The sequence below is a fragment of the Eschrichtius robustus genome, chromosome 19, assembly GCF_028021215.1.
Source record: "Eschrichtius robustus isolate mEscRob2 chromosome 19, mEscRob2.pri, whole genome shotgun sequence".
Taxonomy (NCBI): Eukaryota; Metazoa; Chordata; class Mammalia; order Artiodactyla; family Eschrichtiidae; genus Eschrichtius; species Eschrichtius robustus.
This window is the reverse complement of record NC_090842.1, coordinates 59336440-59480618: the sequence shown is the minus strand read 5'-3', so window position 1 is coordinate 59480618 and position 144179 is coordinate 59336440. Positions and strand designations below refer to the sequence as shown.

Here is a 144179-nt window from a genome sequence, read left to right as displayed (position 1 = left end):
ATTCACATAAACATTCACCCACCGACCTATCCATCCACCCAGATAGTCAACTCAGTATGGGCAGGGAGGGTCAGAGACTTCCAGACGGAGGAAACAGTGAGTGCAAAGGCCCTGTGATGGGATGGAGCAAGGAGAGTTTGAAGGCCTGGGTTTGGTTCACCTGGGTTCTCTGAGAAATAGAAGAGCCCTTATCATAAGACTTCGAGGTCTCACGATGAAACTGCTTCCATAGAACAGGTGCCTTCCCTCCCCGTGTCCACTTCCTTGGGGCTTAAAGATCAATTTAGGGGCACAGACAGCATCAGGCATCTTCTGGTCTCGGCTTGGCCTGGGGGTGAAGGAAGGTGGGGTGGGCATGGTTCTTGCCCTCAGGGAATATACAGTCTACAGTCTAGCTGGAAGCCAGGATGGAAACCTAGAAAGGAAACTCAGCAAATTACACCTGCGTGCATTCACTTATTCAACAGATTGCATGTGTCTTGAGTATAAGACTCAAATTCCACGCGCCCCCCTTTTCACTTTGTTATTAGCATACCCACAGCCACCATTAAATCAGTAGTGCAATGGGTGGTGGGCAACATCTTCAACTGAGAAAATACAGCATTTATGAAGCACCTACCGTGTGCCTAGAATGGGGTTAGGCCACAGGGAGACAGGAACGTAGTGTGAGCATGGTTCCCCCAGAACCCAGGATGAGTTTAAGTGATAGATGAAATGTCCTCAGGTGGTACCTGGAAATGGCGTGAGGTATCATGACATAGAAAGACAGTCCCGCTTAATTTAGTTCAGTTTTTCTGATTACGTTGAGAGAAAGTCTTGATTTGAGCTAGTTATCTTTAACTCTCTCCTTAGCACTTGCTAATTTCTTGGCCTAACAAGGAGAGAGCAAGACTCCGTTGCTGCATCTTGCTAGAACTGAGTGGCATCGCTTTGTTTATATGGAACTTCTTTTAGAAGTTAATTTTTTTCTACTTAAATTTATTTAAATAGAATTGTGAGTCGATATAAAGAAACATATTAAGACAATAATGTAAGCGGGGAGAATATTGTGAAGGGAGAAAGTGAATGACGTTAGTAAAGTACTGTGTCGGGGACGGAAGAGTGGGTGGGGGCAAGACTCTTGGGTCTTGGGCCTTGGGGGAATCCAGTATTCTCCTCTCTGAGCCCCAACCCCTCCATTTGCGAAAATAGACACTGGAATCAGGGAGCTCCCTCTTCGGGTCTTATGACTGGGAGGGCTGTAGATTAAAGATGCTCAGCTGAGAGGGCAGTTGAAATCCAGGGTGGGTGGGTGGTTCACGGTGGCGTCGGGCCTCTGTATTGGTTCCACATGGCCGCTGTAACGATTCCACTCTTGGTGGCTTACAACGACACACAAATGTATTCTCCTCTGCTTCTGGAGGTCAGAAGTCCAAAATCAGTCTCATGGGGCCAAAGTCAAGGTGTAGGCAGGGCTGTGCTCCTTGGGAGGCTCTAGGGGAGAATCCAGTTCCTTGTCTTTTCCAGCTTCTAGAACTGCATCCCTTGCATTCCGTGGCTCATGGCCCCTTCCTTCATCTTTAAAGCCAGCATCACAGCATCTTCTCTCTTTGACTCTGCTTCTGTCTGCTTCTGTCTACTTCTTTCTGCTTCTGTCACGTGGCCTTCTTTATTCTGTGTCAAATCTCCCTCTGCCTCCCTCTTATAAGGAAACTTGTAACTGTATTTAAGGACCCACCTGGATAATCCAGGCTAATATCCCTATTTCAAGATCTTTAACTTCATCACATCTGCAAGGTCTCTTTTTTACCATGTAAGGGAACAGTCGCAGATTCCAGGGATTAGGAACTGGAGATCTTTGGGCACCTACCACAGCTTCCCCTACTCTGCTTCTCTTCTGCTCCATAGATGCCACATCTGAGAATGACCAGGGCCCAGCATTCTGTGGGCCACACATCCCTGGAGGGGGCATCACTGACATCGTGCTTGGAATGGTGGTTGGTATTGCTCTGACGGCCACTGTGGCCTACTTCCTGGGCTTCATGAGGGACCAGGTAGCCGTGATTCTCTTTTCCCTAAAGGAGGGTTGGGTACCTGTCTATGAAGGGAGCTTGAGGTAAACGGGAGTCCTGGATAGGATGAGGATAGAGATGAACCAGATTCCTGAGTTTTCTTTCTGCTTTGATGGAAATTAATGGTGGACAAGTTGGCAGAGCCCAGATTGTAGAGGCCTTGAATGCCAAGCCGAAGGCCTCAGACTTTACCCTGTTGGACCTGGGGAATCAAAGAGCGCTCCTTGCACGCGAGACACCCCTCCACTCCTCTGGGCCTGGTGGGACGGCTGGCTAGGAGAGGGTGCAAGGGTAGTGAGTAGGGAGCAAGAGATGAGCACTCCTTTCTAGGTATGGAAGCTAATGGTGAAAAGGGAGGCACGGGACTCTTTGCAGAGACCTTGAACTCCAAGCTGAGAACTTGACTTCTCCCGTGGGGAGTTAGTGAGTGCCATCTTCAGGCAAATGTTCAGCATCCTTCCCTTGATGTAGGCCTGGGGCGTGGAGATGGTAAGGTGTTGAGCGAGGGACGAGAGAATGGAGTTCCCTGTGCATGTGTGTGCATGTGCCCGTGTGTGTGTGTGTGTGTGTGTGTGTGTGTGTGTGTGTGGTGGGGAGTGTGGAGGGAGAGGGGTGGTGATGTGCACTCATGGTGGGAAGGCTGGCAGGGGTTGTATCGTGGGGGCCTCCAACACTAGACCAAAGGATTTCATTCCTTGTCCCGGGGAGGCAGTGAACAACTACGCCCCTTATACTGCGCCCCCCTTCCCCACCCCCAGCCCTGGGGCAGAACCTAAATCCTCTCTCCTTTGTCTTCCCCTCCAGATCAGGGCAGCTGTGTTTTCTCACCTGTAAGTCAGGTCATTATTGCTGACAGGGGGTCACCAGATACGTTGGAACCAGGGCTGGGGGCGGTGGGAGTGAGTATGGGGGGTGAGGGGGAGGGAGGAGCTTGGAAGCTGTTAAAATACCTCTGTAGATAAACCATGTGCACCTTCTTGGCCTCTGGGGGGGATGAGGAGGGGCCCACTGACTGGTCTAAGGACTCCTGTTTACCCCAACCCCCCTTCCCTTTATTACCCTCAAAAGATGTATGAAGAGTGAGAGCTTGAAAGGGTGGGGAGTGATTGCAGGAAGTCAAGAGAAGTTGAGGCAGCTCCTTCTCAGCCGGTCCCAGTCCTGGCATTCCCAGCTCAGAATGCACATCATGGACAATGTGAACATGATTCCATTGGAATGTCAGCTCCACGGGACAGGGCCTTGTCTGTTTTGTTCGCTATTGTGCCCACAGTACCTGGAGTAGTGCCTGGCACACAGTAGGTGCCCAGTATATATTTGTTGACTGATTGAGTGAGTGAATAGATAATCTCTGGGACTGCAAATTCTGCGAGGACCAGTGCACAGACTTTCAAAGCAAAAGCACTGGATTGAGTAGATGCGTCACCATCTAAAATCAAGGGCCTCTATCAGGCGGAGTTCTCCCAGACCTCTCTGTGGCTGTCCCCTCCTCTTGTCCTTGGGCTTCCTGGGTTCAGTCAGTGAAGGTTACGATGCGGGGAGGGGTTACCTTCATCTCCACACGTGGCTGAGCTTTAGCCCTCATTGATCCTGCTTTTGTACTTTGCAGATCCAGACAATTCAACGTGGAGTCATGGTCCAGAAGGCCAGATACCACCCCGATGTTCACCACTTGGACTTTTCTCCTGTCAAAGAAAAGAAGAAGGCACCCCAAACGCAAGCAACATGTGAAGAGATGCTCCAACTCGGAAGTGCTAATTGAAACAACAGGATATAATTATACACATGGTAGCCTGGAAATCTGAAAAAGCTGGGTGATGACAGGTGTTCATGGGGACATAGGGTCACAGGAACCTCAGACACTGCTGGTGGGAATATGGGTGGGGACGGTGATTCTGTAGGACAACCTGGCAAGACTTGGGCAAATCAAGCATGTGCAGCTGCCTAGGACCCAGCAATTGTCCTCCTGGACACAATACCCCAAAGGATTGTTCTCACAGTCCAAAGGAACGTAGAAAAAGGTGTGCATTGTGGATGTCCACGGCTGGGGGGAGTTGGCAGGCAAAATGGTAGATTCACACTGGAGAGTGTTTGCAGCAATTAGAAGCACTGTTTGTTCACGTAGCCACACAGATGGATCCTAGAAACACGATGGTGACTGGAAAAAGTAGTGTATATTCATTAGAGTAAGTAAAGCTAGCTGCTGTTGAGGTATCTTCTTTTTTTTTTTTTTAATTTATTTATTTTATTTATTTTTGGCTGCATTGGGTCTTCGTTGCTGTGCGCGGGCTTTCTCTAGTTGCGGAGAGCGGGGGCTACTCTTCGTTGCGGTGCGCGGGCTTCTCATTGCGGTGGCTTCTCATTGCGGTGGCCTCTCTTGTTGCGGAGCACGGGCTCTAGAGCGCAGGCTCAGTAGTTGTGGCGCATGGGCTTAGTTGCTCTGTGGCTTGTGGGATCTTCCCGGACCAGGGTTCGAACCCCTGTCGCCTGCATTGGCAGGCAGATTCTTAACCACTGTGCCACCAGGGAAGCCCCGAGGTATCTTCTTTGTGTTGATTGAACAGTTCTGTATCCTGGCTGTGGTGGTGAATACATGAATCTCTACATGTGATAAAATTTCATAGTACATACATGCACACACACATACACAAGTGCATGTCAAAGCTGGCAAAATATGAATTAGGCCTGTAGTTTAGTTAATAGATTGTACCAATGTCAATTTCTTGGTTTTGATAACACCTAAGGTTAGGAAGAGCTGCGTGAAGGGTACATGGGAACACTATTTTTACTATTTCTTGTGAGTTTTTAATTATTTTAAATTAAAATTTTTCTAGTTTGAAATTTTAAATTAAAAACTATTTTTAAATTTTGAGCATGTAAAATAATGGAATCATCTATTGTAACAGGCCCCCAAATCTCAGTGGCTTAACAAAATAATAGTTCAATTTGGGTGGGTGGGGCACTCTGCTCCACAAGTCATTTTGGTGCCCCAGGCTTTGTCCATCTTGGGGCCTCATTCCCCTCTAGAGCCTTCTCCAGTCAACCAGTGGATGGAGGTGGAGGATGGGAGGATTTTTATGGGTCAGGCCTGAAAGCAACTCCCATCACTTCCATCACATCAGATTCCATTGGGCAAAACTTGGTCACATGGCCACACCTAACTGCAAGGGAGGCTGGGAAATGTAGTCCAGCTGTGAGTCCAGGAGGAAAATGGGAACACAGTACTGGTGGTCCTTGACTATCTCTGCCACAGTAAGAAACAGGATGAGAATTTTGACACAATACCATAGTCACAAATTTTAAATATATGAACGCCAAAGAGCAATACCCATTTTTAAAGAACACAAACAAACAAGAATATACACTTTAAATCCAGTAGAATGGTTGGCTATAGGGGAAGAGAAAATGGATTTGGGAAAAGAGATAAACCGAAATAAATATATAACTATGATGATGACAATGTGCCATAAACAGAAGACTGAGTAAGTTGGGCCTCTTTTCCTGAGATCCAACTTTTTATTTTTTTATTTTTGTATATTCTATAATGTACTTAGTATATTAACATTGTCATACTTTTTTTTTTTTTTTTTTTTTTGGCTGCATTGGGTCTTTGTTGCTGCACGCGGGCTTTCTCTAGTTGCAGCAAGTGGGGGCTACTCTTCGTTGTGGTGTGCGGGCTTCTCATTGCAGTGGCTTCTCTTGTTGTGGAGCACGGGCTCTAGGTGCGTGGGCTTCAGTAGTTGCAGCACGTGGGCTCAGTATTTGCGGCTTGCGGGCTCTAGAGCGCAGGCTCAGTAGTTGCGGTGCGCGGGCTTTGTTGCTCTGCGGCATGTGGGATCTTCCCAGACCAGGGCTCGAACCCATGTCCCTGCATTGGCAGGCAGATTCTTAACCACTGTGCCACTAGGGAAGTCCAAGACCCAACTTTTAAAAAAGCCGCAGGTTCTTAAATCCTCCATGCTCCCAATTCCTACTCTCAGCCCTTGTGGCTTTCAAAGGGTGAGAGTAGATGGAAACTCTCAAAGATCAAGACCCTGCCTTCATCCCTAAGTCCTACAGAATCAGATCCAGCACCCAGCACAGGCTTAATAAATGCAGGCTGACCCAGAACCTTCCCCCAGGAGTGTGTGACTATCATCAAATGTGTGGTCTCTCACAGGAGGACTGTGAATCCTGTGCTGGTGGGCAGTGGCTCCCTGACCTGATCCTCTCATCCCTGGCACCCCCAGCCTCACTTATTTTAGTTATTGGAACTTTTTGTACACCTTCCAACACAGGGCCTTTGCTTATACTCTTCTCTCTGTCTGTAACACTCATTATGTAAAGGAAGGATTTGGTTCAGCTGCATAAAACTCAAAATAGCATTGGTTTTATTAATATAGCAGTGTAGTTCTCTCTTATGTGAAATAAATTATGGTAGTTTGATTGCAACAATGACCCCGATTCTCCATTCCCTATATCCATGCCCCTTGTAATGTGACTTTACAACTTCTCCCCTCAACAGGTGGGGTCTATTTTCCTGCCCCCTTGAATCTTGGCTGGTCTCATGACTTGCTTTGACCAAAAGAAGGAAGTAGAAATAACAAAGTGGCAGCTCTGAGCCCAGGCCTCAAGAGGACTTGTGCACTTCCTCTGTCTCTCTCTTGAAGCCACTAAGCTTTCGGGATGTTTGTTACACAGCAATAGCTAACTGATAAACATATCCCAGTCTGATCTTGTGGCTTCATGGTCACCAGAGATCCAAGCTCCTTCTATGTTCCTGCTCTGTTGTACCACGCATAACTTCCTTCTGTAAGTTTCCTCATTGTTCAAAATGACTGCTGGAGCTCCAGCTGTTACACTCCTGTTACTCTCTTTGCCTGAATAATTCTGACCCACCTTTTTGATCCCAGATCAAACATCAGTTCCTCAGGAGAACATCTCTGATGCCTAGACCATGCACTCTCGTTGGATCATATACCTTTCCTTCATACCGCTTACCCCTGGCCCCAGAGTGGCTTGCATTCCACACCTAGCTATGCCACTTACTACTTGCATACCTTGGGCAAATGACTTTCCTTTTCCAAGCCTCAGTTTTGCCATCTATACAATGGGGACGTTGAGAAGTAAATGAAATAATACATGGTGTACATATCCGGCAATAGTAAGTGCTGACCAACTGGCAGGGAGAATGTTCTTTGCCAGCTTGAGAGGTAGAATAGTGCAGTGGGGAGGAGAGCCAGCCTGGGAGGGTTCAAATCCTGGCTCTGCCTCTTAACTTTGGGCCAGTGGTTCTCTGTGCCTCAATTTCCCCATCTGTCAAATGGAGATGGTGATAATAGTATCTCCTTCCTAGGACTGTGATAAAGATGAAATGTGTTCACCATGTCGCAGGACAGCATCTGGCCTTTGGTAAGCATTTCCTAAATATTATCGTTATGAACTTCAACAGACCCATGAGGCTAATTAGCTGCTGAGGAAACAGGTGATGCTACTCAAGGTTACAGTCAGTTTGTTAAGGATCTCGCCATCGGGGACCGACTGGATTGTGGAGAAGAGAAGGCCCCTGCAGACGATGAACACAACATCACTGATCACTATGGCAACAGTTATCTCAGAGCCCTGGCCTGTCCCCACCGGCCTGTACTTGGCTTCCAGGCAGCAGGCCAACACGTGTGCGTAACCTGGCATTCCCGAGAGGCTATCAGACAGACTCTGATCAAAGGGCCACCCAGGGCACTCACCTGCCTAACAGGTGTCAACCATGCTTGGACGGAGTGACTGGGGTGAAACAGGGCCTCACCTCACTGAGTCTTGGTTTCCTTTCCTGTAAAATGGGTATAAATCCCCCAACTCTACAGGGCTTCCTTGAGGATGAAATGTGATTGATCTCATAGGACCCTTGGCAAACAACAAGAACAGTGGTGCTGATATCAGGAGATACCCCCTTCTGATTTGTGTCTATTCTGTTTGGGATCAGACACATTACTTCCTCTGGGAGTCTCCCGGATCCCTCAGGGCTGAGTTAGGGGCCCTACCATTAGTATCCCACAGACTCATATCTGTGGTAGTGAGCCATTGTCACCTTGTCATTACATCCTTGATTTTGTCCTGCCAGATTACAAGCTCCCCAGGTGTGTGCTGGGTTCGCTCACTATGGACCCCCTAACATAGTAAGAACCCAATATTTGTTGAATGAAAATTATGTTTTAGGCTCTCTGGGGATTAAACTCATATGGACCAATGAATATTTTTTAAAAAAACCACAAAAAACCATGGGGTTCCCAATTAACAAATGGGCAAAAGATCTGAACAGCTACTTCACTAAAGATGATATACAGATGACAAATAAGCACATGAAAAGATCGTCAATCATTAGTCATTAGGGAAATGCAAATTAAAGCCACAATGGATACCCACTAGCACCTATTAGAATGTCACTGGCTAAAATTAAAAGGACCAACCATACCAAGTGCTGGTGAGGTTGTAGAACAACTAGAAATCTTATTCACTGCTGGTAGGAATGTAAACTGTTACAACCACTTTGAAAAAGAGTTTTGCAGCCTCTTTACCCTCCTAGGTATTTACCCAGGAGAGATGAAATCACGTTTCCATACAAAAGACATATAAAGCATGTTCATAGCAGCTTTATGGGTTAACAGCCAAAACCTGGAAATAAATCAAATATCCATCAGCAGGTGCATGGTTAAAAAAACTGTGCTTATAGCCATACAGTTGAAAACTTCTAAACAATGAAAAGGGATGATTTACTGATACGTGCGATAACATGTGTGAATCTCAAAATAACTATGCTGAGTAAAAGAAGCCAGATAAAAGAGTACGTGCTGTGTGATTCCATTCAGCTAAAACCCTAAAAGAGCAAACGGATCTATAGGGACAGAAAGCAGATCAGTTGTTGGCTGGGGTGGGGCTGTGGGGAAGGGCAGGAAGGAGGGATTACTGCAGAGCATGAGGACATGCTTTGGGGCGATGGGTATGTTTACCATCTTGATTGTCATGATGGTTTCACTGGTATTTAGATACATCACAACCTATCAACATAGACACTTGACATGCAATTTGTTATATGTCAATTGTACTTCAGTAAAGCAATTTTAAAAACAAACGAACAAAAACGGGTCCCCATTTTTCACCTATTAAACTGTTAACATAGCTTGTTGTTGTTTTTAAAGATCACACCCAGGGTGGTTGAGTATGACGTCATTTCAAACACTGAGTTGTAAACTTGATAGAAGGCAACTTGGCCGGGTGTATCAAAATGTCTTGAAATTTACATTCATTGTGACCCGTTCATTCTACTTCTGGGAATATTTTCCAATCATAGACGTGTACAGAGATAGAGCTACAAGAGTGGACATCATAGCCTTATTTCTTTTTTATAAATTGAGATATAATTGGCGTATAACATTGTATTCGTTTTCGGTGTACAACATAAAGATTTGATATACGTATATATTGCAGGGTGAATTTGCAGTAAGTTTAGCTAACATCCATCACCTCAAGAGTTACAATATTTTTCTTTTTTTTAATTAAAAATTTTTTTTTTATTTTTATTTTTTAACATCTTTATTGGAGTATAATTGCTTTACAATGGTGTTAGCTTCTGCTTTATAACAAAGTGAACCAGCTATATGTATACATATGTCCCCATATCTCTTCCCTCTTGCGTCTCCCCCCCACCACCCTCCCTATCCCACCCCTGTAGGTGGTCACAAAGCACCGAGCTGATCTCCCTGTATTATGCGGCTGCTTCCCATTAACATATATACAATGGAATATTACTCAGCCATAAAAAGAAATGAAATTGAGTTATTTGTAGTGAGGTGGATGGACCTAGAGTCTGTCATACAGAGTAAGACACAAGAGAAAAATTCCGTATGCTAACACATATATATGGAATCTAAAAAAAACAAAAAAAAGGTCATGAAGAACCTAGGGGCAAGACGGGAATAAAGACGCAGACCTACTAGAGAATGGACTTGAGGATACGGGGAGGGGGAAGGGTAAGCTACGACAGAGTGAGAGAGTGGCATGGACATATATACACTATAATATTTTTCTTGTGATATGAACTTTGAAGATCTAGTCTCTTAGCAACTTCCAAATATAAAATACAGTATTGTCAACTATAGTATATCTTTACTTCTTAATATAAAAATAATCAAAAAAAAATAATCAGAGCTAACAAAAACATCCAATAGTCTAACATTAAAGTGTTGGTTATATAAATTATTTTGCATCTATATAATAACATATTCTGAAGCCATAAAATGAAGTTATTGAACAATGCTTAATGACATAGATAAAGGTACCATGTCAGGTTTTTTTTCTTTTATTTATTATCATGTCTGTTTTATTACTCATCTTTAATCACACTTGTGAACATCTTTTATTTATTTATTTATTTATTTATTTTAACATCTTTATTGGAGTATAATTGCTTTACAACGGTGTGTTAGTTTCTGCTTTATAACAAAAGTGAATCAGCTATACATATACGTATATCCCCATATCTCCTCCCTCTTGCTTCTCCCTCCCACCCTCCCTATCCCACCCCTCTAGGTGGTCACAAAGCACCGAGCTGATCTCCCTGTGCTATGCTTCTGGCTAGCAATCTACTTTACATTTGGTGGTATATATAAATCCATGCCACTCTCTCACTTCATCCCAGCTTACCCTTCCCCCTCCCCGTGTCCTCAAATCCATTCTCTATGTCTGCATCTTTATTCCTGTCTTGCCCCTAGGTTCTTCATGACCATTTTATTTTTTAGATTCCATATATATGTATTAGCATACGGTATTTGTTTTTCTATTTCTGACTTCACTCTGTATGACAGTCTCTAGGTCCATCCACCTCACTACAAATAACTCAATTTCATTTCTTTTTATGGCTGAGTAATATGCCATTGTATATATGTGCCACATCTTCTTTATCCATTCATCTGTTGATGGACACTTAGGTTGCTTCCATGTCCTGGCTATTGTAAATAGAGCTGCAGTGAACATTGTGGTACGTGACTCTTTTTGAATTATGGTTTTCTCAGGGTATATGCCCAGTAGTGGGATTGCTGGGTCATATGGTAGTTCTATTTTTAGTTTTTTAAGGAACCTCCATACTGTTCTCCATAGTGGCTGTATCAGTTTACATTCCCACCAACAGTGCAAGAGAGTTCCCTTTTCTCCACACCCTCTCCAGCATTTATGGTTTGTAGATTTTTTGATGATGGCCATTCTGACTGGTGTGAGGTGATACCTCACTGTAGTTTTGATTTGCATTTCTCTAATGATTAGTGATGTTGAGCATTCTTTCATGTGTTTGTTGGCAATCTGTATATCTTCCTTGGAGAAATGTCTATTTAGGTCTTCAGCCCATTTTTGGATTGGGTTGTTTGTTTTTTTGATATGTGAACATATTTTAACGTAAATAAATGTTCCGCTCTAATTTTACTCCTCAGATTTGCAAAATATTCCATTGAATGGGTTTACCACAGTATATTTTCACAAATACCCTATTTAGGTAGTTTCCATACTTTTTTCTTGCTGTAAACAATGCTTTTATGATTAGCCCAGAAGTAACTATTTTCATATATCTTGAATGATTGTCTTAAGATAACTATAAGAGGCATTGTGAGTTCAAAGAGGGTGCACATTTTCCTGTCTTTGGACACACCTTGCCTAATTGCTCTCCAGAAAGCTTGCCCCAACGTACACTCTCCTTATTCTTGCCAGTACTGGATGCTATCATTTAAAATTTCTAGATCAGTGGTTTTCACACTTATTTTTTCCTTTGTTTTCTCCCCTACTGATCAGGTAATAATATTTGCCAACCCTCTCTGCAGCTTCACCTTGCTTCCCAAGCAGCCTGCATACTTGGAAAACCCAGGGTCAAGGTGATTTGAAAGTAAGTTTTTTTGTTTCTTTGTGTGTTTGTTTTTAATTTATTTTTGCTGTGCCGGGTCTTAGCTGCGGCACATGGGATCTTTAGTTGCAGCATGTGGGCTTCTTAGTTGCGGCATGCATGCGGGATCTAGTTCCCTGACCCGGGATCAAACCCGGGACCCCTGCATTGGGAGCGGGGAGCCTTATCCACTGGACCACCAGGGAAGTCCCAGTTTGAAAGCAAGTTGCTTCCCTTGTCATCTCTAGGCCTTTGAACCTGGAAACTGCTGCCAGGCAGAATCTGAGGCGGAGAGGCCACCTTTACCTTTATCTTGTTATCACTTATTCTGGTAAGCTCCTGTGCACGGCCTTCAAGGCTGCCCAATGTCAGCACCTCCATACCAGGCTTCAGGCACCTAAGAAAAATTAACCCTGAGACCAGGCTTGTGCCAACAGCGCTACAACGCCATGAGGGGCCAACACGACATGCCAGCCACTCCAGTGGTACTTCTGGGACACAGAGGACCTCTGGGACAACGGAGGCTACCCCGCCTGCCCTGGGGGCACAAGGCCACATGCCTTGTCAGCAAATGCAGTGTCAAGCTGCTCTTTCTGACCTCGGCAGTGCTGGACCTAGGTAGCTGGGATGTCGCAGAGCCTAGAGGAATCTGCAGAATGAGACCCCAGCCTGTTGCGAGTGGACCCTGCCTTGCCCTTTCCAGGTTCCCAAACCCCCAAGGCCCTGGGGGTACTTCTAACTCTTACTGGGAGATCTGGGGTGAACAGGGCTGGAACTCGGGGAGCAGGACTGATGAGCTCTCTTTGGGGATGAGGGAAAACCAAGGACCCTGCAGGGGAGAGGGGCTTCTCAGACACTCTGGCTTTTCTTCTAGGCCTGGACTCTTTGACCGAAGAGACAGAAGGACATCATGAGGCCATTAGACCATCGAGGCATCAGGAAAACATGGCTGGCCCCTGGGAGGGTCCCTGCAGAGGTGGTGGGCTTTGGAAATGTCTCTATCTCACAGGTAACAGCTACAAGACCATAACTCCTGATTCTCTTCCCCAAGCTCCTAAGTCCCCCTGCATCTTCATGCCTCGGGTGCGGCACCTCCATCCTTTCAGGTGCTCGTGCCCCAAACCTCAGAGCCATCTCTGACTTCAGTCTCACGCTCACACCCCACATCCTATCTGCCAGCAAATCCTATCGGCTTCAGATTCCCAATCTCACCATTTCTCAGTTTTATTGTTTCAACCACTGTGGTCCAAATCACTGATGTCTCTTGCCTGGATTGTTGCAGATACTTCCTAACTGGTCTCCCCTGCTTCTGCCTTGCCTGGAGTTGCCACGTATAGCTGCACGAGTTGTGCACTGCACAAGTGCTGGCAGCACTGTTTGCGTTAACTGTAATGTGAATGGCAGTTCACTCTGTGCAGCTGAGTAATGTAGCAACTCTACCCTCAGACTCCAAAATCAATTCACTCTGCAGCCAGAAGGATCATTTCAGAACAGAAGGCACATCATGTTACCCCTTAGCTCAAAAGTCTCCAGTGGTTTCCTAACTCTCTTGGAACACAATTCTTAAAATGGTCTACAAGTGCCTAAATGAATTGTTCCCAAACAGAGCTAATACCGCCCCACTGGTGGGTATTTGGCAATGTGTGGGGATGTTCTTTGGTTGTCTCAATGCCTTGGAGGGAGGGTCAGAGGTGCTGAACTACTCGCAATGCACAGGACAGTCCTACATGATGAATGACTGTCTTGCCAAACATGCCAATAGCGTCCTCTGACCTTATCTACTTCCCTCTCTCTCTTTCACTCAGTTCCAGGCCCACTAATCTTTCTGCTGTGCCCTCAAAACAGCAATCTTACTCTGCCTTGGGGCCCTGGCGCATGCTTTCCCCTCTCTAAATGTCGAACTCCTATGAGTGAGAATCTAAGAGGGGCTGATTCTAGTGTTGAATGTGGCTAAGAGTCTCCCTCCTCTCTCAGCCTTCGTTCTGAGCTCCTGCTGCAAGCAGATGTCTGCCCAGATGACCATCACCTCCATCCCTCCCCAAGCCATGGAAGGGAACAATATCACCCTATCTGTCCAGGGGCACCCTTTGAATCACATCTCCTACAACTGGTTCTGAGGAGCAACCACTTCCCAGGATACCCGGATCCTTAATTTTAAATTCACCAACCATGGCCACACTCCAGGACCAGCCCACACCAGCCGGGAGACGGGCAGTGCTGGTGGTTCCCTGACCATCACTGATGTGCGAGTGTCAGATGACGGAATCTACACCCTGCAGCTCATCTCTGTGGATGGGACCAGTGGCCATTATGCTATGCTACTTGTCTCTAGTAAGGGCATTCCTGGCGGTGGCAGTGGGTGTGGGAGTGCTCTCTGGTGGCACAACTGGCAATTGTAAGCATTTATTAAGCGCTTTCTGTGTACCTGATGCTATTCTATACCCTCTGGAAGTAGGAGGTCATGGCCCCTCACTACAACTTTTAGACTAGATTATGAACAGGGAAATTGAGGTTCAAGGATGCTTAACAACATGGCCAGTGGCACCTGTGGAGCTGGGATTTGAACCCAGTCTCTGCTTAACCCTAAAGCCCGTGTTTTTGAGTACTGCCTCAAAGTGTTATTACACATAAGTAATATAATATTACACCCTCTCCTTTATTAAGGTAACACACTCTTAACATGTTCTTTTTCTGAGGAATTATTTTGTATCATTCCCTGTACTAATACTTAATTTTACATAATTATCACATAAAATCCTTTATATACAACATATAAAGAGTTCCCACAAGTTAACAAAAGGGAAAACGCTTCAATAGAAAAAGGAAGTGTAAGATTTGGATAAATGGTCTGTAGAGGAAGAAATATAAATGGTCAATGATGCTATGAAATGATGCTCAATTTCACTAATAATAAAGGAAATACAAAATAAAGCAAGATACAATTCCTCACCCACAAGGCTGTTAAAATTTTTTTCCAGCTTTATTGAGGTATAATTGACATATATGACAATATGACAGAGGCGTTGTGAGATGATTACCACAATCAAGTTAATTAACATATCCATAACACGACACATTAACACATAGATGCCTTGTGTGTGTGTGTGTGTGTATGTGGTGAAACATTTAAGATCTATTCTCTCAGCAAATTTCAAGTATACAATACAATATTATTAACTATATTCCCTATGCTGCAATTCAATCCCAGGAAATTATTCGTCCTAAAACTGAAAGTTTGTACCCTTTGACCAGCATCTCCCTATTTCCCCCACTTCCTCAGCCCTTGACAACCACCATGCTATTCCCTGGTTCTATGAGTTTGTCTATTTTAAATTCCACATATAAGTGAGATCATACAGTATTTGTCTTTCTGTGTCTGGCTTATTCCACTTGACATAATGTCCCCCAGGTTCATACATGTTGTCACAAATGTGAGGATTTCCTTCTTTTTTATGGTTGAATATCCCAGTGTGTGTGTGTGTGTATATATATATATGTATATATATATACACACACACACCACATTTTATTTATCCATCCATCCCTTTCCATACCTAAGCTGTTGTGAATAATGCTGCAATGAACATGGGCACAGATAACTCTTCAAGATTGTGATTTCATTTTCTTTGGATAGATACCCAGAAGTGGGATTGCTGGATCATATGGTGGTTCTATTTTAAATGTTTTGGGGAGACTCCATACTATTTTCTATAATGGTTGAACCAATTTACATTCTCACCAACAGTGTGCAAGGGTCCCCTTTTATCCACACTCTCCCTGACACTTTTTATCTCTTTTCTTTTTGATAATAAGGGCTGTTAAAAAATTTTAAGGTGTGGAAATAGACTCATAGACATAGAGGCCAAGGGGTGGGGGGAGGGAGAGGGATGGACTGGGAGTTTGGGGTTTGTAGATGCAAAATATTACATTTAGAATGGATAAACAACAAGGTCCTAATGTGTAGCACAGGGAACTATACTCAAGATCCTGTGATAAACCATAATGGAAAAAAATATTTAAAAATAATGTATATATATGTATAACTGAGTCACTTTGCTGTACAGCAGAGATTGGCACACCATTGTAAATCAACTATACTTCAAATAAAATTAAAAAAAAATTTTAAGTGTGATACCAGTCAATGTTGTCAGGGGCGTGGGAAGTGAGCACTCCCAGGCATGATTGATGAGGGTGTAGGGGAGCTTATAAAAATTGCAAAAATTAAAAAGAATACAAAGAGTGTCCATATATCCTTCACCTAGACTCACCTATTGTTAATACTTACCCCCATTTACTCTATCATTTGTGCTCTCTGTCTCTCTGTCTCTGTCTCTCCCCTTCCCCAGACTCCATCTAAAAGTAAGTTACAAACATCATGACCCTTCACCCCTAAATACTTCAGTGTGTATTCCCTAAGAACAGGGATATTCTCTTACATAAGCACACTTATGGACTTCATAACTTTACCGGGATGCAATACTTTTATCTAATAGCCCATCCATATTCCAACTTTGTCCATCAACACAATAAAGTCCTTTTTAGCATATTTCACCCCATCCAGTACAGGAGTACAGGACCCAGTCTACAGTCAGGTACTGCATTTTGTGTCTCCTCTCTTTAGCCTCCGTTAATCTGGAACTTTTCCACAGCCTCTCTTGTTTTTAAAATTGAAGTATAGGTGATTTACAATGTTGTGTTAATTTCTGCTGTACAGCAAGGTGATTCAAAGTGTGTATATATATATTCTTTTTAATATTCTTTTCCGTTATGGTTTATCACAGGATATTGCAAATAGTTTCCTGTGCTATACAATAGGACCTTGTTGTTTATCCATTCTACATATAATAGTTTGCATCTGCTAACCCTAAACTCCCATCCCTCCCCCACTCCCCTCTCCCTTGACAACCACAGTCTATTCTCTATGTCTGTGAGTCTGTTTCTTTTTCGTACATAAGTTCATTTGTGTCATATTTTAGCTGTTATGTATAAGTGATATCATATGGTATTTATCTTTCTCTTTCTGACTTACTGCATTTAGTATGATAATCTCTAGTTCCATCCATATTGCTGCAAATGACATTATTTGTTCTTTTTTATGGCTGAGTAATATTCCATCGTATATATGTACTACATCTTCTTTATCCATTCATAGGTCGATGGACTTTTAGGTTGTTTCCATGTCTTGGTTATTGTGAATAGTGCTGTTTTGAACATAGGGGTGCGTGTATCTTTTTGAATTATAGTTTTGTCTGGATATATGCCCAGGAGTGGGATTGCTGGATCATACGGTAATTCTATTTTTAGTGTTTTGAGGAACCTCCATACTGTTTTCCATAGTGGCTGCACCAACTTACATTTCTACACATCATTATCAGAAGAGTGACAGTGCCCTGGTTCCTCGGGGAGAGAACAACAAGAAGCTAGAGGGTTCCCTTTTCTCCATACCTCTCCAGCATTTATTATTTGTACACTTTTTAATGATGGTCATTCTGACTGGTGTGAGGTGGTACCTCATTGTAGTTTTGATTAGCATTTCTCTAATAATTAGCGATGTTGAGCATCTTTTCATGTGCCTGTTGGCCATCTGTATGTCTTCTTTGGAGAAATTTCTATTTAGGTCTTCTGCCCCACAGCCTCTCTTCATCTTTAATTGACATTTTTGAAGAACATACATACCCCTTTACAAAATAGAAAATTTCTCATTTTGTGTGTGTCCAATGTTTCCTCGTGATTAGATTGCAGCGGAGCATTCTTGATCTTGAATACTACATGAGTGATGCTGTACTCTTCTCAGGGCATGTCCATCTGTCCATCATTGTTGATGTAATTTTGATCACCCAGTCAAGGTTTTGCCCACTTACACCACTGTATGAGTACTGTATTCTTTTTCCTCCCTTGCCACAAAAAAGCATTCTGTGGAAAGACACTTTAAGACCATATCCTATCCCTAATCAAAATTCCCTCCGGGATTTATCATCTACTGATGATTCTTTTTTTTTTTTTAAATTAATTAATTAATTAATTTATTTTTGGCTCTGTTGGGTCTTCGTTTCCGTGCAAGGGCTTTCTCTAGTTGTGGCGAGTGGGGACCACTCTTCATCGCCGTGTGCAGGCCTCTCGCTATCGCGGCCTCTCTTGTTGCGGAGCACAGGCTCCAGACGCGCAGGCTCAGTAGTTGTGGCTCACGGGCCTAGTTGCTCCGCGGCATGTGGGATCCTCCCAGGCCAGGGCTCGAACCCGTGTCCCCTGCATTGGCAGGCAGATTCTCAACCACTGCGCCACCAGGGAAGCCCCCACTGATGATTCTTGCTTTGGAGGTGTTTACTAGGAGGGTTGCAAAGATGGTTTTCTAAGTCCAGCACTCTCTCCACATTGACCAGTCAGCACTTGGAATTCTGTAAGCAAGAGCCCTCTCCCCCTCTTTCCTATCTATCATCTATCATCTCTCTCTCTCTCTCTCTTTCTCTCTCTCTCCTTATCTTACATCTACCTACCTTCCTACCTACTCATCTGTCTGTGTGTCTACCTACCTTTGTATCATCAATCTAAATCTATCTGTCCATCTAATCTATCTATCTGTGTCTATCTGTCTCCATCCTACCTATCTATGCATCCTATCTATCTATCATCTATCTATGTATCTATCCATCCTATCTATCTATCTATCCATCTATCATCTATGTATCTATGTATCTATGTATGTATCTATGTATCTATCTACCTATCTATCCATCCTATCTATCTATCTATCTATCTATCTATCTATCTATCTATCTATCTATCTATCTATCTATCTACCTGTCTTTCCATCCTATCTATCTACCTAACTATCCATCTATCTATGTATGTATCTATGTATCTGTCTATCTACCTATCTATCCATCCTATCTATCTATCTATCTGTCTGTCTGTCTGTCTGTCTGTCTGTCTATCTATCTATCTATCTATCTATCTATCTATCTATCTATCTATCTATCTATCTATCTATCTATCTATCTATCCATCCATCCTATCCATCTATCTATCTATCTATCTATCTATCTATCTATCTATCTATCTATCTATCTATCTATCTATCTATCTATCTACCTATCTATCCATCCTGTCTGTCTGTCTGTCTGTCTGTCTGTCTGTCTGTCTGTCTATCTATCTATCTATCTATCTATCTATCTATCTATCTATCTATGTATCTATCTACCTATCTATCCATCCTATCTATCTATCCATTCTATCTATCTATCCATCTATCTTTATCTATCTATCCATCCATCCGTCTAATCTCTCTCTCTCTCTATTACTATCATCTCTATCTATCATCAGTATGGACTCATGAATTTCTATTTTTAATAGTTTATAACTCATCACTGTATTTAATATTTTGGTGCTTAAAATATTCTAGATTTGGCCAGTAGGAGCCTCTTTAATATTTCTTGTGTCATGCTCCCCCCCCACCCGTTTTAGCACCTCTTTCGTTTCTGGCATAAGATATTTCAGGCTCATGTCCATATCCTGCTTCAGTCCTCGATCAGCCATTTTGCGGGGAGGAGCCCTGGTTCCTTTTAGTGGAGAATGGCATCAGGGTGTACTCATTACTACTGGGATGTCTTTCTTTCTAGGACATTTTGGAGAACAGAGCTAGGAAATATATGCATGTACACACACATACATACACATATACACACCTATACGCATACATTATATACAAGTGCACTTATGCATACATATACACAAAATTATGCATATTTTCAAAATCATGAGTTTACAACAATACCTCAAGTTCCAGGTTCCTTCTTACCTTCCCCCATTCCATATTTGTATGTTTCTTCTTCCACAGTGAGAATGCTGGCTCCCAACAATATTAACACATTTTCTTATTTGCTCAATATAATAATTTTCTCATTATAATACATCTAAAATATTTTTGAATTGCTTCACCTATACCACTACAAAAAAGTCCTACTAAAAAGAGTTCTGAATTTATTTGCAGTTCCCCTGCCAAAAAGTGTGTGTATATAGTCAAATAATATATTCGCAAATTACTTGGGTGGTCTCTCCCCCCACTTCCTCCCTTTCTTTCTCCTCAGTATGATTTTGATATTCATTTGAAATACAACTAAGTTTATTTGTTTTAGTTTGCTTTTCAGTTTTATTTCTCCCTCTTCCAATTCTTATGGATTTAGTATCTTGAATATATAGAATAGTAACATGATTCCAGAGGTCAACACTACACATAAAGATGTACCCAGAGAACTGTCCCTCCCTCCCAAACCTTTTCCACCTTTATGGGTAACCAACTTCATTGTCTTCTGGTTTGTCTTTCCTATTTTTTTTTTTGTAAAAATAAGCAGATATGTGTATGTTTCTTATTGTCTCATTTTTCTTAAACAGCAGATAGTATACTATAAATGTTCTTTGTATTATAAATGTTCTTTGTATTTTGCTTTTTTTCACTTTACAGAATTTCTGGGAAATTACTCCATGTCAGTTCATAGAGCTCTTCCTCATTTTTTTTCCTCATTTTTTAAATAGCTGCATAGTACTCCCTTGTGTAGAGGTACCATAATTTATTCAACTGCTGTCCTATGCTTGGGCATTTAGGTAGTTTCCAACATTTGGCAATGATAATGTTGTAACAAATAACCTTCTGCACATGTGTTTTCACATTGTTGCAAGTGTTTCTTCAGGCTAACCTCCTAGGAGTAGGATTGCTGGTTTGAAAAGTTAATGCAAAATAACAAGCATTGGTGAGGATGTGGAGAAAAGGAGCCCTTGTGCACTGTTGGTGGGAATGTGAATTGGTGTAGCCGCTATGGAAAATAATATGGAGTTGCCTAAAAAAATTAAAAATAGAACTACCATATGATCCAGTAATTCCACTTCTGGGTATTTATCCAAAGAAAACAAAAACACTAACTCAAAAAGATATATGCACCCCCATGTTCATTGCAGCATTATTTACAATAGCCGAGATATGGAAACAACCTGTGTCCATCGATGGATGAATGAGTAAAGAAAATGTGATATATATGGAATATTATTCAGCCATAAAAAAGAAGGAAATCTTGCCGTTTGTGACAATGTGGATAGACCTTGAGGGCATTATGCTAAGTGAAATAAATCAGACAGAGACAGACAAATACCATATGATCTCATCTATATGTAGAATCTGTTGTGGTCCGAGCGCGGGTTGGAAAAGAATTTCCAAACACGAAGTATTTTAGAAAAGAGTGAGTTTATTGAGAACAAAGAACAGAGTTAGTGAGGGGCGCTGCAAATACAGCGGGCTGACTTCCTGATAGACCAGGGCCTAGTAACCAACTTATATAGCCTCAAGACAAAGACAATTCCTGCTGGCAGGATGGCATTAGGTGGTTGGTCAGGATGCTACAAGGTTGCTACATGGTGAATATTTTACCTACTATGGAGTCGGGGGCTGTCCCGTTTAGATTAGGAGAGCCCACGGCAACAGTTGCTATGGGGGCTTCGTTAATTCCGGAGTTTTTGTCCTGTGTCCTTGATGTAGGGTGTCCTTGATATAGGGCTCCACAGAATCTAAAAAAATTTTTTTCAAGCTGAGCTACAGATATAGAGAACAGACTGGTGGTTGCCAGAGGTGAGGCGTGGGGTGGGCGAAATGGGTGAAGGTGGTCAAAAGGTACAAACTTCCAACCGAAAATAAATAAGGCATGGGGATGTAATGTACAGCATGATGACTGTAGTTAATAATACTGCATTGCATATTTGAAAGTTGCTAAGAAAGTAGATCTTAAAAGTTCTCATTGGGGCTTCCCTCGTGGCGCAGTGGTTGAGAATCTGCCTGCTAATGCAGGGGACATGGGTTCGAGCCCTGGTCTGGGAAGATCCCACATGCCGTAGAACAGCTGGGCCCGTGAGCCACAATTACTGAGCCTGCGCATCTGGAGCCTGTGCTCCGCAACAAGAGAGGCCGCGATAATGAGAGGCCCGTGCACCGCGATGAAGAGTGGCCCCCGCTTGCCACAACTAGAGAAAGCCCTCGCACAGAAACGAAGACCCAACACAGCCATAAATAAATAAATAAATAAATAAAATATAAAAAAAAAAAAAGAAAGAAAAAAAGTCTTTAAAAAAAAAAAAAAGTTCTCATCACCAGGAAAAAAAAGCTTTGGAACTATTGTGGTGATCATTTCACAATATATGCAAATATCGACCCTTATGGTATTGAGTTCTTCCATATTCTTGCTAATTTTTCTGTCTAGGTGTCCTGTCAGTTGTTGGGAGTGGTGCTGAAATATCAAATTATAATTGTGGATTTATCTACTTCTCATTTCAATTCTATCAACTTTTTCTTCACATATTTTGCAGCTCTGCTGTTTAGTGTGTACACAGTTACAGTTGCTATGTCTTCTTGGTGGGTCAACTCTTTTATTATTTTGTGATGTCCCTCTCTGTCCCTGGTAATTTTCTTAACTCTGAAGTCAACTTTATTTGATATTAATATAGCCAATCTTCCTTTCTTTTTTTCCCCCTTGTGATGAGAGCTCTTAGGATTTACTCTCTTTACTACTTTCATGTGTAACATACAACAATGTTAATTATATTTATCATGTTGTACATTACATCCCTAGCACTTACTTATTTTACCATTGGAAGTTTGTACCTTACTCCTGCTTTCTTTTGAATAACGTTTGCATGTTATTTCTTTTCCCATCTTTTTATTTTCAAAAGGATTATATTTGATTATATTTGAAATGAGTTTCTTATAGATATTATAGAAATGGCCCGTTTTAAAAATCCAGTCCTCATTGGAAATGGACTCTTTTTAGTTTTCCCTTTTACAAACAATGCTGCCCAGGATATCTTTATAGCTAATTCTTTGCACACGTTTTCATTTCAAAAGTGGAACCACCAGGTCAAAAGGTATATATGTTTTAAAGTTTTTGATCTGTATTGCCAGAGAGAGGTTTTTACTCATTTATAATCTAGGTATTAAGAGTCTTCACCTCCGAAGCAGGTCCTCAGGGTGACCCACAACACCTGAAATTAGATGCAAATACATGTGCGTGTGTTTTCTGGGGGGAGGATTGGGATCCCCAGACATTTAAGAACCACTGCAGTGGAGTGAGTGAGTCCTTGTCATGTGTCTATGAGTGTGTGTGTGCTTCCATTAGAGGCTGGCACCAGGCATGTTTATCTTGGGACCAGCAAAGCCAGCAGTGGGGTGTTTCCAAGGCCCCAGGGTATTTTCTGCTCCTGATAATTCCTGGAGCTTCAGGACCCCTCCTGACTTGTCACCCTCTGTTTCTCTTTTCTCCTCCCCAGAGAAGCTGCAGCAGCCCTGGATGGCAGCCAGAACCTGGCCCCCGTGGAGCATGTGGACTCCTTGAATTTGACGTGCATTTCCCCAAACAACGATGTGACAGTCTGGTGGTTTCAAAACCTCGAGGTGATTCAGGAAGGAGATGGACCAGCAATCTCCAGGGATGGCAGGGCCTTCACCATCCCCACAGTCACACGAAATAACTCTGGCACCCAGCACTGTGAGGCCAGGAACCACCTGGGATCCAGGCTCAGTGAAACCCTCATGGTTGACATGGCCTGTGAGTCTGGGTTTCCCTGCCCCATAACAGACCCACCTCTGACCCACACAGTACCTCCCGCTCAACCGTCCACTGGTTCATCCACTGTTAATAGCTTAGAGCAGGGGCTCTACAGACTGCCTGGGTTCAAATCCTGGCTCTGCTATTTCTCAGCTGGGTGACTTTGGGCAAGTTACTTCATCTCTCTGTGTGCCTCAGTTTCCTCATCTGCAAAGTGGGAATCACAATAGTATCTATCTCTTTGGGTCATTGTGAGGATTAAATGAGTTAGTTCATATTAAGAACTTAGAACAGTGCCTGGCACCTAAGTGCTCATGAGGTGCTTATATTAACATTCTACAAGTTCATTCATCATTTATGTATTTAACAGGTGTTTATCGAGCCTTTACCATGTACCCATTTAGGGACTTTCAGACTAGCCCTATCTCAGGTCCAAAGTCAGGTGGAGGTCACAGGACTCCAATCTCCCAGAAATTCCAGACCCCAAACCATAAACATTTGCAGAACTGAAAGAATTTTCAGAGAGCCTTCATTTTACAAACAAGGAAACCAAGGATAAGAAAGGGTAGTGAATAACAAAACAAAAAAAAAAAAAAGAAAGGGGAGGATCTTGCCCGAGATCTCATAGTGTCAGGAGTAAAGATGGGAACTTGAATCCAGTTCCCTCTCTCTCTCTCTTTCCCCTCCCCTTCTCTTGAAAACTATATTACGAGCTCCCACTGTGTGCCATGTATGCTGAATGTTATTTGAGTCCAAGCGGTGAACAGACAAGCATCCCTGTCCTCATGGAGCTGACATTCTACAAGGGGCAATGAGGGACACAAGACACAACCGTGATGAGACTAGTGCAATAGTTTGTTCGTTCATTCATTCATTCATTCGTTCACTGGGCAAACCTTTATGTTGTATTACTGCGTGCCCTCCTCAACGTGCGGGGTTTCCAGCTCTGAGCTAAGTGTCCCAATTAGGACACTTTTCTCTTGGTACAGACGGCCCTGCCACCCCCACCATGACCTCTCCAGACTCAGATTTTGTGACCGGTTCTAACCCCACCCTGATCTGCCTGGCCATCTCCCAAGCCCCTGCACAATACACTTGGAGCATCAGTGGGGTCCCCAGGGCTGAGGGCCAGACCCTTTTCATTTCCAGTCTCTCCAGGGCACGCTCGGGCATCTGTACCTGCAAGGCTTCAGACTCTAAGTCCAGCTTGCACAGCAGTGTGGACACCAACATCACTGTCACAGGTATTGCTATGGTCTGAATGTCCATCCCACACCTCAAAAAAAAATTCCTATGTTGAAATCCTAACCCACAAGGTGATGGTATTAGGAGGTGGGACCTTTGGGAGGTGATTAGGTCATGAGGATGGACCCACATGAGTGGGATTAGTGCATTTATAAAAGAGGCTCCAGAGAGCTCCCTAGTCCCTTCCACCATGTGAGGACCCAGTGAGAACCAGGGAGAACGTCTTCACTGGAACCTGACCATGTTGGCATCTGATCTTGGACTTCCAGCCTCCGGAACCGTGAGATATAAATTTCTGTTGTTTATAAGCCACCCAGTGTGTGTTTTGTTATAACAGCACAAATGGACTAAGGTATGAAGCCAGGGTTGAGGGTTATTAGTTAAAGGTGAAATCTCCAAAATTAAAAAAAGAAAAAGAAATCAAGAGAAAAACCATTCCTTGCCCCAGGACTTTGTTAATAGAGTTTTGTTTGTTTGTTTTGTTAATGTTTTTAGGATTCTTTTCTTGGCTGTTCCACTTACCGATATATTCAGCAAGATTTCTCTAACCCATATTATACAAAATACTTTTTTTTTTGGTTTTTATAAATTTATTTATTTATTATTTATTTTTGGCTGCATTGGGTCTTTGTTGCTGCGTGCGGCTTTCTCTAGTTGCGGCTAGCGGGGGCTACTCTTCATTGCGGTGTGCAGGCTTCTCATTGCAGTGGCTTCTCTTGTTGTGGAGCTCGGGCTGTAGGCCTGTGGGCTTCAGTAGTTGTGGCATGTGGGCTCAGTAGTTGTGGCTTACAGGCTCTAGAGCGCAGGCTCGGTAGTTGTGGCGCGCAGGCTTAGTTGCTCCGTGGCATGTGGGATCTTCCCGGACCAGGGCTCGAACATATGTCCCCTGCATTGTCAGGCGGATTCTTAACCGCTGCGCCACCAGGGAAGCCCCAAAATACGTTTTTACATTCTTAATCCAACAAAGCGACTTGTAATTGGTAGGGGCTGCTTTTTAAAAATATCATATGCCACCTTTTCATATTTTGAGTAAATTGCACAGTAATTGTAGAAAAGGTAAAGTAGGCAGTGGAGCTTCCCAGAGACAACTACATAGCTCCTATAATCCCCCTATTTTCATATCTACATTCAAATATATGTAGCTTTAAACAAAAATAGTATCATACTCTACTTACCATTTTAATTTGTTTTTAAACTTTAATCTTCTAATCTTCAATATCCATCTATGTTAATTAATATAGAGCCACATGACATCCTACATTTGGATTCTTTCTTTTCATTTTATTTTATTTTATTTTTGCCCACACCGTGCAGCTTGTGGGATCTTAGTTCCCCAACCAAGGACTGAACCCGGGTCCTCAGCAGTGAAAGCTTGGAGTCCTAACCACTGGACCACCAGGAAATTCTCTGGACTGTTTCTTTATTGAACACATACTGTATATTCAGTGCGAAAATAATTAGACAATGGAGATACTTTTTTAAAGGAAATGAAAATGGAGGAAAACCCTACTATTCCAGAGGTGACCACTGCTGGTACTTTGGTATATCATCTGACAGATTCTTTCCCTGTTCCTATTCCTATAAATTAATAAAGACACGTGCATTTTCTGCTACAAAAGGAGAGTGTACTATGCATACTGTTTTGCAACCAGCTTTTTTAGTTTAACAAAATTTCATGAATGCTGCTTTAGAACAATACAGATTGATGTGCAGTGCAGCTTTTATATACTATGTGTATTTCCTTAATGGGTAGGGGGTAACCAGCTCGGCCAGCATCCAGCGATGGACCAGACAGGCCACCCTTGTGGGATTTGTCTGGTCTTTCTTTTCCCATTTGTGTGACAAAATCATCTAACTCCAGAGTCTGAAAGGGCCATTCCAGCCCTAAGATTCAAGGCTGCTCTGCTTGACCTCCAATTTCATGTTTATTCAGTGTTTTAAAATTTCCAGAAATGTTTCATCTCTGAGAGAGCACACTCTAATCTCTTAAAAATATATTTATGGGCTTCCCTGGTGGCGCAGTGGTTGAGAATCCGCCTGCCAATGCAGGGGACACGGGTTCGAGCCCTGGTCTGGGAAGATCCCACATGCCGCGGAGCAACTGGGCCCGTGAGCCACAATTACTGAGCCTGCGCGTCTGGAGCCTGTGCTCTGCAACAAGAGAGGCCGTGATAGTGAGAGGCCTGCGCACCGCGATGAAGAGTGGCCCCTGCTCGCCGCAACTAGAGAAAGCCCTCGCACAGAAACGAAGACCCAACACAGCCAAAAATAAGTAAATAAATAAAATAAATTTAAAAAATATATATATTTATATAAAATCAAGAAGGCATCACATCAGGTTATCTGGCCTCCACCTTCTTTGTGGGGTGAGGTTGACCATTGTACCACACGAGAAGACCAGAATTTACCAGGAGCAGATTTATCTTATTTCCAGATTTTAAAAAAACGTTGGTATCAGAGTCATTTGGGGATGAATAATTTTTCTTCTCACTTGCACTTTCACCTTCTGAGATCCTTCATTTATTTGTATGTCGTGGTTGTGACTTAGGAGTGTCAAAGGATGTCATTTCACAACGCATCTCAGCATCCGTGTGGTTCAGAGAAGACACAGAGGATGCATCTCAGCTGTGTGGAAAGTCACCCTGGGTGTGATGTCAATCACGGAGGAAGGAAAGGGGCATCTCTGAGCCTCAGTTTCCTCATTAACAAAAAGGCGATTTTAATAGCCCTGATCTCATAGGGTTGTTACGAGGGTCAAACAAGGTCACACGTATAAAGTATTTAGTACAAAGTATGTACTCGATATATGAAAGGTCTTCTTATTGCTTGCTCAGTTTTATCACCTGTAAAATGGGGTTAAAACCCATCCCTCCTGAAGTATAGGTGTGAGGATTAAATCAGATTATATCTGTAAAGCACTTAGCACTGAGCCTGGGGTATATCTGGTATTCCAGAAGTGTTTATTTATTAAGTAAGTATATAGAAGGGATGATCAATGGATGGATTGGTGGGTGAATGAATGAATGAATGAATAGATGTGTTACTGTACGAGGTCATATGGACCCCCACTTGGGCTCTAACCAGGCTGAGACCCCCGCCTCAGCGGGGAGGATTCTTTTTCCATTTGGGTTTGCACAGCCAAAAAAGGAAACCAAAGCTGAGATTAAAGCAGCACAAGCTTTATCCAACAGCCAGAGACTGGAGAAGCCAGAACTTAGTTCACAAATCAACTTCTTAACCTTAACGGTGAGAGGGATTTGCCTTTTTTTTTTTTTTAATGAATTTTATTTTATTTTAGTTTTTTAACATCTTTACTGGAGTATAATTGCTTTACAATGTTGTGTTAGTTTCTGTTGTATAACAAAGTGAATCAGCTATATGTATACATATGTCCCCATATCCCCTCCCTCTTGGGAGGGTGGGAGGGATTTGCTTTTAAGGAGTAAGGACAAGGCAGGGAGGAGTGAGACGAATGATGGGGAGGCATAGGCAGTAGTTTTCTGGGAAAGAGGCAGGGCTTTCCTGGAACGGGGGTGTTACCCCTTTACTGTCCCTTTTTGATCTCTGCCTTCTGGTCATGGCCGTTGGGGTAGGTGTGTCATTTAGTTTGCTAATGTAGTAAAATCAGCATAGAATGAGGCTCGGGTCTGTTGGATGTCAGACTCCTCACCATCTTACTTTCATCTGGTTCTGTGTTTTTGATTTTGTTTTTTTTAATTTTTATTAGAATATAGTTGCTTTACAATGCTGTGTTAGTTTCTGCCATACAGCAAAGTGAATCAGTTATACATATACATATATCCACTCATTTTTAGATTTCCTTCCCATTTAGGTCACCCCAGAGCATTGAGTAGAGTTCCCTGTGCTATAAGTAGGTTCTCATGAGTTATCTATTTTATACATAGTAGTGTATATACGTCAATCCCAATCTCCCACTTCATCCCAACCCCTCCCCACTTGGTCACCATAAGTTTGTTGTCTACATCTGTGACTTTATTTCTGCTTTGCAAATAATAACATCGCTTAGATGAATTTATTTGGTTCTATCTGGTTTTTGGTTTTCTCTTCCTATAGCTTCCTTTCTTTGTGTCCAGACCCAGTGACTTAAAGACATTATGTTAGTTCCTGTTCAAGGGAGGGGTAGGTGGGTTTTGAGCAAGGGTCTGGTGGCAACTCTGGCAACAGATGGATAGGAGCATGTATGGACCGCTGAGCAGATAGATAGATGGTGATGCTGGGCAGGCTGAATTAAATGTCCAGGTTTTTGTTCTACTCTTCCAGAAGAATTTGGCTGAGGAGCACAAAGGAAAAACACCTAGAGGCTGAGGTATAGAGAGAAACAAAGAAGCAGTTACTTAGGAAAGGAAAGCACGCACTCAGAGAAGAATGCCGGCGTCCTCGCCTGTGGGGAGCACCCGAGGGTCTTTCTGACCCCCCTTTTAATTTCATTTTAGTTCCTTGAATGGGTGGAGGTGTTTTCAGTTAGGAGTGGGGTATTCATTGTTGGGAGGATGGGGTGGGATCTTGATTGCACCTGGTTACATCAGCTTCCACTATTGCGGGTCTGGCTCCTGAAGCCACTGCACGTGAGCTCTAAGAGCCATTTACCCTTAAATTTTTCCTTCCTAGTCAAGCGCCGCACGTGGAAGGCTGTAGAGTGGTCATTTGCAGCCTGTGCATTTTTATTGCGCATGCTCGGCCATGCTCTGCAGGTTTTTATGGTCAGGGTTCCCTATTCAGGTGTCACAAAGTTTAATCAAAGTCTAATTTATGTTCTTGTTGCTGATGCCATCCCCTCCATGCTTCATGATCTTGTTCAGTGCAAAACAAGTAGGTGCTTTTGGTTTTTTGTCTAATGTCTATACATGAGGAGACTCTCCTTGGGCCCAGCCTGTTGCCAAAACCTGGCCCTGTTCACTGGTGCCGAACAGAAATGAGGAGACAAGAGTTTTGGGTGAAGTAGAAAAGAGTAGCTGTATTGCTTTGCCAGGCAAAGGGGGCCACAGTGGGCTAATGCCCTCAAAACTGTGTGTCCCACCCTGGAGGAGGTAGTGTTGCAGCAAAAATAGAAATGAAGTTTCCCCTCCCCTGAGAACAAGGAAAATAAAGGGAACAGTGAACAGGCTAGAGAAGAAACATAACCGGGCCTGAAAGAGTTAATCACTCCTAGTTTGTTGTTGTTTTTTTAAACTGTTACTAATCTGTAGTGTCTGCAACTAGATTTGTACTTCACAAAGCTAACCTATTACTCTTTAACACTATGTGAATTACATCCTGCACTCCCTTGTAGCAAATCACCCCTTGTAGCATTTGCATTTCAGAAAAAAGGTCGCAGACCTATAACACAGAGACAAACGGACCCAGTTACCGGGCTGCCTGACGCCAGCTGTGACTGTTTTGAAATAATGCAAGAAGAAGAAGAATGCAAGACCTTCACTACTTTGATCCTTATCATACACCCCTGATTTCAAGCCCCCCGTATAAAATCTTCTCCGATTCCCAGAGGTGGGGGGGGGCACAGTTCTTGAGGCGCTAGCCTGCTGTGTCTTCCCTTCTGCCTGGCAGAAAGATAAAGCCATCTCTTTCTTCCTCCAAAATCTCTGTCTCCGTACTTCCGGCATCAATGCACAGAGAAGCCGGGATTTCGGCAACAGTAGTGAGGAGTTTTCTAGTGTTCAAGAAGCAGGGCATGATCAGCTCGTGGACAATTCTCCGATTGGTTGGCATCAAAGTGAAGTTTCAAGCATCATCAACCTGGTTTCAGCCAGTCTGGGGTCTACGTGCTTGCGGCCGGCAGTTTTCAGCTGGTGGGGTCTGCTTCCTGTAACAACAACGTAGGAATGTGTCAGGCCTTTATCTCTATCTTTCAGGGAACTGGGAGTTTGGTGATTCTGCAGTGTGGCTGGTTTAGTCTAATTTGTTACCAGTTCCCCAGCCAACAGCTATTTTTTGTTTCTGCATCTTTACATTTCTCAATCGTTAACTTTTTTTTTTTTTTTAGCTGCGTTGGGTCTTCGTTGATGGGGCTTTCTCTAGTTGCGGCGAGCGGGGGCTACTCTTCGTTGTGGTGCGCGGGCTTCTCATTGCGGTGACTTCTCTTGTTGCCGATCACGGACTCTAGGCGCGTGGGCTTCAGTAGTTGAGGTGCATGGGCTCAGTAGTTGTGGCACGCGGGCTCTATAGCGCAGGCTTCGTAGTTGTTGCACATGGGCTTAGTTGCTCCACGGCATGTGGGATCTTCCCGGACCAGGGATCGAACCTGTGTCCCCTGCATTGGCAGGCGGATTCTTAACTCCTGAGCCACCAGGGAAGTCCCCGCAATCATTAACTCTTGAGTCAGCCTTTTACTTCAAAGGACAAGGACACAGGGGCGTGTACATGGTTTCAAGTCGTATCTTTCTTGCCTCAGTGGGACGGTGGATTTGTGGGTAGGATGGAAAGGAGGGAGGGAGGAAGGGAGGGAGGAAGGAAAGGAAGGAAGGAAGGAAGGAAGGAAGGAAGGAAGGAAGGAAGGAAGGAAGGAAGGGAAGGAAGGAAGGAAGGAAGGAAGGGTGAACCATTGGGTGGATAGATGTATGAATGGCTGAGCTGGTGGGTAAATAGATGAACTTATGGACAGGTGATTGGGTGGACAGATTAGCCTATGATCTGTCAGGACTCAACATTTCTACCTCTTCCTAATTTTCCTGCAGAGACACTTCCCCAGCCCAGTGTCACAGCCAGTAACTTAGCCCCAGCGGAGCATGTGGAATCCAGCAGCCTGCACTGCTTCCCCCCAGGGAGCACTGTGGCCCTCCAGTGCTAAGTCAGCGGCCAGAATCTCTTCCCTGGAGGCTGCAGGGAGCTGTCCTCAGACCATAGGACACCGACTCTGCAGAACATCACGGGGAACAGCATGGGGCTCTGCCAGTGTGAGAGCTGGAACTGAGCCACCAGCAATATCAGCAACCCCATTCTCGTCAGAGTCATTTGTGAGTTGAGGGCCTTGCTAAAGGATGGGTGGGGGTACCCCAGAGCTGTGGCTGAGCAGTGAAGCAGGGGCTGAAGTCCAGCTGGTTCTGGTGGCCAAGTTGGTGGTGTCTGCCCTAAGGCAGGGGACTTTTATTATTTGCATAAAGGCCTCATATTGGTTGGGGGTCCTGTTTAAGTCTCCCCAGGCCAGAGGTACCCCGTCCCATTATGAGACATGTTACCGACTTCCCAGCAGCGGATCCAGCTGGGCATTTAGGAAAGCTTGCAAACCCCATGTGCAAGGACGTGAAACCCTAGCTCCACCAGCAATAAACAAACTCCACTGGGTGGGAGATTAACTCACGGATCTCTTTTCAGCACCCAAGTAGGTCCTCAGTAAATATGTGTTAAATGTATGAATTAATGAGCGTGTGGCCTTGGGGAAGTGGTTTTTGTACTCCGAGCCTCAGTTTCCCCATTGTTAAAATGGGAATGATAAAACCTACGCTGTAGGATTTGGTGGAGAGTCAAATGAATGAAAGCATTTACAGTACCTGAAAATGTATCTGGCACATTGTAGGAGCATGGTAAATGATAGCTGTTGTCATTGCTAATTAATGCATGATGTTTGATTGACTCTTAATTATTCAATAAATTGAAAATATTTAGAGGCTGACTGTGCACCAAAGCACTGTGTTAGGTCTGGGGTGTGCAACAGGAAACAAAGCAGATCCCTGGTCCTGTCCTCCTGGGGTTTCTAGTCCAGTGGAGGAGACAGACCTGTCCCAAGACAGTGGCAGCCCAGAGTGGGCAGGGCTGATATGGGGGAATCTAGGAGGCTGGAGGAAACCCAGCAGGGGTGCTTGACCAAGCCTGGGGGTCAAGGAAGGCTTCCTGGAAAAGAAGACCTGAAAGATGAATCTGGAAGAACCAGGTGACAAGGTTAGGCATAATAATGTTCTAGGTGGAGAGAGCAGCTTGTGCAAAGGTCCAGAGGCACAAAGTAGCAAGAGAGATCATGGAAATGCAGAAAAATAGGAGTAGAGGTGAATAGAGTGAAAGATGAGTCTGGAGACTCAGGGTTGTATCATGCAAGGTCTTGAAGTCCTTGCCAATGATTTGTTCTTTACCCCTAAAGGCACCGGAGAGCTTTGGAAGGGTTTTAAATAGAGGAGTGACATGGTCAGATTTGCATTTTAATATTTGCATTTAAATATTCTCTAGCCTGTCATGCTGAAGACGGATTGGGGGAAATGAAAAGGCCATTCCGGAGGCTCAGTAACAATTAGGAGGATAGATGATAAAGAATGAACCAGGGGGAGGACCACAGGGAGGGGATGGAGGTGATGCATCCTGAGGCACAAGGGAGGGAGGACTGATGAGACTTCTCCATCTCTGGCCTTAGTGATGGGATAGAGGGCGGTGCCACCTTCTGAGATGGGAAGCCAGAAGGAGAAGCAGCTTTTGAGGGAAGACACTGTTTTAAAATATAGTATGTTCATTTGGAAATTTGAGGTTCAGTAAGGCCAACAGATCTGGAGACAATTGCCATTGAAAAGATAGTTTGTTACAGTTCACAAAAGGAGGGGGCGCACTACACCACGAGGGCTACATGGGGAAGCACCAGGGTCAGCCAGGAGGCAGAGGAAACTGTGAGCAAGATTCTTTACTGCGGTTTCTGTAGGAAGAAATGGGGGAGACAGAGTAAGCAGGTTTAGGATTGGCTAGTTTGAGTAATCTCAGTGGGTTCTGGGGGCATAGAGGCTGTCCCTCGTTGTCTGGGACCTGCCCCAGGGTGGTTAGGGCACATAGATAGTAGCCTGGAGTGTGACAGATGATAAAGGAGGTGATTCAGGTGTGGGCTCTGGTTTGGTTGGTTTGCATTTGCAAAACTTGCTCGTGAGTAAGTTATTTAATATCTCTAGGAATTGGCTAGCCCTGGGAGGGGCAGTCCTCCCAGGATTCAAGTCCTCCCCCACCCCCCAAAAGCTCCAAGATGTCAAAGCATCAGAATATAACAAATAAAAGACATGGTTAATACGGACACCAAGTTCAGCGTTGGACCCGGTGAGCTTGGGGTGTTACGGAGACATCCAGCATCCAGCAGGTAGATGAGTGTGGAGCTTAGAAAGAGGAGTTGACTGGAGAAGTCAGTTTGGGACTCAACACACTGGGGGTGGTGATTTAAGCCTTAGGAGTGCATGAGATTGTCTTGAGCGGGGGTGTATAAAATGAGAAGGGTAGAAAGCCAAGGAGTGAGTCCCGGGGTCCACCAGACTCAGGGCTTCAGCGGAGGAAGAGGAGCCCACAGAGGGATTGACAGGGGGTGGTCAGGGGCAGGGAGTGGAGAGTAGTATCTGAGCAGCCAAGGGGGTGGGCTTGAGAGTTATTTAACCAACATGTGTTGAGCACCTACAGTGTGGCAGGCACTGTGCTAGGTGCTGGGGACACAGGAGTGACCACAACAGACAGAAGTCCATGCTCCATGGCACTGACATGCTAGTGGGAGGAGGAAGACAGTAAACAAATAAGCAAATAAAAATACAATGTCGGGTGGTGATTGGTGCAAGGACGAACCAAAGTGAGAGCAGAGAGAGTGGCAGAGAGTGGTCAGAAAAGTCTTTTGAAGAGAAGACCCGGAGGAAATGAGGGAGCATGCCACGTGGATATTTTGGGGGAGAGGAGATTGCAAATTCCAAGGCCTGGAGGTAGGCGTGTGCTTGGTGCCGTTTGAGAAGCAGCAAGGGGGTCAAGGGTGAATGAAGTAGAGTGAAGGGGGAGAGTGAAAGAGACGAGGTCTGCCTTCCCACAAAAGAGGTAATAGGGGCAGATAGCACAGGGCCTGTGGGCCGTTGGTGAAGGCTTTGGCTTTTACTCTGTGTGAGATGGGAGACAAGGAAGGGCTTTGTGCAGAGGAGGGATGACATGTGACTTAGGTCCGGGTAGGGACTGAACAGTGTCCCTCTGGCTGCTTGGGGGAGAATAGAGTGCAGAAAAGCAAGAGGAAAGCAGGGAGAAGAGGGACAATCAAGTCTCAAATGCTGTTGTCCACTGGATGGGGATGAAAAAGTGTCCTGGGGGGACAATGGCCCCACAGGCTCTGATGAGACAGACTTTCCTCTTCCCGGTGGCCTGACCCTCTCAATTCTCTGCAGATGGCCCAGACCCTCCCATGGTCAACCCTCCAGACCCAGAGGACAGGGTTGGCCAGCCCTCACCCTGTCCTGCTTTGCTGACTCAAAGCCCCCTGCCCAGTACCGTTGGGAGGCCGATGGGAAGTCAGGCCCTGCCACTCAGCACCTGGTCATCCCTGAGGTCTCCCTGGGCCAGGAGGGCAGGTATACCTGTGAAGCCTCCAACAGCATCACTCACCTTTGCAGCTCAGCCAGTGGAAAGATCCGGATCTCAGGTGGGTGTGGAGATGTCATGGTGACAATGGCTCAGGCTCTGTTGCCCTTATATAGGTGGTGTTGGGGTTTGTGTCAGCCATACACTATCTCAATAAAGCTGTATAACCCCTCCCCCAAAACTCAGTGGCTCAAGACAGTAAACATTGATTATGACTCACAAATCTGTGGGTGATTCTCCTGGACTTGACTGGATCACTCATGCATCTGTGGTCAGCCGTGGGTTGGGTAGGTGGCTCTGCTGATCTTGGCTGGGCTCTTTCACATGTTTGGGGGCTGGCTGGTGTAGGATGGCCTAGGCTCTTGGTATCTCATCCTCCAGCAGGCTAGCCTGGGCTTATTCTCATGCATAGGCAGGGGTTGGAGAGAGAAAGAGAGAGAGAGAGAGAGACAGACAGAGAGATGGGGCGGGGGGAGTATGGAGGGAGGGAGGGAGGAGGAGGTGGAGGAGAAGGAGAAGAAAAAGGAGGGGCAGGGAGAAGAAGGAGGGGAGGGAGGGAAGAGGGAAAAGAAGGAGGAGGAGGAGGAGAATAATACTAATCTAAGGTGAAAGCAGAAGCTGCCAGTTTTGAGGTCTATGCTCAGAATTTGCATCACTTCCCTTCTTCCCATTCTATTGGTCAAAGTAAATCACATGACCAGCTCATTCAAGAGGTAGGAGGAGCTGAAAAGTCACATTGCAAAGGGCATGTATTCAGGGAAGAGCCTAATGGGGACACCTTTGCAAGCAACCCACCAGAGGGCCATCATGGGAACAATGACTGCACGGTGTGTTGGTCTTACAGGATGCACCTGGGAAGCAGAGGAGCTGGGATTGCACCCCAGCCTGCCTCAAGGAAGTTGCTGCTTCCTGCACCAACCATCATTAGCTCCAGGTCATTCAAAGACAATGGCTGTTTGCTCATTGCTAAGACATCTCACAGGCATCCATGAGACCAACATGGTACAAACCAGTCTCTCCCCAACCTATTCCTTCTCTGTTCTTGATGTGTCTACTGTTCTAACATCCCCCGGATTCATCCTGGCCCTGGTCATCCATACAAGAATCACAAAAGCACAAAGGTCCCAGGCTCCTCCTAAATGCCTTGTACATACGAACTCATTCACTCCTCCTCACCACTCCGTCAGGGGGGGTACCATCGTTACCTCCACTTTACAGATGGAGAAAGCTGACTTCACAGAGGTGAAGTGACCTGCCAAGGCCACCGAACCTGTGAATGGTGAGGCTGGGATTGGAATTCTGGCTCTAGTCTCTATCTTTCATGCTCTTGGGAAGCCATGCTCATTTGTCCTTCCCACAGCGGCCACCTTGGTCCAAGCTACACAGGTCACATGTGTCACCTGGACACCTACAATAGCCTCTTCCTCACTGGTCTCCCTTTTCCATGGTGCCATCGTCCTGCCCTGCCCAACATCAACTCTGCAGCCAGAGTGAGCTCTTATTATTTTATTTTGTTTTATTTTCTAGGTAATATTTGATTTCTATTTAACTTTCTCTCTCAAGTTCTTTTTTTAAATTAATTTTTATTGGAGTGTAGTTGCTTTACAATGTTGTGTTACTTTCTGCTATACAGCAAAGTGAATCACCTATACAGAGTGAGCTTTTGAAAGTGCAAGTCGGTGGCCTTGCTCTCCTGCTTAGAGCCCTTACATGTGTTCCCATTGCTCTTAGGACACATTCAGAACACTCAGGTGACCACCAGAGCCTGATGTGGTCTGGTTCTGCAGGCCTTGGCAGCCTGTGACTCCACTCGGGTCTCTGCTCTCGAACTCCTCTGGTTGGAGCCCGCTGTGTTCTCCTCTTGCCTCATCACGTCACTTCTCATCTCTATTGCTCCCCTGCTGATAGATCCGGTCCAGGCTCACGGCTTTAAACACCACCCATATGCCGGTGAGTCCTGCATGTATATATCCAGCCTGGTCCTCTCGGTGAACTCCTGGCTCATATCTCCAGTTGTCTGCTTGACGCCTCCACTTGGAGGTCTGATAGGAATCTCCAATGCGGCGCAGCCCAATCTGCACCCCCTCACACTCCTCAAAACCCACTCTACCCACTTCTTCTCCATCTCATTGGATGGAAACTCCATCCTTGCAGATGTTCAGGTCATATATGGACTCCAACTTCTCTCCCTCCCCATGTCCAATCCCACTGGCTCTGCCCTGAAAATATATCCAGAACCATTTCTCACCTCCTCCGTGGCCTCCACCCTGCTCAAGCCACCACCATCTGCTGCGTGGCCCATGGCAGTCACCTCCTCATTGTTCCCCCAGTTTCCACTCTCGCCTCCTATAGTTTGCCCTTCACACCTCTAAACTCAACTCTTATCATCGCGGTGCGTGGGCCTCTCACCATCGCGGCCTCTCTTGTTGCGGAGCACAGGCTCCAGACGCGCAGGCTCAGCAATTGTGGCTCACGGGCCCAGTTGCTCCGTGGCATGTGGGATCCTCCCAGACCAGGGCTCGAACCCGTGTCCCCTGCATTGGCAGGCAGACCCTCAACCACTGCGCCACCAGGGAAGCCCAGATATTCTTTTTAGTGACATCTACCTTCACTAACCTATTTCAGATTCTAAACTAGCCCACTCTCCTGCTCCTCCTTGTCTCTTCTGCTCTGTGGTTCCTTTCCCTGACCCCTGCTCTTATCTCCTTCTAACACAGTAGATGGTTTACTTAATTATCATACTGATTTTTTTCTTAATACTTTACTTTTTAAAAAAAATTTTTATTGGCGTATAGTTGATTTACAATGTTGTGTTAGTTTCTGCTGTACAGCAAAGTGAATCAGCCATACATATACATATATCCACTCTTTTTTAGATTCTTTTCCCATATAGGTCATTACAGAGTATTGAGTAGAGTTCCCTGTGCTATACAGGGAACTCTATACAGTAGATCCTTATTATTTATCTATTTTATATATAGTAGTATGTATATGTCGATCCCAATCTCCCATTTATCCCTCTTCCCCTCCCCCCGGTAACCATAAGATTGGTTTTTACATCTTTAACTCTACTTCTGTTTTGTAACTCAGTTCATTTATACCATTTTTAAAAATAAATTTATTTATTTATTTTTATTTTTGGCTGCATTGGGTCTTCGTTGCTGCGCGTGGGGCTTCTCTTGCTGTGGAGCACAGGCTCTAGGTGCGTGGCTTCAGTAGTTGTGACTCATGGGCTCTAGAGCGCCGGCTCAGTAGCTGTGGCGCACGGGCTTAGTTGCTCCACGGCATGTGGGATCTTCCCAGACCAGGGCTCGAACCCGTGTCCCCTGCATTGGCAGGCGGATTCTTAACCGCTGTGCCACCAGGGAAGCCCCTTTTGTACCATTTTTTAAGATTCCACATATAAGCGGTATCATACGATATTTGTCCTCTTTCTGACTTCACTCAGTCAGACTGATATTTTTTATCATCAGTCTCCCTGTTAGATGGTCAGATCCATGAGGGCAAAGACCATGTTTGTCTTGTTGCCTGCTGTGTCCTCAGCGACTAGAACAGTTTGCTGAATGAATGAATGAATGCCAGTCACTCTGCCCAGGAGACTCACCCTTTGACCAACCGATCTTGGATTCGACATTTGGATCTCAGCTTAAATGTCATTACCTCCAGGAAGCATTCCCTGATTACCCCAGGTTAGATCTCTCCTCCTGTAAGAGCCTCACAGAGCATCCCATTCTGCTCATTTATCACAGTGGCATGAGTTTAATGATACTTATTTGCCGCATTGTGTGTTTTCTGTCTCATTTCCCTCCTAAAGTGTAAGCTCCAGGACGGCAGGGATTTCTGTCTGCTCTGTTCCCTGCTATATCTCCAGTACCTAAAAAAGTACCTTGCACACAGTAGGTGCTTAATAAATGTCTGTTGATTGGGGAATAAATATGATCCCCAGAAGCTGAATAATGGAGGGGTTCAGAGTATGGGTTCTGGCATCAGTATGTTTCAAGTTATAACTCTACCACATGTGCAATCTTGCTTGGGTAGTTTAACCTCTATGTGCCTCAGTTTCTCCCTCTGAAAAATGGGGATATTAACAAAGCCTATCTTACAGAGTTATGTTGAGCAATAAATGAGATCATATAGTTTACTGGTCATTATCACTGTTAGCCATGACTATTATAACTGTTATCTGGTCCTTCTCTGGGCCTCAGTTTTCCAGTCTGTAAAATGGGGGCGGGGGGGGGGGGAGAAAGGGCACACAAAGGGCATGACCAGCTCAGAGGACCTGAAACTCACCCTTGTACCTGCTCTCTCTCAATCTCTCTCTGTCTGTCTTTCTCTCTCTCTCTCTGTTTCTCTCTCCTGCAGAGGCTCCAGAGAATGACCTGCAGCCGGCCTTGCTCAGGACCGCCATTCCTGGTGGGGGCATCGCGGGGATCACATTGGGTGTCCTGATCGGAGTGGCACTCACAGGGACGGCCGGCTACTTCTTCGGGGTCTTGAGGTCCCAGGTATCAGCTCTGGGCTCTTCAGTGGTCACAGAGCTGGGACTGAGTGTCTGGGGAGTTCAGAGGGGCCTGCAGTTCTGGGAGCTGTGTGGGCAGCAAGCTGGGGTATCGACTGGGGTTGGTCTGCAGGGGAGGAATGTGCCCCAGGACCTGGAGACCAGGACTGGGGCTGGGGGTGGGACACTTCTCACTTGTCCCAAGTTTAGTGTAGTGATTAGATCTTGGGCTCCCCAGTTAGCAGAAGTGAGCTCAAATCCTCTGACATCACCTTCTAGCAGTGGTGATCTTGGAAAAGTGACCCAACTCCTCCTGCCTCAGTTTCCTCATCTGTGAAATGGGGATAAATGTATCCATAGGATTGTCTTGACAGTTCACTAGCAACACTGGGGCTTAGCCAGTGTCTGCATTTGGTAAATGGTCACGAAATCTATTATTTTTAATAACATTGTTAAAGTAAATGTCAAATTATAACTAACACTTATATAGTGCCCACTAACTTCTAGCTATTACAATGTTATATTACATCATTGTTAATCATTAATATTGCTAAATTACAAAGAGCTAACTGCACCAGTCATAGTTCTGGGTTTACTCATGAAAGCCTTCCAACAGCTTTAGGAAGAAGCTGTGCATATTATTCTTTCCAGTTGAAATGGAGGCTCACAGAATCAGAGACTTGCCCAGGGTCACCCAGGATCTGCACTTGACCTCATATGCCAAGCTGCCGCACATGCAGAGAGACCTGGGTTCAAGTCCCTGCTCCACCATTTCTGGGCTTTTGTCACCTTGGATGAATTCTTGTATATCCCCTGGGTCCTTTTATACTGCATCCTTCCTTTTCTCATTTATACTGCTCCTGCTTTTCCTACACAGTGGGCACAAAAAGTCAGTGGTACAAAACTGAATTTCCCGGGTGCTCCAAGAAGACTCAGCTATATGACCCTGGAGAAAAACTTCACTCTCCCCTCTGGGCCTCAGTTTCTTCATATAGAATAGATGAGAGCTAGACAGGAATCTCTTTTTAAACGGAGTAATCATTTTGAGTAGGCTTCTTCTCACAGTAAGTTTTACAAGTTTTGTTATCCTCTAGGACAAAGGGCACAAGCCCCATAAACTCTAGGCTTCTAAATGATCAGGGTTTTCATCACAAGGTAAGCAATTCCAATAAACATTTCCAATGGTGACTGGACAGGGTACCAGTTAGGATGCATTCCACTGCAAACAAAAGATAACCTGGCTCACAGTGGCAAAACCCATAACTGTTACTTTACAAGGTGTCCCAGGCCTCAGTGAAATCCTTCCATTCATCCCTCCATCCTCAGTTTGTTGAATATCCTCCCCAGCTTGCTACCTCATGGTCTCAATATGGCTGCCTCAACTGTAGGTATCCTGCCCTCACACCACATCATTGTGGTAGGCAGAAGAGATGCCCATGCCCCAGTCTGTGAATATGTTATGAACCTGTTACATAGCAAAAGGGACTTTGCTGATGTAATTGAGGTTACAGACTTCAAGATAGGGAGAAGAGTAGCCTGGATTACCCAGGTGGGCCCAGTTGAATGACACGAGCCCTTCAAAGCAGAGAATTTTCTCTAGCTGGAAACAGTGAAGAGGTGCGGCAGAAAGGGAAGTGGAGAGATTCCAAGCGTGGGAGAGATTTGTTGCGTGTTGCTGGCTCTGAGACGCAGGCTTCATGTGCAAGGACAGGGGAAAAGCCTCAGGGGCTAAGCGTGGCCCACAGCTGGCGAAATGGGGACCTTGGTCTCGCAACTCCAAGGAATTGGATTCTGCCAACAACCTGAGTGAGTTTGGGAGCAGATTCTTCCCGCAGCCTCTGCAAAAGAGACCAGCCGGCGACGGCTTGATTTCAGCTGAGAAACCAGCTGTGCCAACCTGGACTTCTGACCTTCAAAACTGTGAGATCATGAATTTGTGTTGTTTCCAGCCACGAAGTTTGTAATCATTTGTTACCTCAGCAGTAAGAAACTCATATGGTTATTTAAATGCAGGAAGCAGGGGATGGCTCCTTGGGACCCTGCCTCCATTTTTTCAGAAGTTAATTAATTCCCAGGAACCTCTAGATGTCTGTGTGTTTCACCCTTTCACCTCCTTCAGGTTGTTCTGGATACTGTATCGAGACTCAGACCACCCGATTTAGTCCTGCATCCATGCGCACCCCAGCACTCTGACTCCCTTGCCCTGATCCCCATCACTTTCTAACATCATAGATAATTCAGTTATTTATTATGTATCTTGCTTATTGTTTGTCTCCCTCCATCCCTCCCCCATCCTTGCATAAAATGTAATTTCTTTAAAAGCTGAGGTCTATATTTCATTGCTAAAAGCAGTACATGTTATCATCTAATTAGGACAAACTTAAAATTGGGCAAATGATGCATATTATATGAAATCAGTATTGTAAGGCCTGCTTTTGTAATCAAAACTGAGAGATTGCAGAACGCTGTACCGGTAAATATCCCTCCCCTTTCTAATACCGTGTGTTAACCTGTTTTCACGGAGTGGCTATTCAGAATTGGCAGGTTCCCACATTCTATTCAATTTAACCAATATTGGCTTGTTTTTTTTCCTAGAGAAGGCTCGGTTTTAAAACATTGTGATACTGATACAGGGAAGTTGATACAGTATTTGTATCTATTTTTATGATTTTTTTTATTGGGGTATAGTTGCTTTACAATGTTGTTAGTTTCTGCTATACAAGGAAGTGATCAGCTATATGTATACATATATCACCTCCCTCTTGGACCTCTCTCCTAACCTCCCCTGCCATCCCACCAATCTAGGTCATCACAGAGCACCGAGCTGAGCTCCCAATAAGCACCTAAAATAGTACCTGGCACTAGTAGAGACAAATAAATCTTTGCTGGGTGAATGGGGGGGGGGGCAGCCCTAGGGCGGCAATATGGGTTGGAAGGTCAGCAGAAGTCACGCATGGGAAGACACAGTCGTGAGCCAGCCTGCCCGGCTGAGACTGTTAGGTGAGGGTGTGGAGGTGGGAAACACCTGGGTTTATTTTCACCTGTTAGAAAGAAAGTGGAAGTTGGGCTACAGGAAGGAAACAGAAAGTCCTTCTTTCTTGTAGGGGCAGGAAAAGACAGAACCTGCCGTGGGGAGGGGTGTGGGTAGGTGGGGATTTAGGGAGAGAAAACCTTGTTCCTTATGAAGGGGCAGATTTGAGAAGCCCACTCCAATGGCAGCTGTGTCCTCTTGGGGGGGGCGGAGGGGAGGAGGAGAGGGGGCCCCAGGGCGGGTGGGACAGAGCAGAGGTAGTCAGGAGAGAAGCCTGGCTGAGGAGTGGGTGGGTGATCAGAAGACTCAGATTTTTCGGGAAGAACAGGATGGATGGTGGAGACCTTGAATGCTGACTTGTCTACACCAGGTGCCCTCAGCCCAGGAGCCATGGAGTTTGGGAGTGTGCGGGGGTAATGTGGTCACAGGCGTTGATGGATCTGGGTGTACAGAGGAGATGAGACTGGAGGTCTCCAGAAGCCACATTGGGACCTTGGAAGGCGGTGCTCGCGGAGGTTAAGAGGCAGGTAGACCAGAATCCCTGGCCTGAATCAGGCAAGTCATCACAACTCTGTAAGCTTCAGTGTTCTTAAATGAGATGGAATAATATTATTGCTTACCCTACTCTACTTTTCATTTTTCCACAGCATGTATCAAATTCTAATATCCCACATAATTTACGTACTTGTTATGTTTATTGTTTATTGTCTCTTTACCCACTAGAGCAGTATTTTCTGTCTGTTTTGTCCCCTGCGTTCTCCCCAGAGCCTAGAGCAGGTGCCGTTGGTGCTCATGAAGTGTGTGCTGAATGACTGAGTGTATACTCTTCCTCACAGGGGCCGCTGTGAGTATTACACCACGCAACAGTCAGAACACCTAGATGGGATTCGCACGTACTGAGCGCTTATTCTGTGCCAGGCGCTGTTCCCGGTACTTTCCCAGCGTTAACTCCTTTGATCCTCACAAGTTTCTTGTGAGGGGAGATTGTTGTTTATGTCCAGTCTGCAGATGAGAACATTGACATACACGGGGTGACATAACTTTCTAAACAAACCACAGCTGGGGCATGGAGAACTCAGGCCACAGCTTTCGAAGAGGCAAAACCATTACCATCTCCATCTTATAGCTGAGGAAAGTGGCCACCAGAGAGGGGAACTGAGGTACCCAAGGCTACACGGTTTGCAAGTGGAGGAGCCAGGATTCCAAACCCTGAAGTTTGGCTCCAGAGCTGGTTTGCTCAGCCTCATGCTTCGTTGGAGCAGATACTTGGTGACTGCCTGTGACATGAACGAGATCCAAACAGGGGCAGCAATTCAAGGCAGGTGGGCAAGCCGAGATCTCTTTTCCTCCATGCCAAGCTGCCCCTCATGCCCTGTGTAATCACTGTAGAGTTTTCTCAGCCTTATCTTGAACCACCTACCCTCTGACTTCCTTTCTTCTGGAGCCACTTGAATTTCCTTCTGTGCCTTCAACTCAGCACCTTCTCATATGCCGCTCCCTCTGCCTACCAGAGTTACCCCCTGGCTCATCCCTGCATCCTCCAGGTCTCAGCTCTGATGCCCCCTCCTCCGGAAAGCCATCTCTGATCCTCAGGCTGGGGCAGGCACCCACTCTGGTTTCCCCCACCCCAGCCCTGCCCACTCTGAGTCATCGCTGACTAGGGACAGGTCTGTCTCCCCTGCTGGACCTTGAGTTTGTGAGGGCAGGGCTGGGGATTTCTTGGTCACTGCTGTGTCCCAACACTACTAGACACAGGAATCAGCCCAGAGGAAGAGTTCGGGGAATATCTGTTATATGAATGAATGAATGAATGAATGAAGGTAAAGAAAACATGGATTAAAGGTAGTTCCCTGACCTGGTTGATTACGTTCAATCTTGGTTTTTTTAATGCTCCCAACAGCTTGTCTTGCCCAAAGGGATTTTTTTTTTCTAAAAAAGAAGAATTAACTGTCATATACTGAGCCTTTTTTATGTCCTCCAGGTCTCAGCTCAGATGCCTCCTCCTCCAGGAAGCCTTCCCTGCCCCCTCCCCACAGGCTGAGTCAGGCACCCCTTGGGGCTCTCCCCGCCCAGCTTGCTCTGTGCCATCCTGCCCTTCTGACTCCAGAGCCTTTGCTTATGACCAGGATTCCATTTCACAAGCATCACTTCAGCTCATTTAATATTTCCAGGCTGCTCATAGTGAGCTTGGCACTGTTTTGTTAAGCTCTTGACAGCCAGGAACCACCATTATTGATTTTATTGTTAGAGCTGTTGACAATGATAATCTTAGTTCCTGGTCCCTTTAACATTCTTGAATTGTCCCACCCTGGCACCACCTCCCCCTGGCTGCTCCCTCATCCTGGCAAAAACAGCGAGGAGGGGGGCTGGGGGTGGCAAGGGGCATCATTCTCAAGGGGATCCAGGGCCAGAGGGCGGGGCTTTCTTTCTCCTCCCCCACCTTGGGGGAAACCCCAGGCTTCCCGGGGCTTCTGTTCTCTCCGTGCTGGGAGGAGGAAAGTGAGCCCTTGGGTGGAGGGCGGAGGCGGAGCCCAAGTCTGTGCGGGGAGCCACTGTCATCCAAGTGCCTTTGAGTTTGAGTTTGCAGCAGGGCAGAGGGGAAGAGAGGGGAGCTGGAGGGGCCGCAGCTGGAGTGAGGACGGCGTCTGCGTGCACAAGCCGGGGAGACAGTCAGCTTGGTGCCGTGAAGTGAGCCCATGGGGTCCGCTGACCTACGGGGCCACCGCTGGGCAGAACTCCTGCTCTCGGGTGAGTGCGCTGCTCCCTTCAGGTGGGGCGCGGCGGGTGTGTGTGTACATGTGCACGAAAGAGACACAGAGAGAGACACAGAAATAGACAGAGACAGAAATAAACACAAATACAAAAGACATTGACAAAGGGAGACAGAGGCAGAGACAGTGACGTATGTACAGAGAGATGGAATCAGAACCACAGAACCAGAGAGAATCAGAGAGAAAGACAGAAATAGAGTGAAAATAACACTAGAAACTGCACCAGAGGGAAAAACAGAGAGAGGCAGAGAGGAGAGAGGGAGACAAAGGAAAAAGAGCAAGAAAACTCTTCAAAGACACACAGAGAGAAATAGATTCAGGAAGAGTCAAGGTGGGGAGAGACAGAGACACAGACCCAGAAACGGAGCATAACAGAGAGACAGGAGTGAGACAGGCAGAGAGAAGATGTGCCAGCCCTGAGAGGCCAGGGCACGCATCAGGACGGGGGATGGATGTGAAGTTTATGCTTAAAGGGCATCTAAGGCAAAAGGGAGAAACTAGAATATTTTGATTAAAAAACAGAAACAGATTCACAGATGTAGAAAACAAATTTATGGTTACCAAAGGGGAAAGCAGGGGGAGAGGGATAAATTAGGAGCTTGGGATTAACAGATGCGCACTGCTATGTATAAAAGAGAAAAACAACAAGGTCCTACTGTACAGCACAGGGAACTATATTCAATATCTTGTAATAACCTATAATGGAAAAGAATCTGAAAAAGAATGTATAATACATATGTATGTATATGTGTGTGTATATATATATTATACATATATATGTATATGCGTGTGTATATATATATTATACATATATATGTATATGCGTGTGTATATATATATTATACATATATATATGCACGTGTATATATATAATATATATGTGTATGCATGTGTATATATATTATACATATATATGTGTATGCGTGTGTATATATGTTATACATATATATGTGTATGCGTGTGTATGTATATTATACATATATATGTGTATGCGTGTGTATATATATTATACATATATATGTGTATGCGTGTGTATATATAATACATATATATGTATATGCGTGTGTATATATTATACATATATGTATATGCGTGTGTATATATATTATACATAAATATGTATATGCATGTGTGTGTGTGTATGAATCACTTTGCTGTACACCAGACAGTAGCACAACATTGTAAATCAACTATCCTTCAACTTTTATAAAAGCGTCTTGGAGGCAAAGACGTGATTTTGCAGCGTGTGGCGTGCAGAGGTGAGGGCTCAGCCCGGCTTTGCTGTGTGGCCCTGAGACCGGCTCTCCTCTCCGGTCGGAGCTTCCTGGCTGAGCCCAGCAGGCTGCAGGGGCTTTGCAGTCCTCCTGGGGACGGGGGTCTGACATTTATCAGCCCCATCATCTGTGGGTTTTTCTTTGAAATTTGCCTCCTCCTGGAGAGACAGAAGGCAGGGCCCTCTGGGGAGGGGGCAGGGGGAAAGGGTCCAGGTGGAGGATTTGCAGAGAGAGAAGTTTCCTCTTTCAGATGGATATGATGAGGCCCACTGTTGATGCTTTCACTCACATTCTTTCATTTATCCTATGACAGTTATGAGGCGGGAACTATTATTACCCTTGTTTTACAAATGGGGAAACTGAGACTCAGACAGAGGACATCACTTGCCCAAATAAACAGCAAAGGTGGGATTCAAAACCCAGGGAGTCAGGTTCTGAGCCTATGGGCTTTACCTCTAATAGCATTGAAGATAGAGAAATACAAGCACAGGAAATAATAATGATGATAATAGTGATAATTACAATAGTATAATACTATGGGACTTCCCTGGTGGTCCAGTGGTTAAGGCTCTGCACCTCCACTGCAGGGGGCTTGGGTTTGATCCCTGGTTGGGAAACTAAGATCCTGCATGCCATACAGTGCAGCCAAAAAACAAACAAACAAACAAACAGTAGTACTAATAATAGTGACTGACACTTACTATGAACTGTCATATCTGATATCAGACCTCACAATAACCTGATAAACTAAGTTCTACTATTCTCCCCATTTTGCAGTTGAAGAAACTGAGGCTCACAAAGAGAAAGCCCCTTGCCCATGATAATAGAGAAAGTAAGCAGCAGAGTCCATATTTGCTCCCAAATATACTAAGAGCCCATGCCCTTAACCTGACTGAGCAGGGGATGGGGCAGTGCTTGGGCTAAACTGGGGTCATTTGAGGGGTAGAGAAGGGCATAGCTGCCAGCCTCTGTTAATTGGGCTGATGGTTAGGGCAAGGGGGGAATGTCAAGGTCAGCTGCACATGGGCATGGCTGCTGGGGTTGAGGCTCCCCATCTATGCCCACAGTCTATAAGTTGCCACAAAACCGTGTGCAAAATGGCCAAATGGAAAACTGGAAACTCCTACTACCTTGTTCCCTTTTCTTCCCCTGTGCAAGGGAAATCTCTGCCTGAGGGCAAGTATGAGGAAGTACGAAAGGTTAATTTCTCCCATCAAAGATAATAAAAGAAGTTCCCCTTTATCAGGGGTTGGCTCTGTGCCCATCCCTGGACCAGAGGAATTGCACGGTGTTGAGAGCGCAGTCTTTAAGGGCTGGCAGGCCAGGTTCCAGTTAGCTTTTGACACTTACTATCTGGTCTTGGAAAGTGACTTCACCAATCTGAGCATTCGTTTACCTCCCTGTGGAAGGGAGAGGCTGACCATGCATCTCCCACGGAGTGGGCATCGTTGGAGAGAGCACAGTAACCCTCAGGAGACCCAGTTAAAAGCTTGACAGTGTTCATTACCACCCACAACAATCCTAGGAGGCAGATGATATTATTCCTATTTTACAGCTGGGGAAATTGAGGCTCAGAGAAGATAAAAACATGCCTCAAGTCACACGGCCAATAAGTAATGGGTAGAAGTCAAGCCTCTAGGGGTGGAGGGCCCCATCCGTGACCTCAGGCCTCCCTCCACTTAGGAAGACCATAACTGGGCACCCCCAACACACCTCTTCCTCCCTGAATGCCTCCTCTTTCCCCTCCAGCCTCACTTTTGACTGTGTGGAGCCTGCCAGCTGCAGCCCAGCTCACCCCTGATGCCAGCCTGCTTAAAGTCACCCGAAGTGAGAAGGATGTTGTTCCGTCTATATTTGGGGCCCCTTGGTCACCCTAGACTCATGGTAGATTCAGGGCACAGAAAACAAGGCTGTCATTCTGATCTCCGTCTCCACACCTCAAGCGCCCATCAGGGTTCCATGCCCAAAGTCCCAACATGATAAACCTGATTGGCTCACTCAGGGTTGGGCAACAACTGGTCCAATCATTTGTGTCGAAGCTGGCGGTGGCGGGGGGCGTGGTAAAGATGTGGGCTGTGGCTATCATGGCTGTGGGTGGGGAAGGTTGGCTAAGAAGTGGGTAGGGGGACCTGTCTGTCATCCATGTTACAAGCTTGACTTCTTTGCATGACCCATTGTCATATCCCATACCCTCCATTTTATTTGTACCATCCCATTTAATGGGCCTTGGAGAGGGGAAGTGAGTGGCCCAAGATCACACCTAGAATGGGAAGTAGATCCAGCATTTGAGCCCATTCATGGAGCTCCAGGGTGTCTGCATGCAATTCCAATCCACCCCTGTTTCTCTGGGTCCCTCTGTGACTATATCTTGCTTGGTCTTCCTTTATCTGTGTCTCTGCCTCTTGTTTCCCTCTCTCTGTTTCTCCCTCTGTAGAATTGCTGGCCAAGCCCACCATTTCAGTCAGCCAGGGCACAGCCATAGAGCACAAGGAAAATGTGACCTTCTACTGTGGCACCAAAGATGTCAACATTACCATCTACTGGGTCTCCAACAATCAACCCCTGGTGTTGCATGAGCGCATGCGGCTGTCCACGGATGGCAAGACCCTCACCATCTTCCCTGTCCAGCGGGAAGACACCGGGACTTACCAATGTGAAGTTTGGGGTGTCCTCCAGGTCATGAGCAGTGACCCCACCTTCCTGGTTGTGAACTGTGAGTCCCTTTCCATTCTCCCAGCCCCTCCCCAGCACCCACTTCCTTGGTGATCTCGTTCAGTCTCGCAGCTTTATTGTTTATTTATTTATTTAAATAATTTATGGCTGCATTGGGTCTTCGTTGCTGCGCGCGGGCTTTCTCTAGTTGCACTGAGCGGGGGCTACTCTTCGTTGTGGTGTGCGGGCTTCTCATTGTGGTGGCTTCTCCTGTTGCAGAGCATGGGCTCTAGGCGTGCGGGCTTTAGCAGTTGCAGTGCGCGGGCTCAGTAGTTGTGGCACACGGGCTTAGCTGCTCCGCAGCATATGGGATCTTCCCGGACCAGGGCTGGAACCTGTGTCTCCCGCATTGGCAGGCGGATTCCCAACCACTGTGCCACCAGGGGAGTCCCCAGTCTCGCAGCTTTAAATACCATCCGAATGCGGACTTGTCCACGCTTTAACTCCAGACGTATAACTGTTTGATGTCTCTACTTGGATTCTCCTGGGAATGTCCAGCTTGACATACCTAAAACCGAGCTCCTTAACTTTCGGATGTTTGATCCAAAATATTGCCTAGGTAGTGGTGAGGAAAGAGCATTTGCTGGCATGCTTTAGATATTTCTTCCAATCCCGCTTTATCCAGGGATGAAGCTGACATGTCATCACTGTCAGACTCTTGCATCTCCTTTGTAATGTTTCCAGAGCTTGAGTGGGGAGAAGAGAAAAATTAATGTTTATTGACTGTCTGGGTTCCCCTAAGAGAACTGTCACTGATGCTATTATTACTACTACAATTGTTCTCTTCCTCCCAGATGGTCCTGACCCTGTCAGAATCAAGGTGGAGCCCGGGGTACCCAACGGGGAGGCAGTTGAGGTGATAGAGGGCAGCAACGTGACCTTCTCGGTGGAAACTCAGTCTCACCCACCCGCTGCCTATTTATGGGTTTTCCCCAATGACTCCAAGCCCATCACGAGCTCGTTTCTCACCGCAAGCACATTTACCATCTATGCCGTGTCCAGGGAACACGAGGGCACGTACAGCTGCTTGGTGTCCAACAGTGCCACCCAGCTGTCCCACCTGGCTACTCTTAAATTCCACGTCCTTGGTGAGTCTCTTTCCCCTATATTCCTCCCCTTTGTTTCTCTGAGAATCAGAGCTACACCAATATCCTAGAGTTTGAGGAGGACCCAGTGGAGTGGGACTTCCCATGTGGCTGGTGGCAGATCGTGGCTCTGGCCACAGGCAAGGACCTGGGTCCTGGCTTGACACATCCTCTCCAAGGCCTTGTAGGCTCTCTGTGGGGCGTCTGTCACTTGATTCTCTGCAAGTGGGGGAGGCGATTCTCTATACGTACAAACACTGACACAACACTCACACACCCCATACACACATAGGGACACACACACACAAATAACAATCACACATGCAGGGGACTTCTCTGGCAGTCCCATGGTCAATACTCCACGCTTCCACTGTAGGGGTCACAGGTTCGATCCCTGGTCAGGGAACAAAGGTCCCGCATGCTGCACAGTGCAGCCAAAAAAAAAAACCAATCACACATGCATAGCACACTCACACATGTGCACCACAGACACATACAACTCACACACAACACATACACAACATACAAAAGCACAGAATACACACACTCACACAAGATACATATAACACGTACCCAACAGATATACACAATACATGAAACACACAGTACATAACACATCACAGACACACAACACATACACATACCATACACACAAACCCACAACATGTACATACCATGCACTCACACATATGCACAGCACATACTCACACACAAAACACAGGCACATATCTCACATATGGAGCAAACAATACCACAGGCACACAAAATATTCTCCCGTAAAACACATACACACAAAATGTAATATGCACACAATAGACACACACACACATCATAGACACTCAACATCCCCATGTACAACACAGAAAACACCCCACATACCATACATTCAACACCGTCAACACATGCACAATGACACAGAACACACACACAATGCATGACTGTACTACACACACAATTTAGTGATACACAAAGCATATACGCACACAGTACAATATATACACATACCACATACACTACCACAGACACATAACATATACTCATGCACAGAAAATATATACACACACAATACACACTCACTTGCACACAAAGTACCTATATATACACCACCATACCTCACAGTCACAAAACATATACACACAACACACACATATAAATAGACACAAAGCACACACTCACACACGGAACACATCCACATACCACACACTCTCCATACACACAAAACCCGTAACACATTCACATAATTGTCACACAACACACACCCATACACAAAAGACTTAGATGTACCACCCACACAATACAGTCATATGCAAAACAGGTATACACACACACACCACCCACAACATACACACACAGCCCTGGAAACTTCTGCGGGCCCCATATGGGTGGGAGACTGACAGAGGGACCCTGGACCCCATCCTGTCTCTCTATGTGTTTCCAGAAAGGCTGACCAAGCCTTGCGTCATGCCCCCGAACCAGACTCTCGTAGAGAATGCCAGCCTGGTGGCCCTGACCTGCCAGACCGCCCATGAGAGAGCTGCAGCCCAGTGGTTCCTGCGGGGCCAGCTCCTTCTGCCCAGCAAGCACCTGGTGCTGTCAGCTGACAACAGGACCCTGGCCATCCATGGCCTTCAGCGCAATGACACAGGGCCCTATGAGTGTGAGGTCTGGAACTGGAGCAGCCGGGTGCGGAGTGACCCCCTCAAGCTGAACATCAGCTGTGAGTCGCCCCGAGCCTGGACCTTCTCCTCCTCCCTTCTCCCTCCCCTGCTTCAGTTCTTCCTTCCAGCCACTCATTCCATAATTATTGAATACCTGCTCTGTGCCAGGCATGTCTGGGCACCGGACAAGACAACCCTCATGGAGCTTACGTTCTAGTGGGGGAGACAGACCATAAACAGCTAAGCAAGGGAGATTCCTGGTGTGTCAGATGGCACTAGAGGCGGCACGAAAGACAGGCGAGGCTGGGACACTGGGGAGGTGTTGCAGTCCCAGTTGGGGTGGTCAGGGGAGGCTTCCCAGCGGAGGGGGTGTTTCTGCAGGAGGAGGCCGGGAGTGAGCCGTGCAGCTAGCCAAGGGAAGTGAGTTCCAGGGGAGGGAACAGCACGTGAGATGGGGCTGTGCTTGGCATGTCAGAGGAATTCAAGGAGGCTCAGGTGACCAGAGAGGTCAATTATGGGAACAGAAGAAGCTGGGAGAGTGAGGTAGACCACACAGGGTCCTGCGGGCCATGGTGAGGACACTAGGAGCCACAGAAGGCTCTGAGCAGAGGAGAGAGAGGATTAGACTTGGGTTTGCACAGGGTCTCTCTGGCCCTTGTCTAGGGGCTGGAAGCAGGGGAGAGGGACGAGGTGATAGAAAGAGTAGAAAGAGTTGTGTTTGTCTGGGTCCATGGAGACAGATCTCAAAATGAGATTATACATGCAAGGATTTTATTAAGGGAATGCTCCTGTGCAGAAAAAGTAGGGAGGGCACCTCAAAAGGCTGGGAGGGCCATCAGACTGAGATCTAAGACTGACTCCAAGTGAGGAAGAAAGGGGGAGAGGGTTGGATGGGAGTGTGTGGACTGCCATGTAGTCTAAGGAACATCGTCAAGACTCTCGGGGAGCCCATGTCTCCCAGGAAGGGGTCTGCCTTAGTTTCCCCAACACACTCAGGTACTGGCAGGGTGCAGCCCAGGAAAGGCCTGGGGGTACAGCAGCTGGGCTCTTGGTCAATCACACTCTTACCATTGGAGGTCTGTGAGGCACCCTCTCGTGGTGGCCACAGTCATCCATCAAGAGATGATGGGGCTGAGCCAGTGGCAACTGTGGGTAATGAGAAGTGGTCAGCCATGAATATATTTTAAATATCAAACTCACAGGATTTGCTGCTCATTGACCTGAAGCAAGAGAGGAAGGGAAGAGTCAAGAATGACTCCAAGGGTTTTTTTGCCTGAGCTACTCAAAGGATGAAGAAGCCATGAACTGAGCTCGGGAAGACTGGGGGAGAAGAGGTCTCTGCAGAGAGAGAAAGTAGGGGTCCACTTTACATGTGCACATTAAACAGCAGGGGGATAGAGAGACATGGCTTAAATACATTGCTTTCCCTTCCTTCCTTTCTTTTTTTTTTTGTGGGGGGGACGTGTCGGGTCTTAGTTGCAGCATGTGGGATCTTTCCTTGGCGGCTCGCGGGCCTCTCTCTAGTTGTGTTGTGCGGGTTTTCTCTCTCTAGTTGTGGTGCGTGGCGCGCAGGCTCCAGGGCGCGTGGGCTCTGTAGTTGCAGCATGCGGGCTCTCTAGTTGAAGCACGTGAGCTCGGTAGTTGTGGCGCGTGGGCCCAGCTGCCCCGCGGCATGTGGGATCCTAGTTCCCCGATCAGGGATGGAACCGGCATTGCAAGGCGGATTCTTTACCACGGGACCACCAGGGAAGTCCCCTCCCTTCCTTTCTTGCTCTCTCCTCTTTCCTTCCAACTCTGGTCATGAAACCAAAAATGTCTATTTTGTTCTCTCTGTATGCTGAGCAACAAGTAAGGCACTTGATGATAGCCGTGACTTTCAGAGCTCACAGCCTACTCAGGATTGGGAGATCAATAATCGGGCAAAGAAAATACAGTGTGATAGGTCCTGCCATGGGACCAGAGATTTGGGGAACCCAAAGGGAGCCCCCACCCAGTCTGGGGGATGTGGGAAGGCTCACCGTGAGAGGCGGTGTCTACCGCGAGACCCGAAGGACACGTAAGTTAGCTAGGTAGAGCAGACTCAGGAGAATAGCGTTCCAGAGAAGGAAGAGAGTATGCAATGACTCTGAGGCAATGGAATATCCAAGTAGGATCTTTTTTTTTTTTTTTGAAAACATCTTTCTTGGAGTATAATTGCTTTACAATGGTGAGTTAGTTTCTGCTTTATAACAAAGTGGATCAGCTATACATATACATATATCCCCATATCTCTTCCCTCTTGCGTCTCCCTCCCTCCCACCCTCCCTATCCAAATAGGATCTTATTCCAGGATTGAAAGTGGGAGGTGTGGAGAGGTGAGTGGTGGGACTGGAGGGGTCTACAGGGACCTTGTGAATGAGTTCATCAGCCTTGGGCTTTGTCCCAAGGACCCTAGGGAGCCATGGAAGGTTCTGAGCAGGGGAGGGATAGTGTCAAGTTTGTACTTAGGAAGACACTTCTAGCTGCTGTGTGCAGGATTTGAGAGCAGGACGGGGGGACCAGGATGGGGGCAAATGAGGGATCCTGATGGCCATGGGGTTAGGATGGAGAGAAATGAACAGATTCAAAGGATATTTAGGGACAAGGGCAAGATTTCCCTCATCTCCTGGAATGTCCCAACTAGAACCTCTTTGCATCCTTCTTTCCAGTAGTTCACATTAATTTCAATCAGACAAGACTCAAACTCTTGGTTTGCATGAGAAATCCAACAGCCATTTCCTTTGTTTCCTTCATGTCTATGGGAGGAGAGCCAAGTACCATTGGTCCCCTTCTGGCTTAACAAAGAAAATCCACAAGCATCTCTACCTTTGTGAATACATGGAGATGTGAATTTAGATATTGTCACCGGGCTGTTTGTTATTAAGAGATTCCATCAGAATTGTAAACATTTTGGAAGTTAGGGGCTACATTCACAGGACACAGCAACAATTTCTGAAGCCTGGATGTCTTATAAGGCTCCTTTGTTAGAATTCACTTTTGCAATGGCAGAGGTTTTTGTTTTTGATTTGAATTTTGAATTTAATTTTGAATGTTTTGAATTTTTCCCCCCTCCGTGTTGTGGACTACAATCTGTTTGCTCGGCAGCTAAGGAGGAAAGGGGAGCATTTTCTCTTTCTTCTCTTGCTGGGATTCCTTTCAACAGCAGTTGAAGAGCCCTTGTTTTCCAGGCTACAGCCTGGAATTCCCTTAGTTAGAATTGAGAAGGAAAAAAAAAAAAAAAAAAAGGCGGAACTTCCAATGTGGAATTGAATGGGATGAAATAGGACATCTCGCCAGTGGAGGATGGGTGCATAACATTTGGATCCGCACACAGATGGCCCTGATCGAGTGGACATCACCAGGGGGTCGACGTCCGAGGTGGTCAGCACCATCAGGGCGGAGCTCAACTCCAGCCTGACCCTGCAGTGTTGGGCTGAATCCCAGCCGGATGCTGAGTTTCACTGGACCCTTGAACCCTCCACGAGTGTCTGTACAGGGGAACAGCTGGTCATCGAGGCCCTGACTTGGGAACACCAAGGGATTTACAGCTGCACAGCTTTTAACTCTCTCACCCAACTGGCCCGCTCTGCCTCAGTCCTGGTCAGAGTGATAGGTGAGTCTTTCAGGTACACCTTCTCCTTGGGTCCAGGTGACTTTTCCTGATGCTGGCCTCAGCAATCTGATCTTCCCTTACCATGGGCTGGGGTGTGCCAATGACTGTCCTGCAAGAGCAGGTTCCTAATCCGGAGCTGTTGGATCCCAACTGCTAACACTCAGGCTCTAGAACCTCTACTTCCTACCTGTGTGCCCTGGCAAACTCTCCAGGCTGCTCTGAGCCTCAGTTTTCCTATCTGTAAATGGGGCTTATGATGCCTACCTTTCAGAATTGTTTAGAAGCACGGTGAGTCAGGGAGATCACCAATGAGAGAAGGAGTGAGCTGATAGGTGGGGTCAGGAATTATATTAATAACAACCTGGGTGTGACTGGCAGAGAGCCCCTGTATTTCTGCCTTGAGTTCTTGAGAGGACAACATAGTGTCGCTGTTTGCCAGTCGCTGTTCACATCCTGGCTCCAATGCTGTGTGACCTTGGGCATGCTACTTAACCTCTCTGGGCCTCTGATTCCTTGTCTGTAAAACAAGCATAATAGTTGTGTTTACATCAAAGCGTTGTTGAAGATTAATTAACATTTGTAAAGTTCTTATGGCAGTGCCTGGCATATTGTGTTTGCTAAATAAAACTATTCTTTGTCGCGCCTGTGTCACACCCTGAAGCAAGCCTTTCCATATATATTATCAGCAAACATTTCTTGGGTACTCTTTGCCAGTCAGCTATGAGGCAGGCCTGTTGGTATTTCCACCGTTCAGGAGAGATTGAGACTTAGAGACTAAAGCCCCATCACTAGGGTTTAAAAAACCGGCTGGCCATCTCAAGAGCAGTGTTATTGTTGTTGTTGTTGTTTGGCCGCAGGATCTTAGTTCCCCGACCAGGGATCGACCCCGGGGCCCTCTGCAGTGGAAGCGAGGAGTCCTAACCACTGGACCGCCCGGGAATTCCCACAAGAGCAGTGTTCTTAGTTGTCTGCAAAGTAGAGGACCCCATAACAGCTTTCCAAATTACCTCATTCAGTCTTCAGAACAGCGCTCTGGTCTTGTTAAGACCATTTGATGGATGAGAAACAAAGGCTCAAAGGAGGAAGCAGTGAGTTTGTTTGATGCTCACAGGGATGTTGTAGGGTTTGAACTGGATCATGTATGAAGGGCTCTTGGAGCTTAGAGCTTGGTAGATGGCAGCTTCTATCATCATCATCATCATCGTCATCATCTTTGCCTCTTATAAAGCACCTCCTAAGTGTCGGGCACTGTGCTGGTCCTTTTACATGTGATCTCATTTAATCTTCTCAAAAGCCTGTAGGGTTACAGATTACTCTGCTTGTTTAACATTTAAAGAAATGGATACTCAGAGGATAAAACCAAGAACTCCTCAGGCATCTAGGAAGCCCCCTCCTGCCCCTCCAAAGCAGAATCTTTTCCTCATACCCTTGACCCTCGTGTGGCTGCCTTCTTCATTCCTGTGGCTGGACTTCACCCCTTTGAGAAAGGTTCTGGGCGAAAGTGGGATGGGTAAACAGTAGGCCAATGCTCATGATAACAACTGCCATTTATTAATCAATCACTGGGTGCCAGGCATGAACACTCGTGATCTCATTTCATCTTTGCAACATCCTTATGCAGTGGGTACCATTTCCCCCACTTTGCAGATGAGGAAATGAGACTCAGGAAGAGTAGTTACTTTTGTCTGTGTCCACAGGGCCCCAGAGAGTCAAAGGTGGCTCACTCGGGGGAAAGCCAGGTTTCTGGTTGCCAAAGCCCTTTTCTCTCTCTGAAGGCCATGTTTGATCCATCATCCTAATTAGTAACATCGTCACAGCAACATTGACTGATCACTGTAGGTCTAAATACTTCACCTACATTGAACATACTGAACATTGCATATACTGAACATGAATACGTATATGTTTAATCTTTTCAGCAACCGTATAGAGTAGACTTCATATTATCTCTCTTTACAGAAGAGCCAATGGACCCACAGAGTGGTTAAGTAGCATGGCATGGCCAAGGTCACACAGCTGAGATGTGAACTTAGGCTGTTTGACTCCAGAAATGATTCTATTACTACCACAAACTTCAGCTTCCCAGTGGCTGGAAGACAAGTGCTCATCAAATTATCAAGTGGAGACAAAGCCACAAACATGGGAATGGGGCTGGGGACAGGGATTCCCAACCCAGGTGTCAGGCCCAGGTCCTGATTCTCTCTCCTTGCCCAGGTCCCAGGTCATCTCTCTCTGAAGGGGCCATCGCTGGCATTATCATCGGGATCCTGGCCGTCACTGCTCTGGCCACAGGGCTGGGCTGTTTCCTCTACATCAGAAATGCCAAAGGGTAAACCTGGGAACGGGAAAGGGGGTGTGGCCCACAGGGGACCTGACTGGCAGGAGTGTTGCTGACCTTGGTGCTGAGCGGTATCCATGGCACGTGGGGAATTGAGAGGGTTTGGCACATTGCCCAAAATGTACATGGGATATAGGCGGAGCCTGTGCAGATGGGCAAGGTCTAGAGGCACAGAAGAACGAGGGTCTTGGGTTTTCAGGCCCTCAAGGAGAAAGACAGAGGAACCCATCTATGAGGCCACGACACCCACCTCTGAAGAGGGTCACCTTGCAGAGCTCGGTCACAGTAAGTGACTCCATAGCTGATGCCCAGGGCAGCAGTGAGGTCTGGAGAAGAGGCTGGTGCAGAGAGCCCAGGCCTCTGCCCCCAGCTTACCCCCAAGTCACTCTGATATCATGGGCAAGCCCTGTACTCTCAGAGTCTCCGGGTCCCCATCTGGAAAATGGATGAGATTGGAGGCAAGAGCTCTGAGGAGTTCTGCCCGTTCCAACAGCCATAACACAAATAGGGCAACGTGCTGCCATTCTTTTCTTCCCCACTCTCAGAACACTTTGTTAATTGAGTGCTATAAACAGAGAGAATCGATCACAACACTCCTCCCTGCTAAACTCGAAACCAGTCTCAAAGTCCATGTCAACACAATGCCTCTGTCACCCTCTACTAATGGATGGGAATTGACCAAAGGCAAAATGAAACATCTTTGTCATGTCTGGCCTACGATTCTGGTATGATGGGCTCATGAAGTGGACGTCCCCTGGAGACTCTCCAATTCAGCTCAGTTTTACAGAGAAGAAAACCAAGGCCAGGGAGGACATACGATAAGCCCAGGCTATAGAGGACCCTGGTACAACTGGGGCTAAGTCTTAGACTTCTGTCCTCATCTGTGTCATCAAACAGCCTTATCTAACCCAGAACTTGATTTCCAGGACATTCCCGGGTTAAGATCACTGGAGATGTGATGGGGGGTCCTGGGGAGAAAGGAAGGAAGGTTTCTGCCACATCCTTCCTGGGGATAGAAGTGACCTGGGCAAATTGCCCCTTCCCTCCTATCTCTTCCTAACTCCAGCCCTGGGCTGGCATTCACTTTCTCTAGACTGGTGCATGCCTATGTATGCCAATGTACCCGACACTCAAGGACAGATCCAAGTCATAAAGGTGGGTAATGCTCCAGAGGGGCCCTCTCTGTTCCCCCAACTGTCGGGCCCTTTCCCAGCCCAGGAGGGCTGTTACAGTCCTACCTCTTGGGGTTGGGTGGGGTTCAGGCATATGCCCTTGAGGATGCCCAGTGGCAGCTTGGATCTCTCTGCATCTCCTCCTCTGCTTTCTCTGGGGATCTCAAGACCTTCCATGGCTTTTTCATCTCCTCTCCTTGTCTTCTTTCTCTTCAACATGACAATGCCTAACCTGGACCCACTCTGGGAATCAGAAGGGATGTAACTGCCTCTGAGGCCTAAGCTATTTACAAGAACTTCCAGGGGTGGCCTTTATCCCAAGCCCCACGACCTCTTCACTACTTTCTTTTCCCCCAGATGCGGACACTAGACCCTCCAGAGCAGTTCTATGAGGTAGGTTGGCCCAGCTTGATTTTATTAAAGAAGCTGCAAGCGAGTACAATCTGAGAATGTTATATTTGACAAGCCTGAGAAGTCATCTTGTCTAGATCCTTCATTGAGCGTTGCAGGGCCAGGAATGAGGCGAAAGTGGCTCAGAGCCTCACAGGGAGCTGGGTCAGATTCTAGGACTCTGCCTCCTATACTGTGCTGCTTCCGTTTCCAGTGCTTGGAATTGGATTGCAAATGAAGTGGCACTGGCCTAACAAGTGATGGGTGCAAAGGAAGTTTTGGAGTAGAGATTGCAGAGGTAGCCAGGTGAGAAGGAAGAGTTCTGGGCCAGGGGTAGGGCCCTGGGTCCTAAACCTATTTCTCCTTCTGATCCTTTGTAAGAACCGGGTCAAATCTCTTTGTCTCTGGATCTCTGAAGGGTGAAAGTTGGCACTTTCCAGTTGCTGTGATTCTAAGGCAAACTGTGCCTGTGGTCCCTAACTGATCTCTTTGTTCACTTCAAGAAGGAATCACCTTCCACAATCCATGGGGACTATTCTCGTGGCCCCAGGAAGCCATCGCCCAAACTTGCGTTGCATCCCTTGGTCCCAACTCTACCAAAAGAAAACACAGAGTCAAAATATGAGGTACTTTTATGCCACACTGAGTCTTTGGACAGATGGAGAGCTGCCACTAATCTGCTTTTTCCTCCTTGCTAAAGAATCTGTAGGGTAAACTATCAAGAGATTTCCTTTCAAAAATCTTTTCAATCCCATTCCACCCATTTCCATCCTATCACTTTCTGGTTCATTTCATTCCATTCCCTTCCAATCCACTCCATTTTACTCCATCCCACATTTCCATCATATTTATTTTCACTCCATCCATTTCCTTTCTATCCATTTAACTTCATTTCCTTCTCACTTAATTCCAGCTATTTCCTCTCCATTCCAGTTAGTTTTATTTTTCCATTCCATTCCACTCCACTCCTCCCCACTCCATGTCTTTCCATAAAATTCCTCTTATTTCCTTTTCATTTCTTTTATTCCTCTTATTTCTTCCCATTCCATTCCTTGTCATCACTTCCCACCCACCCCACTCAATGCCATTCCTTTGCATTCCATCCCACTCCGCTCTGCTTTATCTCACTGTGTTCTGTTCATCTCTTTCTTCTTTCATTCCTTTCCATTCTTTCCCACTCCTCCCTATTACATTTTATTCATTTCTATTTTTTCCTTTTATTCCCACCCCATTCATTTCTTCCATATTCCATTACTGTCTATTTTATTCCTATCACTTTCCATTTCCATACCATCACTTTATTTCATTTCCATTCTTTTCCTTCCCATCCCATTTCATTCCTGTTCTTTCCAGCCACATATTTAATCCACTCCATTCATTCTATTTCCTACTATTCCACTCCTTTCTAGTCAGTACCCTACTTATATGCATTTCCATTTGATTGGCTTTTGTTTCATCCCACCACCTTCCATTTCTTCTCATTCTGTATATTTCTTTTCCATTCACTTCATTTTCTTTCCATTTCCTTCTTTCTTTTCTCTTCATTTCCCCTGCCTCATCCCTTCCCTTTCCATTCAATTCTGTTTCATTGTTTTCTATTTCCTTTCATTGCACTCTCTTCCCTTCTATTTCTACTTTTTAGAAAAAATTATCTTACTGAAGTATAGTTGATTTACAATGTTGTGTTAGTTTCTGGTGTACAGCAAAGTGATTCAGTTATACATATATATAATAGTTTGCATCTGCTAATCCCAAACTCCCAATCCACCCCCCCCCCCACCCTTCTATTTCTTGTTCATTCCTCTTTAATCCATCTCACTCTGTTGTATCACATTCCATTCTGCTCTATTACCTGTCAGATGAACCATTCTCAAAAGATGTGAATGTCTATATATCTTAGGGGTTTTTTTAAATAAGAAAGACAAACCCCTTGAAAGTAGTTCGGATTAATTAAAGTGTGGATTAATTGAGAGAACAGTGGGGAATCTCAGATAACTCAATGTCAGAAATTACTTGGGGGCCTCATGGGGACTGGAATCAGGAAGTTTCTCTCTCTTATGTTTGCTCATTTTTGCTGATCAATGAATTTGTTCCATTCTCTTTGGTCCAGATTTAATTCCTATGCAAGCTTCCTGGTCACTACTCCTCTATAATTTCAGATTATATATGACAACATCCTCTACTACTATTTAAAGGTTTCTAGGTTCAAATTCTTCAGAGGAGAAGCACACTTACTCCAGCCATTGTATGGATTGCGCTGACATTTGTCAGCTCTCCAATTAGCTGTGAACTGGTACAAACATAGCCTTCTAGGTCCCTCTCTTCATCAGGGTCTGGGGAAAGGAGTCGCATTTGTTTCCTTTTATCAGTAGAACAAAAGCTCTTCCTGGAAATCTCACCCAGTGTACTTCCTCTTGTATTTCCTTGGGTCAGAATGCTGTCACATGGTATTTCTTCTTGCAAGGAAGGCTGAGAAAATGAGATGTTATCCTTCCCAGTCTCTTCAATAGAAGAGTGTCAGGTCAGCCCCCTCAGTGTCTGCTACATTCTGAAGGGATGAGAAGGAGCAAACAATGCAAAGCGTCTGGAGTAGAACATTCTGAGTTGACGGGCATCAAGTGAAAAGGCCCTGAAGAGAATGTCTTTGTTATCTGTTGCTGTATAACAGATTACCACAGACTTAGTGGCTTAAAATAACACGCATTTATTATCTCACAGTTTCCTGGGTCAGGAGTCTAGGCACTGCTTAGATGGGTCTTCTGCAAGGCTGCAATAAAGGTGTTGGCCAAGTCTCAGGTCTCATCTGAGGCTTGACTGGGGAAGGATCCACGTCCAAGCTCATATGGTTATTGGAAGCATTCAGTTCCTTGCAGGCTGTCATAAAGAGGGCCTCAGTTTCTTACTGGCTGTCAGCTGGAGGCTGCACTTTGCCATGTAGCCCTCTCCATAGGCAGCTCACAACATTGCATCTTGCTTCTTCAAAGCCACGACAGATGTCATGCTCTTATAGAACAGAATCACATACATGTAAGCATGTACATCCTGTCACCTCTGCCGTATTCCAATGGTTAGATGCAAGTCACAGGTCTTGCCTTCAAGGGGAAGATTACATAAGGGCATGAATACCAGAAGGTGAGTATAATGTGGGTCACCTTAGAGTCTGTCCTCCACAGTGGGGAAGCATGGGCCATTCCAGGAATGGAGAGGTGCCAGCATGACTGAAATACAATGAGAAAGGAGGAAGACCTTCAGAATTTTCAAGGATGGGGAAGGAGAATGCCAGAAAGTTTGGGTTCCTACAGCAAGTAGCCCAGGAAAGCCCACCTAGAAATGGAACTTACCTTTTCTCTTTGTGTAATAGGTGCTTGTGAATCCAGAACACAACATGTACTGCCAAGTCAACCCCTTCATCTAACAGAAGCAGAGATCTTTTCTCCAGAAATCCTAGAGAAGCCATGCTTAATCATACATTCAACGACATTTATTGCGTACATATTATATTCCAGCCATTCTCTTTGTAAACCTTGTGACATTCTATTTCAATGTGTTTTTCAGGCTCTGGACCCTAGCTCCCACCAAATCTTAAGCTTTTGGCTCATGTTTCTTTAAAAGCAATAGAAACAAGGCAAAAGCGGCCTAGAATTAGAGGGCCAAGTTCTGATACCCAGAAGCAGGGGATGCCATAGTATTCGCTGCATCCCAAACATGGGCAAAGACTATTGATGGACACAGCAACCAAGGGAGAAGTGTGAGTCTGAGTCAGCCAGAGTAGAGCATGGGATGTATGCACGGGTCAGACGAGCAGTGTCTTTTCAAATCGTGGTAGAGGATAAGGAACAAGGAGCTATTAAGAGATGACAAGAGAAAACATAGAATGAAGCATGGGAATGAGGCACCTGGGGAGGCGTAGACATGAGATACTTAGAATCCTGAGGGGCTCAAGGATGGAGATGTGAGAATGAGATTTGCTAAAGGTAAAGAGGAGTCAAGGATGACCCCCAGGTTTCTGGCCAGAGCAACTGGATGGCTGGCAGACCACTTTCTGAAGCAACAATGGGGGAGGAGCACATTTGGGATAGAGAGGGGAAATCAAGAATTTGATTTGACATGTCAAGGATCAGTTGGAGAATCAAGCAGGTAAATGTTCATAAAAGTCTAGACAGAGCAGGGCTTGTCACTGGGATTTGAAGTTATGGGGCTAGATGAGATCTTGTGTCGGGGGTCCCCAGGACCACCGTCAGGCTCGATGATTTGCTAAAAGGATTCAGAGGACCTAGAAGTTGTCATACTCGTTGTTATGGCTTATTACAGCAAAAGGACAGAGGGTAAAATCAGCAAAGGGAAAAGGTACAAATGAAGTGGAGTCTGGAGGAAACCATGCATAAGCTTCCAAGGGTCCTTTCTCTGTGGAGTCACATGGGGATTCCCACGATATGTGACAACACATGTGAAGTGTTGCCAACCAGGAAGGCTCACCCTGAATTTAAATGTCCACGGTTTTTACAGGGGGTCAGTCACTGAAGCTTCCGACCCCCAGAAGGAAAGCAGGTGTGTTCACTATAGATCACATTGTATAACTATCTGGACAAACTGGTACGGGCATGCAAATACACTTCTACCAGATAGAACATTATAAAAGCTCAGTTCCCAGAAGCTGACCAAGAACTAGTGCTTTGAAATAGGCCTTTTGGGGGGAATGTGCAGGGTTTGAGCAACTCAGGCCTGCTGAGTTAACCCTTCCCCCTACAGATCCCAAAGAGACTAGATAACACAGAGAAGAGTAGGGGCTGACAAACTAAGCACTGGTCCCTCCAACATTTACAGTTTGAGGTAGAGGATCAAGCAAAGGAAAAGGACTGTCCTTTTTTTTTTTTTTTTCCCTGCCGAGAACTTCTTCCCAGCTTTCCTCCCGAATATCCTAAGGACAGGTCACACTCTCCCTCTCCCTTATCTTTATCTTTAAAGCAAATGAATTTACAACCCCCTTGCTGTTCAGTAGATGTTGAGTCCTCACCCAACTCCTTGCCAGTAGAACCTCAGTATGAAACTTGGGTCTCAGCCAATCCCCAAACAACGGAGAGAGAAATCTCTGTGTTAGTTGGGCATCTTTGTAGAAGGAGTTCCTGTTCCACAGTAGTGGCTGTTCCAAAGTCCCTATAAAATTCAGGTTAGGTCAGGGATTTGGGTGCTCCTGGAAGTAAACATTACCATTTGTTCATTTTGAAAGAATAAAAAAATGACCACACAAAAGACAAAGTCAGTTTTAAGTTATATATTACTAATGCTTTAATGTCTGAATATCTTCAAGTAAACACACACACACACAAACAAGTGAACAGGAAAGAAGGCAGATGAGCTAACACTCAAAGCACCCCATCGTGATTTTGTGCTATTTGTACTGAATCTGTAGATCATTCTGCAAAATTTGACACCTTTACAACACAACTATTGTAATGTGGCATTTGCACATCTTTTCTCTCTCTCAGTAGGGTTCTGAAGGTTTCTTCTAATGTCGCTATACACCTTACTAAATTTATTTGTAAGACTTTTTTTTGCTTCTGTTATGAATAAATGTGAACCTTTCTCTGTCTTGTTTGCAAACTTAGCATTGCTTGTGTAGAGGAAAGATATTGATGTGTAGGCAAGGGGCAAAATAATGTAAAAGTTAAGAGCATGGACTCCAGAGTCAGACTTCCTGAACTCAAATACCAGCTCTGCCCTTACAATACAATCTAAGGTAAGGTACTTAATATTATTGGGCTTCAGTTTCATCTTCTGTAAAAGGGAATATCTGGTTTAAAATACTGTTAAGGAAGAGATGAAAGTATTATCTGTAGATGACTGTCTCACTAAAGAAGCCAGGAGAATCAAATGGAATACTATAAGAATTCACAACATTTCAGTAGGTTAACCAGATACAAAATAAATATTTTTTTAAAAAAATCAACCACAATAACCAATTATAAGGAACTTTGGGGGTAGAGTTTACATTTCAAACAGCAATAATTTTTTGTTGTTAAAAGTCAGATTCACGTGAGGAAAACTACAGGAGTTCTTTGACAGCATTAAAAGAAAAAGCTTAAAAATACCTTATTTTCATATAGCAGGGCTCCAGTTTTTAGCCTCCTCCCTGATGGGGTGGAAATAACCATCACAATTTCCTCACAGGGTGATTGTGCTGGTTAACGCGACGATAAGATGTTAAAGTGTTTAACGGGGGGCCAGGAACCTTTTTTCAAAACAAAATATTTGTTGAGCAGCTATTACGTGCCAGATACCTTAGGTGCTGGGGATACAGCAGCGATCAAAATAGATATAAATCCTTTCCCTTACGGAGCGCACGGTCTCGTGGTGAAGGCAGATAGACAATAGACCAAAAACAAAACCAAACCAAAAACAACAACAAAAATACACCTAAAATATATTCTACGTTAGTGAAAAGTTCTTTAGGGAAAAAAATAACGGTGGGGGGAGGAGGGAGTACGTGGGGAGTGAAGAGTGGGTTTGCAAGCTTACAATGGTTGGTGGGGAAATGCCTCAAGAGAAGGTGACATTCGCCTAACGACCAGACGGTGAGGGAATCCTCAGAGGAAGAGCCTGCCAGGAAGCATGACCAGCACAGGCTAAGGTCCTGAAGTGGGAGCCTGCTGGAGTTGTTGGAGAAAGTGTAAAGGCCAGCGTGTCTGGAACTGAGCCAGGAAAACGCTCAGGAGATGAAGGCAAAGAGAAAAGAGGAGGGGTGGGGAACAGATCCTTAAGTCCTTATAGGTAGGGGGAAAAAAACCCTCAAAAAAAAAAAGGATTCTTACTATTTTGACTACAAAAACACTTCAGACTCCTGAAGGGCTTGACAGGAGCTCCCTGGACTGTATAACGGGTTTGTAGCAACTATCTTTGCCCACGAGGACCAAAGGAGATGCTGAGCGCAAAGCGCCTGACAAAGGCAGCAGGCGCCCAGGCGGGGTCCCCGCCGTTCCCCTCCGGATCCCGTTTTCACTGTCACTCCTGGACGTCAAGCCGAGCCCAGGGCCGGCCTTTCCCAAGCCAGCCACTCCCCACGCATCGGTGTCTTGGCCTCGGCCTCCGATCTGGCTCCTCGTCTCGGCGCCCCGCAAAAACTCGGACACGCACACTCTCAGCCCCCAGCGGGGACCCCAACCCTAGCGCTCTCTTCCTGTGTTGCCGCGTCCGGGTGTCCACCTTCCCTGAGGAGCTGGAACCCCTCCCAATCACCGCCCGCGCCGCCGAGCCTTCTGGGAATTGTAGTCCAGGCTCGCCGAGCCCAAACGTACTTCCGGGTTCGGCCAGAAGCGCAGCCATTGTCCCGCGCGCGGACGTTTTTTGTCTCCGCGCACCTCGGTCCTTCGGAGGTTAAGTCGAGTGGCCCTGCGGATGCCGACTAGGGGAGGGGACAGAAGTAGCTTAACCCGAGTCTGTCGTGTGCAGAATCGGGGCAGAGAGTTGCTTAACCGAGCTCGTCTTGCCGCAGAGCCGTGCTGGGCACTGAGGCTGGGACAGGCCCTGCCTGCCCCTCGACCCGGTGGACGCCCAGGTTGGTGAGGGGCGGGGCAGCGCCGGGTGTCCCGTGCGCGCATGCGCAGGGTCTAGGCGGTCCGCTGGGATGGCGTGTGTGGGTGGGCGATCTGGGACCTGCGTGGGCGGTGCTTCAGCCTCGGGTCTCAGTAGTTGGTGGTGATACTAGGGCAGCTGCAGATCACGGGACTGTGCTCTGCGCACGTGCGCGGGTACCTGGTCGGGTGTTGCTCTTAGGATGCTCTGGGGATGCCCAGGTTGGTGGAAGACAGGCTATATGCACGGGTGTGGGGGAAGATCCTGAGAACCCCGCCTCCCCCTCATTCAAGGCTGGAGGAGCTGAGAACGACTGGGTTGATGAAGTGCCCAGTTGCAGATTCTGGTTCTCGGAGGAGAGGGGCTCTGTCATTCCTGTATTCTTGAGCAGGTGTTTGAGCAGGAAACACGAGATGGGAGGTGAGATTCTGGGTAGTTGACTCTAGGACCCTGGAGCAGACACCACTCTTTTTGCAGACCTGGGGGCGCCCTGGGTAGTGGACAGACTAAGTGGGAGTTGCAGTTTCTTGTTTTAGGAGAGGCAGCGCTATTTCAGCGACCGCCCCACCCAACCCTCCCCCCCTCCCCCCCTCCTCCCCTCCTCCCCTCCTCCCGCCGTGAGACTGGCTGATGGACTGTAGACTCCTAGGTTGACGGAGAGACCAGAGCCTAGAGGCAGGTTCTAAGAAGAGGGCTTCCTACACATGTTGGAGATGTGTGAATGGGAAGCAGGGACTTGGACCAGTGATCCTGGGACCCACGTAGGATAGTGCAGAGTCCTAGGACATTCAAGTTTGGTGAAGACACTGGGTGACAGGTACAGAATCGGAGTCCCAGAATGACAAGCTGCAACAGCTGCCATCAGATTGACAGCTGTTTGGGCAGGAAGCAGGATGCTGCCAGCATGATTATGAAGTAGGTGTTCCCAGGACCTTTGCTCGGGCTGCCTAGCTTGCAGGCGTGAGAATGCTCCAGGTGGTAGAGGAACAGAGTCTGGGCTGCAGATTAGGACCTGGAAGGGGCTGTATGCTAGGTGGCACCCAGGGGTTGACGTTTGGGTTGGAGGAAGCAAAAGGCCCCGGTTCCCATGGGAGCTGCTCTGTCGTGAGCTTGAGAACCCCCAGGCTGGTGAGTGCCCAGGTCCTAGGCCTGATTCTGGAATTCTCTGCTCCAGTTACTGTTTGGGTGTTCTGAAGTTATGGCGGTAAGCAGGCAGTGAGGCTGGGGACCTGAGAACCCTCACAGGGGCTGGTGGGTGCTTGAGGTATCCCAGGGAGGTTGAGGAACAGCTTGGGAAATGCAGCTTCTCGTCTCAGGAGCGGGAACTTGCACAGTGCCCCAGGCTGGCCGAGGGCTCAGGTCCTGGATGCAGATTCTGGGTGTGAGCCCGCTCTGCGTGCGTGGGTGTGCCAGCAGGAGGAGGGAACCTCGATGGGTGGCCCCTGTGCGGTGGCTGCTGGAGTAGAGGCCTGAGGGCCCCAGTTTGGAGCTTTGGGTTCTGAACTTGGGAGGGCCAAGGCCGCGCTCTGCACATGCACTGGCATTTGGGCAGAATGGGTGCATAGGCAGTCCTAGGACCCTGGTACTGCCTGAGGATGTCCAGATGGAGGGAGCAGCTGCAGATTCTGGGCTGCAGAGGGGTAGGGCTGTGCCAGGTGCCCTCTGTGCACATGCGTAGGTACTTGGGTGAGTAAAGAGGAGCTGGAGGTGGGTATTAGAGGGCGCTGGGGTCTTTGTGCCCCTGGCGCCCCGCTCACAGCCTGATGATGCCCAGGTTGGTGGAGAGACAGGATCTCCCTGAGCTGCAGGTGCCCAGGAAGATGTTTGGGAGGAATCTGGGCAGGTGCGACTCAAGTAGGGGCCTGGGGAGGTTGGTGGGGGAAGCAGTTTGGGTGCGGGTTCAGGGTACAGCTGCATTGTGAACTCACCCTATACTGTTTGAGTGAGAATCCAGTGGGGCTGAGGGGTGGGTAAGAGGGAGAGATGGGGCAGGGATGGCGTGCGGAGCGGGGGATTTGCCAGGGGCTGTTCTAGTCTCCGACCCAGGAACATCGAGTTGGTACAAAGACAACTGAGGTCCACATTCTGGGCCTAGGAGGGGCTGGCAGGTGCTGGTGTTTGTCGGGCAGCCGCCGGTCCCATGCCGGCTTTGTTTCCGACTCGGGCGTGAGGACACCCAAGTTGGTGGAGGGGCCAGGTCAGAATTACAGATTCGGGGCCCAGGAAGATTTGGGGTGGGGGAGAATCTGGACTGGCGCTCTTCTGGTAGGAGCCCGCCCACCCTAGAATGGTTGAGGGACCAGGTCCTGGGTGCAGCTGAGCTCTGTGCTTACACTTGGCTGTTTGAGCAGGAGGTGAGAGGCAATCCACCCGACAGGTGCTGGAGGGTCAGGCTTGTCAGTGGATCCTGAGAGGGGCGGGGCTACGTCATGAACTTCCTGCAGTTAGTCACGCACGGAGTTTGAGCCATCAAGCCCAGAGCCCTGCTGTTTGCCTTAGGAAGAGGTGCTGATTTGGGGCTGCAGATTCAGGTTGGGGGTAGCGGGTGCACACCAGGGGGTCCTTGATGTGCTGGGTGTTTGTAGGGGTCCCAGGATCCAGTGGGATAGAGAGGGACTGATTCGTGCTGCAGGTTTTGGTGATGGACGGAAGGCTGCACTTGGCCATGTGGTGGGCTTCCAGGTAGGTGGTCCAGAGGCCCCAGACAGTGGAGGAGCTACAGGCTAGAGCTGCAGAGCCTTGGCCTGGGAGAGGGACTGAGGGACTCTAGGTGCAAGCACAGCTATTCAGGCAGGAATCTATCTGGGCAGGAGCCTCTAGAAGCACAGTTGCCATGGGTACTGCATCCTCGAAGCAGAGACTAATCCAGGGAGGGGGGAGCCACAGGGGACCTGCACGAAGATGCTTTACTCAGGGCTTTTCCCCTTGCAGCTCAGGACCTCAGGCCCCTGCCCGTGCCTGGAGGAGAGCATGGAAGAGCGGGATGAGAAGCCCCCAGGACCCCTGAAGGCCAGCGCACAGGTGAGTGGAGCTTCCCTTCCCTTGGGAGACCCAGAGCTTGTCCCCACCCATGCCCCACAGCCTGATCCCCTGGGTTTGGGACACTGTCCAGCTCCCTTTGCAGTGTTTTGGGGGCTTCTGGCCCCTCCTGATCAGCAGGCTTCTAACACTTACACACTATACATTTTATGGGGCTCCCTGCATTTCCTTACCCTCTTAACCCAAATAACTCTTTCTGGAAGGAATTTGGCATCCTGTATCCAAAGCCCTTAGGGTACTGTTTACTACCCCTTGGCCAGCGACTCACAGCTTTGCTTGAGAATAAGCAGTTGGAAAGAATGTTTGAGAACGTGCAATGCAAGAGGAGAGTTAATTGAGTTCTAGTAAGACCATGAAATGGAATTCACTGTAGCCATTGATAGGATAAAAAGATATTTGTGATCTACATTAAGTAAATAGCATTTTGAAATGATTAAAAAAAGGACGTAGTTTGCGTGTGCATAGAAAATACGTTATAATATATCAGTTAACAAAGATTATCTGTAAGTTATGTTCCCAGTGACTTTATGTTTTTATTATTTATACTTTTGTACTCCTGTACAACGCATTTTAAGGTTAGGAAATTAATGATTTAAAGCATTTTCTTTGAGAACATTTCATTTCTTAAAGATGTTAAATTAGAATTTCACCTTTCCCTTCCTGGACAGTTCAATCCTGAAGCTATTAGGTGGGGCAGAGCTAGGTAGGCATCTGCAGTTGAGGGAGGGCTGCCTGCTGTGGGGTGGCACAGCCTGGTCAGGGTGACAAGGGCATCCATGTGTGAGGGCGTCAGTGACCCAGCGGGGTGAGGTAAGTGTCCACATGGAGGAGGAGTTCTGGTTTGGGGTGACAGGGTCAGAGCAGGTGAGAAGAGCACCCAGAGAGGGGATGCCCCAGGGTGGGCAGCCCAAGTGCAGTGAGGGTGTCCACGCAAGGGGTGGTCCAGCTTAGGGTGTCCGAGCCAGAGCCGGGTGAGACGGGCACCCGTGTTGGAGGTGGGGTGCATCCTGGTGTGCCGTATCACAGCCTGAGCAGGTTGAGGGCATCTACACGTGAGGGTGACTCAACGTGGAGTTTCAGCTCAGGCAGGATGTTGAGGGCATCCACACGGAGTCCAAGGCCAAGTGACTCGAGAGTGAGTCCCTGAGAAGAGGCCACCTGGCCTGCAGAGTCAGAGCCCAGGCAGGGTGGCGAGGGCCCCTTGGCAAAGTCCAGCCCCGTGTGGGGCGGCAGAGCCCAGGTGGGCCGAGGAGAACCGTGTAGGAGAGGCAGTGGCGGTGGAAATGGGAGATTAGTTACTTACAGGGGGGTCAGTCAGATAAACAAATCAAATAAGGGTCATGGTGAAACCGCTAGGTGGCGTTTCGCGGGGGCTTCTTGGAGGTCCAGTTCTTTATGTCTCAGCGCAGAAAGAATTCGGCGAGAGGCCAAGTAAGAGATGAGTGATTTATTAGAACAGGACGCTTGTGAGGCTTACAGGTGGGCAGGCAAGAGGGTGCCGTGCCCCCCTAATTTAGTGGGCTACAGTTTTATAGTCAAAAGTGGGGAGGGGGAAAAGGCCACCTTCTTCCTCATTCTTGAGTAGACCTCATGCTTCCATCATCAGTTCTTCCTCCACGTCGGGCAGGGGAGTTTTCTTGTCTCTACATGGTCAAGCCGGGACTGTCATGACGCAATGGAAATGAGCAAAAAGGCAGTAACATATGCTAAAAACGGTAAATCATCTCAGGCTTTAGTATAATGCCACTTTTTCCTTATATTTTTGTTTTCAGTGCACACAGAGGAGCATGTCCTAGGAATCATTAACTTACTGAGCTCACTGGGCAGGATGTGGATCTCATGCCACCATCGTGTCATTGTTTGGGGGCACGTCTCATGCTTCTGTCGCATAGTTTTGTTGCTGAGCAAGCCCGCTTGGTTTTGTGGTTAAGCGAACCTGTTTTCTTGAGTGATCATTAACTTACAGGAGTCTCCCGTACTTCTTTCTTTACTTACAATCCCCTAGTGGCATTAGCTATTTAATTACCTACTTTGTCCCTTAACTCTGTCCCTATCAATGGGAGGCAGGGTTCTCGCCGTCAGCTGTGGAAAGAGAGGACTTTGGAATGAACTTGGTGGTGATCAGTGGAATTGGAGGTATTGGTGTGGCTTATGGTTTTCAGTATATGTAGATGTAGAAATACATACAGATGTTGTTTGCCTCTGTGTGTGTGTGTTTGTGTGTGTGTGTCCACACAGATATACACATATATTTTCCCTGTCTCTGTCCGCTGTGAGGGGCTGAGAGCAGTGACACTCTGATACCAGTGTGCACCCCTGGTGTCCAGATCTCAACTTCTAAATATGCCACAGGTTTTATGAGTTTACTGTTGATGGATATTTAGTGTTCGGTTTTTTGCTGTTATAGACAGCACTGCTATAAATGTTTTTGATTATGTAAATGATTCCTTGTACACGTACACAAGAGTTTCAGAGAGAGAAGTTATGCAAATACAAATTTACATACATTTGCATTCACATCTTTATCAAAAGTACAGGTAAAATGAGGTTTGTTTTTTTTTTTTTTTATTTATGGCTGTGTTGGGTCTTCATTTCTGTGTGAGGGCTTTCTCCAGTTGCGGCGAGTGGGGGCCACTCTTCATCGTGGTGCGCGGGCCTCTCACTATCGCGGCCTCTCTTGTTGCGGAGCACAGGCTCCAGATGCACAGGCTCAGTAGTTGTGGCTCACGGGCTTAGTTGCTCCGCGGCATGTGGGATCTTCCCAGACCAGGGCTCGAACCCGTGTCCCCTGCATTGGCAGGCGGATTCTTAACCACTGCACCACCAGTGAAGCCCTAAAATGAGTTTTGATGTGACCATTGGTATTGTACTTTAAGCTAGTAACTTCAGGTGTTTTCTGGGAATCCTAATGGTCCTTTCACCATCTTTTTCTATGCTATACAACTGAATTAGCAATCTACTCATTATGATTTTTACTTTCATCAAATATTTATTGATGGACTAACCAATGTAAGGCCCTGTGTGAGGTGCTGGGGAGAAAGATGACTTAGTTCTCACAGACAGAAAGGCTACATAGATAGAAAAAGCAAAAACATTTTCCTTCTTGTATTAGTTATCTCTGGCTGCATCTCTCAAACTCAGCATTTTAAAGCAACCAACATTTTTTATCTCACACAGTATCTGAGGGTCAGGAATCTGGGAGCAGCTTATCGGGATGTTTCTGGCACTTGGGGTCCCTGATGAGGCTGCAGTAAGTTGTTGGCTGGGGCTGCTGCCTTTGGAAGGCTTGCCTGGGTAGGGGATCCACTTGCAAGCTCACTCATGTGGCTGTTGGCGAGAGGCCTCAGTCCCACACCACGTAGACCTCTCCCCAGGGCTGCTCACAACACAGCAGCTGGTTTCTCCCAGAGCAAATGATCTGAGAGAGATTAGAGAGAGAGAGAGGAAGGGACGGAGGGGGAGCGGGAGCTTGCACGCTTAATTGCACACAACCAAGATGGAAGCCACCGTGTCTTTTATCATTTGATCTCAGAATGACACACCATCACTTCCTCTGTAGTCTGTTGGTCGCACAGACCCACCCTGGTACCAGGTGGGCAAGGACTACATGAGGGTGTGAATACCAGGAGGCGGGGGGGTCCCTGGGGGCCACCTTGGAGGCTGGTTTCCACACTTCTCAACTCTGAATGGTCTGTAGTTCATTTTAATCATTATCAGAAGACGCACGGGTGCTTTGGGCCTGGAGATGGTAAGCAGAGCCCTGGCAGGGAGAGACAACCAGGGAGCCCAAGTCTTGGCTTTGAATGAGGGACACTCAAGAAGAGACTGTATTGGGACATCACCTGAGAGGTTTCAGTGACTTACATACCTGGAAGTAACTCGGCCTTGAGGCGACTCTAAACCCTGCCTGCCTTCAGGGAGTGAGACCAAAATGTCCTGCCAAGGTGGTGGTGGAGCCTCGCCTGTTCCCTGTCAGTTTCAACATCAGAGCTGGGCAGGTTGTTGATGAGTTGGTGACCCCGTGCTGGAGGGTCTGTTCTGTCCATTTGAGGAAAGTTGAGAATTTTTCATAGATAATGGTGTGGGATGGGAGAGAGAATTTTCTTGTGCATGAGAACTAGCGAGACCCTCTGGTCAGGAGGATCTCTGAGAAAATCAGGCAGGGGAACCTTCAGCTTTTGGTTTGAGTAGGGGTTGCTTTTCCTCCCTCTCAAATTAGTAATTAAGAAACTCTGTGCCCTCCAAATGGACCCTGTACATCACTTCCCTTGAGCTGAAATGTGAACTCTGCCCTACATCTCCTGTGGGCGATAAGAGAAATTAACACACCAAGGAGGGAAATTCTCCTCCTGCATGCCTATTAGAGTTAATATCCTGGACCTCCTCACAGATGGAGGAGTTTCCCAAATACAAAGCTTGGAGAATTGAGTTCAGTAATCATTCTGTGATTTGATTTGATTCTAAGCTTTATTTTTTTCCCCCAAGAACCACCCCCCGCCCCCTGAGTTAGGTATGTTTGGTCAACTCTGTTTACAGGAGAGCAAGTAGCAAATAGTCCTAGGACTGATTTGAGCAAGGGTTCACTGTGAAGGGGACAGGCCACTCCACGAGGGCTCTGCTTGTCTCTCTTCCTCGGCCCTGGGTCACACATGGTTCCACTCATATCGCAGAGAGAACGGTTATTACCTTTTGCCTGTAACTCTTCTCCACGTGGAAGTCAACAGGCTAATTCCTATTCCAATTCTGTAAAGTACACAAAGAAAAAGGAAACTGTTCCTTCATTACATGGAGAGGTGATTGTTGAACAAAAGGGATACTTTAAAAAATGCTCCAGAAGGACATTACGCTAAGTGAAATAAGCCAGACACAGAAAGGCAAATACTGCATGATCTCACTTATGTGTGGAACCTAGAAGAGTCCAACTCGCAAAAGCAGAGAGTACAATGGTGGTTGCCAGGCAGTGGGGGAAATGGGAAGATGTTGGTTAGATGTTGCAAAGGGTCAGTTACGTGGGATGAGTAAGTCCTGGGGGATCTAATATACAGCATGGTGGCTAAAGTTAACAATATTGTATTGTGTCCTCGAAATTTGCTGAGAGTTGATCTTAAGTGTTCTGACCATATGAAAAAAATCGTAACTATGTACAATTTTTATTTGTCAGGTATACCTCAGTAAAGTTGTAAAATAAAATAAATTGTAAATAGTGAAAAAGAATAAAAATAAAAATGCTCCAGAGCACACAGAAGTGGGGGTAAAGGCTTTTCATTCCAGTTATATATCCAAAACCGTGCACTTATCTCTAGCCTTGTCACATTCAGACAACTCACACTGTGCTCCTGGTCAGTACTGAGGAGAATACAAAGGTGAAAAATATACCGTTCTTTACAGTTTAGGGTTCATGACCCAGGTATATAGACATGGAAGTAATTCGAGGAGAATGATTTTACTGGTACAGTTAGGGTCCAATAAAAAGAGCTAAGAACTAAGGGAAGAAGAGACAAGACTTTGTGCTATCTGGGAACGCTTCATGGAAGAGGTGGCATTTGCTCCAGAGCTTGAATGATCAGACTTTGAGCGATGGGGCCATGGAAAGGGGAGGAGTTCACATCAGGCAATCAGTGTTTGGACCATCTCTGGTGAACTCCGTGGACTTCAATGAGTTTACGAAACTTTATTACCATTTATTTCTGTGTGGGTAAAATTGACATGTCACTCCCTTCTTCAAAAGAGTTTAGATAATTGTGTGAGATAGTCTGTGTTGAAGTACTCTGTGTGTTGTTAAACACACTAGCAAATGATAGATATTATCTTAAGGAAACCGCAGGAGCTAAGATGTAAATACAGGAGACATTCCTAAAATGGTTGGTAATCCGAAGTGGATAGAAGGAGTGGGTGGGTGTAGGGGTGTGTGTGTGTGTGTGTGTGTGTGTATGTGTTCACATACTTTTGTGACAACATGGTTGTTTTGTTTTGTTTCTTTGGCCGCGCTGTGCAGCACGCAGGATCCTAGTTCCCCGACCAGGGATCGAACCCAGGCCTCCTGCATTGGGAGCGTTGGAGTCTTAGCCACTGGACTGCCGGCGAAGTCCCGACAGTGTGGTTTTTGAGCATTTAGTTTGAGAGAGTAAGTTGGGGGTAGGTTCTGGAGGCTGATGCTTTGAGTTTTCTGAGAAGAAAGGGCGCCCAACAGAGGTTTCTTCTAACCAGAGGAGGGACTTGAACTCAGCAAAGACTTGGTGCCTTTGGGGACCAAAGGACAATGTGAAGGCTCAGGTAGCACATTCCGTGTGGTTGTTTTACTGTCAACACACGTTTATGAAGTGCCTACTATGTGTCAGTACAGTCGGTCCTCCTTATCCTAGGGCTCTGCAGATTCAACCAACCCAGGATCAAAAAAAATTTTTTTTAATTCCAAAAAGTTCCAAAAACAAAACTTGAATTTGCTGCTTGCCTGGCAACTCCTTCCATCACATTTGCATGGCACTTACATAGCACTGACATTGAATGGGGTATTATAAGTAGTCTAGAGATGATTTAAAGTAGACGGGAGGTTGTATGTCGGTTATATGCAAGTACTGCGCCATTTTTATACAAGGGACTTGAACATCAGTGGATTTTGGTATCAGTGGGGGTCCTGGAACCACCCCCGCGAGGACACTGAGTGATGACTGTACTGATTGAAGCACAGTGAAACCATGGTAAATAGGAGAGAGGAGAGCTCAGCTCTTATGGAACCCACTCCAGTGGAAGTTGGATTTTTTAAAAAAGGTATAAATATACGTGTGATGCAAAGAAATGAAAGCAAAGTGGCGGAATTGACTGCTGGGCTGGTGGCAGGGAAGGACATTTGGTGCAGAGATGACCGTGAGCAGAAGTGATCTCCCTTCTGTTTTCCTTGTGAAAACTTTTAAATCAAAAGATGTTGAAAACAGTTTTGATTAAAGAGAAGGTGCATCCATATTCCCCAAGTAAAACTGTTTTAGCAGTTGTGGCAGATAAGGAGAATTTTGGGGTTTTGTCGTTACTAGTACCTCCTGAGTTAGAAACGTGAAGTTTTTCAATTCTTGGCATTGTTTCTTAACTGGTCTTAAATGTTAAAAACAAGCAAAAAAGAGTGAAAGATTATGTAATAATTTAAAATACAGTCCAGTGTTTCTAGGTTTTCCTTTCTTGAGAAACTTCTCATTTCCCAGGTAGTTTTAGATTATAGGATGAGTTAACTTCTGGCCCTTAAGTTGTTAGAATTCAACGTCTGCCACTTTTGTAGCAAGAAAAGACACCTTTGGTGTTGTCACACATTAAGAATGCGATTTCTCTTAATAGCTGTTAAGAGAAATATTTGAGTCCGTTAGCAGTTTGGGGTCAAAACTTGTGGCTCCTTGGGGCCATCTGTAGTTTTGTTGTTGTTATTCTAGCCTTGTGAGTTAGATTTGCATGTTTTTGTTCCTTGGCTTTTGGAGCCATTTTGTAATGCCCAGGCAGCCATGTTAAGGCAGTTTAACCATCCTGGCATTTGTACTCAACAGTAATGCAGGCAATTAGCGGTTAAGCTTTCACATTGGGCCACCTTTACATTGTGACAACTCCAGTTAATTAAATACTCAGCGTTACCCTCAGTACCTGCCCAGGAATTATAGAGAGGTGTTTTTAGGCTTGGAGAAATCCTTTTCTGACTTTAAGCTAGCCACTTTTCATGACCCTTCCCAATGCAACGGTGAAATTTTATCTAGGTTGATAAGGGAGGGAAATTGGCACACCTGTGAAAAGTACAGTAGTTTATCTCCTTTTAGTTTATGATTGAGACTGAATGATAACTGAGTTATAATCAAGAATCAACAGTAAAATCATCCCTCGGTATCCGAGAAGGATTGGTTCCAGGAGTCCCCATGTATACCAACATCCTCGGATGCTCAAGTCCCGTAGTTGGCCCTCCACATCTGTGGTTACACGTTCATGGATTCAACCAACCAAGGGTTGTGTAGTACTGTTCGTACTTATTGAAAGAAATTCACATGTAAGTGGACCCGGGCAGTTCAAACCCATGTTGTTCATGGGTCAACTGTACTTATTTCTCAGTGTTTGAAGATTTAAGAAGGAACAAAGTACACAGGCATACGCTGGAGATACTGCGGGTTCGGTTCCAGACCACCACAGTAAAGTGAATATCGAAATAAAGCGAGTCATGTGAATTTTTTGGTTTCTCAGTGCATATAAAAGTTATGTTTACACTATACTGTTGTCTCTTAAGTGTGCCAGAGCATTATGTCTAAAAAGTGTACATACCTTAATTTAAAAATATCTACTGCTAAAAAAATGCTAACCATCATCTGAGCCTTCAACAAGTCATACTCCTGTTGCTGCTGGAGGGTCCTGCCTCACTGCTGGTGGCTGCTGACTGATCAGGGTGGTGGATGCTGAAGGTTTCTGGGAGCTGTGGCAATTTTTAAAAAATAAGACAACGATGAAGTTTGCCTCATCCATTGACACTTTCTTTCTCGAACAATATTTCCGTAGCATGGAGTGCTGTTTCGTAGCATTCACCCACAGTAGAACTTCCTTCAAAATTGGAGTCAATCCTCTCAAACCCTGCTGCTGCTTCATCAGCTACGTTTATGTCATATTCTAAATCCTTTGTTGTCATTTCAACAACCTTCTCAGCATCTTCACCGGGAATAGATTCCAACTCAGGAAACCACTTCCTCTGCTCATCCATAAGAAACAACTCCTCATTCATTAAAGTTTTTCCATGAGATTGCAGCAATGCAGTCACGTCTTCCAGCTCCACTTCTAATTCTAGTTCTCTTGCTGTTTTCACTTCATCTGCGGTTACTTCTTCCACTGAAATCTTGAACCCCTCAAAGTCATCCATGAGGGTTGGAATCAGCTTCATCCAAACTCCTGTTAATGTTGGTATTTTGACCTCTTCCCATGAATCATAAATGTTCTTAATGGCATCTGGAATGGTGAATCCTTCCCAGGAGGTTTTCAATTGACTTTCTCCAGATCCACCAGAGGAATCACTATCTATGGCAGCTATAACCTTATGAAATGCATTTCTCAAATAATAAGACTTGACAGTTGAAATGATTCCTTGCTTCATGGGCTGCAGAATGGATGTTGTGCCAGCAGGCATCAAAACATTAATCTCATTGTACCTCTCCATCAGAGCTCTAATATTTTAGAGCTCTAATATCAGAGCAGTAATATTTTGAAAAGAATCTTTTCTTCTGAGCAATAGGTCTCAACAGCAGGCTTAAAATATTTGGTAAACCATGTTGTAAACAGATGTGCTGTCATCCAAGCTTTGTTTTTCCATTTATAGAGCACAAGTAGAGTAGATTTAACATAATTCTTAAGGGCCCTATGATTTTCAGAATGGTAAATGAGCATTGGCTTTAACTTAGTCACCAGCTGCATTAGCCCCTAACCAGAGAGTCAGCCTGTCCTTTGAAGCTTTGAAGCCAGGCGTTGACTTCTCCTCTCTAGCTATGAAAGTCCTCGATGGCATCTTCTTCCAACCTAAGGCTGTTTTGTCTACAATGAAAATTTCTTGTTTAGTGTAGCCTCCTTCATTCATTACTTAGCTAGATCTTCTGGATAATTTGCTGCATCTTCTCCATCAGCACTTGCTGCTTCACTTTGCACTTTTATGTTATGGAGGCAGCTTCTTTCCTTAAACCTCATGAACCAACCTCTTCTGGCTTCAGAATTCTCTTCTGCAGCTTCCTCACCTCTCTCAGCCTTCACAGAATTGAAGGGTTAGGACCTTGCTCTGGAGGAGGCTTTGGCTTAAGGGAATGTTGTGGTTGGTTTGATCTTCTGTCCAGTTCACTCACACTTTATCCATATCAGCAATAGAAATGTTTCTCTTTCTTGTCATTCGAGTGTTCACTGGAGTAGCACCTTTCATTTCCTTCAAGAACTTTTCCTTTGCATTCACACCTTGGCTGACTGGCGCAAGAGGCCTAGCTTTCAGCCTATCTCAGCTTTCGACATGCCTTCCTCACTAAGCTTAATCCTTTCTAGCTTTTGATTTAAAGTGAGAGATGTATGACTCTTCCTTTCACTTGACCACTTAGAGGCCATTGTAGGGTTATTAACTGGCCTAATTAAATATTGTTGTGTCTCAGGGAATAAGGAGTCCTGAGGAGAGGGAGAGAGAGACGGAGGAAGGGCCGGTCAGTGGAGCAGTCAGAATATACACAACATTTATGGGTTAAATTTGCCCTCTTATTTGAACACAGTTTGTGACACCTCAAAACAATTACAATAGTAACATCAAAGATCACTGATCACAGATCACCATGACAAATACAATAATAATGCAAAAGTTTGAAATATTTTGAGAATTAGCAAACTGTGACACATAGACATGAAGTGGGCAAATGCTATTGGGAACATGGCACCAATAGACTTGCTTGATGTAGGGTTGCCACAAACGTTCAATTTGTAAAATGCGTATCTGTGAAGCGCAGTAAAGTGCAATAAAATGAGGTATGCTGGGGGAATTCCCTGGCAGTCCAGTGTTTAGGACTGTACCTTCACTGCTGAGGGTGTGGGTTCAATCCCTGGTTGGGGAACTAAGGTCCTGCAAGCCGTGGCGAGGCCAAAAAAAAAAAAAAAAAGAGGTATGCCTGTCCTTGAACAGAGTGTCATTTGACAGGATGAGTCATTGTACTTGGTAGTAAAAACTTCAGGAAGCCACAAAGGAATTATCTTGTTTCAGAGTGATTTTTTCAAGAGGGAAACATTTTTTGCTGTTTGGTAAATATTGAATTAAGGAAAAGAAATGTCATTAAAAAATGGATACCATGTTGAAACACAGACTGTGAACCTGCACCTCAATTCTGCTTTTCCAAAATATAACTGCTTTTAATGCTTTCGAGACTGCCCTTCCGGACTTTTCTGGGCATGTTTATAATTTATAAAAATGTATTCATGGTCTATATACAGTTCTTAATTTTTTCACTTCACAATATATTATAGACATCTTTCTGTCCTTTATATGCATCAATCCATGCAAATCTATCTTTTCTTCTCTTGGCTGCTAAATAATATTCAGTTATCTGGATGAAGCATAATTTATTTAACCAGGCACTTACTGATGGACACTTAATCCACCCCCCCCCCCATTTTTGCTATGATAATGTAACTCTTTAATGAGATTTCTTGTACATACATCTAAGTATTCTTTCTTTCCTTCTTCTGTCTCTTTTCTTTCTCTCTTTCCTTCCTTCCTTCCGCATGGCTTGCAGGATCTTAGTTCCCCGACCCGGGATTGAACCTGGGCCAGGGCAGTGAAAGCGCTGAGTCCTAACCACTGGACCGCCAGGGAAGTCCCTAAGGAAATACTATCAAGAAGACTTACTGGATGTTACATTTTTAAAATATTGCCATTAAAAAAACAAAAATAAAAGCAAAGAGTATATGTAAAAAACGGATGAAATCTGGATAAAGTCGGTACCTGAGTTAAAAATGTTGAACTGATATCAGTTTCCTGGTTTTGACAATGCACTGTGGTTATATGTGATAGTATCATTGGGAGAAACTGGGTGAAGGGTACACAGGAACTCTCTCTGTTCTGTTTTTGTAAATTCTTGTGAGTTTTAAACTATTTCAAAATAAAATGTTATTTTAAGAAATACATTGCCAATCCAGGGAGGTTGTATCAACTTAAACTTCCACTAGGAGTATATGAAGCTCTTGACCCGTGGGCCACCAGGGCAGGAGTCATTAGCAACAGGCCGAAGAAACAGTCCATGTGGTTGGGATATTGGGTACATACAGGGGTTTGAGCAAATAAATAAATATAAATAGGATAATGGGACCCAGAGAAGGAAGGTACAAATATAGAAAGTGGGAAGGCTAGAATAAAGTGTGTTGTTGAATTCTAATTGGAATTATTGGTGTGAATTTAATGGTCTCTAATGTATAGAGGTGTCATAGAAATAGAGATGTGATTTTATCTGATTCAAAGAGATGAGCATCTTTTTGTATATTCACTGGCCATTTTATTTCTTCATAGTTGAGTTGCATGTGCATTTTCCTTTGTCTATTTTTCCTTCTTTCTGATTTGGAGGAAATCTTAACAACATAGATTCTTATTGGTGGTGCCTTTATCGGTGGAACTTTTTGCCAAACATTTTATGAAGTTAATTTGTTGATCTTTGTCTTTATCATTCTTTGGTCTTGCTGTATTACGTGTTATTTCCTTACAATTCCGTGATTCAGGAATTCAGGCAGGGCCCAGCTGGACAGTTCTTTTCTTCTGCATCGTGTCTGGGGTCACTCAGCTCCATTCAGCTGGTAGCTGGGCTGGTCTGGAAGATGCACAAAGACATCATGCTGTGTCTGATGCCTGTTGCTCCTCCAGATGTCCCCTCTCTCTCTCCACATGCCCAGCTTGAGCTTACCAGTGGGAAGGAGCAGAAGTTTGGTAGGTGGGATGTGTTAAAACAGATGGTCTGTCAAATCCTAGCCTACTCACAGTGGGAGTTTTGAGCCATGACTTAGCTCCCTGATTATTTTCCTTTTTCTCATCTGCTTTGCCTTCTCAGGACTGTCTCCTTTCTCAGATTATCGTCAAGGTCGAGAGAGACGATGCTGGGTCACTGGCCGTTGCATCCCAGGTGAGTTGGACAGGGCCTCTGTCTTCACCTTGAGAAATGTACATGGCTGGTGGGTGGCAGAAGCCACATTGAAGTGAGCTGGGAAGTGAGTAGAAAATGGGGAAATAGAGATAAGAGTGGGCAACTTTTTACAAAAAGTTGGTTATCTATAAAAGATTGAAGAGAGTGATAACTGCAAGGAAATCTGAGGTTGAGGGTTGTTGTCTTTTATCCCCTAAAGGTTTGAAAGGATTTGGCTCGGTTTAAATGGTTGCAGGAAAGAGTAAGTGGAGGAAAAGAAGTTAACGGTCAGGAGAGAGAGGAGATAAAACTATAAAGCGGAACTCACAGATACAGAGAACAAACTAGTGGTTACCAGTGTGGGGGGGGGGGTGCAGTAGAGGGGTGGGGGAGTGTGAGGTACAAAGTATTGGGAGTAAGATAGGCTCAAGGATATATTCTACAACGCGGGGAATAGAGCCAATATGTTGTAATAACTGTAAATGGAAAGTAACCTTTCAAAATTGTATAAAAATTAAAAATAATAATTTAAAAAAGAAGACAAAAGTGACAAAGCAGAGTCCTTGATTAGTGCCAGGGGAATTAATTCAGAGCATATGTGAATGCATTGACTCTATTAGAGGAAGAAGGGCTCATATAAGAAAAATGAGGTTGAGGAAATTATCTGAAGGCTTGTGTTTTTCTCTGTGAACAGTCAGGTGAAATTATCTGTTGAGCATGTGGGTGGGACTTGGAATGGAGAGATGTTTGACTAGAGTAGAGAAGGCTTAAAATAGTAATTTGGATTATGAGAGACAGGCTGCTGCAGGAGGTATAATAGGGTTGCTGGTCAGTCCGAAAGGCTCATTCTGAGATAGTGACTGTTTTTAAAATTTATTTATTTATCTATTTATTGGCCGTGCCACACAGCTTGTGGGATCTTAGTTCCCCAACCAGGGATTGAACCCGGGGCCTCGGCAGTGAGAGCACAGAGGGATTCCCGATAGTGACTGTTAATAATACTCTATCCAGCTGCTTTTGTGGTTTTCTTTCCCTGTGGCATTCTGTAACCTACTTTCCATGGAGAGCAGATTTGACATTCAGATTTGTTTAGTTTTTGTAGCCAGGTGTATTCAGTGGAAGCCTCATAGGTCAGGGTAATATTTGAAAGAGAATTTTTGAATATATCAAATAGAAAGATTAAGGTGAGTGATCCACAGGCTCTCACCTGAATAATGAAGATGGGAAAGATAAAAGAGGATGCTAAACAGAAAGGAAAAGACTACAAACTGGAGGATAGTGATAGTAGATATTTTAGTAAAGGCCCCAAACCAGCAGAGAATGAGAGGAGTAAAGGGAGTGATTAAGCAAGTAAAGTGGAGAATTCTGATGTCGTAATGAAAGAGTGAGCACTTCTGGGTGTGCAACTTGAGAGGTGGAGTACTTTATGGTGATTTCAAGGTCTGGGGTCTCACACTAAGAGTGAGGGGCTGGGAGTTGGGCTGGCCATATGAGTTGATGACTGAGAACATAGTCTGTGATGTTAGGGAAACTTGAGGTTGCATCCCAGTCACTAACCTTAGGCCTACATGTTAATTTCTCTGACCTTCTAGCTGTTCATCTGAAAAATGGTGCCGCTAATGGTATTTTCTCACAAGGGGCCTTGTGAAAATTAAGTGAGCCATAATTTATGCAACATGCTTAGCACACTGCCTGACACCACACAGTAAGTGCTTCATTAAAGTCAGTTATTTTTATATTATTACCAGAGGACTCTACATGTGGATGCTATAGACTGCGCAAGACCAGACAGTACAAGTTCTTGAATTAGAGGATAAATCCTAGGTATTATAAATCTTCAGTGGTTGGGGGCATGGGTGGTGTTCAAGAAGTTGGTACAACAAAGCTCCAAGAAGTGAGGTAAATGGCATGAGTTTCTGGGTAACTGGGAGGACACACACCCTCCTCCCCCTCTGTTGCTGAGACCCGTGGGATGGGAGAGCACGACCACCCTGAGCCTGTGAGGACTGCAGAGGAGGGAGTCCTCAGGGGGGAAGTGTAGGTTTCTATTAACACAGGGATGTAGAGAGAATATTTGGTGAAGATGTAGGATTTCTTTTTTCTTTTTTTTTTTTTTGCTGTGTTGGGTGTTCGTTGCTGCATGCAGGTTCTCTGTAGTTGCAGTGTGCGGGCTTCTCATTGAGGTGGCTTCTGTTGTTATGGAGCATGGGCTCTAGGTGCGTGGGCTTCAGTAGTTCCAGCGCGTGGGCCCTAGAGCATGTGGGCTTCAGTAGTTGTGGCGCATGGGCTCAGTAGTTGTGGCTCGTGAGCTCTAGAGAGCAGGCTCAGTAGTTGTGGCGCACGGGCTTAGTTGCTCCGCGGCATGTGGGATCTTCCCAGACCAGGGCTCGAACCCGTGTCCCCTGCACTGGCAGGCGGATTCTTAACCACTGCGCCACCAGGGGAATTCTGGATTTCATTATTATAGAAGAAGAGTTCCCAAGGGCACAGTTGAAGGGTTTGGGAAGATATTTTGAGGACTGGGGAGTAGGGGACAGGTGAGAGGAAGAATAGAATAAGAGGGGATAGAAGTCCAGAAACAGCCAGTATCCATATGCTGAAGGACCTTTTCAAATGGGTATGTGATGGGCCTTGTGAGATTCAGGTGAGAGGAGAGGATTTCCATCAGAATTTGAACCAGGATTATTTTGATATATTACAGAGTCTACTGATATACTATTGATTCACTTACTGAAATAATTTACCAAATATATAATTAGTCTATACTATACACCAATACTGTACTAAGCTCTGGAGTTACTGCCCTCATGGATTACAGCCTAGTGACAAAGATGACCATTATGCAAATGATAAGAAAGCATGGTGAGTCTTATGATAGAAATTCCTGGAACTTTGAGAACATATAGCCTGGGGTGCAGTGGGGAGTGCTAATCTAGTCTAGTATTATTTATTTAACATTTGAAGAAGTTTGATATTAAAGGGACCTACATTAAACAGTGAAGGGGAGTGTTTATTAAAAGGAAGCATGGATTGGAGGTTGAAAAACAGTACCTATAGATTCATGTTCAGCACAGGGGGCAGTTTGCAAGTGGTATTTCTTTTCCTTTTTTTTTTTTTTTTAAGTATTAGATCAATGTTTTATTAAGATCTTAAAAAAAATATGACCTGAAAGAATAACACATATATTTGTAGGATCTTCTGGCTGAACTTTCTATTTCTTTAAACTGCTGCTTAAAAATATTTACATAATTGTTATTACCTATAAACAACATTGTGGTTCTGATTATTTTCTTTGACTCAGTTCATCCTTGTAAGATCTTCAATCCTGAAGAAATGGCACAAAATGAATAATGAGAAATAACAAATGATCTTTCTGAATTCCATTTTGGGGTAACTGTGAAAACCTTTGAGATTTTAGTGAAATTTATGGGCCACAACTTAGAAAAAGGTACAGCAGCATTTTGCATGGAGTTTCATGGGATTCAGGGACTTCGTGTCCTATGCATGAACCACAGCTTAAGAACACCCCATCTATTTAAAAAGCCTTGGCAAGTGGCATTCGACTTCTGTGGTTTTTGCTGCCTTTGGGTAAGGACAGATCACCTCCAGCACTTTTTTGGAACAAAATTCCTGCCCAAAAGTCTTAGAAGGAGGTTTTTTCCTGCTTAGAGGAGGCAGTCCAAGAGACCCCCTTTACATGGCAGTAATGACAGGCCCTATGGTGCAGCTTATAGTGTGGACAAAATAGAACTGTTTTCTGAAGACTTAAGAGTTCAGAATAAAGGTCTCATTGGCTGTCACTTATTTTTTGAGGCTTCTCAAACCTAATCATCCTGATAATAATTCCCAGCCTTTGTTTTTTTTTAGTAAACTCTGGTAATGGCTTTTCATATATCATTACAATTAATTCACTCAACAGCACAATGAATTGGGTATCATTAAGCCTAATAAATAGAAATGGAATAAACTCACCATTAATAGATGATCAGATTAGATATATTTTTTTTTAAAAATTCAGACATAGGTTCTTAATAGATGAGAAAACCCACGTCTCTTTTCCATATCCAGTTCTCTTAACCTGTACATACTGCCTTTCATTAAGGCCCACATTTCATTTTCTGTCTCAGGCATCAGTAAAGCCTGTGTGCCAAATCTGGCCCGTCACCTGTTTTTTGAAAATAAAGTTTTATTGTAATAAGCCACATCCATTTGTTCATATATTTTCTGTGGCTGCTTTCTCACTATAGCAGCAGAGCTGAGTAGTTGTAATAGAGACCGTATGGCTTGCCAAGCCTAAAATATTTGCTCTCTGACCTTTGAGAGAAAAAGTTTGCTGACCTTGTTCTGTTAGTTTCTCGGGAATTTGGAGGGAATTCCTAAGTAGGAATTCTATATTCACCAATGCAAAAATCATAATAAGCATTTTCTTTAAGGTCAACAAGAGAGAAAACAGTTTATGTCATTTCCTATCTGGTGTTCCTCTTTGGGGTTATATAAACAGGTCCAGCATCCAAAACCCAAAGGGGCTCACCTAGAAGGTACCTGTATCCCTTGACTAGAATCCTTTGAACGTTGATCATCTCAGGACAATTTCCAGGCCATCAGGTTTTCTTTCTTCCACCTGTCAAACTTTTCCTCTGTGAACATTGGAAGGAAATGATACCCAACTGAGCAAGAATGTGTATCCTGTTTTAGGAAGGAGTGAACTTCCAAAGAGTGACTGTGGACTTCACTCAGGAGGAAGAAGGCACTTTGAACCCTGCCCGGAGGACCCTGGACAGAGACATGATCCTGGAGAACCACAGGCACCTAGTCTCTTGGGGTAAGAGTACAGTCCCCTTTAATGAAGTCTATATATTGAAATGATTTCACAAGAGCTAGGGAATTCAGAGGCCAGAATGATTTTGGCCATACATAGATTGCATTTGTGCTTTTTATTCCCCAGTGAAGATTTAGTTTTAATTTGTAGGGTAGCAAAGGTACAGATTCTTGGGTTTGAGCTCATGCAGTCTTCTTGGCTACTAAAGGCCAAGGACCCACGGACTGGGACCAAATTCTGAAGTGATTTTCTTTTGTCCCCAGCCCAAATACCCAAAGTCCTGTATCTTTCCCTATCAGCTTTTCAAACCAGATGCAGTCTCCTAGTTGGAACAAGGGGATAAGTATAAAAAGAGTTTTTCAACACACATATCCAGGTGAGAAACAGACATTTAGGAGTCATTACAGGTATAGAAGATTTGTTTGAAAAATCGCCATAGGGCATGCTGCATATTTCACCATCTCCCACACCTGGTGGACTATATACATCACCACTTTTTCCAAGTGTACTTTCTATTGCCTGGCCTAATAGCCACCAAGACTTCTGTTTATGGGCTAATCTTCATCCTCTCTCACTTGGAACTAAAGGAATTCATGGGGCCATATTAGCCCCTAAGGCATTCAGGGAACCTGGGATAACAGTGCCCCCATTATTTTTTCCTGGTTCACAAAGTAGTTTGACCCTGTCTTACTAACACAGACTGTGCTAGCAAGTTCCATGCCTCCAGAAATTCCTAGAAATGTAGACACTAATTTCTATTTCAGTGAACATATATCTAGCACTAAGGAAGGTAGAAAGGACCCTCTATTTTTTTGCTAAGGATTGCAAAATTGTTTTGCAATTCGGTAGATTCTGCATAGGGGATCTTGTTTTGGAATATGGAGATATTTGACATCTGAAGTCTTTTTATTCAGCAACACTAAGATTGAAATAGTTTCATATTAGTGCCTTGTTACACTATTGGACTATGGTAGTTCTCTGCTTACTGCTTCATCCCATCCTTTTGCTTTCTCAATTCATGTTATAGGTCCATAGCTGAAAACACATCCACATATAATTGCATACTTTCTTATCAGCTTTTATTCCCCTATTCCAGCTCTAACATTGTTTTGGCTAGGGTGTTTTATTTTGCTTCCTTCCAGACTCGGCAACTGCACTTGGAAGAAGAGAATCAACATCAGAGCAGAGCATTTTTGGTGATGAACCATCCCACAGAGTGAAGATAGAAAGGTTGACAAGAGATGATCCTTGGTTATCTTCATGTGAAGAAGTTCAGGATTGTAAGGAGCTGTTGGAGAAGCAACAGGAAAAACAAGAGAGACTTTTGAAGGAAGTGACATTCACTCACAGAAAAGCTATTAGTCATGAGAGAGCCTGCAAAAGTGATGACCTTGAGGAGAAGCGTGGTCTGAATTCCAGTCTTCTTTCACCACAGATGATACCCATAAGAAACCATTTTCATAAACATGCTTCACATGTTAAAAAATTGCATTATAATTCTATGGTAAACACTCATCAGATGATTAATGATAGTGAGAAACTCTGTGAAAATAAAGAATGTGGAAACCTCCCCCAGAGCATTCATTTTATTCAGTTTACAAAAACTCAAGCAGAAGATAAATCCTATGGATTTAGTGACAGTATTCAACATTTTAGCCGTGATAAACCCCGAAACCTACATGAGAAAATACACGCACAAGGAAGATCCTTTGATTTTAAGGAATGTGGGCAAGTTTTGAACCACAGTATATCCCATAATGAACAACAGAGAACCCCTGTTGAAGAGAGTCAGTATAAATGTAATAAAACCTCCCAGAGTTCATCCCTTGCTCAAAACATGAGAAATCATTCTGAAGAGAAACCCTTTGAATGTAATCAGTGTGGGAAATCCTTCAGCTGGAGCTCTCATCTTGTTGCACATCAGAGAACTCACACAGGGGAGAAACCTTATGAATGTAACGAATGTGGGAAATCATTCAGCCGCAGCTCTCACCTCGTTTCCCATCAGAGAACTCATACTGGAGAGAAACCTTATAGATGTAATCAGTGTGGGAAATCCTTTAGCCAGAGCTATGTCCTTGTCGTGCATCAGAGAACTCATACTGGAGAGAAACCTTATGAATGCAGTCAGTGTGGAAAGTCATTCAGGCAGAGCTACAAACTTATTGCACATCAAAGAACTCATACTGGAGAGAAACCCTACGAATGTAATCAATGTGGGAAATCATTTATCCAGAGCTATAAGCTTATTGCCCATCAAAGGATTCATACTGGAGAAAAGCCCTATGAATGCAATCAATGTGGGAAGTCCTTTAGTCAAAGTTACAAACTTGTCGCGCATCAGAGGAGTCACACAGGAGAAAAACCCTTTGAATGTAATCAGTGTGGAAAATCTTTCAGTTGGAGTTCTCAACTTGTTGCACACCAAAGAACTCATACTGGAGAGAAACCCTATGAATGTAATGAGTGTGGGAAATCTTTCAACCGCAGTTCTCACCTTGTTATGCATCAGAGAACTCATACTGGAGAAAAACCCTATGAATGTAATCAGTGTGGGAAGTCCTTCAGCCAGAGTTATGTTCTTGTTGTACATCAGAGAACTCATACTGGAGAAAAGCCCTATGAGTGCAGTCAGTGTGGGAAATCCTTCAGGCAGAGTTCATGCCTTACTCAACATCAGAGAACTCATACTGGAGAGAAACCCTATGAATGTAATCAATGTGGAAAAACATTCAGCTTGAGTGCTCGACTTATTGTGCATCAAAGAACTCATACTGGAGAGAAACCCTTTACATGTAATCAGTGTGGGAAAGCTTTCATTAATAGTTCTAAACTTATTAGGCATCAGGCAACTCATACTGAAGAGAAACCCTATGAATGTAACTAGTTTGGAAATCTTTCAGCCAGAATATATCCCTCCCTCCCTCCCTCCTTCTCTCCCTTCCTCCCTCCTTCCCTTCCTCCCTCCCTTCAGCCCCTCACTTCCTCCTTCCCTCCTTTCATTCCTCCAGGATTACATGTATTGGAAAGAACTACCATGAAAACAATGTGTGTGGAAAAAGCTTTCAGTTAGCTCTCTGTTATTGTGTATCTGGAAATTTGTTCTGGGGAAGAAATAGAGAAAACTGTGAATCACATATTTTACTTAGCAATTCCATGTTAAAAAAATCAAACTTGGCCCTAATAACACATTCCCACAAAAGTAATAACTATTGGCACTTTTCCTTGCAGAAAGCACTTCGACCTGAGTTTGAGAAAATTATCATTAAATGGGCAATATGCTGTGGAGTGATTGCCAGTGAGGTGGACCTCTTTTCCAATAAAGAATAAATGAGAATGCTAATACCGGTGGGCTTGTTGTTGAGAAGATTGGGAAATTGCTGTAGTTATTAGAACTTAGACTGGAAAAAGGCATTTCAGTGTATCATTTTCCAACATGATCTCCCTAGCAGCTACTTAGTAATGAGTTTCATACAGCACTTTCTCTTATATGTGAAGGTTTTGTAAAAATTAGGGAAATGGCTATGATATGAACTGAAAAATGCAGGGCAAGAGTATAGAACATTCATTTCTAGAACCATCATGATAAGATATTTGTGTTTGGATCAGGATCTAAAGGGATTCTAGGCGTATCTGTTTTAATTTTAGGTTTATGCCTTTTTTTTTTTTAATTATGGAATAAGATATCTTTTTTATTGTTTTAATTTTCATTTATTTACTTATGGCTGTGTTGGGTCTTCGTTTCTGTGCGAGGGCTCTCTCCAGCTGCGGCAAGCGGGGGCCACTCTTCATCGCGGTGCGCGGGCCTCTCACTATCGCTCTTGTTGCGAGCACAGGCTCCAGACGCGCAGGCTCAGTAATTATGGTTCACGGGCCCAGCCGCTCCGCTGCCTGTGGGATCTTCCCAGACCAGGGTTCGAACCCGTGCCCCCCGCATTGGCAGGCGGACTCTCGACCACTGCGCCACCAGGGAAGCCCTATGCCTTTTTTTTTAATGTATGCTTTTTTATAATACTAATAAATGATATGAGTAATAGTCAAAAAAAATAACAAACATTTCCATCTCTTTGACCATTTAGGAAAGTCTGGACAGTCAGATAGCAAAGATCCCTCAGGGTTCTGAGAGTTCCATTTGGATTAACATGAACAGGTTACTCCTTAGGACTTAGATTCCAGGAATGTTCCTCATTGAGAATAAAATATTTCCTTGGGAATGTGGAACTGGAAATTTAAGCCAGAGGGAATGAGAATGCATGGGCAGTATGGAGGGCAAATGGGCTTTTTTTTTTTTTATTTTTAACCCATATATCAAAAGCAGTATAAAGGAGCTCTATTTTTTAAGGTTTTTTTTTTTTTTTTTTCTCCCATCATGTAGTATTGTCTTTTTTTTCTCTGGGATATGTTCCCTAATGTGAGAATCCTCTGAGTGGGAAGGTACTGCCCTGGCTAAGTGCTTGCCATCTAAATTAAGCTCACAAGAATGCTTTTAGTGAGGTAATATTTGTAGCTTCTCATTGGTTTTTTAGATTTGGTTCACAAGTCTTTCTGGTCTTTGCCCCTATATCATGAATTCTAATCCTATGGATTGTCATGGACCTGAAACCTCTGATCCCAGAGAGTTATTGAAAAATAGACTGAGAGTTGAACTGAGAGACCAGAGAATAGAGGTAAATTCCCTGGAGAAAGAAAGAAAAATAAAACAGCTAAAGTGATATCTAATAGGGGTTACCCTTAGTAAATTCTGTCCCCAGGATATGACCCTAAGTGGATTCATCTTTATGAGGGTTAAGCCAGAGAGTGCAGCACACCTCGCAGTGACTGAAGTTCTGGGGGAATAGTTGTTGATGGCTGGAAAACTGGCTGCCCACCCCAGGAGAATCTTCAGTCAGTCCATGAATGCACAGATAGAGGAAGAGAAGGGGTTCTCCATGCACTGTCTTTGGGGGAGGACATAAAATTGTGAAAATGCTAATTTGGTAGTGGGACATGGTTAGGCTGCTTTTCCCCAAAATTATAGATAAAACCAATATCAGTGCTAGGTACAAGTGGATGATTTTCACTGGGCATGTTGAATCTTACTTTGAAGACAGGAGACAGGATTGTACAAATGAGTTTAAAGCCAACTGGGCTAAGAAGGAGGCCTGTGAAGATTTCAGGTTTGGGAAGGGGTTTATCTCAAAGTAATCTTTTTAGTGTTAAAAATATTTCATTGAAAATGAAATTGATAAAACTGCAAAGAATTTTGAAGTGAGTATGTGTGTGATTGTGTGTTTCTTGGCCAGGTTGAATATGAGTCATCTGTGTGCACTAAGTCATAAGTATTACATCAGTTCCTAGGTGATGAATTATGGTTGCCAAGTGTTTTGAAGTAAGGTAGATCCAGTAAATAAACAAAAATGTTAATTTCATTATTTGCTCAGTAATTTCCCTCTGTAGGAAAGGTATTCTTTTAAAAAATAGTCAACCAATAATGAAGAGAAGTTAAAGTGACAGTGTGCTAAAAATACATATTTAAACCTCTGAACCTAAAATTTAGGTTTAAAAGGGGGAATCAGTAAGTTGATTTTAATGACATATGTATGACACATATATAAGCACACATGTCCCCTGCATAAAAATTTTTGTGTAAAATTCACAAAGTAAAATTGTACTTTGCTATAGCAAAATGTATAGAGATTTGACAGGCCAAATTTCTTTCACCATACTCCAGTAAAATTAGAAATAAGTGAAAGGTGACCAAAGCGTTTTAAAATACATGGATGTTAAGGAATACTCTCTCTCCTAGAACCAATTTTTTAAAACATTTTTATAGTTTTATCCAGATATAATTGACATAAGTTTAACATGTACAGCATAATGACTTGACTTACAAATATTGTGAAATGGGGACTTCCCTGGCCGTCCAGTGGTTAGGACTCCATGCTGTCACTGCCGGGGCCATGGGTTCAAGCCCTGGTTGGGGATTAAGATCCCACAAGCGCAGCCAAAAAATATATATATATTGTGAAATTATTACCACCATGAGTTAACATCCATCATCTCATATAGATACTAAAAGAAAAAAAAAGGTGGTTTTTTTTTGTTCCTTGTGGAGAGAACTCTTAGGATTTGCTCTCTTAGCAGCTTTCAAATGTACCATTCAGCAGCATTAACTGTAGTCATCATGTTTCCTCCTACACTCCTGCTTAGTCTTCAGTACTTTTGTACTTTGTCCACCTTATTTTGTGGTTTGATGTTTCAGCTTACTCCTAGGCCTGACAAAGATAAACGTGCTTTTAATTTGTTTGTTTTTGTTGTTCTTATAAATTTATTTATTTATTTTTGGCTGTGTTGGGTCTCCATTGCTGCACGTGGGCTTTCTCTAGTTGCAGCGAGCCGGAGCTACTCTTCGTTGCAGTGCGCAGGCTTCTCATTGCGGTGGCTTCTCTTGTGGAGCATAGGCTCTAGGCACGTGGGCTTCAGTAGTTGTGGCATGTGGGATCCAGTAGCTGTGGCTCGCAGGCTCTAGAGCGCAGGCTCAGTAGTTTTGGCACACGGGCTTAGTTGCTCTGCGGCATGTGGGATCTTCCCAGACCGGGGCTGGAACCTGTGTCCCCTGCATTGGCAGGTGGATTCTCCACCACTGTGCCACCTGGGAAGCCCCTGTTTTTGTTTGTTTTTTTTTTGTCCAAAGAGATTTCAGCTTGGAGCAGGGAGGGAATCCAGACTTTTTGATGCTGTTTTCAGATATGCCTTTTATATTTCTAAATTTCTTTTGGATTTTGTACTTAATCAATACCCTTTATTTCGTATGTCTCATTTAATGTACTTGATAAGACCAGTTAATCTTACCTACGCCTTTAGAACTTTATCTTGAAAAATCAGTATTCTTCCTGTTTGCTGAAAGAGGTTGCACATGGACTCAGTTTCCCTTTAGAAGATTTGATGAGTCACATCAGTAAATTGCGTATTGCTCTTTACAAATTATAGCAGCCTGGGTTCTTAATTGGAAAGCACATGAGCCAATTCTAACCAGTTGATTCAGAAGATATTAGGTGGCTTCAAGAACTGGCAAGAAAGACAATGTTCAGGGCTTCACAGAAACAATTGCTGAATCATGCTGCAGAGCCATGAGAGTTCCTCAGTGTTCCCAAAGTTCCTTGAGATATAGTAAAGAACTAACTATATCTTCTGATTCGAAGTCTGGGCAAGTGCCTGGTTCTGGTGGATCATAGGCTGTGCCTGCACCTGAGTTGTGTGGAAGGTTAAGATGCCAGGGCCACCAGTGCCTAGTGTTTCCTGGAGCGTCCATAGTTGTAGATGGGCTCTACCTTCCACTCATACTAATTCTTTGGGCAGTTTGTCATTCATAGAATTGTTACTCATTTGCTAAGCAACAGCAAAGGAAAAAACAAAAGATTTCCAGTATAGCCCGCCCTTGCCTAGCCCATATGTCAACATTTTCTTCACTCTCTACATTTTCACTTAACTTTAACATGTATATGCAGCCTCCTACTTAGCCTATCACAGCTGTCTTACAACCAAAAACGTGTACTCTCTTCCTCACCCAGGGCTTCATATCTTTGCTTCCACTTCCAAGTCTGGGATCTCTGAGTGGTGTCCATTCCTTTTCTAGTGAAAAACTCCTCATGTAAAAAGATGGTTCAGACGCTGGGCATTTAAAAAGGATGGGGGGATTATAAACCGGGTCAAATTACCAAGCAAATATTCAGTAACTTTGGTTGTGAGTAGATACGCAAAAGCTTTCTAAACCTGCTTTTGTAAAACCACAAACAAGTTGGTGACATGGGCAGTTTTTACTGCTTAGGATAATTTAATCCTTATTTGGATTTGTTTGGGGGTCTAACTAAATCAGTGTCTGTTTTATTATGCTTTGCAGTAAAAATAGTATTGTTACATTAAAAAATATCACTTTTGGCATTTGCCAAGTGGCTCTTCATGTTGGAACGGTAAAGGTGGACCTTCTATCTTATGGCCAATGTGGTACTGATTTGTAATCCACTGAAGATGGCATTTCAGTGGAAATAGGTTGATAAATAGGATTGATAAACCTTTCTGTAGTAGTTATATCACCTTTCTGGACTCTTTAACATCTTTTGTGTTCTATTGAGGTCATGACAGTCTTCATGATCACCTCCTCTCTTCTTCAGGGAGGACTCCTGGAATTTAACTGTTGGATCAAGTTCTTGAAACACAGATATTCCTTTTGAATATTGTTCCTCTTTCCTGCCCAGGCTCTACTAGTTACTCTCTGACAGTGTTTGCTTAGATCTGGACTGTTGATACCTATGCCTGTGGTTCACTGCACAACAGATCCAGCAGGTTGGTGATTCTTCTGACCAGAAGCTCTTCTTCTTGTTCTATATTTGGTTTGTCCACATGTTTCTCCACCATTGCTCACTTTCTGAAGGGACTAGGACCACACTACCCCTGCCAGATATTTTGTGGAATGCTGGAACTTTCTATGGGTGTAAGTTCCTGATTTTTCTGTACTCTTGAAAAAACTTCATGGACATGCCATTAACTTTAATTGATAATTTATTTTTAAGAAGTAATATGTAGCTGTGATCATAAGTGGAATGTGCTGAAATTTTAGTAGTGGGGATTAGGTTATAAAAGGACCAAACCTATGGAAAAGCCAGAAGAGGGTTTTCTGATGAAATCTCAAAACTGTTTATCTGTAGTTTCTGGTATTACTATTGTCTACTAATTATATGGGGTTCCATCACTGAAACTCTCTGCTTTAGTATTTATGTTGCACTGGGTAGAGGGAGTTGGAGTCTCTTTTTGTAATCTGGTGCTTTAATTAGATATAGCTGATAGAATTGATCATCTAGACCTGTATACAATACAGCCAGTTCCAAGATGTGTCCCCAGAAAACTGGATGCCCAGTCACCACAGGCTACACCCATCCCCAGGTGGTGTAGCCTCTACCTTGTATGAGTATCCAATCATGGTTCCTGTGTTCACATGGGAAGATGGGATGACTACTGTGTTTGGAGTATTGTTCTCTGTTACTGCTGGATAAAGTCCAGTTGCTTCTTTTTTTTTTTTTTTTGCATTTTTTTATACAAGGAAAACTGAAGTTTCTAGCTTTAAATGAAACTATAAAATTGTGGGGGGTTGTGTTTATGAAACATTCAAATTGGTCAGAAAACACTGAATGAGAAAAAAATGTTTAAGTAAAAGATGGCGACTAGGTTAAAACAAGAGTTAAATTGGAAACAGCAGCGTTAGTTCACACCCTTAAAAGCTGGGCAGCCTCTTGGGTTGCACATTATCCTGGGGATCCATCAGTGATGCAGCAGCAATTTGAAACCAGGGCTCTTTGGTGAGTAGCTTATGTTAAGGCAGAAAGATAGAAATGGGCTTGTACTATCTTGTGGATAATAGGTTAAAAAACACTTCGAGAGACATTTGGGTGGTGTTACATATGCCACAGGGGCCACTAACCTGTGTGGAATTCCTGCCAACCAAGCAGGAACACTTTGAGCATTGAGAAACCATTAGTCATGGACAGCTGGACCAAGGTAGGTCAATACAGAGCCATGGGTCCTTCGTGAGATGCAGTATCAAGTGTGCTGAAGAAAGGCATTCTTAATCTGTTCAGACTGCTATAACAAAAATACTTTAAACTGGCTGTATCAGCGTCTGAGGACTCACTTCCTGCTCCTTAGCTGCACATCTTGTTTTGTCCTCACAAGGTCTCTGAGGCCTCTGTAAGGGCACTAATCCCATTTGTGAGGTACCCTCATGACCTAATCACCTCCCAAAGGCCCTCACCCCCTAATATCACATTGGGGGTTAGGATTTCAACGTATGAGTTTGGTGAGGGGACACAAGCATTCAGTCCACAACAGGCACAAACTCAACTTCTAATAGCCTTCAAATAAAGGTGCATTATATTGGTCAGTCCCAATTGCCCTGCAGGCAAGTGTTGGTCATCATTAATTTTATAACATGTGAAGAATAGGCTTATATGGAGGTCCATACAGAAAAAAGTCACCTTCACTAGGATGAAGATCTGGAAACTACACATTTTAATCTCACAATGAAAGGGGCATCTAAAATTCCAGCTTAGGCCCCTCACTGACTGACACTGGAGGTTGATCGCTTCATTACTTGCCTCTGGTGGATAGGCCACGGGCTCTATAAAGACACATAAAGATGCCATTAATAAAGGAGCCCAGCGATGACGTAGAGGGGTGGGATAGGGAGGATGGGAGGGAGGCTCAAAAGGGAGGGGATATGGGGACATGTGTATGCATGTGGCTGATTCGCTTTGTTGTGCAACAGAAACTAACACAGTCTTGTGAAGCAATTATACTCCAATAAAGATCTATTAAATAAATAAATAAATAAATAAAAAATAAGGGAGCCCAGCCCCAGGTGTATTTGGTCATGTTTATCATTGAAGGGAGCAGATAAGGGGAAAAAAGTGATTGGGATTAATGATAACCTTCCATGAGACCCTCGTTTGCTCTTTGTTAAAACTTAGGAAGAAAACAAGAAAAAATATGTAAATGAATATGGCCCATTTCATCAAATGGGAGTGGAGGTGGGGCAGGCAAAGTGTAGATTATTTATCCAGGAGACAAACCATAAAGGGGGGGAAATACAAATACCAACTCTAAAGCGACGCTAAATATATGGCTGAGGGAGGCTTAGGAACTAAATATCTAGATAGAATTCTGGTCGATAGTTCTTTTTCTTGTGTGGTTTTCTTAATCCCCTTGCTTTTAACAGTTGCTTCTATTTTTCAAGGTTGGAGGGCCTCACATCACTCAGCCAGATGTGCTAGAACCTGATTGAAATATGGGCTTACTTCCTCTTGTGGAAAACAGTACTGCATCTATCAAACATCTGGGACAAATTATAATTGGTTTCCTACTGCCCCCCAATTTACACAAGTATAATTTAAACAATTTAGTATAATTTAAATAATTAGATGATCTAATGATCTAGAACCATCGAATTCCTAACCTAATCACCCGAATGCAGTCAATCCACCACCTACCTAGCTTCGATTTCCCCAGATGATAAGAACAAAATCTTAATTTATACAACACATATCTCAACTTAAAAAAAAAAAACACAAATTTTCCTTTACATAGGTGGTTCTTAAACTTTGCCATGCATCAGAATCAGAGGGAGTGCTTCTTATAACACAGATTTCTGGGTCCCGACCCGAGAGTTTCTGATTCAGTAGGTCTGGGGTGGAGTTTGGGGGTTTGCAATGATTCTGCTGGTCCAGGACCACAACCTGAGAACCACAGCGCTAGAACGGTTTTAAGTATTTAAATGGAATTAACTTATTATATATCTGGCTCAGAAAAGTTCTGAGTTCTGGCCTTAAATTGTGCCAAACTTTTAACTTTAAATCAAATTAGGAGAGGAAGTTTGTGTTGGGCAGAGTCTGGCAGCCAGAGCTGAACGAGATGAGTAAGAAGGTGTGAAGCCCCGCCCCTTCCCCCTTCCCCGCCCACCCCCACCCCTCCACCGCGCTCCTCCTGGTATTTGAGCCCACCCCGGCTTCTCTCCGCTCAGATCTTCCCAGGGGAGAGCAGCGTTCAGTCTGGGTTGTCTGAGACACCTGCACTTGGTCCTTGCAGAGTCCTCCCTGTGTGGAACCCGATTCAGAAGACAGAGGACAGAACACTTGGTAAGTCTGTGTCTTTTGTTTGTTTATTACTGCATTTGTCTCGAGACCGTGGTCCACCCCAGCACCCAACCCACCCCCGTCCTGCCACACACACACACACAGCACACTACTCTCCATTTGTGGGGTCAAAAAAAAAAGGAGGAGGCTCTGGGAGCTGCAGGCTCCTCAATCATGTCTTCATCTAAAGAGAGTGAAGTCCTATCTGGCTTCTCCCCTGAAGGGTCCCCCAGCCCTGACTCGCCAAACTACATGCTACTCTCTAACCATCCCCAGATTTCTGCAGAAGTCAGCCCATCACCCACAGGAAACACCTAGTAACTCACAGAACTCACCAGCTTCCTCCCCCATGTCCCTTATCTTTTCACCCACAGCCCTCAGAGAATCCCCTGGGTCCCCCAGCTACTGTCACACACTTTGCCCGCAGAAGGGACACTTCTAATGGCCGACTTTACCACATTGGCCATTGGCAGCCCTTGGCTGGGCAGTGTGACCCTCCTGCCTGATTCCACAGAGGGCCTCTTAATCCAGAGAGCAGATGGGAATGACAGAGTTAGGAGCACCTGATGCCAAGTACCACCTCATCCTTCTCCCTGATACCGTGGCCTTGAAGCCTAGAACCACAGTGATTGTTTGGGCCAAATAGTAGAGATACATAGTACATACAACTCCAAATGTCATTTGTTGGAGGATGCAGGTTGCCGTGTTAGGCTGACCAATGAAAAGTAAGGAGCAGAAGAAGCGGAGAATGAGAAATGAGCTGAAGGTAGCTGAGTACCCAGTTTTTGACCTTGACAGTGGAGGTTTCTTGATCTTTCACAAAGATCCCGAGAATCACTGCTGTGAGTACAGACAAGGAAAGAGCAGTGCAGGCCAGCACCATCCCTACAGTGTCTTCAAATGCCAGGAAGGTCACGATTTTGGGGAGACAGCGGTCTCTCAGCGTTTGTGTACTAATGACTTGAGCACTCCACATAGTGTTTCATATCTGAGAAAACAAAAGCAAACAGGATTTCACGTTGAACAATTCATGCTTATTCCCATGACATAATCATTATCACATTTTTTATCACTGAAAATACTGTCCACCTCTGACATGATTTTTGGATACAAAAATCATGTGTCAGGCCGGAGAACCCATGAGCATAATAAAGTTGTTACAGAGACTATATCAAGGTTAATACTGTCCATTTCTCTATCGGAAGTAATGCTTTCACCCACAATTATCAGAAAGTTTTATTCCACATTTAGGGTGGCTTTTGCTGTTGTTTGGTTGGTGTGTTGGTTTAACAATATCATCAAGGTTCACTTTGATTTCCTCTCTCTGCTGTCCACAAGAAATTCTTCAATTTATGGTTTCTTCTGAAAGTTATGTGATGTGGTCTACAGCTTTATCATTACCATTCGAACTGAGAGAGAAAGGCATCCTGTAACTTTTCCAGAGGAGCAAGGAAGAAATTTTCTAAGAATCCTCTACCACCCATATCCTTCAATGTGAGTGGTGGATGTAGATATCATTCAGTCAATGAATCAACCTTCAACCTCCGATTTTCCTGCACTCCGATGTTTCTGCGATGGGGCAGCGGGATTTAGGGAAGAGAACACAAGCTTTGAAGCCAAGAATTCCTGATTACAAATTCGTTTCAGCATTTCACTGGCATCTGACTGACTGGCTATGTTACTTGGGTAAGTCATAGCAGATGGGATTAAGGTTGCTAATCTGCTGCTCTTAATGTAAGGAGATTACCCTGCATACTGGTGGCCCAACATAATCACAAGTATCCATAAATTGGGAAGAGGTAGGCAGAAGTGTCAGGCCAGAGTGATCCATTGTTGGTTTTAAAGATGGAGGGGGAGGGCCACGTCCCCTAGGCATCAAAGTGAGGTTTCTAAGAATAGGGAGTTAGTATAGCTGATTGATACGGTTGCAATGTGGACAGATCCTCATTTGTATTCAAATTCCAAGTGGGCTAAATGGGAAATGAAAGGGTAGAAAATATAACTTCGGGGGAAGCACCATATGGCAGATTATATTTTCCAACAAATCCTCTAAAATCCATACTTTTCTTACACTGTGACTTTAACATTCCTCCCACTGAGAGGTTGGGGGAGGGGGATTGATCTTCTTTGCCCTTGAATCTGAACAGGCTTTTGATGATATGACAGCAACACTATATGTGACTTTCGATGCCAAATCATAAAAAGTGATGCAGCTTTCCCCTCGTTCTCTTGGAGCACTCACACTTGGAACACAGCCGCCATGCTGTGAAGCAGCCTCGGAAACCACATGGAGAGGCCATGTGTAGGTATTGTAGTTGACAGCCCCAGCTGAGGTCCCAGCTGACCGTCTCCATCAACTACGTCATGTAATTCCATTCCCCAGCTGTCAAGTTACCACCCAGCCTGTGGGTCTTCCCAGCTGAGGCTCCAGACATCATGGAACAGAGAAAAGCCATCCTTGCTGTGCCCTTTCCAATTCATGACCCAGAGAACCCATGAGCATAATAAAGTAGTTGTTTTAAGGCACTAAGTCTGTGGTCATTTGTTAGACTATAGTAGTAAAGGGGACCTGCCACATATCACTATGATCTATCAGGTTCTTTTTCTAGGCACTCAAGTATATACAAGAAGGCAAGCACATGATCCAGCAATCCCACTCCTGGGCATATATCCAGATAAAACTCTAATTTGAAAAGATACATGCACCGCTATGTTCATAGCAGCGTTATTTACAATAGCCAAGACATGGAAACAACCTAAATGTCCATCGACAGATGAATGGATAAAGAAGATGTGGGGTGTGTATATATATATACATACTTATATATATATGTGTGTGTGTGTGTGTGTGTGTGTGTGTGTGTGTGTGTGTGTATATATATATATATATATATATATATATATATAAAATGGAATACTACTCAGCCATAAGAAAGAACGAAATAATGCCATTTGCAGCAACATGGATGGACTTAGAGATTATAATACTAAGTGAAGTAACCCAGAAAGAGAAAGACAAATAGCATATGATATCACTTATATGTGGAATCTAAAAAAAATGATACAAATGAACTTATTTACAAAACAGAAACAGACTCACAGACATAGAAAACAAACTTATGGTTACCAAAGGGGAAAGGGGGTGAGGAAGGGATAAATTAGGGGTTTGGGATTAGCAGATACAAACTACTATATATAAAATAGATAAACTACAAGGTCCTACTGTATAGCACAGGGAAATATATTCAATATTCTATAGTAAATCATAATGGAAAAGTATGAAAAAGAATATATATACACATATATATAATATATATATTAATATGTGTGTATGTATATATATATATATATATATATATATATATATATATATATATATATATATATATCTCTGAATCCTTTGCTGTACACCAGAAACTAACACAACTTTGTAAATACTTAAAAAAAAAAAAAAGAAGGCGGCGAGAAGTCCTCTGTAAGGGATCTCAGCAAGGAGTTCGGATATTTGTTTTTAGCCACTCAGGACTTTTAAAAGGTGACCTTTTTTACTTAGAGCAAATGCAAAGACAGAGAAGAACAAATACTGTATGATCTCACTTACATGTGGAGTCTAAAAAGGTTGAACTCATAGAAACAGAGAGTAGATTGGTGGTTGTCAGGGGCTGGGAAGTGGGGGAAATGGGAAGATATTGGCCAAAGAACACAAACATTCAATTATAAGATGAATAAGTTTGGGGGATCTAATGGTCAGCATGGTGACTAAAGTTAACAATACTTTATTGTATACTTGAAATAAGCTGAGAGCAAATCTTAATGTTCTCACCACCAAAAAGCAAGGTAACTATATGGGGTGATGGATGTGTTCACTAACCTTATGTATCACAATGCAGACATATGCCAAATCATGACGTTGTATACCTTAACTTTACACGATGTTATTTGTCAATTATATCTCAGTAAAGCTGGTTAAATAAAGAAAAGGCAGCCCCAACCAAAAAAAAAAAAAAAATCAAGTCAAGAGCACTAAGTAGGAAAAGATCAATGTTTACTGGAAAAAAGTACCAACCATAATGCTTATATAAATATAATAATCATGAATGGTTAGTGATAGAGAATTGGGGGGTAACCACACCTCTTGCATTCAGTAGAAAAAGTAAAATACACATAGGAACTGACCCACATATTCAGTCATCTTCATACAGTAACATAATGGATAAAATGGTAGAGCTTCAGGAGATGATACCTTATATTGAAATACATATGGCTTGTTTACAGTTTGTAGACCAGAGCTTCCTAAAACAGCCAATTTCAAATTTTCCCTGACTGTCTAAAATTATGCTATTTCTTGTGCCCTAGCCTAGATTCGTGATTCAGTGGGTTAAGAGTAGGATGTTGGGCTGGGAATATATATATTTATTATAATTTCTCTGGAAATTCAGCTAAGTAGATTGGATTGTGATCTACTGTCTATGACCAAAAAGCAATGAGGAAACAAAATATTAAATTGTAAAATACACATATATATGTATATATACATAGAACAACACAGAAATCATTCAGTTAAAATTTTTATATGTCAAGACACTAAAACAAAAAATAATTAAAACCATCACTTGCAAGATTAAAATCTCTTACTATTTAATCTTGGTTTATAAGGGAATTTAAACTCACAATTAAAGGATGTTCATGTAGGGTAGAGGAAAGCAGCGATCTAAACAGGGAATATTAAATTTTATAGTTTGCCAAAATCTTTAGCAGTTTCCATAACCTTAAACGCTTGTTATCACAACAGCAAAATATAACCAATACATGAATCATAGAACTCAAATTGGGAAGTGGAATGAAAAATAATTGAGGATTAAGAAATCAGTAGGAATGGAGATAAGATGAAAGCAGGATAAACCTATAGGGGAAACAAAACAGAAAAAAAGAAAGAGCTTAAAACCCAAACAGCTGGAATAATCTCTAGAAGAAAACAGAGCATTCAGAATATACATTTGAGTATGAACCATAATTAGTATTTGACATGGTAACATTTCAAATCAGTTATGAAAACTGGACAAAGGATATATAAATAGGCAATTCACCCACCACTGATATATTAACATCTATTCAACATCTCCATAATGAGACACTGTGTTTGGTTTATCAAATTGGGAAAATTTCAAGAAAATTATTATGCCTAGTTTTGATACACTAAGACTGGAAGCATAACGTCATTGGCGGACAAGGTTGTAACATCTAAAACTAAACAATCCTAAGCAACCACTTAAAATGATTCCATTATTTAGTAACATGGAAAGCTACCCATGATATATAAAGTGAGAGAAAAAATAGTTCCAAAATATTATGCCAATTTTGTGGGGAGAAAATAATTTTAATACGTATTTACTCTCATAGGGGATCAAGAAGTAAACGGGCCAAGATATTAATGATGATTGTTTCTGGGTGCTAGGATTACAGACGACTTTAATTTCGTCCTTTTTTCTTACATTTTTCCTTTTTTTTTTCTTACTTTTCTCCCCTGTTTTCTTAACAATGACCATGCACTATTTTGGAATTTTATGTATATATGTATATATATAAATATGTAATATAATACAATATGTATACATATATAATACATATGATTTTTATATGTGTTATATATTTAATATATATAAATATATAATAATTATATATATTATATATAATTTACACCAAAGCTTCAGTAATGCTTTGTATCCCCTGTAAGGGATTGTGGATTTGTTTGAGACTATTGTCAGACTTTCTACAATGTGAACGTGTTAGTAGTGAGTGGTAACTTTTTAAAAATAAATTTATTTATTTATTTATTTATTTATGGCTGCGTTGGGTCTTCGTTGCTGCGGGCGGGCTTTCTCTAGTTGTGGTGAGCGGGGTCTACTCTTCCTTGTGGTGCGTGGGCTTCTCATTGCTGTGGCTTCTCTTGTTGCAGAGCAGGGGCTCTAGGCGCGCGGGCTCAGTAGTTGTGGCTCACGGACTCTAGAGCGCAGGCTCAGTAGTCGTGGTGCACAGGGTTAGTTGCTCCGCAGCCTGTGGGATCTTCTGAGATCTTCCCGGACCAGGGGTCGAACCCGTGTCCCCTGCATTGGCAGGCGGATCCTTAACCACTGTGCCACCAGGGAAGTCCCTAACTTTTTTTTTTTGAGGAAAGAAGAGTGTAGCGGCGCCCCAAAGCTGAGCGCTGCAACTTTGAGCGTCCCCCGCCCTCCGGCACTAGTCTGGCAAAGCTCCAGGTGCACGCTTAATTCCATCACCATCTGGACTCAAACTAAGACAGCGCGCCGCAGAGGGTTCTGGGAAGTGTAGTCCGGGCCCTCCGTAGTCGCCCACTTCCGCTTCCGGTCGGCGCACCACTGCTTTGGTTTCTTATGCCGTGGGGAGTACGAAAAGGGCCGTGAGTGTTCTTGGAGGTCTTTGTTCCGGCCGCAGGCACAGGGGCCAGATCTCAAGGATCTGAGGGGGAAAAGAGCGGCGAATGGCGGAGGGTCGGAACCAGGGAATTTCAACGAGCTCGGCTTGGCGAAGGAAGGGTTTGAGGAGGCGGGTCGCCGAGCATCCCGGGGTGGGATGGGGGGCGGGGCCCGGGCCGGCAGCCCTTCGTACGCCTCAGGCTCGGAAGAGGCAGTTTGAGGCCGGCAGCTCCGACTCTGAGACGGGCATCTCCCGTTTGGGAGACTCCAATCCAGGCAGTCGAGGATTGATGGTATCTTGAATTCTTTCACGGTAGCCGCCCACCCACTTCTGTACCAATTTCGGGAGATTTCTGTCTGTGAAGGCATTTCTGTAAAGAGCTGCTGAAGTTGAATCTTCATGTTCTGTATGTGTTCCTTGGAGAATTTTAAAGCACTGTGCAAGTTGTGAAAGATTCTTTTGCTGATGTATTGTTGCTGCGTCTGGTTTTTGTAGCGTCTGAGGTACACACAGGTTGAATTCCACTCTAAATGTCACATAGCTGATATAGAGACCAAACTAGTGGTTACCGGTGGGGAGAGGGGCAAGATTGGGGTAGGGGATTAAGAGGTACAAACTGTTGTGTATAAAATAAGCTACAAGGATTTATTACACAACACAGGGAGTATAGCCAACATTTTATAATAACTATAAATGGAGTATAACCTTCAAAAATTGTGAATCACTATATTGTACACCTTGTAACATATAATATTGTACATCAACTATACTTCAATAAAAAAATCCTTCCCCCTCCCCCCAAAATTAAAATGTCACATAGCATGTGGGAGTCACAGCTCTGAATTCAATTCGAGACCGTGTCCTGATTCTCTTTGTCTCCTGGGAGCTACAGTGAGTGCAGGCTTGTAGACAAGGCACAAAGCAGGGCTGGCATGGGCCCTTCTCTCTGAGTCCTGTAGGGAGGGTGGTCCCTTTCCAGGACACCTGAAGGAGGTAATAGGAGTTGATTACAGGAAGGGTAGGTTAAAGGGAGGAGTAGATTACATCCAACTGGTGCTCAGAGATTTTTCCCTGGGGTGTGTTGGGAATTATGATAAAATCATGTTATCTCATGGCTCTCTTTTTTTTTTTTTTTTTTTTTGGCTCTCTTCCAACTGTTCCTTTGCCAGAGAGAACTGCATAAAAGAGGAAGGAATAATCCCAGGTCTCTTGCCATTGGAGCTGCAGGTGAGTAGGACTTTGGTCTCTTGTTGTTGTTGTTTTATGTCAATGCTTGCTGTCTTCCCAAATAGAGGCCTGTTTTCCCGACCTCATTGTTCATCCCATGGTTTTGACAAATGTCCCGTTCAGGCCCCTCAGCCTTACCGCCTTCACTCAGAAATGGGTTTCTTCTAAGGTGGGGGAATTTCCTGGTGTCTTATTGGTATGTGCTCTCCTTGGCTCCTAGTGGTGGTTCATTTGGTCAGTAGATTGCTCAGGCTTACACTCTTTCAAGGATGTGCTACGTATAGGAAAGAGGTAATAGGAAAGAGGTAACAGTAACTGTAATGGTATGCATTAATTAAGCGCTTATTATATGACAGTTATTATGTTGAGGGCTTTCACTTCTGTATCCCTGGTCCCTGGAACAGTGTGTGGCATATAGTAGCCTGTCAATAAATATGTGAATGAGTAAATTAATTTTTCTATTTATTATTTATTTATTTATTTGGCTGCACTGGGGTCTTAGTTGTGGCATGTGGGATCTAGTTCCCTGACCAGGGATTGAACCCAGGCCCCCCCTGCATTGGGAGTGCGGAGTCTTAGCCACTGGACCACCAGGGAAGTCCCTGAGTAAATTAATATATATTTAATTTGCTCAGCAACTGCAGAAGTTAGATAATATTAGTCCCATGTTACGGATAAGAATACTGAGGCTTAGAAAGGTTAAGAAACTTAACAAGTGTCACTTGGCCAGGAGATGTTATCACCAGAAGTCAGGGCCTTTGTCCTTGCACTTCCCTCTGTACTCTTCTCATGCCGGATCTTTACACAACTGATTTACTTTCATGCGGGTCTTAGAGACCTTCCATGACCACCTGATTTAATGTTGCCCCTCCCAAACCTGCCTCCAATGTTCTGTCTGAGAGAACTTACATTCTGGGGGATAAACAAGAATCTGTCACATGTGTTTCCTTTTCTTCATTGCCCTTTTTGTAATCGCTGATCACCTTTGTAGATTTGCTTACCCACCAGAAGGCAGGCACCATAAGAACAAGTACCTTGCCCGTCTTGTTTACTGCTGCATCCCCAGTATTTGTTGTAGCATCCAAGATGTAGTTAGGCACTGAACGTATATTTGTTAAATGAAGGGATGCTTGTATTCCGAGGTTAGTGCCTGGGGATGAATGAATAACAGCAATGATAATAGTTTATAGAGGATTTTCTTTGTGCCAAGAACTGGGCTATGAGCTTTATTCAAATAGGTAGGCATGTGTATGTGTATGAGAAAGAATTAATTCTTTCCACTCTGCAGGTAAGGAATATTATCTTCATTTAACAGAAGAAAGAACAGACTCAGAGGTTTGTCATTCTTCTAGCGTTAGTACAGCTACCAAGTGGCTGAGCCAGAATTTGAACCCAAATCATTGCACAGCTCCCAATGTTGAGAGACAAGCGCTGTAACTTCCCAAACCTTGCTCCTTTTGCTGTCTAGGTTAAAACATCATAATTTCCCCATTTTCCTCAAGCTTCAACCCAGACTCACATTTGAGTTCTCCTCCTTTTCATCCCCATACATAATCTTATTCATCATAATTTTATTCATCTGTTATTTCTACCTTTGCAGTATCTATTATTCCCGTTACCTCTTCATCCCACTGCCTTTGTCACCAATTATTTCTGTCATCCTCTTTCTCCCTGCCGTGTGAGCACACATGGTCAAGGACGGTATCTTTCTTTATATCCCACGCACCTGTCACATGGTAGAATTTCAGTCAATGTGTGCTGTCTTCCCAGCTGGAATGTCAGCTTGAGTGCAGAATCCTTTCCTGCCCTGATCACCATGGTGTCCCCACACACCCCGCCTGGTCCTTAGCTTGTAATTTACTAAGTGAACGAGCTGGGGAACAAAATCCATTCTGCTCTATAACTGGTATCAGCAGACCCAGGATCCAGGTAGCAGCAGGCTGAGTTCAGGCAAGTCCCAGTCTCCATTTAAATATTTATTGAGGGGTGGGGGAGGGATGGACTGGGAGTTTGGGGTTAGTAGATGCAAACTATTATCTATAGAATGGAGGGAGAACAAGGTCCTACTGTATAGCACAGGGAACTATATTCAATGTCCTGGGATAAACCATAATAGAAAAGAGTATAAAAAAGAATGTATACATGTGTATAACCGAGTCGCTTTGCTATACAGCAGAAGTTAACACAACATTGTAAATCAACTATACTTCAATAATAAAGAAACTTTTTTTAAATAAATATTTATTGAGCACCTACATTGTGCCAGGAGCAGACTGACATCCCAGCCCTCAGAGAGCTCACGTTCTAGTGGGCGCAGAAGGACAGTAAACAAGAAAAACAGATGGAAGTTTAGATGATAAGTTTCATGGAGAAAAACGAAGCAGGAAGAGGGCTGTGGGAGTGCTGGCGGAGGAACTGGCAGCTTTAAGTGGGGTAACCAGGGAATGCTGCCACCGAGAAGGTGGTGCCTGAGTAGGGACCCAAAGGAGGTAGGGGGCCCGTGGACATCTGGGGAAAGGGGACGGCAGTGGAGGCCCTGAGGTGGGCGTATGACTGGTCTATTTGAAGACCAGTAAGAAGGCCAGAGAGGCTGACGGGAATGAGAAAGAGGAAGGATAAGTAGGAAATGGGGTCTTGGGAGGCCTCATAGTGTAAGGTCGTTTGGCCATTGAAAGGACAAAGGTTTTGAGTCAAGTGAAGGTTTTGGCCACAGAAGTGACATGACTATATTTTTGAAACTTAATTCTTTTATTTTAAGAAATTACCACCTCCACCCCAACCTTCAGCAGCCACCATCCTCATCTGTCAGCAGCGTCAGCATCAAGGCAGGACCCTCCACCAGCCAAAATATTATTACTCTCTGAAAGCGCAAACGATGGTTAGCATTTATTTTTTAATTAATTCATTTATTTTATTTATTTTATTTTTGGCTGCGTTGGGTCTTTGTTGCTGCGCGCGGGCTTTTCTCTAGTTGCGGCGAGCGGGGGCTACTCTTCGTTGCAGTGCACAGGTTTCTCATGGCGGTGGCTTCTCTTGTTGCAGAGCACGGGCTCTAAGTGCGTGGGCTTCAGTAGTTGTGGCTTGCGGGCTCTAGAGCGCAGGCTCAGTAGTTGTGGCGCACGGGCTTAGTCGCTCCGCGGCATGTGGGATCTTCCTGGACCAGGGCTCGAACCCATGTCCCCTGCATTGGCAGGAAGATTCTTAACCACTGCGCCACGGGGGAAGTCCCATAAATCATAGATATTCTTATAATACAGTTTGTGTAGATGTTTCAAAATATTGCTTCTGCTCATTACTATTTTGAAATTACAGTAGTTGATTCATTCTTGATAATTAATAAACAAGCACACACTTGACGTTTTAATATTTTTGAAGGTTGTCTTTCAGTGTAATTAGCTTTTAAAATCATCCTGTGTTTTATTTTATGCATTTAAAACATTATTCTGAACAGAAGTCCATAAATATCACCCAACTGTCAAAGGAGGTCATGGAACAGGAAAGGTTACAAACTCTGATTTAGAAGACATTTGCTCACCCATATCCTGATTTTTATTTTTATTTTTTAAAATTTATTTTATTGAAGAATAGTTGATTTACAGTGTTGTGTTAATTCCTGCTGTACAGCAAAGCAATTCAGTTACACATTCATATACACTCTTTTTCATATTCTTTTTTTAAAAATATTTATTTATTTATTTATTTGGTTGTGCCGGGTCTTAGTTGCGGCAGGCGGACTCCTTAGTTGCAGCACGTGGGCTCCTTAGTTGCGACACTCAGGCTCCTTAATTGTGGCATGTGAACTCTTAGTTGCAACATGCATGTGGGATCTAGTTCCCTGGCCAGTGATCGAACCCGGGCCCCCTACATTGGGAGCACGGAGTCTTAACCACTGTGCCACCAGGGAAGTCCCTCATATTCTTTTCCATTATGGTTTATCACAGGATATAGGTCCTGTGATATACAGTAGGACCTTGTTGTTTATCCATTCTATATATAATAGTTTGCGTCTGCTAATCCCAAACTCTCACTTCATCCGTCCCTGCCCCCTCCACCGGCAACCACAAATCTGTTCTCTGTGTCTGTGAGTCTGTTTCTGTTTCGTAGATAAGTTCACTTGTGTCATATTTTAGATTCCACATATAAGTGATATCATATGGTATTTGTCTTTCTCTGTCTGACTTATTTCACTTAGTATGATAATCTCTAGGTCCATCGATGTTGCCGCAACTGGCATTATTTCATTCTTTTTTTATGGCTGAGTAGCATTCCACTGTCATATCCGGATTTTTAGAATCCTTGAGGACAGGGATGTGGATTTTTTATTTTTGCAACCCCCAGACTGTTGCGTTAGTGAAGCTTTTACACTCCAGCTTTTCCTTCACAGGGCACAGGTCCTGTATGTTTGTGGGTCTGTACTCTTCTGTAAGGCCCTGTGTCTCACTGCGAGATTTCTGCTGCTGGGCCCTCCCTGCAGACACTCCTCTGACTGTACAGCCATCTGCGACATGCATGGCTCTCTGGATTGTGAGTTCCCCCAGAGCAGGGACTGTGCGTATAGCCGCTCAGTACATGTCCTCTGCATGAATGGCATCCAGAGGGTGTGAACTTTGCGGCCAGAAGAAAGAACTCAGATAAAGTCAAGTTCCTTCTTGAGCCCACAGGTCCCTGGAACGTGGAAACCAAGAAGCAGGCTCTGGAGAGTGGAGGTGGAGGTAGGTACTTGGGACCCCGGGTATCCATCTGAAGCTCCTCATCAGAGCTTGGACAGTCTCAAGAATGAAGAACCACTGGATCTTCTGCTTCTCCAGTTTAGGAAGATCAGAGGATAAATAAAACTGCTGGTGCTCCAGAAACCTAGGAGGGGTCACCATGGAGACTTTTTCCTCCTCAAGGCGGGAGGAAAGAGGTGAGAGCTTACGAAGGGTGGGGGAGAATCTAAGCCGGGTGTGGAGAGAGGAAAAGTGAAGTGGATGAGGAGTTGCATCCAGTGAAAAGAAACCAGTCTGTAAGGGGGCAGACATTCGTGAGGTCCAGGTAGGTAGTCAGAGCGCCCAGGCAGGCCCCACCCTTCTTAAGGCTTCTCTCTTCTCCTACAGCCCTGCGTTCTCAAGCCTCAGCCCTTTCCCAAGATGAGGAAGACAAAACCAAGTTTCAGGTGGGTCGAGTTCTCTTTTCTCTCCAGAAATAACAACGTAAGGCATCAGAGAGTAAACATAATCTCCCTCCCTTGGTAAAAGGAAAAAGAGGGGAAAAAAACATATTAGGTGAGCACATTACATTACTCAGTGCATTTATCCCCAAAATAGCTGCGTGAGAGAGGTGGTATGATTCTGCTTTAGAGATGAAGAAATGAGTGGTGAATCCTGGATTTGAGCCCAGGTCTGTAGGACTCTGTAATGTGCCTGTTTGCTCTACATGCGGCCTGTCAATAATGGTTTCATCTAAGGGCCTGAGCCCGCATTATGGAGAGAGGTGACTCCAAATAATGCATCCTCCTTCTCTGCCCAGGTTTTTCTCCTCAGTGGGACATTTCTTCTTATTCATTTCCAGATGTTGTATTCTCCATGTAATACACGCTACCAAAACTTATACCATGAACAAAGTTAAAAGACAGCATATTGGGTGAAAAAAGCTTCATGGACAACAAAATTTTAATATCCTTATTTTAAAAACAGGAGCTGGGAATAAAGACCTGAGCCTTCGTGTTCAGGAAGGGAGAAAAGAGGAAAAACAAATGACCAATAATCATATGAAAAGATGATCAGCCTCTAGTAATCAAAGTGATGCAGATTGAAACAAGATGTGATTCTTTTCCTAGCAGATGACCAAAGATTTGAAAGATCGGTGTTCACTGTTAGCTAACATATGGAGGAATGGGTACATCCACACAATTGCAGGGGCATTTCAGCCCTTGCAGAAGTTCTGCAAACCTCTGCTGCAGTATTTCCCACTCCAAGAATTCTAAGTCAGAGCAAGTGTTCAAAGAATGATCATCACAGCATTGTTTATAACAGCGAAAAAAAAAAAAAGATGGTGGAGTGGACTCCACGTCCATCTATTGGATTGGTGTTGGATTGATGGATTATTGTGGTTTCATTCGTCCTCTTGTCTCGATCCTGTGCTGCTATCAAGTGAGATAAAGTGGGTGAAAATATTAGGACATGGAAATATGTGCGCGTGCGCACGCTCTCTCTCTCTCTCTCATTATATATACACGTGTATGTTGTAACTTGTCTTTAAATTGGGGGAAAAGAAGTCAAAGTGAATGCAGAATTTTAAGTACCTTTTTCAATACATGATATTATTTTATAAAGCTTTCTCTAATGAAAAGAGATTATAGAAAAAAATTTGCAGGAATTCCCTGGCGGTCCAGTGGTTAGGACTTGGTGCTTTCACTGCAGGGGCCTGGGTTCAATCCCTGGTCAGGGAACTAAGATGCTGCAAGCCGGGTTGCATGGCCAAGAAAAAAAAATTTGCAAGTTTGAGTCATTTGCTTTAATTTTAAATATTATTGATGAACTCCCTGTAATGAGAGCTGAAGAAATTAGCACTTTTTAACTTCCCACCATCTCCTGATATATTATTATTATTATCATGGTTCCGTTCTCATCTGTCACCATCTATTCCCACCATTGGGTTGTCTCAGTTCTCTTTATATAAGTCGTTGCCCACCACTTGTCCTTTTACCACGGTTTCTTCATGCCTGACTAGTTTGATTTATCTGTCAGTTGGCTTAATTTCCTCCACAGTTTGTTGTCTTTTCCAAAGAAGACTTGTGGATGCCATATCCTCTGAGTTTTCCATGCTTAAAAATGTCTGTTGCCTTTATGCTTAAATGGCAAATTGCCTGGGCTTAGAATTCTTAAATTCACTCTCAGAACTTTGTATAAGTTGCTTCATTTTCTACTGGCATTAAATCCAGTGCTGGCCTTTTTATCATTCCTTCTCCATTCATCTCCTGGTGAGCTAAGTTTATTCTGGTCATTTTCCCCAGAAAGGTCTGTCGTGTTTATACTTGACAATATTTTGGCTGGGTGTCATCTTCAAGGATTTTTGAAAGCCAGTGACCCTTGGTCTTTACTGCCCTTGCTCTGTGATCTTTTGGCATTGATTAGTTCTTTTTCTCCCTGGATGTCTACTGTTACTATGATTTTTTTCATTTGGACCTACTGGAACTCATGCTATAAATGGTGTAACTTCTGGATCTATCTTCCCTATTCTTTAACTTTTCTTTTATTCTTTTCTTCAGAATTTTTCATTGTGTTCCAGGAGCCTGATCTGTTTTCCAGTTCACTGGCTTGTTCTTCAGTGATGTTCATTCGGCTGTTTAGCTCATCTCTTGAAATATTTTGTTTGTTTTTTCCAATCATAACAGTGATTTTTTTACACTTTAAGAATTCTGGTTATTTTTTTTTTCTAGCAATTTTTTCCCTCAAAAAAAAAAAAAAATCTAGTGAATGTACCTTTTGAGTCCTGGGTGTTAAGATTATTTTCTTAACTTCTTCAAAAGCCATTGTGGTTCACAGTTATGAGACTTTGCTCCTGCCTGACCCCACCTTTTATACCACATAGAAGGGTACTATCATGTAGATATTTTTTGGATTGTCTGTCTTATTAACTCATAATATTAAGCCTGTGCAGCTTAATACTAACAGTACTAGTTAATAGTTAATAGTACTAGTTTACGTATATTTTATTATAATCTTCAAAATAAAAACTTAAGTCAGATAATACCAAGGTCTAGAAGAAAAAAATCAGGCTTTCTCTACCAATTCTGTCCTCCCTGAGATGCCCAGCATTAACGAAAGGATGTGTACCCATCAGCCCTTTCGTCATGTGAAAAAACATATGTAGGTCACCCCCTTTATAAACAAATGGAAATGTGTATGTTGTACATGTGGTCCATATTTTACTACTTATATTATTCCATTCAGATTATTACCAATTCTAGCACTAAAAACAGTACAGCGATAAATCTCCTTTCATACACACGAACACATACGTCCTTATATCCTGTTGCTTTAATCTTTAAATTCACTAGTATAGATTTCTAAATATTGTTGGGCCAAAAGGAACACACGTCTTTTTAAAATTTTTAATATATTATTGCTGGAGTATTTGACAGGAAATCATAGCCATTCACGCGTTTCCCCACATCTTCAAGGATATATCAGTATGAAACATTGTTGCTTATCTGATGGAGGGGGGTGTGTGGCAAAGATCTCCCATTTTGTTTTTTAATTTCCTGCATAGTGGATGCGTGATAAGCATCTTTCCCTGTGTTTATTGGCTGCATTTGTATTTTCTCATCTGAATTGCTTATGAAATACTTTTGCCCATTATTACATTATTTCTAACTATGTTTTTAGGCGCTCTTTCAGTGGTAGCGTTGTTCACTCACCTATCAAAAGTCGTACCCTTGTTTTATCTCAGTCTTTACTTTCTGAATGGTGACTTGACCATAAAGAAGGTTAAATTTTTTATATAGGTAAATGATTTGTTGTCTTTTGAAAATCTGGTTTCATATCTAGTTTCAAAAGACCTTACCCATCCAAAGCTTAATCCAAAAGGCGCCTAAATGGTTTTTTAATATTTACATTAATTTTATTAAAATCTCTAATGTGACTATAATTTACTTTTGTAAATGGCATAAGGTTGACATTTAACTTTATTTTCTTCAAGATGGATAGCTAATTATGACAATGCCAGTTATTACATTAATGATTTATTTGCAAGCCAGCGGAAATACCATCTTTATCATTTATGTGTTCATTTATGTATTTATATGTTTGTATATATTATATATATAAATACATAAATTAATACATGTATATATATTATATGTATGAAGAGAGAGAGAAATATATCAATTGATTCATATTTCACATGACCTGACTGTTTCTGCATTCTGTACTCGGGTCTACTGAGTTACCTGTACATCTCTGCATTATTTTACTATTCATACTGAACACATACTTCGGAAATTCAAAATTATGAAGAAAAAATGAATAATGTTAAAATGAAAGTTTGGGTGAAACTTAATTGTAATGTTCTCCAAACCAGGTGCCCTTTCTCATGGTTGATCTTGAATGACTTTTTTTCAGTTATTTGTGTGGTCATTGGTCTGTTCACGTTTCCTTCCGTTTATTCCTTCAGCAAATATTTGTTGCACACCTGCTATGGGCCAAACATTATTCTTAGCAGACTTTTAAAAAATGAATTAGATATGAGAAATTAGGAACAGGGAAGAATACAGGATAACTTTAAGGTAGATGGTACTGTTTACCCCCAGAGGGTAAGGAGAGAACAATTTGGGAGGAAAAACTCGATTCTAATTGGGCTTTTTTTGGCTCAAGATACCTTTTAGACATGCAAGTTGTAGTTGGATATGGCAGGGCTCAGTGTGGAAGGCAGAGCTGGGTATAAAGATTTGGAAGTTAGTGGCTGGTCCACATCTGTTTAATTGCCAAACTGACCACGTCTGGCCCAAGCTTCCTCCCACCTCTAGTCTTAGATCGATCTAGGATTCTGGCTGGAAGTGTACTCTGCTGATGACGCTCCTTCTCCAAACTGGGAATATGGGTTCCTCCAGTCTGTGCTCCTCTGATCTCATTTGGGCGGCAGGATAGCATGGTGGTTACAGCGTGGTGAGTCAGGCTGCCCAAGCTCAGTCCTGACTTGACACTTACTAGGTGTATGTTCTTGGAGAAATAATATTCAACTCTCTGAGTCCCCATTTTTCTCATCTGTGAAAAGGGAGAGCTATAGTAACTATCTTGTGAGTAGTTACTGACCTAACCAAGATAATAGAGTGTTTCCGACATTCCAGAAAGTTCTCACTTTTGGTGAGTTCTGAGACAATTAAATGAGATAAGGCATATAAAAATACTTAGTCTAGGGTCTTCCCTGGCGGTACAGTGGTTAAGACTCCGTGCTACTAATGCAGGGGGTGCAGGTTCGATCCCTGGTCAGGGAACTAAGATCCCACATGCTGCACAGCGTGGCCAAAAAAACCCCAAAACCAAAAAACAGCAACAAAAAAATACTTAGTCTAGTACCCACGTTATAGTAGGTGAGTTATAAATATAAGGTATTGATATTATCTGCTTTGTATCTTCTCTTTTTCCTTTTTAATAATTAAGTTGTGATTGATATACAATGTTATATTAGTTTCAGGTGTACAACCTAGTACTCGATATTTTTATATGTTATGGAATGATCAATAAGACCACAATAAGACCGGTTACCATCCATCACCATAAAGAGTTGTTACAGTGTTACTGACTGTATTCCTTGTATGTACATTACATCCCCTTGACTTATTTCATAGCTGGAAGTTTCTTCTCATTTTCTTGTCCCCTGGTAACACTCATCTTGGCTTTTCTAAGGACAGTTGTTAAAGTATAGTCTCTCTGGAACAAGGCTCTGTGTGTTAAGGTTCTAGCTCTGTCTCTTACAAGCTGTGTGTCCTTGGCCAAGTTGCTTCACCTCCTGGATCGGAGTCTCCAAGACTACCCCGTGTTCAGAGATTTCTCCAGGACTCAAGGGGCTCAGTGTAGTTAAACAGTGATAAGTCTTAGCCATGAGTGGGACTATATACTGAGTCCTTCTAGCGAATCATAGAACTTGGAGGTGGCCCTGGGGACTGCCAACACAAGCCTCATGAATGCCGGGCTGTGTCTTTCTTCCTCATCTCTCTGATTCCTGGGACCTAATACTGTTTTATAGGAACTGAATAATTCTTGAGTGTGTTGACCTGTGTGCACTAAACCTTACTACAGCTACCTTGCCTTAATATTTTCTTATTAAAAATATATCCTTGAATTTTTTAAAAAAGTGAAATAGGAATCACAACTCACTCTTACCTTGTAATACCTTGTCACGGGTATTCCAGGGACAGGCTGAAGGGAAAGTATCATTCTCAAAGCCCTCCTGTACAATTGTCTCCCTCTTAAGAAAGCATGTCACAGTCTAACTGAAGTCCGTGACGATAATATAGTTGATTACTACATTTCAAAATTTACAACGGCCATTTTTTTTTCTCACTGGATGGACCAAAGCAATTCTCTTAAAAAACCTGGGCTTCTCTCTATATATAATTCTTCCACAAGGAAGGTGAATATCTTGCCATTTGCAGCAACATGGATGGACCTCGAGCACATTATGCTAAGTGAGATAAGTGAGAAAGAGAAAGAAAAGTACCATATGATGTCACTTATATGTGGAATCTAAAAAAGTCAATCTCGTAAAAAAACAGAATGGTAGTTACCAGGGGATGGGGGAGTGGGGTGATAATATTGATGTTGTTTAAGGGTATAAACTTGCAACTGGTGTAAATAAACCATAGAGATCTAACGTACAGTATAATTAATATAGACAACAATATTGTGCTACAATCATCAAACTTGCTAAAAGACTAAAACTGACTTAGCCCAGTCAGTAAAAAGAAAGGATAAGTATGTAATGTGATAGAGGTGCTAAATATAGCTACCCTGGAAATCATATTACAATATATAAATGTATTGAATTAATGCTTTGTACACCTTAAATTTACACAATGTTATATGTCAAATATATTCAATTAAAAAAATAAAGTACTTAAATGATTAAAAAAAAAACAAAACCCTGGGCCACAGTTCATAACTAAGGATGATACAGTATGACTTTATTTTTATTTATTTATTTATTTAAATTTTATTTTATTTATTTTTGGCTGCGTTGGGTCTTCGTTGCTGCGCGGGGGCTTTTCTCTAGTTGCAGCGAGTGGGGGCTGCTCTTCGTTGCGGTGTGCGGGCTTCTCATTGCAGTGGCTTCTCTTGTTGCGGAGCACAGGCCCTAGAGCACGCAGGCTTCAGTAGTTGCAGTGCATGGGCTCAGTAGTTGTGGTGCGTGGGCTCTAGGGAACGCGGGCTTCAACAGTTGTGGCGTGCCGGCTTCAGTAGTTGTGGCTTGTGGGCTCTAGAGCGCAGGCTCAGTAGTTGTGGCTCACGGGCTTAGTTGCTCTGTGGCATGTGGGATCTTCCTGGACCAGGGCTTGAACCCGCGTCCCCTGCATTGGCAGGCGGATTCTTAACCACTACGCCACCAGGGAAGTCCCACAGTATGATTTTAAATCCCATAGTTCGAACCGCTGCTCTAGAGGTCTCCTCTGCACAGGGCGATGGTTGCTTTAACACACATTGGTTGCTTCTGTCAAGTGCTGGCAAGGAAGCCCCTAAAAGGTGTGTGTGTGCAGCGGGTGGGGGGCTATGGCAGCAAAGGGCAGGATTTGCCCAACAGCTGATGGAGGGGTGAGGGGCTGGTGGGGGAAAAACAGCCATTCTGGCAGAGAAGGTGATTTGGGGACGTGTGCAGACACAGCCATGTTAAAATTAGGCACCGTTGGAGCTATAAGTTGTCACAGTCTTTTTGGAGGACAAGTCGATCATCTGCCAGTTAGAGTCAAATTGTAAAATGCGCAGACCCTGTGATGCAGCCATTCCATTTCTAGGAAGTGGCCCTCAGAAGTGCTCACACTGAGCAAAGGATGTTTGCTTTAACTCTTTGGATAACCATGGAAGATCAGTTGCTTAGAATCGAAATTATTGGCACCAAACGTTTAAAAAACTGGATTTGACTCATCACCCTGAACAATTTCCTGCTCTCCTGTCTACTTTTCTTCGTGATGCCAAGTTTACCTTTCATTCAGTGGGTGTTGGTGCTCATGGTGCTTCACATTCTAGGAGCCATTGACCTTCAAGGACGTGACCGTGGTCTTCATGGAGGAGGAGCTGGGGCTGTGGACTCCACCCAGAGGAAGCTGTACCGAGACGTGATGCTGGAGAACTTCCGGAACCTGCTCTCAGTGGGTGAGAGGAACCTCTAAGCAATTGAAACTTAACTTACTGGTGTGCTCTTGTTCCCTGGAGAGAGGCTATTTTTGGGTCTTGGAATGCAGGTTACATCCTTTTTATATAGAAATGTTATAGCAGTTTCATTTAACTAGTCCTGAATCTTTTCCTTGTCTGTCCTTCAAATGCCCGGAAATCATGGGATTAAGGCTGCATTTTCCAATTATTTTATATACCTCAAAAACGAGCCTTAGCCTTGCATTTTCTTGCGATTTCAGGGCAACAACTTTTCAAGCCTGATAAGCTGTCCCATTTGGAACAAGGCAAAGAGACTTGGGTGACAGAGAGTGAAACTCCAAGAGAGGCACCTCCAGGTGAGAACCATGGAGTCTAGAGTCCTGGCCAGGCAGTGAGGGGTGAGCTGGCCATGCAGCAGCCGTCCCCCACCCTTGGTCTTGCCTGTGGATACGGCAGGTACTGTAGTAGGTGATTGTTGTGCGACCTCATTTCTGTTACTCAGTCCCGACCCTCTCATGCTTCCTTCATGCTTTGCAGAGAGTGATATACCCAGAGGGAGTGAGGGGGTCTCCGGACTTCCTTCCCTCTGATAGAAAGAGACTGGCAGTGTAAGACAAGCAAGCCGGTAGCAGAGAGACTGTTCCAGCAGGTTGACAATCCTCTGATGGATTTCTCACTTAACTCCAGTATCCTACAAGTTCGTGGCTATAAACAGGTTCATGTTACCTCAGCCTTAAAAGATAAAAACGATAGCCAATAAAGAATATCAGAAAGTGTGGACACATCTTTCAAATCACGTGGAGCTCTGTGGTAAATACGACAGTTGGCTGGCTCGCCAGCAGTGACGGGAATACACGGAGATTTTTATGTCTCCAGACCTTGTCCATAGCCCCTGGATTCCTGTTGAATATGCTCACAGAAGACACCGGCACAGATGGAGCACTTCGGAGGATTTGGGGCTTTGTTCCCTTTCCAAGTTCAGCTCACACATCCCAGCATCACAGTTACCCTGGGAGGTAGTGTGGTGAGAGTGCCCACAAGCGTGGGCTCTAAAATCAGGCTTGTATGATGGCATCCCAGCTCCGCACTTCCTCGTGCACGACGGACTAACTTAACTAGCCTACTTACCCTCTCTGTGCCTGGGTTTCCTCCTCTGTAAAATGAAGACATTGATGGTTCCTACCTCCATGTTATTCTGAGGGTTAAATAAGTTAATATGTGTACCTCTTTGGCACATAGGAAGTGTTATAAGAGCATTCGATATTGTTGTTGTTGTTATCAACAACAGCATTATCAAGTAAAGAAGTAAATTTTTGCGTGTGTAAAATACCCTCCAGAATTTCTTTTTTGCTTGGCAGCTCTATGATGAGACAGAGTCTGTAGCTAATAGGATCATATTCACATTTAGCCTTTGCTGTAGACCTGAAACTAACACAACAGTGTCAATCAACTATACTCCAATAAAAATTTAAAAAAAGAAAAACTTAAAAAAACTAAAAACAACAACAAAAAACCATTTAGCTTCAAAGCTTATTAATAGGAGCCTCTTCCTTTTTTCAGACACAGAATGAAGCACCACGATAGTTATGATACATAAAGCAGAATTTTTCTCTAGGCCGTTATCAGTCCAAGTCTGAAAGCCTGATATCCCTGAGCCAGTCTTGTACTTGTTCTCACAAGTTGCCTTTAACTCCATAGGAGACAAGGATGAAAAGGACATGGAGTATATTCAAGAAAAGGAATTAAGATTGCTTTTGCACAGAGAGCTCTCCTACTGGAAAATCTTGGAACAGGTGGCTGGTGAATTAACTCAGAATCAAGACCATAGAGTAAATCTTCAAGGGATGGATTTCCAGTTCTCAGAAGATGCTTCTCTCTGTCAAGCGGGGAAAGGAGCATCTACTCAGGGTTCTCAGATGGAAAATTTGGTAGACAGTCTTCAAGGGGATGGGTCCAGCAATTTAGAAAATCAAGAGTTTCCAGCCTGCAAAGCTGTGACACCTGTCTCCATTCAAGAATCTTGGATAAAAGCCTTTGTGAATGAGCCATGGAATGTTCAGGAAAGGTGTAAAAAAGTCGACATGGAAAGTACAATATATAAATGTGACTGGGGTGATTATGGCTTCAGGATATCATGTGGTCATGATGACCACAGAAAACCTGAAAGAGGGAAACCACGTAACTGTGATAAATGTAGAGAAAACTGCATTAAAAAGTCAGTACTTCAACACCCTAACTCCAGAGAGAACGGCTTTAAAAGAAATGAACGTGGAAATGGCCTCAGGGATGAATCAAACCTTCCCACTCAGCCAAGGGCGCCCTTGAAAGAGAAAGCCTATAAATATCAAGAGTTTGCTAAGAGCTTGAGGCCAGGTGCCTGTCTGGAGAGACCTCAAAGAATCCCCACAGGACACAAATCCTTTAAAAATACCGAGCACGGTCGGGTCTTCAGGCAGAACACACACCTTCACAGCCTCCCCGGGGCCCACGCAGGAGACGTGCCCTATGGATGCGATGTCTGTGGCAAGGGGTTCAGGTATAAATCAGTCCTTCTCATTCACCAGGGAGTGCACACGGGAGAGAAACCTTATAAATGCGAGGTGGGCGGCAAGGCCTTCGGGCGAAGCTCCAACCTGCTTGTCCATCACCGGGTCCCCACCGGGAGAAACCGTATAAATGCAGCAAGTGCAGGAAAGGCTTCAGCTACAGCTCGGTGCTTCAGGTCCATCAGAGGCTGCACACGGGGGAGAAGCCCTACACATGCAGCGAGCGTGGCAGAGGATTCTATGCTAAGTCCACCTTACGTAAGCATCAGCATGTCCACCTGGGGGAGAAGCCCCATAGCTGTGTCAAATGCCGGAAGGGATTCAGTTGTAGCTTGCATCTCAGCAGTCATCAGAAAACGCACCCAGGAGAGAAACCCTACCAGTGTGACCAGTGCGACAAGGGTTTCAGTCACAACTCGCACCTCCAGGCTCACCAGAGGGTTCACGCGGGTCAGCGCCTCTACGAGTGTGATGTGTGTGGGAAGAGCTTCAGCTACAGCTCGGGGCTTCTCACACATCAGAGACTGCATACAAGAGAGAAGCCCTACAGATGCAAGTGTGGGAAAGGCTTCAGCTGAAGCTCAGACCTTCACGTCCATCAGAGGGTCCACACGGGAGAGAAGCCCTACAGATGCACCAAGTGTGGGAAAGGCTTCCAGCAGAATTCAGACAGTCACCAGAGGGTCCACACGGGGGAGAGGCCCTACATCTATGACGTGTGTGGGAAGGGCTTCATTTACAGCTCTGACCTCCTCATCCTTCAGAAGGTCCACACGGGAGAGAAACCCTGTAAATGCACCGAGTGCAGCAAAGGCTTCAGTTACAGCTCAGGACTTCTCATCCACCACAGGGTCCACACGGACGAGAGACCATACCGATGCAAAGAGTGCGGAAAGGGCTTCAGATGCACCTCGAGCCTCCACAAACATCAATGAGTCCACACAGGCAAGAAGCCCTACACGTGTTGAGTGGGGCAAGAGATTCAGCTATGGTTCCAACCTTCTCACCCACCAGACACTGCACATGGGAGAGAAGCCCTACGCTTGTTACGAATGTGGAAAGGGCTTCCGGTACGGCTCAGGTCTCCTCAGTCATAAGAGAGTGCACACTGGAGAGAAACCCTATAGATGTGATGTGTGTGGGAAGGGCTACAGTCAGAGCTCACATCTCCAAGGCCATCAGAGGGTCCACACTAGCGAGAAGCCCTATAAATGCAAGGAGTGTGGGAAGGGCTTTGGTCGAAGCTCCTGTCTCCATGTCCATCAGAGGGTCCACACTGGAGAGAAGCCCTACAAGCGTGCAGAGTGTGGGAAAGGCTTCAGTTATAGCTCAGGTCTGCAAAATCACCAGAGGGCGCATTTAAGCGAGGAACCTTACAAGGAGACCTGAGTTGAGGTCTCCCGTCAGAACTCAGAACTTTACATTCATCTCAGCACCAAGGCAAGGGACAAACGTCATGGACGTGATGTGTAGGGAGGTCTGCAGGAGAGACTGACCTTTTCATAGCAGCTGGTCTGTCTAGGAAGGGAAAATCTGAAAGTTTGGTAAATAGGGAAAACACTTCAGTCACAAACTTCAGTCTTTTTTTTTTTAATTTATTAATTTATTTTTGGCTGCGTTGGGTCTTCGTTGCTGTGCGCAGGCTTTCTCTAGTTGTGGCGAGCGGGGGCTACTCTTCGTTGCGATGCGAGGGCTTCTCATTGCAGTGGCTTCTCTTGTTGCGGAGCACAGGCTCTAGGCGCGCAGGCTTCACTAGTTGTGGCACATGGGCTTCAGTAGTTGTGGCTCGCAGGCCCTAGAGCGCAAGCTCAGTAGTTGTGGCGCACAGGCTTAGTTGTTCTGTGGCATGTGGGATCTTCCCGGACCAGGGCTCGAACCCGTGTCCCCTGCATTGGCAGGCGGATTCTTAACCACTACGCCACCAAGGAAGCCCCACTTTTACATATTTTACTTTATAACAAAGAGTATATATCAATTTTATAGCAACAGTAAAGCTATTTTTTAAAAATTAGTCTGCTGGAACAATCCCTTATAGTCAAGGATCCATGTTATAATCTCTATAATTTTTTTTTCTTTTTCTACTGTTCACTTAGCACCCAGTACCAGATACAAGTTATACAAATGAACTGTGAAATTTGTGATTTAGATACTTTCAGAGGCTACATCATTTTTGCTGGCTGGTAGGAGATGAGGTGGCCTGGATAATTGGGAGGACCCGTTTGGCACTTCTGTTCTACATTCTGGCCCTCTGGGACCCGTGAGCCCACAAGCTTGGCTTCATAGAGGACGGCGCACCATGACTCCAATCTGACTTCTGCATCTGGGTGACTCAGGAAACCTGAGACTTGGCCTGTGCTGAGTTCCTTTCTGCTATCTACGGCTGCAAGAAAAAGAATCTAAGTTATAGGCATACGTCAAAGATATTGCAGGTTTGATTCCAAACCACTGCTATACGCGAATATTGCAAGAAAAGCAAGTTACACGAATTTTTTGGTTTCCCAGTGTATGTTTACACTACACCGTAGTCTGTTAAGTATGCAATAGCATTATGTCTAAAAAACAACTTAATTTAAAAATACTTTATTCCTGGGGAATTCCCTGGCAGTCCAGTGGCTAGGACTCAGCACTTTCACTGCCGTGGGCCTGATCCCTAGTTGGGGAACTAAGATCCTGCAAGCCACGTGGCATGGCCTAAATAAATAAATAAATAACAAAAGTATTTTATTGCTAAAAAATGCTAACCATCATCTGAGCCTTCAGTGAGTTGTAATCTTTTTGCAACAGTTAACGCCAAAGATCACTGATCACAATAAAAGGATTTAAAAAAACAAAAGAAAAAAAAAAGATCACTGATCACCCTGACAAATACAGCAATAATGACAAAGTTTGAAGTACTGTGAGAATTACCAAAGTGTGACACAGAGACACGAAGTGAGCAAATGATGTTGAAAAAATGGCGCCAATAGACTTGCTTGACACAGGCTTGCCACAGACTTTCAGTTTGTCATAAAAACACATTATCTGTGGAGTGCAGTAAAATGAGGTGTGCCTGCACTTTAGAAGGTGATAAGTACCAAGAAGGGAAAGGTAAAGTGGGGTAAGGCAGATGGTGAAGTGCCAGGGGCTGTTGCAGTTTTAAATAGGAATGTCATAGTAGACCTCACTGAGAGTAACATTTGAGCAAAGAATAAAGAAGGTGGAGCAAACTTTGTGGCCACCAAGGAAAAGAACATACCAGCAGAGGGAACAGTGATCAGGTTTGACAGCACAAAGCCCAGTGTGGTTGGACCAGAATGGGCAAGTGAGGAAGTAGTGGAAGATGAGGTCAAAGAGGAGAGGCTAAAAGAGAATAAATGAACTCAAATGTGGAGGATCTACATATTTATCACAAATATCACTGAGGCATATTAAAGAAAACATCCTCCTCCCCATCTGATAAAAAAAAGACTGTTAGGATCTGCCAAAATGAAGGCTGACTATCATGTCTGTGGCAGATTTTACTAGATTTTTTTTTTTAATCAGAGAAACTGAAATGTCAAGACATCAAATGACAAGAGACAGGCCGAAAGCACTGTTCTCTTTATGTGCCCCAAGTTGCAATGTCAAGCTATAGTTGAATATTTTCCCTCCAACTCCTGCCAATCACCAACTGTCTAATCTAGGATTAGAGCTGACACAGATTGTTCTCATCCATTTTTGTTTGTTTTTGTTTTTGGCTCTTTCCCTACAGGCCAGAATTATAGGCTCTAATGTAATCCTATTCAATTTTAGGGCCCAATTCAATTAATCCCAATTCAAATTTAGGGCATCAGAAAGGACGTCTTCTGTAATAGAAATCTTAAACTGAGAGAAAGCATTAAGCCCCAACAAGGGAGACTTCTCAAAGAGAATCTGAAAACTTTACAAGTTTTCGTAATTTGTTGAAATTGGTCTCTTTAAAGAGAACCCCAGACTCAGTACTATTCCCCTGATAAAGGACAGCAGCTACTTACTAGTTACTTCTTCCTGCTTCTCCAAAGGGGGAAATTACAGGGTTATGTCAGGTCTTAAGCATGGAAGATTTTCCAGAGTCCCCTTCAATAGAAACAACCCGTGAAAAAAGAAAGTAAATTTTAATTGAAAAGTTACGTGTTTATAAAACTAAAGGATATGTCTTCAAAATAAGAACCTATGAAGATTTTCACTAAAATGCAAGTGCTCATTTCCAGGTGTTAAGATATTGACTCTTACCTCTCCTTTTTTTATCATGGGTAGAGAGAGGTTTTTTAAAATTATTATGAACATTTCACTGTTATTTTATCGGTATTGTGATTGTTACTATTATTTTAGAAAAATAAAGTCCGGGTGGACCCAGCGGCACCGTGAACCCCCGGGCAACCGGGCGCGGACGTAGGTGCCGCGCAGGGGATTCTGGGGGTTGTAGTCCGCAGGCTACCTTGCGCATGCGCCATGGTTCCTGAGGGGGGGCTTGGGCGACCTATTTTGGGGTGCTGAGGTGCGTGCGGCCCGGACCGCGCCCCCTTCCGAGGTATCACTGGGCATGGGGGTGGGGAGGTGGGAAGCTGTAACCGGCCCTATCGACTGGAATAGGAGGAGTTGGAAGCGGGGACGGGTGACCGATAAAAGGGCCTTTTCGGCGGGGCGGGGTGGTGAGGGGCTCCGGCCCGGCCTCCCTGAGGTGCAGTCGGGAGAGCTTGGGCTCGTTTGCGATGATTGATTCAGGTGGTTCCCCTGCAGGCTGCTGGGTCATGGCTTGGGATGTGCATCCCTGGGTCAGGCTTGGTGTCCGTCTTGGCACATGCATCTCGACCCAGACCGGGGACCGGGGGCATTGGCTCAGGTTTTGGAGATGCTGGTTTTCGGCCATGAGCCCCTGACTGGGGAGAGGAATTGACTCAAGCAGTTCGTCTCCGATATGGGGGACGGCTTGGGCTGTTCATTCCTCACTTAGGCGGGGGGCGATTTTGGCTCAGCACGCCTAGATTCTTGGAGTCTTGGATTCTGAGCGCTAGGTTTGGGTTTGGCAGCTCTGACTCCAGCGGGGCATTCTTTTTTTATGAGTTTTTTTTTTAATGTATTTATTTATTTATTCATTTTTGGCTGTGTTGGGTCTTCGTTTCTGTGCGAGGGCTCTCTCTAGTTGTGGCAAGCGGGGGCCACTCTTCATCGCGGTGCGCGGGCCTCTCACTATCGCGGCCTCTCGTTGCGGAGCACAGGCTCCAGACGCGCAGGCTCAGCAGCTGCGGCCCACGGGCCCAGCTGCTCCGCGGCATGTGGGATCTTCCCAGACCAGGGCTCGAACCCGTGTCCCCTGCATTAGCAGGCAGATTCTCAACCACTGCGCCACCAGGGAAGCCCCAGCGGGGCATTCTTGACTTTAGGGCGGAAGTTCTGGCCTCTGGAAATAGGGGGGCAGCTGAGACTGTACATCCCTTCTCTACGGGGATAAATCTGGAGTATGTCTCTGAATACAGTTTGAAAAGAACTGCCCCAAATTATTAACCCCATCCTCACCTCGCATGCTATGAGCCAGGGAGTGCAATCTTTGGGGATTGTGACACATAGTAAATTGTTAAATTGCAGTCAACAAATTTGAACACTGCCTCTACATTTGATAAAATTAGAGAATTACTGTTAATTTTTGAAGTGTAATATTAGCATTTTTAAAATGATTTCATATCTTTCAATGGTACTTAATGAAATATTTATGGACGAAATAATATGATGTCAGGGATTTGCTTCAAAATAATATGTGAGGGCTTCCCTGGTGGCGCAGTGGGTAAGAATCTGCCTGCCAATGCAGGGGACACGGGTTCAAGCCCTGGTCGGGGAAGATCCCACATGCCGCGGAGCAACTAAGCCCATGCGCCGCAACTACTGAGCTTGCGCTCTAGAGCCCGCGAGCCACAACTACTGAAGCCCGCACTCCACAACTACTGAAGTCCGCGTGCCTAGAGCCCATGCTCCACAACAAGAGAAGCCACCGCAATGAGAAGCCCTCTCACCGCAATGAAAAGTAGCTCCTGCTTGCCGCAGCTAGAGAAAGTCCACGCGCAGCAACGAAGACCCAATGCAGCCAAAAATAGATAAATAAATGAATTTATTAAAAATAAATAAATAAAAAGGAAATGATCTAGTTAAAAATTAATAATAATAATATGTGAGTATGTGGGGAACCGGTAGAGGTGTAGTTGAAACGAAAGTGACCACGTGTTAATACTTTTTTAAGCCAAGTGATTGGTACCTGAGGGTTCATTATGCTATTCTGCCTGCCTTGTGTGTGTTAGAAATTTCCGTAATTAAATATTTTGGAAACAATTTTCCAGTTAACTAACTAGGAAGTGCCTGAAGCATAGGAAGTTTCCATTTTCCTCTTAGTTACACATAGTAGATGGGGCCAGACCTTGGGGATTCCCCCTCAGATTAGACCCCTATGCCCTGAGAGTCACTGTGAGCTCCAAGGTGCAGTCAGAGCTTCAGGCCTTTCAATAAAATTCTGTAGTTTTCGTCCTTAATGAAACTGATTCATAGGTCGTTCATGTCTTTTGTCTCTTGCAAATGGGATAATTTTTTTCTTCTATCTCTGTAAGTATAGGTGTGTTTTTCAACATCTCAAACCTAATATTTCCAAAACTGAGCTCCTGATTTTCAAAACCTGCCCCTTCTATAGTCTTCCCCATCTCTGTAAACGGCAACTCCATCCTCCCAGTCACTGAGGCCAAGGCTTTCTCTCCTGTCTTTCTTTTCCAGCCCACATGCAAGCCATCAGCAGATCCCGTTGACCAGATCATCAGTATAAATGCAGGACCCAAACATTTCTCACTCCCTCCGCCTCTACAGCCCTGATCCAAGGCACCGTCATTCCTGGCTGGGATTTTGTGAAAACCTCCTAACTAGTCTTCCTGCTCCTCCTCTTGCCATTGGTAGTCCATTCTTAACAGCAGCCAGCGTGATCCTGTTAACACCCAAGTTAAATCATGTCACTCTGTTCAAAATCCTCCCCGTTGCTTCTAACTAATGAGACTAACAGCCCACATCCTTCAAGTGACCTTACACCATCTACCCCCTGGCTCTCATTTACCTGTATTTCATCTCCTCTTGCTCATTCCCTCACTCCACTTTAGGCATGTGCCATGAATGCTGCCACCTCAGGGTCTTTGCACTTGCTGTTTCCTCTGTCTAGAACATTCTCTACAGATACTTGCATTGCTCACTCCCTTACTTACTTATTCCCTTATCTTTACTCACATATCACCTCAGTGAGCCCTTTCCTGACCACCCTGTTTCACTCCCCATCCCCCTTCCCCCCCCCCTTTTTTTTTTTTTGCTCCATAGCACTGACCACTGCGGTATCTTCAGCGTCCAGATCACTGCCTGGCACCCAGTAGGTACTTAATAAATATGCGTTGCACGAGGGAATGCAGTCCCTGACCTCTCTGAGCTTAGAGCCAAAAGCAGAAGATAATTAAGCCACTACAATATAGTGGTATGGTAGGAGACGTGGTACCTGCCGTGGTCTGAATGTTTGTGTCCCCCTCAAATTCATATGTTGAAATCCTAAGGGCCAGAGTGATGGTATTAAGAGGTATGGCTTTGGAAGGTGATTAGGTCCTGAGGTCAGAGCCCTCATGAATGAGATTCATGCCTTTCTAAAAGAGGCCTGAGAGAGCTCCCTTGCCCCTTCTGCCATGTGAAGATACAACAAGAAGTCTGCGACCTGGAAGGAGGTCCTCACCCCGATCTTGGAATTCCAGCCTCCAGGACTGTGAGAAGTAAATTTCTGTTGTTTATAAGCCACACAGTCTGTTGTAGTGGCTGGAACAGACTAACACAGTATCTAATGTAGTAGGGGTTATCAAGGAAGGCTTCCTGGAGGAAGTAACATTGAAACTGAGACCTGAAAGAAAATAATAATAATAATAACAACAACACAGTGTTCAGACTCTTTAACATGACATCCAAGATTCTTCGGGATTTGGCCGCTGGTGATGTTTCCGGCACCATCCTAGCCACCCTGCCCTGTTGTGATTTTCTGTGTTCCTGTCTGTACCCAGTGCTTCCTGTCTCTGATTGGACCACAGTATTTCCCATATCTGTTCTCTTGCCCACACTGCCACTGTGGCCCTCTATCCTTTCCCTTCCTTGTCAGTTTGGCAGATGCCTACTGTTTCTTCAGACATGAGCTACAGCTCCACTGTCATCTCTCTAAAGCCTTCCCTGACTGCCTGGACCCCTCTCAGGGAGTGTTGGGTTCCTATTTCCCTGTGTCTTTCTTCGATTTTGTGGAGTGTCTGTTGCAGCCCTTCTCACATTCCCGTGAATGAATTGGCTCACTTCTGTACCCCCTACTTTGCCTCCCCTTTAGATCAAGGACTCAATCTTACTTTTATAGCTGCAGCTCTTAGCTCACAGCCCAGTGCACAATAGCCAGCACTTACTGACTCCTCACTCTATGTGAGGCAATGTTCTGACCACTTTACATGTGATAACTTATCAAATTCCCAAAACCACACTATGAAATAGGTCCTCTTAATATCCTTTCTCGTGCAGATGCAGGAACTGAGGCACCACAGCCAATGAATGACAAGGCCAAGCTTCGAGGCCCACAACCAGTGAATGACAAAGCCAAGCCTGGAACACAGGCAGTCTGGTTTCAGAGTCTACTGTCTCAACAGCCAGGCTCTGCTGCCTTTTCTCATAGTCAAATATGAGCAGTTTTCCTTGCACTTTTGATCTCACAATCTGACCTCTTCAGTCTAAAAATTAAGTTTGGCCAAGGTCCAGACTTCCCCATTCGTTCACTTATTTGGCACCTGTTGCATGCTAAACTTGCCACATGTACATGAATAATACAATCTCTATTCATACGGAGCACATGTTACAGGAGAGGAAGCAAAAAGTAACCAGAAAACTTGCAGTACAGTGTGAAAAGTGTTAACAATGGATGTCTGTACAAGATCCTGTGGTCTGACTGTAGTAGAATGATCCCCTTGGGTGGGGTATATGAGAAGGTCATTAGAAAAGACCTTCCCTAGTCCCATAGTTCACAGTCACTTGAACCTAGCCAGTAATAGGCTTTGTCCTGTGCACAAGCCGTGTCTCACTAGTCTTAGGTTTTTGAATGGGCTTTCTGAGGTTAGGACTGCAGTATACAGTTGTGCAGGTTGGGTACTGCGCAAAGAGACCACATCTAAAGTGTGCTATTCATGTTAAGGAATACATGCGCACACACACACACAGTTTTTCAGCAGGTAGCAATAAAAGTGTCTTGTTTTAACAAAATCAGTGTATTATAGTAATTTTCCAACAGGTGGAAGAAAAGGATCTTGAGGAAGGGGTGTGTTTTCCTAATTTGTCCAAAGGCAAATAAGAGTGGATAAGGGACTGCCCTGTCTGCAGTCCTGCCACAGGCCTAAGGGCTGAAAGTGATTTCATAGAGTCCTTTGGCTCAGAGAGTCACAGATCACAGATCTACAACTCTGACTTGATCACATGACATTGACCCTCCCACACACAGAGGAAATGGTCTTTATCCTGGTCCCCAGATGATTCCACGTGGTTGCTAGGTACATCTGGAAGAGTTCAGTTTAGTCTCTCTCCTCAGTTCTGCAGCCTTTCTTTCTTTTTCTTTTTCTTTTTTTAAAAAAATATTTATTTATATATTTGGCTGAGCCGGGTCTTCGTTGTGGTATGCGGAATCTTCGTTGCAGCATGCGGACTCTTAGTTGCAGCATGCATACGGGATCTAGTTCCCTGACCAGGGTTCGATCCTGGGCCCCCTGCATTGGGAATGCAGAGCCTTACCCACTGGACCACCAGGGAAGTCCCAGGGGCTTATATTTCTAATTGTATTTCTGGGCAGCTGCAGTTCCAAATTCAGCTGCAGCTTGCCCTCTAGGTCCTCTCTGCATCAAGAGGTTGCTATGGGCACCTGGTCTCCTTCCTGCTGCAGTAACTCAGATCAGAGTGATGATCGGATTAAGTGAATGAGAGGCATTGGTGGGGGGAGAGTGTGTGGGCTCTGGCAGGTGAGGAAAAGCAAGGGTCTTGAGGCATCATGTGCCATATTATCTTTGGTTTTCTAGCTCAGGATCCACTCCCCACCTTTCCACCCTGCTCTCTGCCCTGAGAGGCCGCCATTGCCCTCTGGCCTGGCTTGTCTTTGGCCAATGGGCAGTCACAACAGGAGAATTTGGAGAGAGGGAGACGAGTGAGTTGGAGTATGTAATCCCTCGATTCTCTCTCTGCTGGGTTGTCACAGGTTGGCTGCACTTCTCAACAAAAAGTTACAGCTCCTCATATACTAAGAAGGAAATACAATAATAGTGTACTAATGACTTGGTTGTGAAGAAAATGTCACAGTCACAGTAATATGAAAACTGAATATAACCAGAAACAATGTAGATGCCCTTCAAAGGTGAACAGTTATACAGAGTGTGGTACATACATAGCATGGAATATGACTCAGCAATTAAAAAAGAACAAACTATGGATACACACAACAATCTGGATGACCCTCCAAAGAATTATGCCAAGTGACAAACAGCAATCCCAAAAGTGCACATGCTGCATGTTTCCATTTATATAACATTCCTTTTTTTCCATTTTATTATTATTTATTTTATTTACTTATTTTTGGCTGCATTGGGTCTTTGCTGCTGCGCGCGGGCTTTCTCTAGTTGCAGTGAGCAGGGGCTACTCTTTGCTGCGGTGCGTGGGCTTCTCATTGTGGTGGCTTCTCTTGTTGCAGAGCATGGGCTCTAGGCGCCAGGGCTTCAGGAGTTGTGGCTCACGGGCTTAGTTGCTCCGCAGCACGTGGGATCTTCCCGGACCAGGGCTCGAACCTGTGTCCCCTGCACTGGCAGGTGGATTCTTAACCACTGCGCCACCAGGGAAGCCCTATATAACATTCTTGGAATGAAAAAAGTATAGAAATAGAGAACAGATTAATGGTTGCCAGTTGCCAGAGAGGGGAGGGCTGAAGGGAAGGGGGGGTGATTATAAAAGGGCAACATGATAAATCCTTTTGGTGATGGAAATGTTCTGTACCTCGTTTGTATCATTGTCAATATCCCGGTACTATGGTTTTGCAAGATGCTACCACTGAAGGAAACAGGATAAAGGATACATGGGATCTCTCAGTATTATTGCTTATAATTGTATGTGAATCTACAATTATCTCAAAATAAAAAGTTTACTTAAAAAAACTGAACCCTGGGACTTCCCTGGCGGTCCAGTGGTTAAGATTCCGCACTTCCGCTGCAGGGGGCGCAGGTTCTATCCCTGGTCGGGGAACTAAGATCCTGCATGCCAAACAAAACAACAAACAAACAAAAAAGAGAGCAGAAGAAGCCGCCTGTCACCTTAGATCTCTCTCCAAGTGAGCGATTCCGGAGCCTCTTTTCCAGAGTCATTAGGATGTAGGTGATGTCAGTACATTCACACGTCTGAGAAAAGGAAAAAGAATGTGTCAGTTTTGACCCAAAAGCTTGAGGAGAGAGACAGGAGTTACACAAGGGTCTGGGATGTGGGGGGATGGCGTGAGGAGGTGGGAATTCGGTCTGGTGAGAGTGAGAAGAGAGGAAAAGATATCTTGGCAGAGAAGAATGTGTGAGAAAATTTTCCAGATCAGAAGGAACCAATATTCATTCACAACTTGTCAAACCCTTGGTCTCATGGATTCTTTCTTCTTGGCAGTTCTGCCTTCTCTGGCTCCTGCCCGTTCTAAGAGGAAGGCAGTATGATTAAGCTCCAGGTAAGTTTAAGTTTCCTTTCTTTCTCTTAAATGCCATGTCCATTGGATATCTCTATTTTCCAAAAGGAAGTCAGCAATTTTTGAGTGACTCCTATGGTAGGCACTTTACCTTGTTTATGACAGCTGGGAGAGGTAGTGGCATTATTCCCTTTGGAGAAATGAAGAAACAGGCTCAGGAAGGTCAAGATGTCTGGTTCAGAGCTGCTCCAAGTGCAGTTTGCACACCAGTGCCAGTCGATGAGCTGCTTGTCCCTGGTCCACAAGAGATAAGTACAGAAATACAGAAATCAGGAGTAAGCGTTGAGAAGCTTTTATAGCGATTTGGTATTGCCACAGCATCTGAGTGCACAATCAGTATACATGACTACACTCTGAGTAGTAAGATTTGAATGGATATATAACAATCTGGGTTCAACCAGCTAAGCAGAACCAGTAGGAGATAAATATTAAAAGATTTATTATGGGAGGGGTGGGGGAGGGAAGGATTGGGAGTTTGGGATTAGCAGATGCAAACTATTATACATAGAATGGATAAACAACAAGGTCCTATTGTATAGCACAGGGAACTATATATATTCAATATCCTGTGATAAACCATAATGGAAAAGAATATGAAAAAGACTGTATATATATGTATAACTGAATCACTTTGCTGTACAACAGAAATTTACACAACATTGTAAATCAACTATACTTCCGTAAAATAAAAAATTTTAAAGATTTTTAAAATAAATTTTTTATAATTTATTTTCCCTGCAGTTCAATTTTTATTATTATTATTATTTTTATTTATTATTTTTTGGCTGCGTTGGGTCTTCGTTGCTGCACGCAGCCTTCCTCTAGTTGCGGCGAGCGGGGGCTACTCTTCGTTGCGGTGCGCAGGCTTCTCATTGCAGTGGCTTCTCTTGTTGTGAAGCACGGGCTGTATGCGTGCAGGCTCAGTAGTTGTGGCGCACGGGCTTAGTTGCTCCGTGGCATGTGGGATCTTCCGAGACCAGGGGTTGAACCCGTGTCCCCTGCATTGGCAGGCGGATTCATAACCGCTGCGCCGCGAGGGAAGTCCCTAAAATAAATTTATTTATTTTTATTTATTATTTTTTTGCTGCGTTGGGTCTTCGTTCTGTGCACGGGCTTTCTCTAGTTGCTGAGAGCAGGGGCTACTCTTCATGGCGGTGCATGTGCTTCTCATTGAGAATGGCTTCTCTTGCAGAGCACGGGCTCAAGCACATGGGCTTTAGTAGTTGTGGCTCGCGGGGCTCTAGAGCGCAGGCTCAGTAGTTGTGGCGCACGGGCTTCGTTACTCCGTGGCATGTGAGATCTTCCTGGACTAGGGCTCGAACCCGTGTCCCCTGCATTGGCAGGCGGATTCTTAACCATTGCACCACTAGGGAAGTCCCCAGCCTTAACTTCTTGAAGAGGGCTACAGGAAGGAGGAAGGAATGATTATGTCTCCTAGAAGCAGAACCTTGCCTGAGTAGGACTTAGCATCCTTCTTTCTGCCATAGCATCTCTTTCCTCAGTGAAGAAGATGTTTCTGCGCCACCAGGGAAGTCCCTAAAGATTTATTATAAAGAATTAGCTTATGCGATTGTGGGGGCTGGGAAAGTCAGAAATCTACAGGGCAGCCGGTTAGGAAGGTCAAGGCTGGAACTCTTGACCCAGTGAAGCTGCTGTCTGCGGGTGAAAGTTCTCCTTCTCTCAGGGAAGCCTTACCTCTGCTCTTTTTTTTTCTTTTTTTTTTTAAATTTTATTTATTTATTTATTTATGGCTGTGTTGGGTCTTCGTTTCTGTGCGAGGGCTTTCTCTAGTTGCGGCAAGCGGGGGCCACTCTTCATCGCGGTGCGCGGGCCTCTCACTGTCGCGGCCTCTCTTGTTGGGGAGCACAGGCTCCAGACGCGCAGGCTCAGCAATTGTGGCTCACGGGCCTAGTTGCTCCGCGGCATGTGGGATCTTCCCAGACCAGGGGTCGAACCCATGTCCCCTGCATTGGCAGGCAGATTCTCAACCACTGCGCCACCAGGGAAGCCCAGCTCTGCTCTTAAGGCCTTTCAGCAGATTGAAGCAGCCCCCGGCCCGCCCAGATTATGTAGAGTAACCTCCTTAGAGTCAACTGATTATGGACTTTAATCACATCTACAGAATATCTGCACAGCAGCACCTCGATTAGAGTTCGATTCAGTAACTGGGGACTGTAGTCTAGCCAAGCTGATACATCAAAAAGACCATCGTGGGGTGGAGGCAAGGATTTTTTAAAATCATGAGCAATGTTTTAATTATGAAAATACACAAAAAGAGAAAATAGTATATAGTATATAGTTATATGTGAATCTCCATATATAACACCTGTTATGCAGTTTCAACAATTAACATTTTGCCACATTTGCTTAATCTTTTTTCTCACTTTTCTTTATTCTTTCCCAAAGCATTTTCAGAGAATTTTAAAGACTAATGCAGGTAGCATGTTATTTCATACTGTACTGTTTTTTTTTCTGAGTTTATCACTTTCTTAAAGTGACTTACTATATGCAGCTAAAATAAACAAGCTCACACTTTCACCCTTTGCCAGGAAAACATCTTGCCCAAGTTCACAAATTCATTAGGTTACACTTTCCATCTTCTAAGTTACTGCCAGCAAGAGTTTTACAAAACGTTGCATGGCTACATCACTCAGGTTACCATTTTCCCAACCTCTTCTAATAGTTTCCTCAGCTATTGCAGCCTGGCCCCAAAGCCAATGCCATATGTATTTATTTGGTGCACTCTGCTTGTGGTAACAGTTTTTGTGTCTATTAGCTCGGTTGTGTTGGACAATGGCAGAGGGGCAAGAGAGTAAGCAGAAATATGCAAGACCCCTTAAGGCCTAAGCTTAGAATTGGAACAAGTCATGTGGCCAAATCCAAAATCAAGGGGCAAGGAAATACACTCAGGTCTTTTAGTGGAATTGGAGAGCATGAGAGAGAATATTTCTCAATAGCAATCTAATTGACCACACACTCCTGTATATTCCAGCATGTATTTCTAAAAACAGAAATGGACTAATGAGAGTATCAATAAATTTTTGCTATTGTCTAATACCCAGACAATAATCAAATTTCCCTGATTATCTCAAAAATGCTTCTTTTTGGTGTCCTTCAGTGCGTTTCTCTTTCCACAGTATCTCCTGTAGGTGCAAGCATTCAAGCTGTTACAAGGGTACTTCATAGATGGTGCTGGGTGCTAAGGAAAAGATTTTAAAATTTTTGCATTCATGTTTATTGATTTATACATTTATTTTATTAATATTTTTGGACTGTCCTTGTGCCGGAACCCTATAGCAATCTCTGCATAGGCTCCCAGCAAGGGATCCACCCAGCTGCAAGGGTGGCCAGGAAATGGGTATTTTGTTTTCCCAGACTCTATAGTTGAGGCTATGGAGGGAGAAGGTGGGTAGGCTGGGCGAGCCCTCATTCTTAACCCCTTCTCCCTACAGTGTCTGTGCCACGTGGGCTGTAGGACATCAGTACGTATTTCCTGGCTCACCACCTCCAACTCCATTCCCTCCCCTAACCTTGCAGAATCCCTCTAGCGCCCCCCAGCTCCAGAGCCTAACTGAGAGCCAGTTGTCAGATTAGAAATGTGATTTGTGGGGCTTCCCTGGTGGCGCAGTGGTTAAGAGTCCGCCTGCCAATGCAGGGGACGCGGGTTCGAGCCCTGGTCCGGGAAGATCCCACATGCCGCGGAGCAACTAAGTCCGTGTGCCACAACTACTGAGCCTGTGCTCTGGAGCCTGTGAGCCACAACTACTGAGCCCAAGTGCCACAACTACTGAAGCCTGGGCGCCTAGAGCCCGTGCTCCGCAACAAGAGAAGCCACCACAATGAGAAGCCCATGCACCACAATGAAGAGTAGCCCCCAATCTCTGCAACTAGAGAAAGCCTGCACACAGCAACAAAGACTCAACGCAGCCAAAAATAAATTAATTAATTAAAAAAAAAAAAGAAAGAAATGTGATTTGCAGAGCCCCAGCTCCAGCATTAGAAAGTGTGGTTTAAAAGTGAGGGTTTGGGGAATCCCCTGGTGGCCCAGTGGTTAGGACTCCATGCTTTCACTGCCGTGGCCCCGGGTTCAATCCCTGGTCAGGGAACTAAGAGGGTTTGGAGCAAGAAGACCACAACTTAATGACTGGCACAAAAGCTTCCAACGTGGCTCTTCTTCCAGGGGTCATTTGTGCAGATGATGAATGTGGCATGTGCTTGACGTTTTAGGAAACTGACCTTCAAGGATGTGGCTGTGGTCTTCACCGAGGAAGAGCTTGTGCTATTGGACTCCACCCAGATAAACCTGTACCAAGACGTGATGCTGGAGAACTTCAGAAACCTGGTCTCTGTGGGTGAGAACAGCGACCTCCCTGTAAGTAAGCATCAAACCACTGGTCCTGTTTTCTCAAGTGGTCAGCTTCACACCAGATAGAATATTCCAGTTGGAGCACAAAGGGAAACTTTGGCCACCAGAGAGAAATCTCCTAAGAGATGCACGTGCAGGTGGGAACCTGCAGTTAATGAGTTTTAGCAGATAACTGTGAACAGGTGGTCCCCTGTAAGGTGTTGGTGAGGAGCCCTTGTCAACCCTGCGCCCCCTGCCCTGTGGGCATCTGATGCAGTTGGCAAGCCTACCCTGACCTCCTCACACGTTTAGGCTCTCATTCTCTCCTCATATTTCTCAGAGTGAGATTGAGAAAATTCACACATTACCAAGGCCTTGGTCCCTTGGTTGCCTCTAGAGCAAAACCAATGTTTTGGACAAACTAGTGTTAAAGGAACCAAATTAGGATCTGGTTGGTAGTCAGTGCAATATAAGTGTCTGCTGATTTGCTTCCTTGCTGATCAATATCTAACCTAATTTCAATTTCTCAGAGCCCCATATACAGATATGTATTACCTCAGTTTAGTTTATGAGATTGTTGCTATCATTGGCCCCCTTTTACCAAGGAAACAACTGAGGCACAGAGTGGGTAAGTAACTTGCCCAGGGTCACCCAGCTTGTCAGAGGAACTAGGATTTGAACCTTCCCAATCTGGCTGTAGACCCTGTGCTTGTAATAACCAGGTGACACTAAGTACCACTATGTCCATAGATTATAAACAGGGCTCCTTGGGCTAAATCTGCAAGGTGCAACCCCATTGGTGAGTCCTGAAATCAAGTGACCATGTCATAACTAGCGGTTTTTGAAAAGCAAAATAGATTAATGGACTAGAACACAAAAGGATTTATCAGAGTACATTGCACCTGGTAAGGTCAGTCTCAGCTGATAAAACTATTTTATGGTATGTGTCTACGTGTAGGTACTGGGTCACAGTGTAAATGCTTTTCTTACTATGGGTACAGTCAAAACAGGTGGAAAACTGCTGCTTTAAACCTGTTTCCCTTTTCTCTGACACCACCTTATGAACCAGTCACTCAATAAAACGACTCAGAAAATTACCTTGAACCAGAAGCAGTGTCCAGCTGGTTTTAACCGTGGTTTTTGTGACATTTTGAAGCCTATTTTTGGGTGCCAAGGGTGTGACCATCCTCTTCTGCCTCAAACCCCTGTTTCTTATGACCCTTTAGTACAATCTTGCTTCCCTGGGTGCCAGGCCATTGACAGTTTCATGCTGCCAATTCTCATAGCCATGGCTGTTTGAGATTCTGCAGTAACCTCAAAGGGGAGAAGTTGAGGAATTGGATGGCAGGATTTTGGTGGACTTTGTCTCTTCATGAAGCCAGGGAACCTCAGGAAAGATAAAAAGGATGGCTCATATTTCACAATGTTATCCCCGTTTCAATCCCCACTGCAGCTGTAGGCCCACCCTGTACAGTTGTGAAGGTTGTACACAAACATACATGATAGTTCTATCCCATATAACAGTGATGTAAAGGAAGGGACATGGTTAGGAGATAGGACTTGTTACTTGTTTCTGCAACCTTTTACAGGATCCTGGAAGGTCCCTGTGATCGTTTGTGCCTCTCACCATGTCCAGAACTCCATTATTATGTATATTACATGAATCATATGGGAGCCTTCCCCATGCCTTCTGTAGCAAAATGATTAAAGGCTTTTTATCAACTACTCTTATAGCCGAGAGGTGAATTTCTTCCTTTATAAACTGTTTCCAAGATTTCTTTTGATTTCCCTTCAATACCTGGTTTTTAATTAGCAGCTCACAGATTAGAATTACTGGGTTTCTAATTGTTTCCTATATGACTAGGAACCAGTGGCAACTTCTCATCCCATCCTACTTCATTTCCTCAAAGCCTTTGGATAGATGATCTACTTGTTCACTTAGCCAAATTCTCTTTCTCCTCGTAGGAGACAGGATTAAAAACAACATTTCGAACCTTCAGGAAAAAGGGTTGAGTTACCTCTCACCAGAAGTGTTCTACTTTTGGCAGATTTGGAAACGAAGGATCAGTGAATTGAGTGTGAGTCAGGATTATGTCATGAGTCTTCAAGGAGATTGTCCCCAATATTTCGAAGGAGATGTTTCCCTCTGTGAAGAGTGGGCAGGAGTGTCTGAAAATGAAAGGTATGTAATAAATGCCATTAATTTAGAAAATCAAGACATCACAGCTTGGAAAGGCCTGACACAGGTCCTTACCCCGGAATCTTGGAAGAAAGCCAACATAATTGATCGAGCCTGAGAATTCTCAGGGAAAGTATACAAGAGAATTCATATGGAAGAGAAATTGGATGGATGTGCTCAGTGTGATGGCAGCTTCTTTCAGACCTCACGTGATGGTAATGATTTCCAAGAATGTAAAGGAGAGGAACTTTACAGATACACCGCCTGTAGGAAACACTTGGTTATGAAGTCAACAGTCAAACATGGTCACGTGGTCTATGCAGTGCGGCAACCTTTCAGGTGTAATAACTATAGAATGGGTTTCATAGATGATGCAAAAGCTCATGTTCATCACAGCGCTCACACAGGAGAAAAATCTTATAAATATGACCAGTGTGGAAAGGACTTTAGTCAGAGCTCAGGACTTACTGTTCACTATAACACCCATTCAGGGGAGAAAACTTGTGAGGGTCAGGAGTGGGCTAAGGGCTGCAAACAGAGCTCAGACCTTCCCAGGAATCAGAAAGGCCCCTTGGGAGACAAACCCTATAAAGGCATCGAATGTGGCAAAGCGCAGTTCTTCTCTTCACAACCATCACCGAGTCCACACGGGGGAGATGCCTTACACGCGTGATGTGTATGGGAAGGGGTTCAGGTTCAGGTCGCTTCTGTGTATCCACCAGGGAGTCCACACAGGGAAAAGGCCCTATATATGCACAGAGTGTGGGAAGGGCTTCGATCAGAGCTCCAGCCTTCTTGTCCATCAGAGGGTCCACACTGGAGAGAAACTCTACAAATGCAGCAAGTGCGGCAAATGCTTCAGCTCCAGCTCCGTCCTCCAAGTCCACTGGAGGCTGCACGTGGGGGAGCAGCCTTACAGATGTGGCAAGTGTGGAAAGGGCTTCAGCCAAAGCACACACCTGCACATTCACCAGAGGTCCACACGGGGGAGAAACCCTACAAATGCGACGTGTGCAGGAAGGCTTTCGCCTACAGCTCGTTTCTGCACACTCACCGGAGAGTTCACACGGGAGTAAAGCCGTACACATGCCAAGTGTGCGGTAAGGGCTTCAGTTACAACTCCTATTTTCACTTACATCAGAGAGACCACACCCGAGAGAAACCGCGTAAATGTGATGAGTGTGGGAAGGGCTTCATTCGGAACTCCGATGTTCACGTTCATCTCAGAGTCCGCACAGGAGAGAGGCTCTGTAAGTGTAAGGAATGCGGGAAGGGCTTCCGTCGTAACTCTTATCCTCTTGCCCGTCAGACAGCACATAGGGATGAGATGGACTATGCATGTCATGAGCATGGCAAGGCTCAGGAAATATGTAGCTCAGACCTTCTTACTCAGCCAAGCCTGCACAAGAGAACAGAAACATTAGAAATGTAGTCAGTCTGTGTTCAATCAGGAAAACAGAAGCCACTTATGTGTTCCAGATGACAGAGGCTTACTCAGACATTGGGAGGGCCGGGGGGAGCAAAGGACAGGGACAAGACCACCCATGATGTCAGCTGGCAGCACTGAAGCACGTGGTTCTTAAGGGCACTCCAGGAAAACCACTGTGGCTCTCAACACCTTCCTTGAAGCTCTCATCAACTGCCATCTGCTGTTGTGGCAAAGAAAGTGATTCTTTTTTTTTTTTTTAGGTTTTGAAGCTTTATTTATTTATTTATTTATTTATTTATTTTTTGAATTTAGAAAGTGATTCTTGACAAATGGGTGGTTTGTGGCAATAGTTACAGGTCAAATTCCCATTAATGGGTATGCCCAGGAAGGAAATTCTAATTGGGATGAGGAAAGTAAGAACTTCAGTCCAGCCATAATCTTTAGGTGTTTTTGTTTTGTTTTTTGTTTTTGGAGTCTCCTCTAGAAAGACAGTCTCCATTAAGAACATTCAAAATAGCGCTCAGACGTGAGAGCTACGTTATTAGTATGGTAAGAATTAGGCCATACTCAGATTTTCAAATCCATTAGAATTTCCACACAGGAGAAGCTCTGTAGAAGTGATATTTTAAGGGTGTGGCAGAGATAGTGATACGTATTCATATTCGTACTGGTTCTATTTCCTGGGCACATAGGAAGACTCCATTTCCCAGCAGGCCTTGCAGGTAAGGGTGGGCCCGTGTGACTGAGTTTCAACCAATGGAGTGTGTGCAAAAGTGATATACGCTACTTCCAGGACTAGCCCTTACAAGCATCTGGGATGTCTTCCAGGCTTCTCTTTCCTGTCGTGGTGATTTTGGAGGCTGTTTCTTCCAGACGGGAATGATGGGGAAGGTGGCTATCTGTGTTGGACTTTTATTTTTTTGAGTGAGAAATAAACATTTATTGTGTTACACTACTGGGATTTGGGCAGTTTATTTGTTACAACATTGCCTAGGCTGTACTGCCTAGTACAGAGGGATTTAATAGCAACATATTTCACAGTCACTGGCGTCCACATAAGGAAGCAACATTAGAATTCGAGTTCAAAACTTTAAAAAAAAAAAAAATATATATATATATATATATATATTTATTTATTTATTTAGGCTGTGCTGGGTCTTAGTTGCGGCACGCAGGATCTTCATTGTGGCATGAGGGATCTTTAGTTCCGGCATGCGGACTTCTTAGTTGCGACATGTGAACTCTTAGTTGCTACATGCATGCGGGATCTAGTTCCCCGACCAGGGCTCGAACCCGGACTCCTGCATTGGGAGCGTGGAGTCTTACCCACTGGACCAACAGGGAGGTCCGTAAAACTTTTAAATCTTTGAGGCACTCTGTGGCAGTGCAGGCATTTAAGTGGTGTAGGTAGGACTTCTTTAGTGAGAATCTTCATTCATTGGTCTGTACATAAAAGAGACCTGTTCCAGGTGGTGTGCATGTGATAAAACTTTACCAAAAGTGCAATCTATGGACATAAGAAACCCCCATGCAGTAGAGAAACTCTGTAATGTGTAGTGAAAAATTTTGTCAGCTCACATCTTAAATGCAATTTTTAAAAAATGGTGTCCTGCAAATAGTCTTAATAAAATTAAGTAAAACTAACATTTACTGAAATGAGTAACAACTATAGAAGGCCAAGCCAAAGTGTTCATTGTCAGAAGCAGACACCACTGTTTCTCAGCAGTCTTGTTTAATGATGGGTTTTTAGAAGGTGCTCATTTTGTCATGTTCCTACCAAAATAGTGATTTAGTTTTGGATTATAGTTGGATTTGGGAGGAGGAGATACCTTTACAATATCTTTATTCATCTTGAGTAACAATGTATTTTTTTGTATCTTAGTTTATTTATAGGTTTCTTCATTTGGATCATATTTTATTCGTAGTTTTCCTTACATTACATTTTCATACTAGTTATTGTCTGTATCTGAAACAGCCATTCAAATGCAAATAAAACCACCCCTGAAGTATTACTTTCTTACCGATTCAGGTGGGCAATAGCGAAAGATTAAC

General features: G+C 44.4%; 5 protein-coding genes across 8 annotated transcripts in view; all 5 read left to right on the top strand.

The window, feature by feature from the left end:
• Window positions 1-2099, top strand: part of LOC137752444 (carcinoembryonic antigen-related cell adhesion molecule 8-like) — a 17809-nt gene extending 15710 nt beyond the window's left edge. The window contains exon 8 of the mRNA XM_068527146.1: window positions 1888-2099. Within this exon, the coding sequence (XP_068383247.1) occupies window positions 1888-2099 (212 nt within the window). The remainder of the gene's footprint in view (window positions 1-1887) is intronic.
• Window positions 2100-24534: 22435 nt separating this feature from the next.
• On the top strand, window positions 24535-66793 carry CEACAM20 (CEA cell adhesion molecule 20). Its single transcript, XM_068527145.1, is given in 20 exon segments — window positions 24535-24769; window positions 31463-31741; window positions 34877-34927; window positions 34930-35130; window positions 35914-36071; window positions 36857-37019; window positions 39432-39676; window positions 42969-43113; window positions 43725-43920; window positions 45288-45346; window positions 48393-48540; window positions 49082-49356; window positions 50150-50443; window positions 51879-52157; window positions 55451-55729; window positions 57944-58058; window positions 58267-58352; window positions 59134-59222; window positions 59597-59632; window positions 66515-66793. Coding segments are annotated over 20 exon segments (3612 nt in total).
• A 157-nt stretch (window positions 66794-66950) lies between these two features.
• Window positions 66951-91143, top strand: ZNF180 (zinc finger protein 180). 4 transcript variants are annotated; one of them, XM_068527230.1, is made up of 5 exons: window positions 66951-67181; window positions 70130-70219; window positions 82813-82866; window positions 87562-87688; window positions 88828-91143. In XM_068527230.1, the coding sequence occupies exons 2-5, from the start codon at window positions 70169-70171 to the stop codon at window positions 90570-90572; spliced, it is 1977 nt and encodes a 658-aa protein (XP_068383331.1). In that variant the 5' UTR covers window positions 66951-67181; window positions 70130-70168; the 3' UTR covers window positions 90573-91143. The 4 variants fall into 4 exon arrangements, with proteins under 4 accessions (XP_068383331.1, XP_068383329.1, XP_068383332.1 ...); XM_068527228.1 differs by having other exon boundaries at window positions 82795-82866; XM_068527229.1 differs by lacking the exon at window positions 66951-67181 and adding an exon at window positions 69847-69880 and having other exon boundaries at window positions 82795-82866.
• A 14852-nt stretch (window positions 91144-105995) lies between these two features.
• Window positions 105996-124377, top strand: ZNF229 (zinc finger protein 229). Its single transcript, XM_068527233.1, is given in 10 exon segments — window positions 105996-106283; window positions 106950-107007; window positions 111669-111719; window positions 111816-111913; window positions 112104-112162; window positions 119730-119784; window positions 119787-119867; window positions 121548-122516; window positions 122519-123365; window positions 123367-124377. Coding segments are annotated over 7 exon segments (2472 nt in total). The 5' UTR covers window positions 105996-106283; window positions 106950-107007; window positions 111669-111719; window positions 111816-111876; the 3' UTR covers window positions 123791-124377.
• ZNF285 (zinc finger protein 285) lies at window positions 120137-142360 on the top strand. Its single transcript, XM_068527232.1, is given in 6 exon segments — window positions 120137-120211; window positions 134099-134156; window positions 138402-138546; window positions 140568-141307; window positions 141309-141673; window positions 141676-142360. Coding segments are annotated over 4 exon segments (1614 nt in total). The 5' UTR covers window positions 120137-120211; window positions 134099-134156; window positions 138402-138492; the 3' UTR covers window positions 142131-142360.
• Window positions 142361-144179: the final 1819 nt, after the last annotated feature.

What these genes read in the sequence shown, in the direction of transcription:
- ZNF180 (XM_068527228.1), top strand. Translation starts at nt 70,169, where the DNA reads ATGGAAGAGCGGGATGAGAAGCCCCCAGGACCCCTGAAGGCCAGCGCA. An exon ending in CACTGGCCGTTGCATCCCAG is followed by an intron (nt 82,867 to 87,561) that starts GTGAGTTGGACA and finishes ATCCTGTTTTAG; the next exon opens with GAAGGAGTGAACTTCCAAAG. An exon ending in CAGGCACCTAGTCTCTTGGG is followed by an intron (nt 87,689 to 88,827) that starts GTAAGAGTACAG and finishes GCTTCCTTCCAG; the next exon opens with ACTCGGCAACTGCACTTGGA.